The sequence below is a fragment of the Callorhinus ursinus genome, unplaced genomic scaffold, assembly GCF_003265705.2.
Source record: "Callorhinus ursinus isolate GAN/ISIS: 27379988/994484 unplaced genomic scaffold, GSC_fseal_2.0 scaffold24, whole genome shotgun sequence".
Lineage (NCBI taxonomy): Eukaryota > Metazoa > Chordata > Mammalia > Carnivora > Otariidae > Callorhinus > Callorhinus ursinus.
The window spans coordinates 9,940,873-10,067,994 of NW_027397086.1; the positions used below are offsets into that span (position 1 = coordinate 9,940,873).

General features: G+C 39.0%; 2 protein-coding genes and 1 long non-coding RNA gene across 9 annotated transcripts in view; 2 read left to right on the forward strand and 1 right to left on the reverse strand.

Annotated features, from left to right (window-relative positions):
* RAB14 (RAB14, member RAS oncogene family) overlaps positions 1-19,113 on the forward strand; it is a 24,488-nt gene extending 5,375 nt beyond the window's left edge. The window contains exons 2-8 of the mRNA XM_025888218.2: positions 3,810-3,868; positions 4,988-5,041; positions 6,297-6,474; positions 10,490-10,556; positions 15,030-15,117; positions 15,455-15,485; positions 16,488-19,113. Of these exons, the coding sequence (XP_025744003.1) occupies positions 3,817-3,868; positions 4,988-5,041; positions 6,297-6,474; positions 10,490-10,556; positions 15,030-15,117; positions 15,455-15,485; positions 16,488-16,665 (648 nt within the window). The 5' untranslated portion in view covers positions 3,810-3,816 and the 3' untranslated portion in view covers positions 16,666-19,113. The remainder of the gene's footprint in view (positions 1-3,809; positions 3,869-4,987; positions 5,042-6,296; positions 6,475-10,489; positions 10,557-15,029; positions 15,118-15,454; positions 15,486-16,487) is intronic.
* Positions 19,114-20,497: 1,384 nt separating this feature from the next.
* Positions 20,498-104,150, reverse strand: CNTRL (centriolin). 7 transcript variants are annotated; one of them, XR_003211490.2, is made up of 44 exons: positions 104,008-104,149; positions 96,115-96,356; positions 93,942-94,072; positions 90,575-90,705; positions 89,028-89,169; positions 86,492-86,678; positions 82,168-82,361; positions 75,393-75,512; positions 74,279-74,507; positions 72,815-72,924; positions 70,500-70,694; positions 65,720-65,873; positions 64,409-64,629; positions 61,272-61,448; positions 58,694-58,828; positions 54,946-55,091; positions 54,146-54,353; positions 53,501-53,680; positions 51,476-51,655; positions 50,590-50,706; positions 50,161-50,305; positions 49,510-49,661; positions 47,693-47,882; positions 46,126-46,439; positions 44,002-44,207; positions 41,582-41,774; positions 38,205-38,335; positions 37,934-38,074; positions 37,708-37,834; positions 36,521-36,685; positions 35,618-35,777; positions 34,159-34,274; positions 33,859-34,076; positions 31,633-31,790; positions 29,808-29,881; positions 28,492-28,680; positions 27,846-28,071; positions 26,348-26,553; positions 25,197-25,337; positions 24,143-24,415; positions 23,916-23,978; positions 22,469-22,675; positions 21,029-21,252; positions 20,498-20,920 (listed from the first exon to the last, which is right to left on the reverse strand). XR_003211490.2 is itself a non-coding variant. In XM_025888216.2 (43 exons), the coding sequence occupies exons 2-43, from the start codon at positions 96,323-96,325 to the stop codon at positions 20,897-20,899; spliced, it is 6,987 nt and encodes a 2,328-aa protein (XP_025744001.1). In that variant the 5' UTR covers positions 96,326-96,356; positions 104,008-104,149; the 3' UTR covers positions 20,498-20,896. The 7 variants fall into 7 exon arrangements, 2 of the variants coding, with proteins under 2 accessions (XP_025744001.1, XP_025744002.1); XR_003211491.2 differs by lacking the exon at positions 58,694-58,828; XR_003211492.2 differs by lacking the exon at positions 25,197-25,337.
* Positions 104,151-124,148: 19,998 nt separating this feature from the next.
* The window catches only part of LOC141369958 (uncharacterized), a 9,002-nt gene continuing 6,028 nt past the window's right edge, over positions 124,149-127,122 (forward strand). Inside the window, exon 1 of the long non-coding RNA XR_012373565.1 lies at positions 124,149-124,292. This is a non-coding gene — a long non-coding RNA (uncharacterized lncRNA). The remainder of the gene's footprint in view (positions 124,293-127,122) is intronic.

The following is a 127,122-nucleotide window of genomic DNA, read 5'->3' on the forward strand; positions in this document are numbered from 1 at the left end:
TTATTTATTTATTTATTTATTTATTTATTTATTTATTTAAGAGAGCACAAGAGTGAGAGAGCACAAGCAGAGGGAGTAGGAGAGGGAGAAGCAGGCTTCCCACTGAGCAGGGAGTCCGATGTGGGGTTTGATTCCAGGATCCTGGGATCATGACCTGAGCCGAAGGCAAACGCTTCAGCAACTGAGCCACGCAGGTACCCCTATTTCTTCAGTTTTTACATGGACATAATGATAATAACTCCGCAAGGTTGTGAGAATTAAGTAAGAATTTTATGTAGGGAAAAGTAGTGCTGATCATGATACGGTTTACTCTCAAATGTTACCTTCAAAAACTTTTTTTTTTGAATTAGTGTTATCATTTATCCATATCTATAAATCCTGAATACAATACATTCTCTGAATATAATTTTTTAATACTACTTAGAGTATTAAATTAGAACCACGTGAGTGAACTGAGAAAGATTTGTGTCCCTAAGTACCGCTAAAGGGTTTCATGGTACATCTCGTAACTGTGGAGGAGGCTGAATGGTGTAGTGGGTAAGAGGGGATTCTCTGCAGTTAAAACAGTCTTAGGTTCAGTATAGACTTGACCACTTAGCTGTGTGACCTGGGCATGTTACTTACCTGTTGAGTCTTCATCTGTAAAATGAGGATTATAGTCACTGTTTTATAAGGCTGTAGTAGTAAAAATTAATTGAGATTGCATGTAAAATGTTTAGCACATTGCCTGGAGTATATTAAGTGCCCAGTAAATGGGAACTGTAACAATTGTTTGTTAGTTTACAGGTTGTTGTTCATCTGTATTTAATGATGCTTATTGTCTGAAAGTAGTACTCTTAAGGAAATCAGAGGCAATGAAGGAGGTCTTATCTGCCTATGAACTTTATTCTCATGCTTTTGTAACACATGGAGAACACATTTTAATCACATCAGTAGCTGTGCACAAGTTTTACAGAATATTACCAAGGTTTTTTAATTAGTGGAGATGGTAGTGTTAGAATGGACTCATGTTTTCAGAGTGAACTAGACCACCAGTTTTTACTCTCATTCCCCCTTTTTTAACTTTTGAGTAAAGCAAAAGCATTCTTAAGTAATAGGGGGAAAAGTTTTTCCCGTACATTCCTCACCTTAACAGTGGTATGTTTCATTCATGTTCAAGAAATGACGTTGAGAAATCCTTTTCTAGAACAATATTAAGCATGGTTAATATTTAAAAGGGCCCATTTAAATGTTTTACTGCAAATACATAATTTTGAGTGAATGTTACCAATAAACTTTGGGAGTATATTTAAACCTAGCTACTATCTAAGCTTATAATAAGAGAGGGAGGACCTGTTGTGTTAATGGCTACAGTGCTAGATACTTTCTGCCTTCACTATCTACTGAAATTAAGTTTGAATAGCTTTCCTTTTTTTTAATTTAAAGATTTTATTAGAGAGAGAGCACGAGCAGGGGGGAGGGGAGTGGGACTCAATCCCAGGACCCTGAGATCGTGACCCAAGCCAAAAGCAGCTGCTTAACTTAAGACTGAGCCACCCAGGCATCCCAGTAGCTTTTAAGGTTCATTTTTAAAAGAAACTTGAACCAGAAAATTGTGTGGTGAGGTGAAGACTGGTTTTTATTCTGAAAAAGTGATCATTCTCTTTTATTTGGGAATAGTTTATGCTAATTAATGCTTGGTAATTTAAAAAAGTTTTAAAATTAGTCGTCTTGTAGATATTTAATGAATGCTGTGTGATAATTTGCAATACACAAATTAATACAACTGGAATTGGCTTTTAATTTCATGATCAGCTTTTAGAGCATTTCAAGGAGAAGTTAGGATTGTTGAGGCCTTGGTTTTATTTTTTTAATTAATTTTTTAAATTAATTTTTAAAGATTTTATTTGAGAGCGAGATAGAGCGAGCCCGAGTACGGGGGAGGCTCAAAGGGAGAGGGAGAAGTAGGTTCCTCACTGAGCAGAGAGCCTGATGTGGGGCTCCATCCTAGGACCCTGGGATCAGTACCTGAGCCAAAGCAAAGGCTTAACCAACTGAGCCACCCAGGCACCCCGAGGCCTTGGTTTTAACATCATAAAATGGAAGGAAGCAAAGTGTATATAGCTGCAACTTTCAGTAAGAGAGAAAGGAAGGTGAAGAGCATGGAAGAAGCAGTAATTTCAAGGTGACTAAATGATTACTTTTCCCCAAGTTTGAATGGGAAAAGAAGAGTTTAAAAAAGGAGTTAAAAATTAATTACAGGGTTCTGGGAAGAATGCAGGTGAAGAATTTAATAACTTTTAAATATTTTTGTGAAAGATAATTCTGTTCCTTGTGTTTGGGATCTGGTTCAGAGATTTGGTGAATAATTCACACCAATTTTAGCTTCAGGAGCAAGTTCATTCTTAAAAGTTTTGAGTCCCCAGTGTCTGGAAAAAGGGAAACAAATTATGATGATGTTCAGAATCAGTTAACTAGAAAAATTCCCTTCCTGAGCGAACTGGTTAGGGGAGTTTTCAGTGATGTTGAAGACTGATTATGAAAGTGCTACAACATGTCAAGCTGGAATGGGTAGCAGGGCATCCACTTTTGTTAAATGTAATCCTGTGTGAAGTGATGTAATTAACAATTTTCTCTTCCCTGGTAACAACAATCCACTTACTTTAAATACATACTTTTTCTACAGGTTAAATCTTATTATACAATAATTTTGTCAGTTTTAGTAAATGAATTTCTGCAGTCATACTACATTTGGCTTGTATAATCTGACAATTGCCCATAACAGTAAAAATCATATTTTAAAAATTGGAAACCAAATTTTTAAAAATGGGGCCAAATCTTTGTGTGTGCATGCATACGTGTGCACGTGCATGATTTTTATCTTTCCTTAAGCTGAAAACTGGTTTGAGAATAAATGTTAATGGAAGTTATTGCCATTATTAGAATTTACCTCTTGTTTCCCTAGCACCTAGCGCAGTGTCTGACACATTCAAGGCATTCATTTGAATAAATTGGAGAGGTTTTTATTTTAAGTTATTAAAAGCGGAAAGAAATTAGCATTATTTAGCTTAAGTATACCTGAAGGCAGAGAATAGGCTGTGATCTTTCTAAATGTCTTCTAATACATAAACTTGCAGATTTTACAACCATAAGTAGTATTTTATGCCATTATTTCAGCTTTTAGAGCGCTATTATATAGTTAAGCATTTGTTACATGTTGATCTTCAAATCCTGAATTAAGTTGAACCATATGAAATTGCAAATAATTGACTTTTTAAAAAAAGTCTATAAGAACAACAGTTTCATGTGGTTTTATCTAATTCTGGCAGTAATTTGGTTTGGAAGTAGTTGGATTGGTCTTTTGGATGCTATGCTAACCATGATTTAAAGTAGAGTAAAAAAAGTTATTTTTTATAACTTTTATAAGTTTTATGTGTTTATAAGTTAGTGGTTACTTTTTATAACATTCTCTTGTAAAATCTGAGTTCTGAACGAGTTGGCCATCAGTAATTCACTTGATCAGTTGACATGGGTGAGGACTTCAAAGGGGGGAGACTGTTTATAATGAAGTTTAACTGACATTTATAAAGATTTCCTTGTTTGAAATTTTCCACAGTAACTTTTCTTACTGGATATTCCCTAAAGTGAAATAATGGAATTGTCTGATATAATGGTCAGCTTGGAAAATGCAATTTTACTCTGGCTTATTGTAGCCAACATTTTGTTTATAATAAGTATGCTGTATTTTATATATCTTTAAAGGCTAGCAATGATCACCTGGATAACTTGTGTATATCCTTCTGAAGTAACACAGTTTTCTTTGTTTTTAGTGCCACCATGGCAACTGCACCATACAACTACTCTTACATCTTTAAATATATTATTATTGGTAAGTTTATTTAACTTATGCTCTTGTTCTACAAAGAAACTTAATATACAAAATATTTATATACTAATATTTAACATACCATTCCAGAAGAAGTGAGTGTTTTTTTTGTTTTGTTTTTTGGGTTTTTTTACTGCAAAATTAAAGCCTCTTTAATTTATTTTTGTGGTAACGATGTATGTTTTGCACTGTAGCCCTGGATACTTCTGTAGTACAATGGTGGGTACCTTTTGAAGTGGTATTGATTGTTCTTCAGGGCTACCTGAAAGCTTGTTAATCCTGGAAATGGTACTAATTTCCTAGGAGCACTGATAACATTCCAGAAATACCATGAAAGCCCATGGAGCCCCCTGGATTCCAAAAATTGATAGAGAACATTGTTGATTCAGAGTAATTATGTGATATACATAAAATATAATATTGGTGGTTCTTCTGTTAAGTTTCAATATGTTGCTCAAACTAAAAGACAGGGTTGTTTACCCAGGTATAGTTGTAAGAACTCAGTTGAAAGTACACATACTTTTCACTTAAGTCTTCATATTAGAACAGTTTGGTGTAATGGTGGGCTCAATACTTCCTTCATGAAGGATTAAATTGCTGTAGTATAGTTAGGACATCTGTTACGGTTTTCATATAATGCACATGCTTTTCTTTTGTGGAATTCTGTAAGAAATACAAGGAATATAAGAAGAGGTGGGATCTAGTCAGTCAGACTACCAAAACTTACTATTTTTGCTTGTTATATGCTGTCCTGTTTGTTATTCCCAGAAGTCTTTTTCTTTTATGAATGGATTAAGGGGGAAAAAATACAAAACTGTGAAACAGTTCAAAGTTAAAAAATGCTCCTTTTACAACAGTTTCTCTGTTGAAAAGCACTTCCCAGCTGATAGTTATTTACTAACATAATTAATAACTTAATTCTATCACTGCTAAAGGTTGGGAATAGTCAATTTATAGATCACAGTGAAAAGTGACCTGTAGGGTTTTTCAGACTCATCTTTTCAAGTGTCCCAGAAATTTGTGATGTAATATGGTAGGGGGTATAGCAATCATTGCATATAATTATGAGTATAAAATTGAGAAATGTAATTGCCACTTGAAACTTTTTTTTTTTTTAAACAGGGGACATGGGAGTAGGAAAATCTTGCTTACTTCATCAATTTACAGAAAAAAAATGTAAGTTCAATATATAAGGTAAAAAAATAAAATAAATTTATATTCACTTTCCTGTCTTTTAAAAAGTGTCATTTTCATTGTACTCTCTGCATTTAAATACAACTTTTCCATATATATATACTTTCATCTTTAGGGAGGGACTTTTTTTTAAATAGGTGCATATAAAATGAAATACACCTGCATGTATAGAGTGTTAATTTATATACCATATATAATTTGAGTTACTTGTTTAGGTTTTTTTGGTGGTAGAAAATTTTTAAAAATATATATTACAATGTCAAATTTAAATAATCTTTTCTCTGACTCTCCATTTTAGAAATTTGCTGCTTGTATCATTTGTTAACTAAATAATAATAGATTGGAAATATTTAAATGAAATTCTTTCTATATCCAGGACTGGTTGATTAATATTTGAAGTATAACTCTGTCTTGGGTGGTAGGGGAGGAGGCCTGTTATTTTATGTAACTAATAGGCTAAATACAGTTGAAATTATTTTTATGGCTTTTTTTCTTGGTTAATGTAAATTTTATGAAATCTCTAGCAGTCTGTGTGTACTTGTACCAGAGAATAGTGGGTTTAGGTTTTCGATGGCCTAATTATAAGGAAGAACTAATAAACTTGTTCTTTTGGATTGGAAATATATAACTTGCCAACATGTAATTGTAAATATATATTAAATGTGTTTTTCTTTGAGATATTGGTAGTATTTTGCAGGATAAAAACTTGACAACTCCTAGAGTCTTAAAACCATTGATTGTTTTGTTATATGTAATAATTGTCAGAAGTCTAAATAGCAAAAGGTTGGTGTTATGAAGAACTTAATAAAAATCTTTATTTTTAATTAGCAGATTATCCAGGGGTCAGCAAACAATAGCCCGTGGGTCAAATCCAGAAATTGCCTGTTTTTGTAAATAAAGTTTTATTAAAACAGAATCATGTTCATTTTACTTATTGTCTTTGGCTGCTTTTGTGCTTCAACAGCAGAGTTGAGTAGTTGTGGCAGACATTTTGGCCTACAAAACTTAAATATTTATTATTTGATCCTTTACAGAAGTGTGCTGACCCCTGTTTTAGTGCAGTCAAATTTCTTTGACTTCTGTGTTTTTGCAAATTTTTTTTCAGTGCTAGCTTAGTCCACTTACAGCCTACAAGCATTAATATGTTAATTAATTACCCAGTGGATTTTTTTCCCTGCTGGTCTTAATCTGAAGCTTTCTGGAAGTTAGAATATTATATTTCTTTTTTCTCTAACAGTTATGGCTGATTGTCCTCACACAATTGGTGTTGAATTTGGTACAAGAATAATTGAAGTTAGTGGCCAAAAAATCAAACTGCAGATTTGGGATACAGCGGGACAGGAGAGGTTTAGGGCTGTTACACGAAGCTACTACAGAGGAGCTGCAGGAGCGCTTATGGTGTATGATATCACTAGGTAAGAGATTAATACTTTTTCAGACTTCATACTTGAAAAAAGAAATCTCCTTTAGGCAGTGTGGCTTGTGTTTGTTTTTTTTTTAATTGACTTAGACATTCTTTAGTTTGTGATTGTGTGATTATAAATGAGCTTATTTGGATCTTACGGTTATTTCTCTACATTGTTGTATAAGACTTGATGTAACATGTTGATTTCCTTTTCTGAAAGTGGATATGACTGAAGAAAAACTTTAGGAGATGCTGGTGGAGCTAATAGAAGAATACTATTCTGAAAAGCAGCATCAGTTCAATTATTTGAGGTGAAATAATATTTTATACCAAACTTTGTTCTTTTCACTTCAGTAGAAAGAAGTCTTGAGGAGTTACTCTGTTCAGTCTCTGGTGTTAAAGTTGACACCTTTTCAAAATAAGGTCAGGGAAGGAATTAAGTAGTTTTGTTAATCCAACATGGTAGATTATAAAAAGTTCTTAAGCTTGCATCTGAAGGTGTTTGTGAGGTATTTAATTGTTCATTTACTTAAATTCTTTTTTGTTCTAAAATGAAATGGTTTACAGTACTTCATGAAGCAAAATTAAATTTATTTCAACTTCGCTATTTCTGGAAACTGAAAGCACTTGATAGAAAGTAACAAAACTGGGCCATAAATATTTGGCTTCAGAAAACATGGAAGATTGCGCCACTTTATTAAACTGTGCTAAGCTAGAAAATGAACTGGATCACCTTTCATATTAATGCAGAGTGCCAGTTTAAAGCAGTGTGACTCTTGTCTTACTTTTTTGGGGGGAGGTAGGGATGGGTGAGTGGCACCAAGTGGACTTTCAAGCATATTTCCTTTTGAGAAATGCTTTATACTGTTTCCTCTTGAAGAGTCACAATACAGTGCACATTAACGTATTAGCACCCTGAGAAGTTCTGCATTAAAGAAATTCTTTTTAAAGATTTTATTTATTTGACAGAGAGAGACACGGTGAGAGAGGGAACACAGGCAGGGGGAGTGGGAGAGGGAGAAGCAGGCCTCCCGCTGAGCAGGGAGCCCGGTGCGGGGCTCGATCCCAGGACCCTGGGATCATGACCTGAGCCGAAGGCAGACGCTTACCAGACTGAGCCACCCAGGCACCCGCATTAAAGAAATTCTTACACATAGCTTAGTTTGGTGTTTCCTGAGCTTATTTTATTGAGGAACACACTTTGGGAAATGTGGACTTAGAATAAAGACAGTGGCTGATGATAATTACAGTGGTTGAAGTGTATTGAGTTCCGGAATTGGGTAATCTCATGGCAGAAGAGAGCAAAATAGCCTTAATGCTCTTCTATATAGCCGGGCAACTGGTAACATGATAAGTAAATGGTTTTGTGGGAAGAATATTAAAGACCTGGCCTTCTTTGCAGGACATCCTAATGAGGGATGCATTCCTGAAGACTTTGCATAATTAAAAACTCCATTATTAATAAATTTAAATGTGGTGATGTGTACTTAGAGTCTATCAATCTAAAGTGTTGTTGTTTGTTTTGCTTTGTGTGAGTGTGCTTGTGTTCCCCTCCCCCACCATGTTTACTGATACTGTAATTGACATATAACATTGTGTAAGTTTAAGGTCTACAGGGTGATGATTTGATACATTTATATGGTTTGCTTTTAAACATAACCTTTTAAGCACAGTAAATACTTTTGGTAAAAAAAAAAGTTGTGTCTATTTGAGTCATCAAAAGTACTTGTGCTGGAAACACCCCAAATGTCCATTAGATAGATAAACAAATGGGTGTATTCATACAATGAAATACAATTCGACTGTTAAAAGGAAAGAAATTCTGATACATGCTATACAGTGGTTGAATGTTGAAAACATTTTGCTAAGTGAAAGAAGCCAGACATAAAAGGCCAATGTTGTGTGATTCCATTTATATGAAATATCCAGAATAGGCCAGTTCATAGAGACAGAAAGTGGATTGCCAGGGTGTGGAGAGTGAGTGCTAATGGGTACAGCGTTTCTTTTGGGGTTGATAATGTTCTAGAATTAGATACTGGTGATCACTGCACAACTTTGGGATATATATTAAAAAACCACAACATTGTATACTTTAAAAGGATGAGCTTTATGGTAAGTTCATTATATCACAATAAAATTATTATTGAAAAAAAGTACTTCAGGCTTTAGACAGATGCTTTGTTGATATTTCGTAGTGACATGTTGCATCCATGACACTGATTTTTTCCCTTTTTTTTATTATTCCTTGACATTTTGCAAACTTGAAAGTTCTGCTTTAATAATACCTTTATTCTTGGCATTAACTGTAATTGTTACCAGATACTTCCTTAAATTGACAGCATAGTTGATCATGGCAGTTTGTTTGGCTTTATCAGTTGTTTGATATGTCATTTAACATCCTTGGCAAAGTTAGGGATATTTTTTACCTTTTTTTAGCACTATTACCACTAATTAATATTGGGATGCTGCTATAGTTATAGGTTTGAAATTATGAATTTTAAATTAGTAACAATTACCAGAATTATTAGCAGAGATTATAGGCACATCTAAATAATAACAGTTTACATGATCTTGATACTTAAAAAGGATGTGTAGATTTTTCTGTTTACCAAAGTGGTGGCAGTTTGTAATTCACTCTTGCTGCCAGCTTTGACATTTTAAAATTTATCAAAATTGGTATTAATACTTTTGGATTTGTGCTATTTAAGTTTTTGTGCACAAAGTAGGATAAATCTATTGTGTAAAGGCAAGGTATGCCAGGAACTACAAATATTGAACTATAAAGTGATACGGCTTATGCTTTTTAAAAATATTTGACCATTAGAAGATTTTACTTAGAAAATTTAAAAACATTGGGGAAATGTTGCTTTTATTTATTTGACTTTTTTTTTTTTTTTTTTTACAGTTAGGTGGTGATTTGTATGTAACATAATTTAGCACAGTAAGAGAGAACCTTACAACTTCTTTTCAGTTTCCACTGGGAAAGGATTAAGTGTTTGGAATATCCAACTTTATATGGGTACTGGCAGCTGGAGTTCATGGAATATATTCACAAGGCTAAATTTGAAACACTTTTGAGGACACTATGTGCATAAAGCGTTCAAGGCCCGGCTCTGAAATTCATTTAAATCTTTGTGAGCTTCTCTTTTCTCACCTGTTAAATGAATAAGATGGATTAATGTTCTGTGAATGTATATAAATCAAACATTTTTAACTTTCAAAATTTTATTTGACCCCTTTGGTGAAGTCTGATAAATATTAATATTCTACCTACTACACATAATATTGTAAATTATTTGGATTTGCTTGCCTTCTTTGGGCCTGTTTGGCTAGTGCAAATGAGCCTATGAGTTTCTAAACTCTTGCTTGGAGAAAGTGGACAGATAGGGCAGTCTGAATTGCAAAATGATTTAGCTACTGGTAAATAAGAATACAAAGTTAGAATAAACTCACTCTGATATCTGGGGGCTTGAATTTCCAGTCAAATACATTAAGTGCCATTTTAAAGCCAGTTTTTATGTTGTCATAGTTAACTTTCTCTTGAAAGAAAGGTGACTTTTATATCAGTCTGTAGTACTGTGACCATCTTGGTTTCTAATTTGAAACAGATGCAAACATGTTTGCCATTGAACATATCATTTGTTTGACATTTTGGTATTATTTCTCCCATTTTGTGATTGAAAATATAGATGATTTAACAGTAATCTTAGCTTTTACTTCAGATTAGAAATTCTGAGTTCAGAATTGTTTCCATTAATTTTCTGTGTTGTTCCTTGCTTGCTTATTGGTCTGTTTATGAATGTGCCTTTAAATGTAAACAATTTACTTCTATATGTAATTAGCAAAGTTGTTGGATATTGACTTATTTATTTAAAAATAGTAGGTTTGGCTAGATTTCTGGAAAGTATGTTCACATTACACAATTTTTGATGAAAGGGAATCTTATTTATTTGAGATTTCTTTTTTAAAAAATTGAAATGGCAATTGTATGTGGTAGTCACAAATGTAAACTTTAATTTTTGCAGAAGAAGTACATATAATCACTTAAGCAGCTGGTTGACAGATGCAAGGAATCTCACCAATCCAAATACTGTAAGTTGAATAACATCTGTTACACAGAAAATTTAAGATCTGTGCTAACCCCAAAAGGAGTCGTTTGCTAGTAGGGTTTTTGTATATGAGTACTAAGAATGAGAGAGTCTTTATTTTTAAATTAATTGAAGAGAAGTTAACATTTTTTTTTGAATACTAATTACCCTAGGTTTTACATCTTATACTTGGTTTTTGTTCATGTTTGTGGTTAAAAAAAAAATGAAAGTTATGGATGGGGTGGTGATTTCATGTCAGATGGAGACGGTGAACTCTGAAACAATCACTTTAAAAAGGGATCTGCATTTGTTTTGTAAAATGTTGAAAGAATTCAACATTGGAAGAATGTTGGATTGGAACATTGGAAGAAACTGGGCAAAGTATAAGGGATCTCTATTATTTCTTAACAACTGCTTGTGTATCTACAATTATCTCAGTAAAATTAGGGTTAAAAATAGAGTTCTGCATTTAAAAATTAGTTTAATTAAATATTTTTTCTTTTTACAAAAACATCTCTATACTTTAATAAATTTAAAAAAAATTTAAAAAGTAGCCATTATTGTGCTATATTTTCAAATTGCAAATTTAAAAAAATTTTCTTTTTAAAATGAAAATAAAAATTAGCTTTTTCACCAGACTGAGAAGATATTTATTGAGATTTTATTTATTTATTTATTAAATTAAATTATTTTTTATTTATCTTTATTAAAATAAAGATTTTATTTATTCGAGAGAGAGAGAATGAGAGATAGAGAGCATGAGAGGGAAGAGGGTCAGAGGGAAAAGCAGACTCCCTGCTGAGCAGGGAGCCCAATGTGGGACTCGATCCCGGGACTCCAGGATCATGACCTGAGCCGAAGGCAGTCGTTTAACCAACTGAGCCACCCAGGCGCCCTGTTTATTGAGATTTTAAAGGCCACCTCCCATGCCAGACTCTGCAGTATCCAAAGATAAATGTGGCCCTTGGCCCACAAAATGTTAATGGTCTAGTAAGGAGATAGCTGTGTGTATACAAATAACTATGCTGAAAAGCCGAGAGAGATAGAAGTTAGAGCAACTGGTATGTGCACTGCGGGAAGTGCCCAGGATAAGCAATGCCATCTGGAGAAACCAGCTTTACAGAGAAAGGTGTGTTTGAGCTGGGACTGTAGGGTGAGTAAGGTTTTAGTAAATGCTAGAGGGGGCATTCCAGAAACAAGCGAGGAAAGGTACTGAGCTGTGACTGACTCTGAGCTTCTTCAGAGCAAGGCCTGTGTCTCATTTAGTTTTGTACTTAACCATCTAGCAGAGGTCTGATTCAATAAATAGTTAGTAATCAGTGGTAAGATTGGCTTTTATCAGGGAACAGCAATAAATTGTACTCAAAGTTAACATGATTTGCCTTTTTTTTTTAAGATTTATTTATTTTAGAGCATGAGCGGGGGTGCGGGGAGAGGGAGAGAGAATCCTCAAGCAGGCTCCCTGCTGAGTGCGGAGCCTGACTCAGGGCTTGATCCCATGACCCCGAGATCGTGACCTAAGCCAAAATCCAGATTGAGCCACCCAGGTGCCCCAACGTGATTTGCCACTTAAGCTAGGGACTGTGCCTGGAACTTTCATATCCATAATGATCTTAAACCTACTGTAGGTATACGTGCAAACCTATAGTTGAATGTTCATAGTAGTTTTATTTACAATAGCCAAAAATTGGAAACAATCTAAATGGTCATCAGGAGGTGAATGGTTAAACAATCTGGTACATTTATACTATAAAATACTCCTCAGCTATACAAAGAAATGAACTATTGATACGGCAATTTAGATGGATCTCAGGGGCATTACCTGAGTGAAAAAAGTTAATCTCAAAAAATTACATACTGTATATATGTATCCATTTATAAAATATTCTCAAAAACAAAATTGTGGAGGAGAACAGATGCATTGTTGCCAGGGGTTAGCAAATGGGGGTGAAGGGTATGAGTGGTGTGCATAGGCTGTAAAGAGAGCAGCACAAAGCAGTTCCTTTCTAGTGATGGAACCATTCTGTATCCTGATTGTGGTGACACAGATCTATACCTGCAGTGAAATTGCATAGAACTGTACGCACACACAGGTGTATACAACTGGTGAAATCTGAGTAAGGACATAGATTGCACCAAAGTCACTTCCCTGGTTTTGAGTCTGTAAGATGCTGCTATTGAGGATGGTTGGTGAAGGGTATATAGACCTTCTACTCTTGTAAGCTTCTGTGGTTCTGTAGTTATTTCAAGAAAAATATTAAGCAAACAAAACTCATTGTAGAAGGTGCTTAGAGGAGTTTAATGACAAATGAGCCATGTCTTTCCTGCCTCATTTATGCTGCTTCAAATTTTACCACATCTTCAGAAGAAAGTGTTAGGAAGAACTTTACCTTTCAAGATTCTTAGGGCTTGTCTAAGAAATAAATTGATAGAATTGTTACAAGTTTCTAGAGATTGAGTCCACCCCCTCTTCCTGGTACTGAGAGGGAAACACCCTTAACGAAAATGGAGATTTTTCTTATAAATGTAAATGTCTCTTAAAGGATAACTTTTGGGTTTTCAGAGCTTCACCTGTGTCTGCTGTTTCTTAAAAATAAACCAGCTTAAAATAAATATTCCAAAGAGGACTATCTTGGGATGGCAAAATTTGCTCCCCTACAGAAGAAAATCTCTTAAGGTCCAGCTCAAATGTTATGTTTTCTATGATGCCTTCAATTTCTATGCAGAAATTACATACTTTCCCATTTCGTTGGTGGTATATTTTATACCTCGGTCTGGTTAGCATGCCACTTTTATGTGTCCTTTCAGGATGATGGGAAGCACAGCTGGGAAATTCTTAAGGAATTGGGAGAGGAGGCAGTGTTTCCATTCAGCAAATGTTTAAAATTTTTTTAAAAGTTATCTTTTAAAAACCGCTTTATTGAGATATAATTAACATAATTACCCATTTAAAGTGTGCAGTTCAATGTTAACTTTTTAGAAATTTATTATTGAAGTATAGTTGACATACAAGATGTTTTGAGTACCTGTCTTACAATGGCCCTGTACTAGGCCATCGTGACTTTACCAGCCGTGATTTAAAAAAACAAAATTGATTTCCTTAAGTGTTCTTACCTTATTCTTTAAAAGACTAGTGGACTTCATGTGAAAATATCTTTCCCTCCTCATTGGGCCCTTGTCCACACTGGGAGAATGCTCACATTTGTTATACTGCTTAATCTTGTTCAAGGTTTACATTCAGATTACAATGGTTCTTCAGTTCATTGGACATCATTTTTAAGAAACAGGAGAGTCAGGGGCTGCAGTTTCACATGAGAAAAAGTTAACAGTGGAAATCACTTTTGGTTGAAACCATCCATTCCTAAGGTATCTGCATCTGGATTACCACATCTGTTTGGAAGGGAAAGGAGGGGGGATCCCAATTGGTATCAGATAAGCTTATATATATAGACAGAGACAGTTTATCCATAAATCCCCACCCCCCAGCCCCCAGAAACCACCATAAAGATCAAAAAGCTCTATTTCCCTAAGGCTGCAAACTTTTTTCTTAGAACTTTGTAGAGCTGCCTTTAACTTTGGCCTAACTTCACTTACATAAATGATTCCAAAGTGGGTGTAGGTGTGTGTGATATTTTGCCTTGGATTTGAACTCGCTTGCATATGTGTACCCCCACCCCCTCCTCCCACCAACACTGTTCCCCATGGAACACAGACATTTGTTTCCAGTTGCTACAAACTTAGGGCTGCCTCGGGCTAGCGTAGAGTAAGACAATATTTGAAGGTCACAGTTTGGGTTTTTTCCCTTGGTTCTAATGTCCTTCTACCAGTGGCTCACTGAGTGACCTTTGACAAGTCTCTTCGCCTTATTTGAGTACTAGTTTCCTTACCAATAGCCTGAAGGAGTTGAACTAGTAGTTTAACTACTTGAGGGTCCCAGAGACTCTCAGAAATCTGATGAAAACCATGAGCCTTCTCTTGGCAATGAAATGTTCTTGTTTACAGCATTCTGTGCTTAATTTCAGTGTATTCACAGATCCCCTGGAGCTTGTGCATTGACCCTCAGTAATCTTACTCAGATAAATCATAACCTTTGGCCCAGACCAGGTGTTCCTCATGGGCTATATTATTTTATAATGGCTTGCAAGCCTTTAAGAATGGATTTTACATTTTTAAAAGGTTATTTAAAAAAAAGAAGTATATGCAAAGAAACCATTTGGGCTCCAGAGACCTGAAATACATACTCTTTGCACTATACAGAAAGTTTGTTAGCCCATGGCCTAGATAATTGCTGACCTCCCTCCTAATAGTACTGACTTAATGATTCTCATATCTGTCTGCTGGATGATTGCTGGTACTTGGTTTCCTTTTTAGGCCCACATGTTTTTTTCTGTCAAAATTTTTGGATTTCAGAATTTTCATGGTTGATTTTAAATGGTTGCTTTTGTTTTAAGATGTCTTTCTTTTGGTTACAAATTAGGTAATAATTCTCATAGGAAATAAAGCAGATTTGGAGGCACAGAGAGATGTTACATATGAAGAAGCCAAACAGTTTGCTGAAGAAAATGGTGGGTTTAAGACTTTTAATGGCTTTTTTGGGGTCACACATAGAAAAGATGGGATTTTGATACTGCAGATTATTTGACACTTTTCTTTTAATGCCAGCTGCTTAAATCTCAAGAATGAGGAAATGTGTTTCTATTTGACATTCATGTTGGGGGTAGTGCAAGTATTTAATGACAAATATAAAGACTCCCCCATCTCAAACTAACATACTGTTTCATAAAATACTATGGTAGGAGTACTGATAGCTGACGGGAAACTCTTATTCATATGTTATCGAAGAAAATGCCCTTGTGAGTTAATTTGAAATGTCTTAATCATAGTCTGAATTTTAATTTTTAGGCTTATTATTCCTTGAAGCAAGTGCGAAAACGTAAGTATTGCTAAAATTCATCATTTTCAGTTACATTCAGACTTCTCAAAGTAGAACCATACATGTGAGAAATGTATAATGTATTTGCATACATATAATAATATGTATATGTGTAATGTTTATTGTGGGAAGAACAGTAAACAGATCATCCCTTTGCTTCCTGTTTCACATTTCAAAGGTAATTTTTTTTGTTACTGCACCTAAAAGATTGTACTTTGATTATGCCCCCTGGTAACCCAGGTTAATAAATGAAATTGTGTTAGCATTTCAAAAGTGTTTGACTTTCCCAATTGAGGTTGAGTTTGGTATCTTGGACTCAAGCTTGGGTAATCTGTTCATTTAATACTTCTGATAAAAAAGCATGGCTTAAGGAAACAATGTCTAAGAATAATCAGAAGCATAATTAATGTTTTTTAATCGTTATTCCATGTCCATTATTGAACCCCCCCAGGACTCCCATCAGAGTTCTTCATTTATTAAGCCAGATATTCCTTGCTGTGGTGAGAAGCTAGCCCCCCCCCTTTTTTTTAGCTTCATCCATAGTACTAAGAGAACTGAAGTGAGAACATGGTCGAGCACGAATATGTCACCATCACATGAAAAAAAGTATAGTTGATGATTGGCTAATCGGATCGTACAAATCCTGGAATCTCACTTCTGTTTAGAATATCTTCTTCTTAAGTGAAGATAGGCCATTTTTGTAATATCTTCACTTTCATTATATATTAATATATAACATTTTAATGAATAGAGCACATCCAGTTATCCAAATAGGGTTTGTAGAAACAGCTGTTACTACCGTGTTTATATGCTTTCCACAGAGAATATTTCCCCAAGTTGTTCTCTTAGTTCAGTCATTACTGGTAATCACTTACTAGATGACAGTGGCTAAGTTGAAAGCATCATGGCAATTGACTAAAGGTTAGCAAAAGGTCAGTGTGTAATGTCTTATCTTTTGTAGAAAGCTGTGATTCTCCAATAAACTTGTCATTTGCCTCTTAGGGGAGAGAATGTAGAAGATGCTTTCCTTGAGGCTGCCAAGAAAATCTATCAGAACATTCAGGATGGAAGCCTGGATCTGAATGCTGCCGAGTCTGGTGTACAACACAAACCTTCAGCTCCACAGGGAGGCCGGCTAACCAGCGAACCCCAACCCCAGAGAGAAGGCTGTGGCTGCTAGTGACCTCTTTGCCGTAGCTCCCATTTGACCTTTCACCTCTGTCTGTTGGAAGCAGTACTTTTTACTGCCTCATTGTCTTCTGTACATCTTACTGGGTTTAATTAAAAAAAAAAAAAGAGAAAACAACTCTGTTGTAAAAACAGTTTAACAAAATACTAAACTGCTAAACAACTAGATGTAATCAGGTTATCAAAAGGCAAGTAGAGTAATAAATCTCTCCTGCATGGTAAATCTAGACTTTTTTTCCCCCTTGATTGTCCTCGTGATAGGTATGTCACCAGTACATGATTTAAACTGAGCACTGATGCTGGACTTAAATGATTTTTATCCTTCCCTCTTTTTGGCAAGGCTTTGTCTTACTGTATGGTTTAATTTGAGGATATCTTAAGCCTTTCTCCCCATCTTTAACTGTTCAAGTATGTCTGTTGTAACCATTAAGTTTATTGCTGTGAAATGACTTCTGATAGAGAATGGGTTCTGTAACTGCTTTTGTTTTGTTTTCGTTGGATAAATTTCCTGTTGTGTGGGTGGCATTTTTCTTGTGGAGGTTTGCTTCTGTCTTAGCCTTGCACAGGGAAAATATCCACTTTTCTGTTGTGCTTAATTAATAGCTTTATCTTTCTTTTTTTTACACCATTTTATCCTTTTCTCTTTAGCAGAAAGTAAATATGTATAAAATTTGAAGGAACCGAACTAACAATACATTCTGTGTATATTATTTTAATGAAGAAAATAAATTGATTACTGGCATTGGAACAGTATAAAATACCAGTTTGTACAGTATGACCTATATGTGACCATGTTACTCCCTTGCATTTCACACAAGGAAATAGACACAACTGCAGTTCACAAGTAATACTGGCTCCAGCCTCTGGTGCTGGCAGTGTTTGGGGACATTATGCTGGAAAGAGCTCCTAGCGTGAGAGGATTGACACTAGCAGATGCTGTTCCATCTTTGCACTGTGGCTTCTTACCTGCTGATTTTCTTAACTGTTCTTGTGCAATCGACAATGTGCTAACCTGCTTTTCTCTTTGTAAACATTTTTGCATTACAGGCTGCATTTCTTGCCTTACTGTATAGAAAAAGAAAAAAGGCTGGGTTTATTATTGCACATTTTAAGCTTTTATACCTTTATCTTCTTGGAATGGTGAGATTGTGTACCGGACAGTCAGAACCGCAGGTCTGCTGTTAAGGGATTTTAAATTGTGCATTTTTAACACTACAGTGAAGTAATGTAAGATATCCCATGTGTTTGTAGTATGAGGGGCTATTTTATGTCATGTTGGCATAAGTTGTTTTGTAAAAGGGAAAGTGTTTCTGAGGTGTTTCAGTGTTTGTGCTGATACAAAGTAAGTTATTACTTTGCACTAGGTGGTTTGGCCACTGAAAGAATACTGTATTGCAAGGGAAACAATCTCTTTAGACAACAGACTTATGTTTTACCAAGTTCTTCACTTCTTTTGATTGATTTCTGATTGAGTTCCTGGTTCAGATGGAGAACTGAGGTTATTTGAAGTAGGATAGGTAAACCTTAGTATATTCTATAAAATCACTCAGCTCAACTGCTGTGTTTAAAATACACATTTTAAATCCCTCTTTACAGACACTAAAGTAAAAATAAAAAATACGGCTTTCTGGGTTGTAAACATGTGGTAGTACTGGAGTATTGTATAGTCAATGTTAAATAAAAGCCAAAACTGGAATGTGCAGAAAATAGGATTTGGTTAATTTGTGGACTCATCTTTATTTTTGTCTTTAACTTTTTTTTAAAAAGAAGATTCTTGGAGTAGATTGGTATATTCTGTTAAAGACTTTCAGTGACCCATTTTGCTTACCCTGTTGCTTCACAAGGGACTCACCCAGGGACCATGACCTGCTGGTGTGTGTATATATTTACAAAAAACCAACCACCCATTGGGATATAAGGTAGCAATCACAGACTAAAAACTGCGGCTTGTTTAGGTGCAATACCCCGATTCCCAAAGTTAGTTACAGTGGGTCTTAATTGTTTTTGTGACAGGATTTATTCAGACTGCTGTACTCTTCATTTGATGTAACGAAATGCTATTAATCTAAATATTTGTAAATAAAGTACCTGTATCTAGATTAAATTAAAATGGTTTGCATTATTTTCTGAACTACAATAGGATTTCATATTTTCTTCAGGCAAACAATTATTTGGCAGAAGTTGTCAGTTTTTATTGGAGAATTGTCCTTATTGTATAAAGAGAAGTCTACGTATATAGCATATACCTCCACATCACTCAGTAATTGACTTAGTTTTGTCCTTGTGTTTGGATCACACTTGCAGTGTTTTCAGTAGACCTTTTTCAGTGTGAGATCAGCACACTTGGTGCCTGATAATGTTCTCCCTTGACTGTACTTGGGGCCAAATTCTGTTGTTTGCATGTGTAATCCCCTGTAATAAACTTGGGTGCTCAAAAATAGCAAGTTGTCATATTGTAACATACCTGTGCCAGACACTGGGCAAGTACACTTTGGAGAGAATGTGAAGTTCTTTTATTAATCTTTAATCCATGAGAGTTTACTACTACTTGTGGGGCCACCTGCTTCTCTGGGTTACTTGTTAACCTTGCACCTCTGAGGAGGCCCTCTTGATTAGTAAATTGGTGCTCAGTACTCTTTATGGGTTAGATATTCCAGTGCAATGTTCAAGTGTTTTTCATGGATAATAAAGTGTTTGATGCAGTAACCTTGATTAAAAAAATTTTTTTTGGTGGTGATGTTCACATAATACTAGAGGTAGTAAAAGTTTCTTTGGAAAGATGTCTTTTTTGGAACCAGGTGTTTGGCTTCACATATTAGTTACCTCCCCTAATTCCAGACTATAGTTGTTTTTTGTTTTTTTAGAGAACTTTTTTGCTCACATATCCATTGTTTCAGGTGTTATCTTTCTGTATAGATGTCTGGTTCAAGTCACTCCCCCTTACGCCGAATGATTACCTTCCATTCCTGTCCACGGGAATAGAGAGGGTTCATGTGGCAGTTTAGAAAGAAGATATTTTACCCTCAGTCAGCACAGGGACAGAATGGGTGGGAAAAAGTGTCCCTGAGTGATTTCAGTAATTGTGCAGAGGCCTGACTTTTCAGCATTTTGCTAAGGCCTGTGAAAATGAAAGGAGAATGTTAAGTACAAAAGATACACAACAAACCAATTTTTATTTTGGAAGTAGATGTTTTCTAGAATTTGCTGTGTTCTACCACTTCCATTGCCTTTACTGTAATTCTGTTTATCCCATACCTTAATTAATGGTCCAGGTCTGGCCAAACAACTTCTTGGGAATGCAAACCTCCGTGGGTGGAGAGGGATGACTGCACTGCACCATTCTTTATGGTTATGGTTCAGAAGCTATCTACGGGCCTAGAGAACAGGCCTTGGGAGTATTTTAAAACCTAATCTAGAACATGTAGTTTCATACTTCCTCTTACCCATGAGAAGTCTATTGCCACATGGTCTTTTGTGACAGTAGTTGCTATTCTTGTTTTTAGAGAAATAATGTATTTGTAGATCATGGAGCGGAGCCATTAATTACAGTAGCTCAAAGATTTAAAAGTCGAACACAATTTGAATTTACCACCGGGTCAGATTCTGCTAATTTTCCACCAAAGAATATTTTTGGTTGAGGAAAAGCACCTCAAGTGTAGTAGTTTTTATAAAAGCTATTTCCATGTGGTATAGGTTCATTGACAGGTACAACATACTTCAATCTCCAGGCCAAAGATGGAGAGCCATTTGGAAATTGCCGTTTTCTTGGAACGAAGGTAAATGTTTGATGGCTTTACTGTAGATCTATGAAATGTAAAGTCAGATGACAGACTATTTTATCTTTTATTTTCATATGAAAATAGAGATTTTAAATAAAATTCAAAAATAAAATTTGACACTATAAATGAAGGGCTTGAGTACATTTTTTTTTCTTTGTAGCTATAGATTTTACCAATTTATAGCCTCAAATTTGCAATTACAATCACTGGTTTTATGGCAACACATTTCAAAAGTAAAAAAACAACCCTCCCAGCCATCCAGGTTTAAACTGTATACAACTCTTCCCATATGTACATGTGATTTACAGAAACCCCGGCATTCAGCACAGTGAGCTGAGCTACAGCGGAGGTGCAGCATTGGAGTTCACCGCATCTGGAGCGAAACTGAGTGGCCTTCCAGTCCTGCAGGGAGGTAGTAGAGAAGGGGTTTCCTCAGAGATTTCCTCATCTGGCTGAGCAGTTCTTTTCCTGCAGGAACACAAAGAGGATGCATTCTTGCAACAGTAAAAACAAGCGTTCAGTGAACAGAACTAAGGGGGACAGCATGATGGCTAAACAGGTAAAATAGGTATTTACCTCTTTGGAAAAATATTTTGAGATGAACCACTGTACAAAATTATCCAAGAGTAAAGTTAAAGGGTTACTTGACTGTAGGATAAGCGAGAATTCAGCATGTTCCAATTGAAAGTGGTAGTTAAAAGAACTCTGTAACATGTACCCCACGAGCAGGATTAGGGATGGCGTCAGTGTCGGTCACTGTCTAGTAATGGTGACGGACACTGTAGTACTTGGAAGGAGCTCTGAAAAGAAGGAAGATGAAAACACAGCTCAGAAGCCAGCCCCTAACTCCAACCTAGTTTAGGCTTTCATCCCATATATCTGGATTATGACCCCAGACTCCAAAAGAACTCTAGCAATCTCCCCCCCCTACCCATTGCACCTCTAACACCTCTGTTACTCTCCTGCATCTGGAGCACCTGAATTCTTTGGGCTGCCACCCCGAGCTGATAACTGAACCTGGCACCCAAACCCCCATGTACCCACTACTCTAGGCTGTCTTAGCTCTAAACCCACCTTCCTTCCAATACTCGGTGCCTTCTGACTCTCTTAAGACCTGCCCTGAGGCCCATGGTAGTTTTGGCCTGTGCCTGACTTGGTCCCACGATAGAAGGTTTTAAGGCAATCATATTCTGCTGCTGCTGAGCTGTGTGCCTACAAGAGAGGCAGCTGTTTCTGAATGTTCCTTGTGGCTCAGCCATATACTGCTCTGTGGTGGTGACAGATGAGCCCCAAAGTCCTGGTTTCATCTTTTGCTATGACATTTTTCATTTTACACAATTTCTTCATCTATTAAAGGCATACTTCCTACCTCCTACAATACAAAGACTACATGAGATAATACGGTAAAGTGCTTAGTACACGCACACAGTAGGCACTCAAAAGTGGTAGCTATCTCTGGGTCCCTACTGACCGATTCCATGAGTCTAGTTCATGTTCCTCCTAAATGATCATTAACCTTGTCGAGGTCGCACACAGAAAGCCTTTGTGAACCTCGGGTTGTAGAGACCCTGGGCTAAGTAAGAGGTCTGGGTTCAAACTTGTACTGAGGAGCAACAGTAGGCACAGCCAGTTGTCCTTCCCCGGGACGCAGGGAGATGGACAGGCTGAACCAGGCTCACACTGGCTGCACAGCCTAAATGCCCTTCACACACACAGTAGAGAACAAGGAAATCCACCAGTGCAGAACATCAGGAGAATTCACTACGTCCCTGACAGGTCATCTAGTCTCCAATTTCTGGCCACTCCCTAAGCCATCACCTTGTCCTCTTTCTAGGTCTACCAACCAACCCATTCCAGTTTTCCCAGGGACCATTTCTGAAAAAGCAAATCTGTCTTAAGCCAAGTTTTCTGGAGACCTAAAGGTGGCATTTGTGGCCTTCTGAGTCTCCTCTATCTAGATTAGGGACCCGAAAGCTTTCAGGGACTTTCCATGTCTGCAACAGAGCTTCCTCTTACTTGGCTTGGTCCAGGCTGAGCATCCTCGGCCACGGAAAACTCTGTCTGAGACAGGCCGGGTGACGATGTGGAGTCTCCAGAAGTGCTGGTGACCAGTTCCCCTAAAGCATCCACTTGTCTTCTCAAGCTGTGTAACGTGCCCTCTGTCTGCCGCTTCCCCTTAATTAGCACTTCTGCTTGCTTGGACATGCAGTGTCGAAGCTGGGCCTGAAAACATTAGAGTAAAATTTCGGGTTTTACACAGAAGAAATGCACTTAGTAGCTTCCTCATGTTTAACACTTGATGGGCAAATCTGATTATCATAAAGTAGGAATGGCTGCTAAAAATGCTCTTGTCCTAAAAAAAAAGGCAGTGTAGGAGGTACTGATGGCTATTCTGTGCGTAGAACTTGTACCATGCTGTGCTGTCATTAACTGGGCCGCCTGCTCAGCCTCCTCTCCACTTAACAATGCTTTGGATTTCTGCATCCCTGGCCTCCCCATTAAATTACGACCCTGTCTCTCCCTTCTCTGCCCAGACTTAGCAGAAGACTGGTTTATACTTGCTGTCTTCGGTGCCTCTCACAATATATTCATTCCTCAACCCCATGCTACTTTCCAGCTTGTCCCCTTGCTGTTTCTTTGAAAGGATTCTCTCCAAGTCTACAGCAGTTCTGTCCAACAGAACTTTTCTGTGATGATGGGAATATTCTGTATCTGTGCGGTCCAATATAGCAGCCACTAGTCACAGGTGGCTACTGAGTCACTAAAACTGTGGCAACTGAGGAACTGAATTGTTAACCTGATGTAATTATAACTCATTTACATTTAAGTAGCCACATGTGGCTGGAGGCTACTGGCCTTCAAGGGCCTCCACTCCCTCCACACGGCACATGGCTCCCTCTCAGCTCGTGCTGTATATGGAGGCTTTCTCCAAACACATTCTGCCCTCTCATTTTCCAACCCCCCCCCCACTCTTAACCCCCAAATCTTCAGGTCAATGCTGATCGCTAAATCCTAGGCTCTTCGAAAGCTGCCTATGGAGAAATGGGCCCTGGATGTCTCACAGGCCTCGAGACTCCACGTGTTCTGAGCCAAACAACTTCCTGTCTGACACCTAAGCCTACTTTTCCAGTATTCCCCGTCTTTCTCCCAACCACTGGCCTATGAGTCCCCTTTTGTTTATCACTGTATCTCTATTTTCTGTCCCAAGTCCTTAGGTTCTGTCAGTTTTAGCTGAGGCAAAGCAGCATTACCCAGAACACGGGGCCTAACTCCAGAACTCATGGTTTGAATGCTAACCCCTGCCACTTACTGTGTGATGCCAACTTCTCTGAGCTTCTGCCACATAATCTAGAAAGCTGCTCATGCCGTCACAGAGGGAATGACAGCAGTACGTGGAGGTAAGCAATCTCCCCCCGTCCTCAACACGCCAAGCATCTCATACTATACTGTTTTAAAGGGCAACCTTGAGTCGATCTTCACGGTGACGCAGTCTCTCTCGGAGTGCTTCTCCACGCCAGTGTTCATCCTTTTTCAGAGGGAGAGGGAAACATCAGAGTCCCCAAACGTTGTTAGCCTTTCCCTCCTCATGCCCTCCCCCAGTCCCACGTCTGTTTTTCCAGCTGATCTCGGGGGAGGTGGGAACAAATTATCTTCTAACCAAGTCCGGAGAGCAGCAGGATACACCCTTACCATTATGTGAGTCTGGGAAAAGTTCAGTTTTTCTTCAAAAGGTGATGGTCTCTCACTCATGGTGAATGGGAAGTTCTCTTTCAAGCTTTCCAACCCTCCTTCTACATTTTCATTCCTTTCCAAAATAGCCTCCAGATCTGCTGGTAGTTCTGGAAGAAACTGGTTGAGATTCTTCAGGCTGGTTCTGATTTCATCTTTCACCTCAGATTTAAGTGTTCGCATCGCGTCACTGATTTCCATCTGTCTTCTCTCCAGATCTTTTTGGTTTGTCATCTGAAGAGTGAGAGTCAAATACCAGTGGGTAAGTTTTGGCACCTACTTGGAAGTGAACTGTTTAATGTGTCATGTACTTATGGAGCTTTCCATGTAGGATTAGACTCTCCCAGTCTAAGTGTGAACTGCTCTCAGCCTGGTTACATTACAGGGTATCAGAGCTTTCTCCTGGGGTCATTTCTTCCTTCCTAGGGATTTGGGTCTTCTAGACTTGTTTCTGGCATAAAATCTAACATTTCAACACAGTTCTTTGGGACATGATAAAATTTCATGAAGAACTGCCATTTTTCTTTTAAAAACATAAGATGCTTGCTGAACTTAAGGGGATTTTAAAAGTACATTTTAAACAAATGCTTTTTTCTTGTAGAGGTGCATTTCTATTTTTTTTTTTAAGATTTTATTTATTTATTTGAGAGAGAGAATGAGAGAGAGAGCATGAGAGGGGGGAGGGTCAGAGGGAGAAGCAGACTCCCTGCTGAGCAGGGAGCCCGATGCAGGACTCGATTCCGGGACTCCAGGATCATGACCTGAGCTGAAGGCAGTCGCTTAACCAACTGAGCCACCCAGGCGCCCTAGAGGTGCATTTCTAAATTTTAAGACTAGAAAAACAGATTTGATTTAAAGGACATTCTTATAATCAGCTTTCACAGTTTCCACAAAGATATACTCCTATGAAAAGAGCTATTTAAGAAACAAAATCTGTCTGAGCCCAGCAGGCAGTGAGCATGCCTTTCGAGCCTTCTCTGCCCCGGGCGGCCATCGGGGGCTCCTGGGCACGCACCTGTTTCTTGAGCTCCGTGTACTCATGCTGCATCTGGTTGAGCTCCTTCATTAGGCGCCTGGCCCGCTCATGGTTGTCCTGGGCCACCTGTTCGATCGTTGCCATCTCCTTCTGCATGCAGCTGTTCTCCTGCTTTTGCTCCTAGCGCAGGAGGAGGGACATGACTGGGCTCTGGCACATGGGGCTGTGCACTGCTGGCTTACACACTCACTAGCTCTGTAACTCCATTTCCCATTGGGGCTCTAGCTGTAACATGGGGATAACACTACCGTCCTTCTTTAGTGGCTGTGGTGGAGCTGGAGTACATATGTGGTCAGAGTCTGTTAGCCCAAAGTCTGAATCCTAGCTTTGCAACATTACCTTTGATAATATGTTACTTTCCTTTCTTGAGCCTCCATTACTGGTCCGCAACAGGAACAACAATATGCATCCTCAGAGTTACCGGGAGGATGAAAACCTAGACACCTCCATGCTATCCTTACAATCACATGTTGCCAATCACTAGTGGTAAGTGTATCACCCTCTGGGAAACACACACCATTCACACAACAGGGCTACATAATTCCTCCAGAGGGTGTTAGAAAAATCCATTCCTGTGACAGTCTCTACCACTGCCCATCTGCCTCCACCCACCATAGACTGTTGTGGACTTAGAGTATCCCCTCCCCAAATTTTTAATCCCAAATGTATTTTAGGGATAAAAGCATGGTAGACTGAGCTCCTTGGTTTTAGGATAATGATTAATTAAAGCTAATTTGACTAAAAAGGGCAGGATGAGAAAAATCTGAGCAGTGACTACAGCTGGGCAAACACGTTAAGGCATCTTCCCCCCAAACCGCTGCAGCCCCTGCCAGTGGAGGTGTGAACAGAGGCTCCTTGCTGAGAGTGCTCCCTGCTTCGTGCTGACACCGTCTGTGCACGTGACCATCTCTCCAGCCAGCCGGGCTCCTCTAGGGCTACAGCCCAGACTCAGGCAAAACCCACCATCAGCTTCAAGATCACACTGTACATCATCAATACACCAAAAACAACAGCTGAGTTAGGGACTGGGCTGCCAAGGTAACTTGTTTTCTCCACACTGAAGCAATGTTTTAGTTTAAAAATGTAAATGCGTTATTTCCTCATGAGCTGCCAGGGCAACAGGTACTCACCAGAAGGTTCTTCTCCAGCTGGCTCCGCTGGATCTTTAGTGTTTCCTTCAGGCTAGCAACTTGCTTCTCAGCTTTCTTTCTTTCTGTCAAGAACTGGTTCCGTAAGAGGCTAAAGTCTGCCCTCATAGAGTCTGTCTCTTTCTGGAGAGCCTGCAGCTCACCTGACTTTTCCAATAACTGATGTTCCCGTTCTGAAAGCTGTCGTTCTGAAATGAGCATTTTTAGTAGTTTAGCCAGAGGCCCTGGGCCGGCTGGGGCAGGTTGCTTAACGACATGCCACTCACTTAGGCATCACTGGGTCTTCCAAGTCCCCACCCCCACATCAGAGGCCCAGAAAAAGGCCCTAATGAAGGTGCCTCCTGACAAAACTGGGTCCTAGAGGGCCGGATTCCAAAGTGACAGACAGCTATTGTCTTCCCTTTGAGTGTCAGAGACCAGTGAGAATAAACAGCAATCCTGAGGTGCAGGAGACATGGAACAGATGGCTGAAATGCTTTTTATAAACCTGGATTTTAATAAAGGGAGGTGCATCCATACTTTTCCTTCACGTGAGGCAGCGCGGTGAAAAGAACACGGGACCTGGAGCAGGCATGAGCCTTATTTTATACAGGAGGTGCCTACTTCCTGGTGTTCAATGGGAATCTTGTATGCAAACTCATAGTACACAGCTAGTACTCAATAAATAATATTTATAAAGAACAGTGACAGTTAAAATAGATTTTTCTAACCACACTCTCAGGAATAACACCCTGTCCAGATTTCACTTTCACATGTCTGGTGTGGTCAGACTCAGCACATCTGGTAAGTTTCATTTTCAAAATGAAATGGCTGGTCTGGATGTATCAAAAGTTGGGGGGGGCGGAAGGAGTAATAACCGTTTCACCAAGTTCACCTGAGGGAGAACAACATTTTCTGAGCATTATTAAACCCTGAAGCCTAAGAAAGGAAAAAAAGAAATCATTTATTGATGTGGGAACAATCATTTATCCTGGATTTCCATGTCAATGTCATTGATAATGGCTCAAGAGAGAGTGAATAAACCCAAAAGCAAATACCTGTATTTTGGCACCATTCACTATGTCAAATTTGGACACAAGTAGAATTGTTAATATTGTTTTTTGACTGGGTGAGATGAAATGGATCGTTTCCAAAGCTCAAAATAGTGTACTTCATAGAAGGCCTTTAGAGTGCCTTCTGGAATTTCTTTGCCTTAATGTCTCTCTTCCTGAGGCAGCATTCTCGAAGAAGGCAATATGGTTAAGTAAAAAGACCTCACAGTCTCAGGACCAAATCCCTTCTCTATACAGACAAATGCCCTGTGTCTCTGAGCCTGTTGTCACCTCTCCCGGGGCTAGCAGGTTCCAGCGGGGCATCCCCTCCCTGCCGCATGCCTCCCGACCCCCTTCTGGGTGGTGGCCGGGCTCTGGAGACACCTGGCAAGACAGCCAGCGCCCCCCGCCCCCCCTCCCCCAGCAGCGCCATGTTCAGCAGCACGTACTGGTCTGGGAGAGCGTTTTCTCCAGGGTGTCACTCCACCTCTCCTCTTCCTGCAAGGTCCTGACGCGCTCCTGCGCCGCCAACAGCTTGGCGAGCACCTGGTCCAGCCTGCCTTTCTGCTCGCCTATCTCCCCTTCGAGCTGCTGCTGCTGCTCCATCAGAGCCACTTTCCTGGCTTCTAACGTCTTTTCTTCATGTTCTCGCTCTTTCTGCAGTCTCTGAAACATCTTAAGAGAGAAAAACTACAGTCATCAAATAACAGATACAGTGTGTCCCAGATGAGGGAACCTTTGTGGACACTAGCCGGGTTCCAGTTCCAGAGAAAGTAGGAAACAGCCCACGGTGCGAGACAATGGGTTCCCTTCACAGAGGTCAGCATGCTGGGCCTGGAAAGCTACGTGGCCAGCATGTGAGGAGGGGATTCGCGCAGCCAGCGGCACGGGGCCAGCGAGATTCTTTACAGGACCCACGTTCTGTGGTCTTAATGGTCCGCAAACATCAACACCGACAGAGTCAAAGCGTTGCTATAAAATCCTCCCGGTTACACAGGGCGGTTATGGGGGACCCTTCCGAGCAGCTTCTGGCTGGGAAAAGCTCACCCGAGTGACAAGTGTTTCCTTTTCTGTAAAATCATAAATGTGTAGTACCATTTCTTGTTGGGCTAGCTTAGTCTTGTTTCCTTCAATCTCATTCTGAAGCGCTTGAAGGTGTTGCTGCTTTGTCTCCCCTTCTTTCTGGCAGTCTTCAAGCCTCTTCATCCATTCACTGATGTCCTTCTCGAGCCTGGTCTGTTCACTAAGCAGCACGTCCTTATGCTTGGTGGTGTGAAGCACGTCCTTTATGTGAAAAAACACATGGAAACTACTAACAAAGCCATCTGCTCTGGGGCTGGTGAGTGCCCTTCCTGAGATCCAGCAAGTCTGACAAAATAAACGTGCAAGTCCTGCATCCTTTATTATCTCAACAAACTTACTGAAGGCATCCGGAACGCAATTTAATCATCAGCCTTCCTCTTTTTAGTGTCTAACAAGATGACAGAAGAGACCCAGTTCTTCTGAACTTTAGTTGCTCCGTCACTGAGGTGGGAATAAACAAGACTGCTAAGAAGATTAAGGAGAGCTGTGAGTAAGGCCTAGTTCTCACTGAAAATGAACCTAAAGTCATGGTTTTGTTTCTATTTGAAATATTTATGTAGGTTGAAAAACTCAGAAAATAATAAATTCTTCTTTCTACAAGGAATCCAAATTAAACCTTTTTGAAAAAGTTACTCTAACAACACAGAAAATATTCATTAGAGCCCGTGTAAGAATTTTTTAAAGATGGAATATTTTAAGTTTTATACATCTTAGAAACACATATTCCTAAAGACCTTTTGGAAGAATTCAGATGTCTAATCTAACCCCTAGTTTACATAGTGGAAACTGAGGCCCAGAACTTGCTTGAGGTTCTTTGAAACTCAAATTACAGCACTCTTCTCATTGGACAACACTCAATTGTCTTTAAGAAGACTATCCGAAGTCTAAGGGTCCAGAATCAGCTTTACTGAACATCTGACAAGATGGAGGCCCGGTTGCTCTGAAATTGGCAGTTACTCTGCCGCTCAATGAGTGACCAAATCTGAGCCCAGCCTGTGGGGGCCTTGTCTGTGCCATGGATAAGAGATGGTCCATCCGGTGCCTAAAGCCCCCAGAGGGGCTGGCTGAGGGTTTAGGCTCTGGTCTAGCCACCACCTTACTTATTATCTTCGAGTAAAACTTTGAATCAAGAGTTCTAGGGCTAACATAAATGAGAAAATCACTGCTCTGCACCAAAAGTTTTGTGTATATATATTTATGTCTTATAAATGGCCCTATGGGACCTGCTGGTATGAAAAGGAACCAACCTACTTGATTTGTTTTTTATTTTAACCAATTGTCTGCATGCCTTCAGGTTACTACCAGAAGATTACATTTGTTAAACTTACCTGTCTCGCTAGGTTCAAATGGTCTTGGACATCAGCTAGTTCCTTCTGTAGTGACTTTATTGCTTCTCGTTTTTCTACAGAAATAATATTTACATAACATAAATACACTTGTATGCATTTTCCAAATTCCCATCAGCCCCCCAAAAAAGTAGAGTGGAAGGGAATATAAACTTATTTCTGTTAAATGTATGGCTATGCATTTACTTATTAAAAGGTCAAAAGAGTGAGTTAACACGCACAACCTATGTCTGGGCTTGGACCTCAGGTTTTTAGATTTACATGTTCAAAACCTCACAATAAAAAAAAAAAAAGTATAGATAATACCTAGTGTTGACGATGTGCATGGTTTAAAAATGAATACCTTCTACATTGCTGGGAGAAAAGTAAATTTGGTACAACCTTAAAGGGAGACAATTTGGGAAGAGATTTTATATGTGTGCTCGCTTTGTCACTTAGTAGCTGTATGACCTTGAGGAAGTTACTTCTCACTTGAGTAAGTCACAAGGAAACTAAGCTTAAGCTTCCTCATCTGTAAATGGGTGAAACAGTTTCTATCATAAAAATGTTACAAGGATTAAATGAAGAAATGCATATAAAATAGTTGCATCATGTCTGAGACACAGTAAGTGCTCGACAAGTACGAGTACCTTGTTAGCTAGAATTATTTAGTAATTTCTAATCATGGATGCTTACAAAGTTTTGGTACTGAAGGTGTTATCTGCATCTTTGTTTTTTGTTTTAAAACTACACACACACACACACACACACACACACACACACACACACATATCCCAAGGAAAAATCTGGAAGAATATTCACCACACTGTTAATAGGAATTACCTCTGAGGGGTGAGGTCAATAGTAATTTTTATTTCATCTTTTCGCTTTTCTTTAAATTGTTCTTTAAGGAACATGAACTAATTTTTTTTAAACAGCATTACTGAGATATAATTCACATACCAAGCATTTTACCCATTTTAAAATATGCAATTCACTGGCTTTAAGTATATTCGCAGAGTCATGCAAACATCACCACAATCTAATTTTAGAACATTTCTGTCACTTCTAAAATAAATCCCATGCCCATTAGCATGAATTATTTCTATAATAAGAAATGCAAACAATTAAAAGAAGAACCCGGGAGGCAAGACCAAGGGGCAAAGATGGTTTACATCCCGAATGGACAAGTGTTGGACAGCCAGGGTCAGTCCCCATGGAGATGATCTTTGGTAAGAGATTCCTTCTGAGGAATAGCTGAGTTCTGATTTTGTTTTCCAAGACTCTGCTGCAGCAAGATGTGAAAAGAGAAGAGGCTATGGAAACTCCTCTGATTCCAGATATGCTGATGCTGATGGAAGAGAGCCACCAGGAAACCCTCCCAGAAGAACAGCCCTCATCCTCCCCCGATGGCTGGGGGATGCAGAAGGTAAATGTCTGCTCTAAGCAGCAGACAACTGGACAGGCACATTCATAGCAGAGGGCTGACCATGCTGGACTGAATGTGTACGCCTCAACACGGACGGCTCTGTGTCCTCCCAGATGAGCGAGGGCGTGCTGGGAATTCCCTCCCCAGGGATCTGGCATGACTGACCTGCAGCTCTCTTAAGTACACAGGTGTGTCTCCCTATCTTTTCTGTATAGTTTACCAAAGTAGTAATATAGTTTTAATAAGGAAACATTTTTAGGTCACAAAACCTGACTTCTCATCTTTGTATAATTTAACTCCAAATTTAAGGAAGAGGAAAGGTTGTATATTCAGTAGAAAGAAAAGGAAAGAAGAACCTACCCGAAGGAAGGCGCATCCCCCCAAGGGGCAGCCTCGTACCTTGCAGCTGCTGCTGAGCTGCTCTCAGGTCTTCCTGCAGTGAGAGCTTCTCTCTGTTGAGTCCATCTAGCTCCTGCTGCAGCTTTCTGACATCTGATTCCAACTTTTCCAAGTTTGCTTGCTCCATTTTGCTATTCTCTTCTGCCGCTGCTAAAACCCTACCGCGCAAGCAGAGTTAAGTCAGACCATCGAACATGAAACGTCCAAGCATGCACAAGACACAGCCGAGGAACAGTGTTCTGCTTTCACCGGATGGTTATGGACTATGAATGATTATAAACCTTAACAAAACTTAAGGCTCTTCAACTCATTTTCAAAAGACATCTTATTTTCAGCTTTCCAAACAGGAGATTTTTTGAAGTGACTCAATAAAGTGAAGTTTTATAAAAATCAGGGATAAAAACATGGATAGCACTCAGAATTCCCCAAATTTGGCAATTAAAATAGATGGCTAGCTTCTGATAAATGAGAAAGCAGGAAACACAACTGTGTAATAGGATTTGTCCAAAAAACAGACATGCACGAGCCCGCTTTCTTTTACATGACCAGAGTCCTATAGTATGGGCTCGTTTCTGTCTGGCTTCTCTCACTGAGCATAGTTGCTCTGAGATTCATCCATGTGGTTGTGTGTATCAATACTGCATTCCCTTCTTACTGATGAATAGTGTTCCATGGTATGGATATACTATCATTTGTCTATCCATTCACCAGCTGATGGACATTTAGGTTGTTTCCACGTTTTGGCTGTTTCAAATAAAACTGCTATGAATATTAAAGAACATCATTCTTTGTATGAACATATGCTTTCACTTCTCATGAATAAATATCTTGGAGTGGAATGGCTAGCTCTTCTGGTCAATGTGTGTGAGAGTTTTTAAATAACTGCCAAATTATTCTCCAAAGCAGTCTAACATTTTATACTCCCACCAATTGTGTATGAAAGTTCCATGCCGACATTTGGTATCGTCAGACTTTATTTTTAGCCCTTCTAATAGGTATGTAGTGTTACCTCATTGTGGTTTTAATTTGCATTTTCCTAATGGTTAATGATGAGGAGCACCTTTTTATGTATTTATTTGCCATTCATTCATCTTCTTAAGTGAAATGTCTCCTCAAATCTTTTGCCCATTTGAAAAACTGGGTTGTTCGTTATTTTCTCATTATTGAGTCATGAGAGTTCTTTGTATATATCTGCTCTGGGCACAAGCCCTTTACTGAAAATACATGGTTGCAAAGATTCTTCTCCCAGTCGTGACATGTCTTTTCATTATCTTAACAGTGTCTCTTGAGGAGAAGTTTTGAATTTTGATGAAGTTCAATTTTACCAATTTATTCTTTTATGGACCATGCTTTGGGTATCATATCTAGGAAATTCTGCCTAACCCAAGGTCACAAAGGTTTTTTTCCTATGTTTTCTCCTAGAAGTTTTAATATTTAGGTTTTACCTTTTTGTTTATGGTCCATTTTGAGGTAATTTTTATTAATAGTGTGGGTGTGGGCTGAAGTTAACTTTTGGGGTTTTGGATATGCAATCGTTTCAGCAATATTTTTTGAAATGACCGTCTTTTCTCTACTGAAAAAGATGCCTTTGCATCTTTGTCAAAATCAGTTGTCCACACATTTGTGCATTTACTCTTGGACTTTCTATTCTGTTCCACTGATTGATTTTCCTATCTTTATACCAGTACCACAGTGTTTTGATTACCATAGCTGTATACTGAGTTTTGAAATCAGGTAGTGTTAGCCCTAAACTTTTGTTCTTTTTCAGGGTTGTTTTGGTGTCATATAAAAAGTTTTAGATTCTATTCTATGTCCATCTTTTGCATTTCCACATGAATTTCAGAACCTGATTGCCAATTTCTATTTGGAAAGCCTGTTGGGATTTTGATTGGGATTGTTCGGAATCTACAGATCAATTTAAGGAGAACTGAATCTTAACAATATTGCCTTTCTACCCACAAACAGGTATCTCTCCACTTAGCTCTATCTTCTAGCATTTGTTATTTTACCTAAAAAAATCCACAACAGGTTATTTTAAAAAGTGCTTTGGAAAAAGAAAAGCCTAAAGGAAATGCACCCAGAAATGCTACTGATGAGCTGTTCTGTGATACTGAGTCCGTGGAGTAGTTTTCTTCTCTTTATTTTCTACTCCTTTTCCACTGTGTATATTATTATGCTTTAGTCTTCAGGAAGGGATCTTGTAAGCTTATTGGTTTTTGCTCTCACCGTTTGGTCTGTGCCAACTTCTTTTCCCAGCTGTCCTGTTTTCCTTCGAGATCTTTCTTTTCTTTGCACAAAGACTCAATAGACGACTGTAACGCTCGGGTCTCAGCAGTCATCTGCTCTACTTCCCGTTTGTCCCTCTCGAGGAGCTGCTTCTGCCACTCTATCTCCCCTCTCTGTCGCAGGGCCGTCTGCTGCAGGCTCTCTAACTCCAGTCTCTCCTAAATCAGACAGAAGGGGACTCACACGTGCCCAAAGAGAAAGACTGCAGTTGGCTAAGGGTAGAACGGCTTCATTTATTACCTCCAGCACTTCAACCTGAGTCTTCTCTAATTCAGACACCTTTTGATCATGCTGTAGCTTCAAACCTTGCAGCTCATTGTTTTCAAGTTGCAACATGTCCAGAATATTCTTTAGTTCTAAGAGAAACAGAGCACGATCCATGCTATTAAATGTAGTTGAAAACATTTACAGAATGAAACAGAAAATAATGCTGTTGATACAAGAAACAATAGGTCATCAAAACATATCTATTGTGCTGAATTAATGGAGCTAATTGTATTTTTAAAAAGATTTTATTTGTCTGAGAGAGCGAGAGAAGCATGCACACAAACAGGGGTAGGAGCAGAGGGAGAAGCAGACTCCCCACTGAGCAGGGAGTCCGAAGCAGGGCTCGATCCCAAGACCCTGAGACTATGACCTGAGCCAAAGCCAGAGGCTTAACCAACTGAGCCACCCAGGCACCATGGAGCTAATTTTATTTTAATGAAAAAAAAAATCCTTTAAAATATTGCTAAACATTAACTTGTTAAATTTTAATTTGTTAAAAACATTTGAACAAAAACATTAACAAAGATCTAGTTTTAAGAGCAATTACTCCATCTAAATGGATTTTAAGCAAAATAAATAGGAAAGATGTTAAAATCTGAGATTCAGATAAGAATTTTTTATCTTTTAAAATACAGATTTTCAAGAATTAACTCTCTTTTCTGATTATACAAATATTTGCTCACTATAGAAAATTTCAAGAAAAAAATGAAAACCCATTATTATCCCACCATCCAAAGATGATCACTACAGCAATAGCATTTTGATGTACTTCCTTCCAGGAGCGTGCTGCAGACGTGCGTGTGCGCACACACATGCACAGACTTTCAAAATAAATTGGGACTATGCTCTATATTCAGTTTTGTATCTATTTTTTCAGTCTTCCCATCAGCATCTTTTGCATGCCGTTAAATGTTTAAAATGTGGCTTTTAAATTGGCCAAGTTTCCAAATTCTATTAGAAATTTTGCTGCAAGTAACCAACTTAGCCAGCTTAATTTGTGAAACAAGGAAATAAAGACTTACTTACTAAATAAATACAATATTGCTAAAATGTATATGAATGCTTCCTTTCTCTCAGTAATTAGAAATGGGCTAAATGGTTCAATAGGTGTGAATTTTCAGACTTGAAACACTGGGGGATTGGTCCAATTTATTTTTCTATCAAATAGCCTGCTAAGTGTTCTTCCTTCTCCACACCCTCGTCAGCAATTATTATGACTATTATGCTCTTAAATAAACTTTATCACTTTGAATGGCAGAAAATACTAAAATATTTATTATAAAATACTTTTATAATACTGCTTTTCTTTGCTCATCTATAACAAAGTTGAACTTTAAAAGAAGTTTATTCCACCATTTGTATTTTTTCTGTGATCTGGAATAGAGATATTTCCAAACTCTGACTTTATATGATTCCTTTCCTTTAAACTTACCAGTTTTATGTTTAGACATTTGTCCTAAAACTACCTGAAGATTTTCTTCCTCTTTTTCAATTTCCTGCTTTATGAGTGCGAGTTGAGTTTTTTTTTCACTAATCTGGACATTCAGTTCTCCTTTCTGAAAACTGAGTTCTTCCAGAAGAGATTTTACTTCCTGTGCACCCCCGCCAAAAAAAAAAAAAAGAAAAAAAAAAGTCAACTCTGCTTTACAAAATTATGAATAGAAATTACACTGGAATCACTTTTGTTATTAACTATCTCATTTCACAAAAATTCTAATCTGGAAACGAGTTCAATTTTGCCTTTTATGTCAAGAACAGCAGTGTATACAATTTATACTAACATATTTCTGTATAATAGAAGTAAGAAAGCCACACATTACCTTCATTTAAAATGCATAAGCAGTATGTACTCTATGCAAGGCAATTTGTCATAGAAAGAAAAGGCTGACTCTGATACATCTCCTGCCTTTAAGAGGCTGAGCACCTTGGGGGAAATTAGGCAAGGGGCATAAACATGATTATGAAAGGCTATGATGCCCTAGGAAATGTGCAGACTGCCTTCAGACTCAGGAGAGAGAGAAACTCCTTCCAATGTAAGGGAAAAGTCAGGGAAGTCTTGGAGGCATCAAGCTGAACCATGAAAAATGGGTAGGATCTGGACATTCCCAGAAAGGAAATTCCTGGAGAAGAAATGGTATGAGAAAAGGCATAGAGGCAGAGAACCTCTATGGGAGAGCTACCCAAGCAGCTACAGCCTGGATACGTAACACCACAGCAAACTGATGTTCCAGAGGGGTCAAGATTCAGGAATTTATATTTGCATTTGGAGGGGAAACCAATTAAAATAAATCAACATCCTTCTAGGACTTTTAAGAAAACCTAGTGAAAAACGCACCCGAATGTGATTGCACTTCTCAATTACTTCGGTTTCTCCCAGTCTCAGCGCTTCCTGGAGGTCAGCTTTGGCCTGGACCATGCTTTCCTGGAGGAGATGCAGTTCTTCCTTTTTACGCCCTAACTGCCTGTCTAAGACGGCCGTCTCCTGCTGCTGACCCGACACCTGCATTAAAGAAAAGGGAAGAATGCAAAGCTTGCCAAAGGCCATGCAACTTTCAGTGCTTGCTGTGATGGAGAACACCCAGTCCAGCTAACGGTAGTGGGGCAATCAGGAACTAGCCTACGTGTAATTATCCCAGCTGCATGAGTCAGGAGGACCGGGCTGGGGGTGCAGGCATAAAATGCCTGATAAAGATCCTGAGCTCCTGAGTGCTTTTATGTATAAAAGCACTCAAAGCATAGCAAAAACAATATGATAATGATGATTATGCCTCAGGTTATGGTTTTCAAAATACTTACATATCTATATCTTATTCCATTTAACCACTACCTTGGCAATGGAAGTCAGGCAGGGATTTAAAAAATTGATTCATTTTGTAAAATTAAAAATTACTAACAATTTTAAGGATGGTACACACTTGTTTATATAAAAAAACAGAAAATGCAGACATGCAAAAGGAAGAAAACAGAAGATATTCATAATGTCCCCTTATCAGATGACTGCTTTTGTACTTTGATATAAATATACCAGCACAAGTGTTCATAAACACATTTAGCATAAGTGATCTCAGGGTGCATCCCGTTTTGAGACTTGCTTCTTTCACTCAATAACATATTCTATTGAGTCAGGATTCAAATTTGGGTCGGACTCTACTCTTTTTTTTTTTTTTTTAAGATTTTTATTTATTTATTTGACAGAGAGAGACACAGCGAGAGAGGAAACACCAGCAGGGGGAGTGGGAGAGGGAGAAGCAGGCTTCCCGCGGAGCAGGGAGCCCGATGCGGGGCTCGATCCCAGGACCCTGGGATCATGACCTGAGCCGAAGGCAGACGCTTAACGACTGAGCCACCCGGGCGCCCCTGGACTCTACTTTTAATCACTAGGAGATACAGGCACATTTATGCTTTAGATCTTCTTTTGTATTTTCCAGTCTTTTCTACACTTGAACATGCATTACTTTTTGTAATCATACATTATGATTATAAATGATGTAGGTTTCAAAGCAGCACGAGCTGTTGCCCTACCTGCCTTTTCAGCTTTTCCAGCTCAGCTTTCTTGGCCTGCAGGAGGTTCTCTGACTCTCTGAGGACCTGCAGATGGTAACCCTCACTGTGCTGTGCGGTCTCGATGTCCTTCTGCAGTTGCTGCAGCCTGCGAAGAGCAGCAGCACTAGAGCAGGGCCAAAGCGAGGCTGGACCCCGAGCGCCGTCGCCCAGCCCGAGCCCCTGACGCCCGACACACTGTACTTACTCTCCCGTCAGGACCTCCTTCTTCTTGTTTAGACACTGGAAGTCTGAGTCTTTTGCCGCTACAACTTCGTTTATTTCTTTCAAGATTTCCTCTTGCTCCATTTTGTGCTGCTCCAAATCCTTTGTGTCAGCCTGGAGCAACCTAAAACACATCGCTTTATTCTCCAAGGCCCCTTAGATTCGACCTGCATTATTTATCGTAAGGCGTTTATTAGCCTGTTAGAACCAAACTCCTCCCTCATGTTACTGAGTAGCTGAGGGACTCCACCTACCTGAGCTGCTGGTCGGCTTTGACAAGGTTAACAGCAGTTTCCTGGGCTCTCTTTTCTAACTCCTCAGCATCTTTCTCGGTTTGCAATAAATTTCTCTTGGCATTTGCAAACTTCTCAACAGCATTTTTGGTCTAAAAAAGACACTATCATTAAAAGCAACCCAGTTACCATACTCCCTCACAGCTACTGTGGTGTAAATTGGTACAACTCTTTCGGAAAACAACAAGGCAAGACAAAAAGACTGGTAAAGATGTTCATTCACTTTGACTCTCCAATTGTCAGAAAAGAATTCAGGAGTAAAAAACTATTGCACAAAAATGCTCATTGTGGATTGATATAAGACTTGACAAATAATAGATTCAGTAAGTGATAACGCATCAACACAATGGAATACTGTGTAGCCTTTAAAATGACAACATAGCAACATGGAAGAATGTTTTTGATATTATGTTGGCTGAAAAAAATTTATTTATTTAAGATTTATTTATTTATTTGACAGAGAGAGACACAGCGAGAGAGGGAACACAAGCAGGGGGAGTGGGAGAGGGAGAAGCAGGCTTCCCGCTGAGCAGGGAGCCCGATGCAGGGCTCGATTCTAGGACTCCAGGATCATGACCTGAGCCGAAGGCAGACGCTTACGACTGAGCCACCCAGGCGCCCCTGAAAAAAAAAATTTAAAATGGTACAAGTACTCTAAGAGCAACTATGTAAAACTGTATCTGTGCCCACAGAGACAGAAAGGCTGCCCAAAAAAGAAACAGTCCCTTGAGGGTAGTGAATCTGTGAATCTTTTTACTCAAAAATAATCTGTATAGGGGCGCCTGGTTGGCTCAGTTGGTTGAGCGTCTGCCTTCGGCTCAGGTCATGATCCAGGGTCCTGGGATCGAGCCCCGCATTGGGCTCCCTGCTCAGCGGGGAGCCTGCTTCTCCCTCTGCCTGCCGCTCTCCCCGTGCTTGTGCTCTTTCTCTCTCTGACAAATAAAATCTTAAAAAAAAAAAATAACCTGTATATTATTACGCTATTTTTTAAATTAAAAATATCTCCCCACTTAAGTGACAACAAACTGATTTTACCAATATTCCCTCCCCATAGAGATCATTGCTGTACTGTATTATCATGCTAAATAAAACCTTACTGATTGAAAGATGATTTAATTATGGCTAAGAAACACAAATACTAAATATTTTTGTTGAAGTATTTAAAAATTTTCCTATACAAGATTTGGCAATAACAGATTTTTTTTTATCAACTTGGTTTCCTTTTTCTGTCTAAAATAAGAGGCTTAAAACAATGTCATCAAAGGTCCAAAAATAGTGTTTGGTTTGCACTTGGTTGAGCAGTGACTCACCTTCAGGCAAAAAGCTCCCATTCTGCAGTTGCACTAAACTCACAGGCGTATGTTAAACTAGACGACTAAATATCCCGTGTGGATGCAAAAGGGTTGGCAAGCTCCCAAACAGCTAGATATATATTTTTTAAAATTTAAAACCAATTAACATAGAGTGTATTATTAGTTTCAGAGGTAGAATTCAGGGATTCATCAGTTGCATGCAACACCCAGTGCTCATTACATCACGTGCCCTCCTTAATGCCCATCACCTAGTTACCCCATCCTCCCCCACCTCCCCTACAGGAACCCTCAGTTTGTTTCCTATGATCACGGTTTATCTTCCTCTCTGATTTTGTCTTATTTTATTTTTCCCCTCCCTTTGCCTATGTTCATCTGTTTTGGTTCTTAAATTCCACATATGAGTGAAACCATATATCTTTCTCTGACTGGCTTATTTTGCTTAGCCTAATATCCTCTAGTTCCATCCACATCGTTGCAAATGGTTAAGATTTCATTTTTTTGATGGCTGAGTAATATTCCATTGAATATAGACAGCACATCTTCTTTATCCATTCATAACAGCTAGATATTTCACCATACTTCTTTCCATGTCAGAGAGCTGGTTCCTGTCAGTTTCATCAGCAAAGCACCAGATAAAATGCACTACATGCTCCAAAAAGTCACATTTCTAAGTAGTTTTTGGTCTCTTTCTATGTGAGGTTTTAACACATCTGGCATCTCTACAAAACACACCACCTTCTCCCTCTCTCCTCCCCCTTAGCAAGCTGCCTCCCCGAGTCATTTTGGGAGGCTGAAGGGGAAAGAGCTTACTAGCCTTGGTTCACTTACTATCTCCGCCAACTAACAATATCTTTAATTTTTGTTTATATACCAGTGATACATTCTTCTCTAGTCCTGCTCACACCCATGTTCTCTCACAATCATTTAACATGTGACAGAAGAAGGAACTGATCATCTGAAAAGACACCAGGATGTTTTTCCATTTGTTAAAGCCATCACTCACAGAATTTCTTTAATAAAGCCTTTGTTTCGGTCCCTGGGTAATAGATTTCTATTCATTTAAATCCATCCGTGTTGAAATAACAACATACAAATAGTAGTTCCTGAAATGCTCCATGTGGGTCTGGGACTTCTTCACTCTGGAATTCTCTTGGTGAAGCAGAACTTTAGCTGCACAACCCTGGCCTAGCTACCAGCCTCCCTATGCCGCATCGTCACCAGGCTAACAACCATCTTACAGGATGCCAGGAAAGTTAAATGAAGGGGTATTCATAAAACAGACAATGTGTGGCCAGAGTAGAGGCCCAATGACAGGTAGCTCCTTTTCCTCCTTGATTTCCTTCTGTGTTGTAGTCTCAAGAACAGTACCTCAGACCAAAAAATATTTGATTTTATAACATCCACTTGGAGAACAAAGTAATACTAGGAAGAAGTCTTCTGAGATCCACTGCTGTTCTAAAATATAAGACTTGACCTATTTAATACACAGAGCTATCAGAGCCCAAATAATTTAAAAAAGACAAACACAGGATAAGGAAGTGGGGTGAATTAGGAACTAAATGACTTTAGCAGCTTTCAATATGCTACTTCATTTAGGGGCGCCTGGGTGGCTCAGTCAGTTAAGCATCTGCCTTTGGCTCAGGTCATAATTCCAGGATCCTGGGATCGAGCCCCACATCGGGCTCCCTGCTCAGCAGGGACTCTGCTTCTCCCTCTGCTTCTGTCCCCCCCACCCACTCTTGCACGCGCGCTCTCTCTCTCTCAAATAAATAAAATCTTAAAATACACTACTTCATTTAACCCTTACTGAACAGCCTTGGTATTCCTGGCCTGAACTGACAGATGAGGAGAGCAAAGCTGGGGACCGAGGGGGCTCGCCCAAATTCTCGCAGCTCTTTAACTACCAGAGCGCAGCCTGAAACCCAACCGTCTGCCTTGGATGACTGTGTTCTTGTCATGTTTTCTTTCTAGTCCTTCATGCTGCCAACAGTAAACTGCCTCACCCCAAACCACAACAGAACATACTTTCTCTTTCGTGCATGAAAGTTCCCTTTCGGCCTCTGCCAGCAGGCGGTCGGCTTCCCTGAGCTCTGCGCGACGCTTCAGAAGGGTCCTCTCGAGGCACTCAATTTCATCAACAATATCTTCATGGTGTTCGAGTGACTTCTCTATTTCTAGTTCATTCACAAGACTTTCAACATTTCCATCTATGAAGTCTCTAAAAAAATCATATACACACACATCAAGACACTTTAAATGCAGACGACATAGACACTTGTAGCTTGATAAGATGTAGGATGATTTTCTAATTTCATATGAGAAGCAGTGGGAGACCGGCTACATTGATTATGTTCAAGGCTACGTTTACCCTTTTATTCAACACGGTATACTGCTGGGGGCACCTGGGTGGCCCAGTCGGGCAAGCGTCCAACTCCTGATTTTGGCTCAGATCATCATCTCAGGGTCGTGAGATCGAGCCCTGCGTCGGGCTCCGAACTCAGCGTGGAGTCTGCTTGAGATTCTTTCTCCCTCATCCTCTCTCCCTCCCCCTGCTCTCACATGCATGCACAATCTTTTAAAAAAAACAAATATGGTATACTGTTGACAGTAAGTACACAATATATATAAAGTATGATGTAGTTGTTTTATCTTTTTTGATTCTTTTTTTTGGGTCAGCACTTGTCAAGAGAATGTTGATATTTCTATTCTTCTGTGGTATAAAAAATAAAACAAACTACTACCATAATCATCATCCATTCCCTTAAAACTATCTCTCAACTTGCAGCTCACTAGCTGCCTCAAAGACTAATTTTGTGATTTACCCTGTTCTACTAGAGTAAAATTATAGTGAAGATATTTGACAAACAGAAAGCCAGACAAAGGACTCACTAACTCAAGGTTAACATGTCAAAATTTGAAAATGAAACTATGACAGTAAAACATGAAAATAAATTCATCAACATATTAACAGATTCTTTCTCTTTAAATGAAGGCATACAGATGATCTTTATTGTCTTCTTTGGACATTTTTGTGTTATCCAAATTCTTTAAAATGATCATATATTTATGATATAGTTATACCTTTATAACTAGGAAAAGAAGTGGTTATCCCACTGCCTTACTATCTTCCCTCAAAAAACCTCACAATAAAAACCCTCTTCCCCATCCCATACCTACAAAAGTAATAGCATAATCATCTGCGAAACCCTCAAACATCTAGTCCCCATCTTCTCCTGGTGTGACCCTTGCTTTTCCCTGCCAGGTCTACTGACCAGTCACATGTGAGCTCCTAGGAGGCAGAGACCATAGCTCACTCACCTCTGTGACCTCCACAGATCTCCTCCCAACCTCGGTGCCTGGGACAGTCTGGCTTACATGACAAAAAACTGGGGAGACCCATCAGAACTCATGGGCTACTGCAGAAGATGGGCTTCTACCCATCTGACGCACTCAGCAGATAATGCATTTGTTAACAGACCCTATGCCAGATGCCGGGGCACAAAGAGGGAGGCCCAGCTACTGCCCTCCTGGGCTCCTTACAACATGGCGTGAACAGTATTATGCCCAAGGTTGCCAGCCCTGAACCGCGGGAGCCTGAGATGAGAAAGGTTTTGTGTGAGAGATGGGATCCCTGATCTTCACCTGGAAAGACAAGGTGGAGTAGGCAGGGGGTAGGGAAACCATTTTAGGCAAGGACAGTATGTGCAAAGGTGGGGAGGCAGGAGAAAACGTGGTGTTTGGGGAAACCAAAGAAAAGTAGGTAGGGCGTGAACAAACACTGTGTGTGGGAGAGAAGGGTAAGGCAGACGGGCAGGGTTCAGATCTGGAGGGCGGGTGTGTATTGTGATGGGACCGCATCACATGGCAGAGTGGCACGCTCAGGTCCTGGCTGTGTGCAGGGTAGAATGGAGAGGCTGGACAGGGAGGCTGATGCGGAAGCTAGTCCAGCAAACAAGGATGACATGATTAAAGGCCAGGGCAGCAGTGACGAAAGAAGGGGACCAGCTTGACAGCTCTTTGTGTATATTTGTAGGACCTGGACCCCAGCTGGAGGCTTGGGAGAGTGGGGAAAGAGGAGCTGAGGACACCTGACATGTTTTTAGCCAGAGTAACTGGGGAGGGCAGAAGGCTGTGCCATTCTCCAAGAGGACCTACAAGAAGAGCTGATTTGGATCACTGGCCAAGAGTACTCAGACTTGCACTACGCAGCCTGGGAGTCACCCCGTGGCTAATATTTTAAATTTAACTCTATTCCTCACTCCATTAGCCACATTTCAAGGGCTCAAAGGCACATGTGGCTAGCGACCACTGTTCTGGACAGCACAGCTCTGCAGCATTTTCAAGAACACAGAACGTTCTACCGGACAACACTGATTTAGGTTACCTTAATGAGCCAATATCCTATTTATCAGAATTATAAAAATAAAATGGCTAATAATAATTACTTTCGCTGTTGATGTTTCTGGATGGTTCTATGTAATTCTTCTACTTCATACTCTAAGTCTTTCTTCTCTTGCAAAAGACCATCAATATTATGATGCAGTTCTTCCAGTTCTTTCTCCGACTGCCACTTAGATGCTCTCATGCACGGTTCCTGTTTCTCAGATTTTAAATGCTGCATTATGTCTTCTAATCTAGAAACTTCATTCTCCTGAACAAAGAAAAAAACGCAGTACTGAGAACATCACTTGATGTCTCTCTTCTTTCCTGCCAACAGCTGCAATTAACTCGAAGTGCTATCTACAATGTGAAAATGGTGGTAGCTTCTAAGACTTCAGTGTGAAAAGAAAAATTAAGTCAAGCCAACTTTTCACATACCACAGATGAAACTGATGAATAGAGCTTTTAACTTTTCTATCAGCCCAACTATGGTTGATACACATTCACCAAACACCTCGTATGGATCATCTCTACCTCCAGAGGTCAGCAAGTAGCAGAAGAGACAGACACAGGTCTCTCCCTCCTCCAGGCACAGGGGAGGGGAGTTGTCTGGAAGGCTGCCCAGAGGGAGAGGTGTTTTGCCCGGGTTTTGAAGAATAAAGGACATGGGGAAGACGTAAGCTGAAGAAAGAACCTGTGCAAATGCACGGAGGTCTAGGAGGGCATGTGAGAAACTGCAGGACAGCTGGGTACCGCTGGCGGGTAACAACCAGCTCTTACTGAGAGGGGATCACGTGCCGAGCCGACAGCACTGCTGTAAACACACGCGTGCTGAGACTGCTGGGCGACGTGAGTGACTACCGACCGCTTCAACCACATGAGCACACGCAGGCCCTCGAAAAGCAGCCTGACCCACGGTGTGTTCCAGTCCTGGTCTCCCTCTCTATCTCCCGGGGGAAAGGAAGTACAAAACGCTCTAGGTTCCTTAGCTTTGAAGGAGGAGTTTGTGGTGCATTTTAGTTCTTTACCACAGAGTTAAAAAGCAAGCTAGTGATTAGGAAGTAATCATTTTTTGAAATCTAGCCTTAGGTAAGAATACGAAATACACTAAAAATTTACACGGTTAAGTCAACTATACGGCCTTTAAATGAAGAGAGCTTTCAAATTTTCCATCAGCCCAACTATGGTTGATACACATTCACCAAGCACCTCTTATGGATCATCTCTCCAGAGGTCAGCAAGGAGCAGAAGAGACAGACAAAGGTCTCTTCCTCCTCTGGGCACAGGGGAGGGGAGTTAAAATACTACTTAAAGTCATTAAAATACTACTTAAAAACATTTGTAAAACCATGGGGAAATGCCTGTAATGTTAAGTGGGAAAAACAGAATATGAAATCTGTGTAAGAATTATGAAAAGAAAAAAATAATCACCTATCTCAGATAATCCCCACCACAACCCTGCTGCTCATGTATGTGAATACACAAGCACATACATGTGTACGTGTGTGCACACACAGGTACATGTGTGCGCAAGTACAGGAACCACTACGTGAGTACCCCTGCACGTACACATCAGTACTTGTCAACAACACACACGGTACATGTGCGCACGAGTACAGGAACCACTACGTGAGTACCCCTGCACGTACCCATCAGTACTTGTCAACAACGCACACGGTACATGTGTGCGCGAGTACAGGAACCACTACATGAGTACCCTTATACGTACACATCAGTACTTGTCAACAACAGACATGGGTACATGTGTGCGCAAGTACAGGAACCACTACTTGAGTACACCTATACGTACACATTAGTACTTGTCAACAACGCACACGGTACATGTGTGCACAAGTAGAGGAACTACTACGTGAGTACCCCTGTACGTACACATCAGTACTTGTCAATAGAAAAATACACTGTAAGCTCTCCAAAAATAGTTAATTTCTAGACTGAAAGCATTTTTGTTAGAAGATGGTTAAACAAAGTTTGCAGACTGGCCTGGTATCCTAACTCTTGTCCAGAAGAGTATTTTAATAAAAGAATGCTTACTCCACTCTAAACACCAACCTTATAAACACACTTGGGACATAATCCGTTCATAAATAGGTTGAATCATTACATATATACCCTTATTCAGTCTCCCGTGGGCGCAGTGTGGACAGGGAGTCTTATGTCTTTCCACTTACCAAGTTATGGTGTTCTGGGACGTTGCAATGCAGCACCCCCACGGGGATGTGGGGTACAGACAAGTTGGCAGGTAGAGGACCATACACGATGGGAGCCCCAACAGGAGGTGGGCCATAAACAACAGCCCCAGGGTTGAGAGGTTGGCTATTATTGGTCAAGGGAGGAGGGGGTGCATACAGGGCCATGCCCTGGGGTACAGGAGAACCATCAGGAAACACAGGGTATATCATGTATCCGGGGGGAGGTACAAATGACTGGACCTCTTGGTCATCCATTTGGCTCTCTTCCTGGCTATCTCCTCCGCTGTCTGCATCTTGAAAGAAACAGAAGAGTGTTTTACCCCCATGGCTTATTAGGTAAACAAATTTATAGAGAACGGCAGCACTGAGGCCCAAATCCTGAGACGTGAGAATGAAATTTCGCCAAAAAGGTCAAAAGCAGTTTTGAAAAGCTAATCAAAACAGGGATTCATATATTTTCAGTGGCTGATACTTGAGTTTTTCTTACGCCTATCTGTTGATTTGCCCTTTTTTTGGTCTTCATTCATTTATTCAGCAACCACTTGGGTGCCTACTTCAGGCTAGAGAAGACCAACAGAGATGCAGAGAGGAGCAGTGAGACCCACAGCCCTCAGCACTGACCACGGCTCTCTAAGCTGCTGGCCTTCCTGCTTATCTCCCCGACCAGCAGGATCTACATTTATCACTGATGACAGCCTAGCACACAGCAGGCACTCGATAAATAGCTCCTGAAGGAACACACTCTCCAAAGGTGATATTCCTACTTTACACTTAACAGTCTCAGAGGAGCTAAATAATTTGCCTCGGACCATGCAGCTACCTACTGCAAGAGCCATGATTAACTCCCAAGTCTGACTCTTCCTCTCGGAGCTTTAGAAGATGGACCTATAACAGTTCACTTTAGGGGCGCCTGGGTGACTCAGTCGTTAAGCGTCTGCCTTAGGCTTGGGTCATGACCCCAGGGTCCTGGAACCGAGCCCCACGTCTGGCTCCCTGCTCGGCGGGAAGCCTGCTTCTCCCTCTCCCACTTCCCCTGCTTGTGTTCCCTCTCTTGATGTCTCTCTCTGTCAAAAAATAAATAAAATCATAACAAAAAAACAAAAAAAACCACTTCATTTCAGTCAAGCTAATCAATGCCATGACACAAGGATGTAAGCACCTGCCATGCTCCAAGAGTGCAGGTGAAGAAGCCGCTCAGTCAGCCTGGGTGAGGCAGGGTGGAGCAAGGCTCCATAAAGGAGTGTTGTTTGAGGGCCTGGGTCTTGTTGAAGGATCAACAGGAATGGATTTAGGAGAGGAAGGAAGAAGGACATTCTAAACAAAGGGTTAAAACAGGGAGGTTAGAGGAACATGGCATGCTTTGGGTATCTTAGGCAGCTGGGACGGCTGACTGTGGCACGGTAATGGAAGGGGAGACAGGAGGTCACTGGCCAAGGCCGCAGCACAGAGGGCCTTGAGAACAAGCCAAGGAGTCTGGATTGTGTCTTATGGATTTCAGGGAACCAATAAAAGAGAAATGCAACTTCCCTTCTGTAATTTAACTTACCTCTATTTGAAAACGATTTACGTAACCCACTTCTGATGGGAGAATACACCCAGTATCCTGAGACAGGTGGAGGCCCACTGTCGTGCTTTCCATCCTGCTGTCCATGACGTGGTTGTCTAACAGGAGTTGAGGCCGTGTACTTTAGGCCAACGCCAGAGTCCTTGGTGGCCTGGGAGCTGTGGCTGGAAACCTAAAAGAAATGATAGAAGAGCCCACTATTTATTAGAAATGAAAAGGCTGAGTTCGAGAAATGCCAAAGTCTAGAACAAAGATGAGATGTAGCAAAGTTAAGAAAGAACTGGTTTCTTTTCATAGATTCTAATTCTCATTTTTCACAAAGAAGTGAGACATGATTACACAGTCAAGTCAGGTAAATGGCCTGAGTGTCGGCCTCTCTTCTCCAGTGCTCATCTTTCCTGGTGGCTTCTCCCCTTTTGCCTCGTCCTTGATGGCACACCAGTGAAGGCTGGGGAAACCAGTGAATTTTCAAGGCCATATGGGATATTAGTCTCCTGCCGTCCTGGGAGCCTGGTGTGGCTGGGAAGCTCTACTCTGCTACCCTCCCTCCTTCCCAGTCATAAATAGGTGTACTTCCCAAACCCTCGCCCAGCTCAGCCTTACAATGTTACCTCTAACCCACACAGCTTCCACCTTCAGCCCTGGTTGTCAAGGCTGTCTGGATTCCTGTTAAGTCTGCACAGCCCTGGGATGCCCGTGTGTCAGCCGCTTCTTCCCTGACTGTTTCCTGCCTGCTGATTCTAGCAGGAGGTCACCCAGCCCCGCTGCTCTGGATGCGGGCCGCTTTCTGTCCTCTCCTCACTTCCCACCTTCAAGCCCCAGCCGTGTCTGCTGGACATCCCTCGGTGCCATCTCTTCTCCTCCAGCTCCACTGCTCTAGCTCTGGCTTCTGTCCCTCACGGAATGAGTTCACACGGCGCCCCCCCACCCCAGGTTCACCACGCCCGCAAGCCGGGCCCCCACACTCAGCCCGATTACTCCTCCTAAACTACGGCTCTGATCACATTACACACAGCCTTGGTCCTCAAGGCCTCCCCGAGTCAGTGCAAGAGATTTTGAGGCCCTTTCCAAAAGCATGAGCCCCATCTACTTTTCCAGCCTCACCTTTCACTGTTCCCAACCAACCGTCCAACCCCATAAGGCGACTCACCACAGCTAAACCAACTCTCCCCTTCCACACATTTCCTCCCTCCTAAAAGCCCACCCCTTGAAGGCTAAGTGCTGACTTCATGACTGTGTGTGAAGCCTTCTTTCCTGAACTTCCCCATGCGAGAAAGCCCTAACATTCTCTACAACAGAGCACACAGGTCAAGTCTGTTGTCACGGGCATGCCACTGTTGTAATTACACTGGTGTACGGGTCTCCCGACCAGCGCATGAGCTCTTTGAGATCATTCCTCATGGCAGCCCACCCCACCTAGCACCTGACCTAGATTTCAGTGAACACAGAATGAAATGTTGGCTAAAATCAAATGAAATCCAGGTGCCCAGTTTTCTGTCAGCCTCTGCACAATTTTCTACCCATTTCCAACAGGCCCTCTGGCCTCGTCACCTTATCCCCTTGCAGAATCTTCTTTCAGGGACCCACAACATACCACCTGAGCATGAACGGGCAACAGCAATATTCCTAGGAAGGCCCTATTTTCATCTCAAATATTAAAAACACTTAAGAACCTCAATGCATGGCTTAGCCTAGACATATTGTTCTTGAGACCCTCTTCACAAACTGGGAGAAGAGAACATTGCCACATTTCCTTCAAGAAAATTCAGTATACACCCCCAGCATCACAGACTTCCTACTTTTGATGATGTCGGTGGTGGCATAAAGTACCAATAGCCTCGTCTTTTGAAAGGATCGGTCATGCTGCTGATGTAATCATTCTGATGAGAAACTTCACGTCGAAGTTCGGCAATTTCTTCCAAAACATTTTCAAAGCTTCCTTTGTTAACATCTGCAAAAGAAAGCCATCCTGTGAAACTGGGCATGAAATCCTCTACTTCCCTCCTCTCTCAACATACGAAAAGTGTTGCTACGGCAGACAATGACTTTGATCAGCTCCTCAAAGCTGACTTTTCAGCCTGTCCCGTGGTAACAAGTTTTTGCTAACACTTAAAGAGGATAGACATACCCCTCTGTTGTTCACTTATAAAGTGAGCCAGGGAAAGAGAACAGATTTGTAAACATTATTCCTTTTGAAAATTCAAAAATCTCTTGTCTCATTGTAATCAAGTTCCTTAATACTTCACTTACATAAATGTTTTTTAAATTCTTCGTTTTTATTCATTAAGCTAATTATCACAGCTCTGTAAATCAAGCATGGAATTGATCTATCACAATTAAATAAATTCGCTACAGCAAAAAAACAAACAGGATGATCTTTTTTCCACATGATTTGATTTTAGAACAACTGTTTTTAAAACTACTACCCAAACCAAAGCGCAATACTTCACCAGCCCCGGTGAGGTCCAGTAAATTCCGCAGCCTTGCGATCTCTGTCCTTTGTCTCTCCATTGTCTCATTTAGTGCCTCCAACTCCAGCACCTGTGAATTCACTCCTCCAGTGCCAACATCTACTTTCTCCATCTCATTTTGAAACTATTAAAAAATCACATACACAAAGTTGCCCACGAATACTCTTTCCTAGGGGCACTTATCCTTGCAGCTTGATTTAGTACTTCTAGAACTTTTACCCATGCTTTACTCATGAGGATGCCGGGTCACTCCTTGTACTGAAATCGCACTCCGCCCGGCACGCAGTAGGGGACCAAGTGCTGACGAACCACTGATTACACTTCCAAATTCTCTGAGTGGCCACCTCCACTACTTTTGTCTTTGAGCAACTGATACGGGCCCAATAAGGAGGAGACCCCAGCACTGACCTGCTCCTCTTTATCTCTAAGAAGGTTCTGCAGGAGTTCAATCTCCGCTTCGGCTCGGGTCAGATCCCTGGCCGCTTGCGCTGCCTTTCTGCTGAACCTCTGCGTCTCCTGCAGCTCCTACTGGGACAGAGGTAGGGGAGAGGCAGCACTGCCATCATTCGCTGTCTCCTTCATTTCTTTCTTCCTCTCAGACTCCTCTGTGTTAGTCCGATCGCCAGCCTCGCGTGCGTTGAGTGCATGTGTGCATGTGCGGCGCCAGGTCCCACCCTGTCCCGTGCTGTTCCCATTACTTGGCAGCCTGCTCCACCTCTCCATGGGGCCAGGTGGGCAGGGGGCTGCATCAGTAAGAGCCAGAGCTAACTTTTTCTTCACTATTCTCCAGTCTTCCCAACTGGTGTCTCTCTGGACTCCCATCATTAGATTGTCTCTCCTACGATCTACTGTCTTAATCTCATGAGCATCTGCCCCCTTTCAAACCGTTACAAACAGCATTTCAGTCAGAAGGCAGAACAGCCCGAGAGATCACATGTTATCTGACTGCACAAGATGAAAAGTCTGGGGTTTGGAAGGATGAGATGGCCAGCCTTTAAAACCTTGGTTCCGGTGTGTATGCACAGCCATCTCCCTAGGCAAAGTGCTACACTTTGAGGTGGCGAGAGTATGTTTCATTTGATGGTTCCTGTCAGGGCTCAGGAGAGGGCAGGACCCACCGCGGGGCTGTGACAGGAGAAATACAATCCTTAGGTCTGAAGGGAGATGGCAACTTTACCATGGTTTCTAAGATGACCAAAGTCTATAACAAAATAATAATAAAAGCAATAATACAAGTGGCTATGTTTTGGGGCAGCAGGGCTGATGGAAGCTTGTTCTAGACACGTGGACTCACCTCTGCTCGCTCCTGGTTAATTTTCATCACAGTTCCATGAAGGGACTTGAGCTGGTCTTTGGCAATGGTGAGCTCAGCCGTGGCTAGCTTATCAGAGGCGGCCACGGCTTTCTTTAGTTTCTTCAATTCTCTATCTAAACCAAGAAATTGTTCCTGAGACTTGGCATCTTCAAGTTTCTTCTAAAATAAAAGAAACATTAATTGAACAGATGAATCACTTGGCAGCAATGAATTAAGACACAAGCTCCATGAGGGCAGGGACTCTGTTCACTGCTACCCAGCCCGTGCCTAGAATAATACCTGGTACAAAGTAGGTGCTCCATAAATATTCACTGAGTGAATGAATAAATAAAAATCAACTCAAAATTGTATGGTAAACTTAGAATGAAATCAGTCTTCTTAGTCAAGAACCTTAGTGATCACAGATTCATTCATTCATTGGAAAACCATTTCCCAGCACCATCACCAAGTGATGGACCAGCCCCTTGTGACTGCTGAGTTAGGCACTGGGATATGGTGGCAAAGAAAGCAGACTGGGCTATTGCCTTCAAGGAGCTTATGAGAGACAGATAATAAACAAACACTCAGACAAATACATACCCAAAATGGTGGTTAGTAGCTATCAAGGGACAGAACAGGGTACTATTTGAGAGAACAGCAGGACAGATGGAGATTGGTGGGGAGGGGGCAGTCAGAGAGAAGGGTGGAGGAACATGGTCCAGGAGAGGAAATGGCATGTGGGAAAGCCAGGAGAACTTGGCATTTTTGAGGAACTGAAAGAAGGAGCCTGGTGAGAACAGGAGGGAAGCAAATCATGTTGGGCCCCCTCGTAGGCTTAAGAATTTAGGTCTTTTTCATAAAAACAAAAGAAGTTCCTGGAGAGGGGGAAATGACTGGGGGTGGAGGGAGGGGGCGTTGGGACTAACAGGAGTCAATGCCTGTTTTTGAAAGAGCATGGCGGCGGCTCCGGGAAGCAGGGTCATCTGTCAGGTGGCCACACCAGTGGTTCAGAAGGGAGATGATGGCTGGATGGGGGTGCTGGCATCAGGGAAGAAAAAAGGAACTATATTCCAGATATATTTTGGGGGCGGACATGACAGGACTTGGGAACTGAAAGGTTCTCGGTCAAGTCTGAAGCAAGTCATTCACTGAGGCTGGGAGAAGGGAGAAGGCACGTGTGCGGAGCGACAAGGAACGAAACAGCGGAGCATGGGAGAGTGAACTGATCAGAGAGAAGGGTGATGCTGCCCATCTGAGGTTGAGGACGAAAAGATTGTAACGATACCACTGTGCCTGGGTGGGTGATATTTTTCTGCAGGAATACTCAGGATGGGTACCAGCCCAAAGCACACAGCTGCAGTTCTGTCGGGCAAGTGAGACAGGAGAAAAGGACAAGGGGCTTGAGGACATTTGCAAAAATGGGTATCGAGAGGACCGTGGAATTTAGGTCGGGCGATGATGAGGAAGGTAGACAGGAAACCTGAACGGACAGAAAAGGTGGGATTCATGCCCTGGAGTTGTCAATGAGGTTGAAAACTTGTCAGCGTGGGGTGCAGTGGACAGCGTTATGATCGCTGTGGGCTGCTTAGCTCAGGACTTCCGAGGTGGTGGGCACAATTTCTGAGCCGCACAAGGTTGAGGATGTGACAATGGGAGGAGACGGTTGAGGTGGGATCGAGAAGCAAAGAGAGAGGCCGGCATGTTAGAAAGGAAGATGAGGAGTTAAACAGTAACTGCCCATGGATGTGTCCAACTGGACAAGGGGTTTCGGAGGAGGCCATCAGCACTGAAGCTCTAAGGTCCCTCCTCACACGCCATTTCTCTCGTTTTCATCTCCCGTGGCACCTGTCTCGGGCCCTTGATTCGACCACATGCCTCCCGGCCTCCCCTGGGTCCAGTCCACCTCTGGACCAGCAACGCTGCCAGAGGTGACCGTGGATCAGGCTCCGCACTGAGGGCCTGCTCGCGGGGGGGCAGGACCCAGGTGTGAGGACACAGGTGTCACGCTTTCCGAGTCTTCCCCACCTTTTTCTCTAACTCCCGGAGTTGGGCCAGAATTCTCTCCTTCTCTTCATCAGCTTCCTGAAGTTGGAGATCTGTAAGGCCTTGGATTTCCTCCATACTTTTTAGATTTTCTTGCAAATAGTGAATTTCATTCTCCAACTGCTGGATTCTTGCTTCGTGCTGCCTCTTATCAAAACTAATCTGTGAGGAAATCAAGTTTCAAAGAGGATTTTTAGGCAAAATAAAAACTTTTTAGGGAATCACATTTCATTTTACTAAAGAAGGTAATGAAATTTTGTACTAATGAGTTACAGGGCATGGTTTTATCTTGAATGTTCTCTAGGATCTAAAATCTAAGATTTTAATGTTTGCGTCATCATTAAAAGAATTGCATCCAAAAAATCAGATTCTGGCACGACACTACACCCTAGCAATGTAGTATTGTTTACCTGCATGCCCACTTGCTTCCAAAACAAGGAAAACAGAGCCCCAAAGAAGCCTGATTGACATCAGGGTTGAATTTCAGTCACAGACAGTTTGACTCATGAAGAGTGAAAATAACAGTAGGTGTACTGTATTTACATGAGAAGGAAACACTGCAATTTGTTGGAAAAACAGGAGTATTGGCCAAACACACCCTCGAGCTGCCTCTCGCCCTTTCCTTACCCGTGCTTCCAGGGCCCTCTCGCAGGCGTGCCTGAACTCTGCTTGTCCGCTTGCCAGTTTCTCTTGCTGCAGGGCCATTTCTTCCTGAAGCTTTCTCTCTCTCACTTGGGCTTCCTGTCTCTCCCACTGGGAGCGTGCAAGGATTTCACTGAATTGTTTCTGCAAATCAGCAAGACTTTTCCCTAAGACATCTGAAGAAGTATGGATTCTGGTGAGGGGGAAAAAAGATGGCATAAAGGTGACCTTTCAGCTGTCAGGCCGGATGCCGGTTGCAAACATGCTGGTAGCCGTGCAGGAGCAGAGAGAGTTGCCTGGAACGGGACCCGCGTCAGGACACGGCAACTCAGCACCCCTGAAGTGCAAGTCACTGTTTTATCCAGTGACTGCTGTCACTCTGAAAACACAGGCTCCTAGTAGGCTAACAGTGTTTGCTCAAAGAATAAATGTCCATTTCATGTATTTAAATCAGCCTTGGTTTTGATACTTATTTTCTATTTAAAATGCATAATATGGCTCTACTTTCTGAACACATGCAATGAATTTTCAAGACAAGAGTTACTCTTAAAATTTCTGCTTTTTAAATTAAATAATACCAAAAAGTATGAAAGATTTAAAATGTAAAAAAATCAGTGATAGGCAGTTTGAATGAAGCAATCTTGTGTCTCAATCACGGAAAATATGACACAGGAACGCTTACAAAAGAAATCAGCCATTAACAGAACTTGGGAAGGTGAATCTATATGCACCTTATGTTCATAACTCAGCAATCTCAATACCTGGAGGTCCTGATTTTTCATTACCTCATCTCCCCAGCTCCTGACTTCAGTTTTTTCCTTAGCTCATCCACACGAGCTGCCACTTCTTCTGGACGAATCAAACCATCAACCACATGGTTAAGGTGACTCTGGAAATCTTTAAGTTGCTGTTTTAATAGGTCATTGTCATCCTATGGATGGGGGTGAAATGGGGAGGTAAGAGTTACCAAAACAAAATTTAAAATACACACACATACCAATACACAGACTATAGTACTTATCATATGATAGTTCTATTCAACTTCCTTTACCAGGTCTTTAAAAATGCTTTCTAGGGCGCCTGAGTGGCTCAGTCAGTTAAGCGTCTGCCTTTGGCTCAGGTCATGATCCCAGGGTCCTGGGATCAAGCCCCGCAAGGGGCTCCCTGCTCAGCGGGGAGTCTGCTTCTCCTTCTGCCTGCCGCTCCCCCTGCTTGTGCGTGCTCTCTCTTTCTGACAAAATAAATAAATACTAAAAAAAAATGCTTTCTATTTGGGCTGACAATATCTGAATCTACTGATCAATCTAAAGTCACAAAAGACAAAACCAGGCATTACAGTATTTCCTGATGTGATACAAAAGTAAGTACCCATGAACACTACCTATGAACGTCTTCTTGCTGAGAAGTAACTAACTTGAATCTAAATAAGCCTCAATATGCAACATAAGAACATATTAATCAATACCAGAAGAGATGCAACCAGCAAAATCTAGAATACAGGAAACTATACAGGACAAAGACCTGGTTTTCTCTAAAATACTACAAAGGGGGAAAGAAGGAAGAAGCCTATAGACTAGAACAGACTTAAGAATCAAGTCAACAGAATGCAATGTGTGCACTTTATTTGGATCCTGATTCCAACCAACACTTGTCAAAACTGTGAGAGGTATGGGTCATGGGATTGGGTCCCACACTGGACTCCACACTGAGTGTGGAACCTGCTTAAGTTTCTCTCTCTCCCTTTCCCCCAATACCTCTCTCTCTCTCTCTGAAATGAAACAAAACCAAACTGTATGAGATAATTTGAAAATTTGCATATGAGAAGGCATTTGGTATTAGGGAATTACTATAATTTTAAGATATAAAGTGGTATCTATTCATGCTTTTTAAAAAAGCCTTTGTATAGTATTTACAGATAAAATAAGATTTTCAGATTTTATTTATTAGAGAGAGAGAGAGCGCGCGCATGAGTGGGGGGGAGGGGCAGAGGGAGAAGGAGAAACGGATGCAATGCAGGGCTCAATCCCAGGACCCCAGGATCATGACCCGAGCCATTCAGGCACCCCAAGATTTTCAGATTTATTTCACAATAATTCAGTGTGTGAACAGGTGTGAGGGGTGTGTTATGGCAGGCATGACAGATGAGGTAAGGCTGGCCATGCACTAATAACTGGTGAAGACATGAGGATTCATTTCCATATTCTACTTTTGTACATGTTTGAAATGTCCATAATTCAAAGTTAAAAAAAACAAAACCAAAAAACACTTTGCCATGAGACTCCGTCTGCCAAGCAACTAAAAATGAAATCTCTTAATACTGAAACTTCTCTAATAGCTTATAATTCTCTGTGGGAGTATTTGTTATATGCCAGCATATTTTTATTATTAACAAACACAAATATCCCAAGAATTAAATTCACACAATGCCTCTTTCAAGTAAAAAGAAACTGCTAAAATCACCTTAAATTGTAAAGAAAAATAGTTCTGCATCCTAAGGTGTTGACTGCACTCACCTGAATACCTATATTCCACCTGAGTGATTAATTTAAACTTCAAACTCAGCGAAATACTCTTAACTAAAATGGAGAATTCAGAATTGCAATGAACATGTTAACTGCCTGTCCCATCTGGAGCCTGTTATCTGTAAACTGTCCTGCCCAATGCCCTGAGGTGCCCAGATTTGTACCACTGTCTAATCCTGGCCACAGCCAGAAAACAAGTTCTCACTCTCTCCAAAGTTTGGACCAAGATCCAGGACATCAAGACCGTAACAGCAGGCCTTGTAAAGATATGTCAGCTCAGGGCTGGAGTCCATGGTGGGCAAATACAACGCCCACAGAGACAGAGAAGGAGAAATGAGAGAGCCCTGTAGCTCCTGAAAGACTGACTGACACAGCAGCTCTGTCTCCCTTCTGGAGCTCATGTTAGTAGGTTTTGGTTCATTACAGCTAAATGATTTTCTGACAAAGACAAATGCAGAGTGAGTTTAACCTGAACTCTGTATCAGGAGGTTATTAGGCCAAGGACCTAGTTCCAAGTAAGGTAGTCTCACAGCATGGGCTAAGCATTCTGGAAAGCTGACTTCAGTTTCTAACTTGGAGGAGAAGGCCCCAAAAGAAGACATTTTAGTCTCTTTCTTTAAGAGATGTATACTGAAGTATTTATGGGTGAAATAAAGATGTATGAGATTTTCTTTTGAAGTATTCCAGCAAAACAAACATGTGGACTGACTGAACCTAGAATGGCAGAATGCTGCTTGTTTAAGCAGGGTAAACAAAAGGACCTTAGACTATTCTGTTTTTGTGATTATTTGAAAATTTCCATAGTAAAAGTAAAAAATAGTAATCTATTGAACACCTGACACACAAGTCAAACAAGAAAGGAAAATCTGTACATCTTTTATGATACTTGCTTCAGAAATTAAGCTGATAGCATTAAAAATTAAATTCTAGGTTATTACATTTCTTTAAACTTTGAGGAAAAAATATTCAAGGCATTGGAAGAAGAGAGAGAATTTGGGTGAGCTTATTAGTCTTATTACAACCCCCAGCACGGAAGCCATCCCTAAAACCATAGCCACTCTGCCCCTTTATTTCTGGTGAAGTATAACACATGCCACCTCAGTCAGCCAAGTGGCCCTTGGCCTCACAGATTGAGACCTGAGTGTTGATCCAGGTACCTGTTTGTTCAGCCATCTGTGCTCTCTGAGAGTTTAATTATCTGGAAAATCCTGTCCACCTGCTTCTCTGGCAGTTTGTTAGGCAAATTATCGTGACAGTGGCAGTAAAAATACTCTGCCAAAGCAAACCCCCCCAGATGTAAAATGACTGCATTTTTTTTAAGACTTATTTTATTTGAGAGAGAGAGAGCATGCACGTGCACGCACGCACAAGCAGAGGAGGGGGCAGAGGGAGAGGGGAAGCAGACGTCCCACTAAGCGGGGAGCCCGACATGACATGGGGCTTGATCCCATAACCCCAGGGCTCAATCCCATGACCCTAAGATCATGACCTGAGCCGAAACCAAGAGCTGGACGCTCAACCGACTAAGCCCCTCAGGCGCCCCATGACTGCATTTTTAATAGCATCCTTTCTGAGGAGGGGATTATGAAAATTGTTTACAGTTACGAAGTTCTGCAATCCACTCTAGTTAAATTCCTGGATAATTACAAAGGTATTTCAGTGGAAGAAGAATGCGTCAATCTGATCCTTTTAGCTCAGTATGGTGACAAATCCGCTTCTCGGAGAAATGTCAGGTATTGCTTTCACCTGTGAGTTCACACAGTCCTTGCTGTGTACTCCCGACCCTGGCTCCACCTCTTCACACCACCAGAACACCACAAAGGATGTGTGTGTTAATAATCTTACAGCGATGGGCTCACTAGGGAACAGAGGCTATGGTACCATCCCATCCAGAATCTTTCTTTTCTAATAATTCAAGTTGCTTACTACAGGTTGGAGCAGGTTAAGTGTCTGACTAAAGACACTGAGGGTGTCCTACGTAAGACTATATCCTGAACAGACATGTCTCTACCTGCAGCTGTCTGAGCTGTGTGCGGAGCTCACTATTTTCTTGGTCCTTTCCTTCTGAGAGCTGGGCTTTTCTGACAGCATTCTTGAGGGCTTGCTTTTCCTTCTCAAGTTCCTCTTGAAGGGCCGATTGTTCTAACTATTGCCATGGGAAGCAACAACATGAAAACATAAATAGCAACACTTTTTTTAATCTACAAAGGCATAAATACATTTATATACACACACAATCCCTTGATAGCTATGGTTTTATAATAACTCGGTTTTATGTTTATATGTTCAAATTTCAAAGCCCAAGTTCATCTTTTTCACATGCCTTCTTCAACCATTAATACTTAAGAAAGAGTAGACATCAGAATCAGCTCAGCTCAGATATATCAAATAGAACCTCAGGGGTGGGCCCAAGTACCTACCTTCAAAAGTTCTGTGAGTGATTCAACAGTTACTGCTCTTCCTTCCCTTAGACTAATATTTCTCAAACTGTGGTCCTCAAATACCTATATCAAAATCACTTGGTGTGCTTGTTAATAATGCAGATGCCCAGATTACATCTCAGCCTCAATGGGCCAGAAGCATCGGGGGTTGGGGGGGTGGGAAGGAATCTGCATTTAATAAGCTTCACAAGAGATTTCATACAGCTAAAGTATACCAATTAGAGATCTGTAGATCAGAGAGAGATCTGTTATGCTCCATACTCTCAATATATGGCTTGAAGACCAATTCTGGTAGTGTTCCTCCCAAGAAGGGGAATATCCCTCTTAATATCAAGCAGATCGGTGAAAAGGCTAGGCTGTTATAATATTTTTGTCAAGACTTATGAAGAAAAAAAGGACAATGGAAATACAAAGGACAATAGATTTCAAGCTAGTAAAGGCTGGCTTGAAAACTTAAGAGAATTTATTGGAAATGAGATGCCATCTAGAATTTATTATTATTTAGAAATCTGTATTTACTGTTATTTTAATTGTTTCCCCCCAACTTCCCATTTTTTTTGTACTCTGATCTTATCAACTATAGTTTTATAAAACTTGATACTCTGGAGAAATATAATCCTGACAATTGTCAGGTGGTCATTTGGTATCTGATAAGGGATACAAATTACCATAATTACTATAATAAGCATGACCTATTTTTAATTTCCTTTTCTAATCACATGAATTCTATTTTACATACATTCCTGGGATGCAAACTATTTTATTCTATTTCACTTTCATCCAGTAAGTGCATCTTGACCCCCTTTATGTGCCAGGGACCGAGAGAACAGAAACAGGCATATACAATCTGGGTAGTCACTGTGCTCCGAGTCTAGCGGGAGAGATGGACAATCTAAGCTGATCTAAAAATTTTGGATCTAAAAATCTAAAATGCTTTGACTGAGCACAGGCTACAGGAAAACTAAAGTAGGATCCTGAACCCAGATTTCCAGCAGCCACAAGAGGAAGGTCACAGTGGGCTTCCTGGAGAAAGATGCAGCCTGTGTGAATAATAGCTAAACAAAATTACATTTTTAATTTGATAAAGAATATGCAATAACTGGCCCCTGTCTGCCTGTCTTTCCCTCTCTCCCTCTTCCCTACTCTTGCTCCTAGCATCCAAGAGGCATACTTTCTGCACTTCAAATGCACTATGCTCCCTCTCCTTGCGTCAGCCTAGAACACTCGTTCCTTACCCCTACCCTTTTCACCCCCGATCCTTCTGCACACCAAAATCCAACTCATCCTTTGAGTCTCGGCTGAGACATTTCTCTACGGCAGTCTTCCCTAACCCACCCCTCTCCTGCTACAGAATGCTATCCCCTTCTTTCTCCCACACCTGTTTCACTGCTAGACTGTCAGCTCCACAAGGCCAGTGACCGTGTCTGTGCTGCTCACTGCAGCATCCACAGCACCTGCCCTCAATGGCCAGTTGGTAAGTGGCTTTGGATGAATAATTATTTCTCTAATTTGCCAGTACAATTTATTTATTTTTTATTTTTTTAAAGATTTTATTTATTTATTTGACAGAGAGAGACAGCGAGAGAGGGAACACAAGCAGGGGGAGTGGGAGAGGGAGAAGCAGGCTTCCCACGGAGCAGGGAGCCCAATGCGGGGCTCGATCCCAGGACCCTGGGATCATGACCTGAGCCGAAGGCAGACGCTTAACGACTGAGCCACCCAGGCGCCCCTGCCAGTACAATTTAAACGAGTGGATACTTCATCCAACCAAACAGAAAGTAGCAAAATAAAATATAACACTAACACTAACTTAAAAGAGGTCTCTTAACCTTGTTCTGAGAAAGAAAAACTAGAATTTATTGAACACCAGCTGCTAGGTGCTTTCATGCCCGATATTTACCTTATCCTCACGATAACCCATTTTATAGACAAGGAGGCATTTTTCAGAGGCTCAAGAGCTATGAAGTGATTTGCATGCTCACACAGGGGCTCACAGGGGTCGTATATGAACTCAAAACATCTGACTCGAAAAATGTACTCTTCCCATTATTCCACATACATTATATTAAAAACTGTTTCATCTTACATTAAATTAAACAAAGGCTGATATGTTAATTGGATTCTAGATGGCTTTATGCCCCTACTTACCTGGCTGAGCCTTCTAAGTTCTTCCAACTCCTCCTTGAGCTGGCTGGCTTCAGCATCCCGTATTTTCAGCTGAGCCTCTAGCTCAGCCTCATAGGCACTGAGATCTCCCTGGGTCTGCTGCAGGGACACATTCACCTCATGCTGCTCCTGGAGGGCACTCTCTAGTTCTGCGAGCTCCTATAAGGATTCGGTATGTTTATGAAACCCTTCCTGTTCTGCATAAGCATCTGCAAGTCATTATAAGTAACTGGAGCACTGTGAACCAAACGGCCAGCCAATGCCGGCCTGGCACAGAAAGTTTTCATTAGCAATACAATGAAGCTGCAGGCTGTGCATATCCAGGTTGGAAAACAAAATCCTGACTAAATGTAATCAGAAAAATCAGTAAGCTACCAACATGTTTTCCAAAGTAATCAGCTGTGTGATACTTCAAATGTGTCTGAATACATAAGAAGAAAAGGCCTATTTTCCATCAGACACTGGAATAAATGTCTTCACATATATTCTTTCATCATATCTTCACAGCAACTGTGTAAGGCACAGTATTATCCCCATTCTACAGAAGACAAACTGGAGAATAAATATCTAAGTAAATTGCACAGGGCTGTGTAGTTTAAAAAAGATAGGATACGAACGCAGATCTCTGGCTCCAAAACCCACACTCTTTCTATTAAACCACAGCATGTTCATTTATTAGAAGAACAAAATCGGATTAGCACTCTCTAATTAAGGATGATAGAGTAACTTGAATGGGTGCTGACAAGAATATAAGTACATAGTGATTAGCATACCACAGTTCTGATTCATTTTAGTCCGTCTGCTTTTTATGATTATTTCAGCTTTTATCTATTTATTTGGGATCTTGAAGAACTAGACTGAACTATTCTAAATTAAAAAGGAGGGTCTCGTGACGAGAACTTCTATAGAAGGATTTCTGAGGGGTGGTCCAAAAACCACTTGGCATCTGAATTATTGGGGTTGCAAAATGCAAATTCCACATATAACCAACAAAGGTCCAGAATATATAAAGAATTCCTACAAATCATTAAGAAAAAGAAAGACAATCCAATAGAAAAATGGACACAAAATATGAATAGGGAATTCACTGAAGAGGAAGCCTGAATAGCAAATAAACAAAGGGAAGGGGCCCAATCTCTTCAGTAATCAAGGGAAAATGCAGTTTATAACAAGATATGAGTTTACATGGGGCAGGGAGGAACAAGTTAAACCATGAGAAAACAACAGACAAATTCAGAATGTGGGACACTCTACAGGACCGTTAGCCTGGTTTCTACACACACATCTACATGCACAGCTACAAAAGACATTCTTGGCCCAACTGGGAAAACCTGAATACGGTTCAGATATTAGATGACATTAGGGAATTATTAATTTTTCTAGGTATAATAATGGCATTGTAGTGATGTAGGAAAATGTCCTAATTTTTAAGAGATGTGTACTTAAGGGATGTTTGCAACTTTCAAATAACTCAAGGGGAAAAAAACAAATAGAGCAAGATATTTTTTGAATCTAGGAGAACACACAGATATTCACTGAACTATTCTTTTAACGTTCCTTGTAAATGTAAAATTTTCATAATAAAAAAAGATACCATTTCAAACTCAGCAGAATGGCAAACACTAAGACTGACAAAATGTTAAATTTCCTGAATGTGTTAATTATTCTGTGTTAGATACTCTATGTTAGAAAATGTCCCTATTCCTAGGAAACACATGATGAAATATTTAGGAGCTAAGGAGGGTGATGTCCACAACTAATTCTCAAACGGTTAGAAAAAATTTTATGTAAAAATTATATATGAAAGAGAAAACAAATGTAGCAAAATATTAATTGATGACTCTGAATGCATGGTACAGTGTTATTTGTATTATTCTTGCAACTCTCCTGTAAATTTAAGATTATTTCAAAATAAAAGCTTAAAAAATAAAAGTCAGATAACACTAAGGTGTTGGCAAGGATGGTGGTGCTCACATTGCTGGTTGGAGTAGAAACTGACTGAATCCCTATGGATGGTAATTTGACAATGTCTAGTGAAGTTGAGGGGGGCACATACCCTCTGACTTATGTTCCAATCTTGAATATAGTCCCCATGCTCAAGATGTATGCAAGGATGTTACACTCAACATCGTAATAGCAAAAGACAGGAAACCACCTAAATGTCCTCCAAGAGGAGAATGAATAAGCAATAAATCTGTGGTAGTACCTATAATGGAATGCTATATACACTAATAAAAATAAGCAAACTAGAGCTATATGTATCAATATGTATAATTCCCCAAAACAGAAACAGGAAGAAAAAAAGTGGTCAAAGGATATGCACACAATGATAGCTTTTATATAAATCTTAAAATTATGCAAAACAATGCTACATATTGCTTATGGATAGCCACATATATAATAAAAGAGATACAGGGAATTAAGTATATTCAAGATTCTTTACCTCTGTATGGAGGTACGCAGAGGGTTTCAAATATATCTGCAGTGTTTTATTTCTTAAGCTGAGTTTAGAGTACATGGTGTTAAATATAATTTTTGTCATTTTTATCTGCCTGAGAATTTTCATAATATTAAATATATGAATTCAAACTTCCATAGTAAGTCCTACTGGGGATGAAATTTGGGAATCTGGGTTCTCATGCATGACAGAGTTTGTCAAACAACTAAAACAGATCAAGTGAAATCTCCAAATGAATGGCAACAAACCAGGTATGGAAGGTATAATTTAGAACACTGTGTCTTTTTTTGTAAAACAAAGTTAAAATTATGAATAACAAGAAGAATAAGAAAATTATGTTGTGCTTAATTTTGCTGCACAAATAACAAAATATGAACACTTAATATACCAACTGTAATAGCTACAATTTCCTATTTTTTAGAGTTCTTTGATAACAACACCTATCAGGGATAAAAACTCAGCTAGAATAATCTTCCTCTTCTTAGTAAAAGAAAAATAATGATTCCAAGTGTTTCACTACTAAAGGGAAAAACTCCATTAAGTAGCCATTAATACTTTCTGTCACTTCAAATTACAGGGTTGCTAACTTCCTTAGCTAACTTAATTTGGACATCACCTACTTCTGAGGCTGAGGAAACAGGCAAGAAGAAATAAATCATACCTTCCTCATATTTTCTGCATCTATGGCCACTATTTCCAGTTGGTCCCTCTCCTGCTCGACCTCACTCAATCTCTGCAGCAATGTCTCTTTCTCATCCTGTAGCTTTCTGCACTCATTCTGGGCCTGAGCGGCCTGGCCTTTGACAGTCTCCAGGTATTCTTGCAACCCACTGATGACACTTTCTAAATCCTTCTTCAGTGCTTCGTTTGCTGCTATTTGTCCTACGCAAAATGGAAAAAGGCAAGGTGATAATGTATGTGAGAAAATGTTTTCAAGATATAGAATTACTGCATTTAGTCTCCTTAGTTATTTGTTACTGGCTAAGAAAGAAATTCCAAGCTTTCAATGATTTGTACCATCTTGTTTTTCTTTTTCAAGACATAATGATTGTTTTTCCCTCTATTACCCATAGTACAGTAGTATTAACTAGCTATACAATAAAAACAGTTTATTCAGTGGGCACTGCTTATAAAATGCTCAATTTGGGCTGTAAGAAGTTTAAAATAAAATAATGAAAATAAATTTTTCCAAATAAATTTCCAAATAAAATGAAAAATGTTCAATAAAACTGTGAGTCCTTGCTGCTACATACACAAAACAAAACCATTCAACATACAAGACTAATCCAAAACTGGCAGCAAAAACATGTAACTTGAAGACTTACAAAAAACCCCAAACCATATATTGGGTACCTACTATGTGCCAGGCACTTTATGAACACCACCTCATTTAATCTTCCCAACAACTAATGACTGAGATAGAAATAACCTGTCACACAGCTGATAATAGCAAAACGGTAATGGGCTCTTTTTACCCCATCCTAGGCCCTCACCACTACAACCTCTATTATCTTCCTCTTCCACTAGTAGGGCAATGTCACAGTCTAAATCTGCATTGCAAATGTAGATCATAAAATTCTTTCCACACTCCCCTTAGAACTAGACACTGAACGCCCTGGTGTCAATGAGCTCTTTGTTCCTGAAAGGATCATAGGCTTTGGAAGAAGACAATGACATGCCAGAGCTGATCATGATCATGTACTGACTTCTTGCCTACCAAATGCAATGACCTGACTCACTAGGAAATCAATGCAACAAAACTAAAACTGAAAAAATGTTTACTTCTAGTAAACATTTTTGGGTACTCTGCAAAGATTTCCCTATCAAACACTAATATGAACAGCTGAAGCATATTCAGCTAATATCTGGATTAATGCCTGACAGGGTGTCAGTTGTCTTTTGTTAATACTGAAACATCTTAAATGTTTAAATTTAAATACTGATTTACCTTAAATCATACTTAAATTCTCACCTTCAGTAAGCTGTTGTTCAAGGTCCTTAATCTCTTCAGTTTCTTTGGCAATTCTAGAAAGTATCTCATCCAAATGGCTTTCAAGTTGTTTGTACTGCTTGTTCATAATGTCAAGTTGTTGTTCTTTACCTCTTTTCTGAGCCTTCATATGGCACTGAATTGAAAAGAAAAAGAAATCAACAAAATCCTGAGTTCTTTAAACTCTTTTAAAAATAATAATAATGTGGGGCGCCTGGGTGGCTCAGTCAGTTAAGCGTCTGCCTTCGGTTCAGGTCATGGTCCCAGGGTCCTGGGATCGAGCCCCACATCGGGCTCCCTGCTGAGCAGGAAGCCTGCTTCTCCCTCTCCCACTCCCCTGGCTTGTGTTCGCTCTCTTGCTGTCTCTTTCTCTGTCAAAAAATAAATTTAAAAATCTTTAAAAAAAAAATAATGCTTAACATTTCTAAAGGAAGAATGGAAAATAAAATGTAACAATTTGAGTCTGTGTCAGGCCCTGTGTTGTTTTCACACAGGTAGTTTTCATTTAAATCTCATGGTAACTTGATCTGGAAATCATCTCTACTTCCTAGATCTGAAAACTGAAAATCAAGGAGGTTAAATTTAAATGATTTTTCCAAGGGCACACCTACGAGGTAATGTAGCCAAGTTCAGTGGTCCTGGCGCTGCATGTGTCTTCTAACAAGGTCTCAAAAAGGTTAATTATATATACACATATCCATAGAAAATGACTATATTCCAAGATGTTAACAAGAGTTATATCTGGGGGGCTCCTGGGTGGCTCAGTGGGTTAAACGTCTGCCTTGGGCCCAGGCCGTGATCCCAGGGTCCTGGGATGGAGCCCACTTCTCCCTCTCCCTCTGCCTGCCGCTCCCCCTGCTTGTGCTTTCTCTCTGTCAAATAAATAAATAAAATCTTTAAAAAAATTTTTTTAAAGAAATTATATCTGGGTAGAAGGATTATCTTTTCTTTTTTATGAATATGTTTAATATTTAAAAAATTTTATAATAGTCATACCTTTTTAATCAAAAAAGCATGTAGTTTAAAAAAAGGTTTCTTAGGGATAAATGGACATGGAAGAAATACTTACTTGGAATTGAGGTTTATTTTCAATTCCTTATACAAAGAAACATTTTATTTTTCAGTTCGATAAACTGGGGGCTGAGAGAAACCTCCAAAACCATTCAGCCCAGTGATTCTCAAGATGGAGGGCCCTCTGGAGGCACACTCCTCTATTAGGACATACGCCCCTGGTAGAAAACAGAGCTTTTCCATACTCACATACCCACTCACACCCTGACAGCCACGCATTTGGGAGCTACTGTAAACTGAAAAGACTAGATTATATTTTCAGGTGTGCTCAGGGGAAAAAACCTGAGAACCAATGGTCTAGTTTAACCCTTCCTTTTACATGTGAGGAAACTGAATCCCAGATCTACCAATGACCTGCCCAGGTCTTCTCAGAGGCAACTGTTCCTGTGGAGACAATTCCCTCTCACTCACACCCTCATGGCTCAAGTTTGCCCCCACAAGATCAGAGGAACAGAACAATAAACCGAGAGAGAATTATCAGGAGAAACAACTCCATCACAGTCAGAACCAACTCCAAGCTCTCAAGTCTAATACTCATTTTATTATAAAAGAATATTTTAGATGTTCTGCTGCCTCCAAAGACAAGAAAGAAAAGTCCCTTCATTTTTAAGGAACAAGTGAATAGCAGCCTGCTCAGAACGTTTTTGTTTTACTATTGTAAAACTTAATGGGGTTTTCAAAATTCTTCTTTCCCTGCCCTCCCCAAATACCCATCTGAAATCTTTCTGGGAAGGTAACTGCAGATAACAGCTTAAATTCTAAGTAAATTTAGGATTTTTATGGCTCACGAAAGAAAAAAAAAAAGCTGCCTTCATGTCTCTATCATCAAACCTTTAAAATTCACCATTAAAAATTCCACTGAAACCTCTTTCCACGCAGACCCAAAAAAGGCTCAATATGCCAATGATTTGCATTAAGCACATGGGAACAAAAGTACATTCTGCTATTTCCACGACCATGGAGCTCACAAACGAGTTATAAAAACAGGAACTTACATCTCTGACTCCTCCTCCTTTCAAGTCTTTTGCACAAAGAGAGAGAAAATCATCATACCTTAACTTAAAATTTGTCCTGTTAAAACTGAGCCGTTGAGACAGGGAAATTGTGGGCGGGAGGGCTTTCTAAAGCTGTTTTCAAATTCACGTGCACTTCCCTCTCTGACAGCCACATTTTTGTAAGCGCCTCCGAGCCTCAGTAACTTCCCTGAGCTTCAAACCACATTCCTGGCAGAGAGTGAGCGGCAGCCCAGCTCGTCCAATCACGAGCAAGCTTTGAGGCAGGCCCCACCCCCGTGCTTTAAATCACAACACAGGAAGCTCTCAAGGGCCAATCACGCACAACCTTTGCAACAGATTACTACAGGCTGATTGCCCACAGAGTTGCCTTTCGCTTCCACAGGGCATTGCCAGGTAGGGAAGAACAACAGAAATCTTCCTTTATTATGTGTGTTGCTGTGGTGTTTGTGCCTCTAGCTATGTACATTTTGTATAGGTAAAATGGGATTTGATTTTTAAATAGTACTTTTTCCTTTTGAAACCTTGTTAAATGCTTCTGTTTGTTGAAAACTTGACTGGTTTGACTCTGAGCTAATTTTAAAAATAATTAATCTCTGTAGACCTTGAATTCTCTTGTGGGTAAAGGGTCACTGCCGTAGCACAGCGTGGGCTCAGCCTCTTCCTAAAAGGGTGAATTTAGGAAATCAGTCTTTTAAAATCACATTTTCATCTTCTGCAAATTAAAAAAAAAAATCACCAATCCTATGGATGCTGTGATGAAGTTCCTCACCAGTATATGCAAAAACCCCAACATGGAAGACTTCATTAGCACTTAATGTGTTTGTTCTCATCATATCTCAGAGTCACAATGTTTTCTAATCTCTCAAGCTTTTACTTTTAAATTCTATTTGCTATTCAGAAAGGCACTTTATCTGATTAGATAATAAAAGTTAACTGGATAAAATCTGTCTCCATCTATAGAAAAATATGCAGGATACCACACTTGATTCTTTCCCTTTTGCTAAAATGTTCACATGTTGTAGAATATGATGCCTAACAGGAGCCTAACATTAGCCAATAAGGTGACTTTGTGCAAACTAGAAAAAAATGTTCCCTCTGGGTGAACAAATTAAAGAGACACCCTCTGGTGCTTTGACTAAAGCTATAACCTTAAAAATGAACCATTAGTTGTTTTAACAATACCAAAAAGGAACCTTAAGTCGGGTTTGTATGTTTCATCCCCACTAACAGAGACTGCCTTTCAAAATGTGGATGCCATTCCTACTTCTCATTTAACTCCTTTCTGTGTGTAATTCTTTATAGAAATCCATGAGGATTAGGCTCCCTTTCTACCAAGAATATCAAACTCATTTGTTAAAAGCAAACATACAATCTACATTCTAATTAGACTCAGAGATCACAGTACTGGAGGGAGCAGCAAAGGAGCTTTGGGTTGTGCCTTATACACTGGGTTCCTTCCTACCTTCCCAGATGCAAACGCTCATAAACATAGGGCTGGCCCTGGGGAATACAGATAGCAGTAGGATATAGTTCCTGTCCTTAGGAGCCCTACATAGGGTGGCAGACTTCCAAACAACTTAGTGCAATAAGGCAAGATATTACTGACCATATTACACATTACTTAAAATCTAATTTTTCATGTAACGAAAATTCTTTAAAGTAATCAAGTCCTCTTTTAGTTTCAATTTTAATATTTAGACTTAAGCTTTTGTTAGAAAAGACCTTATTTCTGTGAATGATAAGGTTACCTTTTGTCAAAATTAGCTGGCCTGCAAAAAAAAAATTTACCCACGATACATTATTGAAATGTTTAAAGGGATAACCAAGTAACTTGACCAGTATTTAAAGTAATGATAGTGCATTGTCCTTACCATGTTAAATTCTATGATTTCTCTTAAATCAGAGATTTTAAAGTTCTTTTAAAAAATAACATTATTCAAAGTATAGCAGTGAAATATGCAGGAAATATTTTTACTAATATTTTTACAAATATTGGGTAAAATGTAAGCCATTAGTAAGACTTCTCAGAGACAGAGACAAGAACCTAACTCCATCCTGCAGCCACCAGACCACCTCTGGCCACATATTAGGAAGACACGCTCTAGAGAAATGTTTCCTTTTTAAGGACAAAACAAAACAATATGAAACAACAAATAACTTTAATGTAATATTTGCATAAAGGATTAAAGAAGAAGTAGAGAAAGGACTCTAAACCCCTTTCAGCTCTCTCATCTCACCACCTTGCTCTTAAGAAAACAAAGCAAGAAAAGAGAAAGGGTAAGAGGTTTAGACAGCACCATGGAGCAGGTTTCTTTTGATTTGAAATATAATGATATTCAACAGCCACTTAAAAAAAGTTAAGTGTACCATGCATCTATCATTCTACTGAAAGCTATCTCCTTCAAGCCTTAGGTTTTGTTTTCAACACAGAGATATATATACTTCTATATATAAGTATATATGTACATATGTTATGTATATACAGACATGTATATATAATACACAGATACATATGACATACACGCATACATAAACATATGTATTATTCAAATTTGTGCATCAAACTAAAAGACTTTCAGAAAGAACTCTGAGGCTAAAAATGAGGAGACATAATTTCTAGATGGAATGATACTCTAGTCCCTATAGAACAAGCCCAAATCTCTTCATTTACTTACATGTTTTGGGTCTCTGGAATCCGGGCTATCGATGGCTATTTGCAGGTCCTTGATTTCATTCTGCTTTTCAGCAATTTCTTGGCTTTGCTTTTCCATCTGCGTTTCTAGATCCATAGCTTCTTGGCGTAATTTATTGAGAAGCTGTATCCTACCACTCAACTGCTTGAAAAGAAGGTCTTTCTCCGATTCTGAAACCTAATCACCCCCCATACCCCAACACACAATTAACAGAGGATAGCAACAGTGATTTACAATTTTAAAGAAAACTTCTAAAATTTAAAAAGGTATTCTGTGCTCTACCAGTTTTTTTAATAAAAGTAAAACGTTAAAGTCATCTAGGCATTCCATTAATATTTTATACTTTTATGCTTATTACATGTAGAAAATCTTACTTTATAAAAGTTTATGAAAACTCATAAAAGCAGGTAAAAATGAAGTTGTCATTCCAGTATAAGCAACTTGTAAATTATTAACAATAATAACCATAATATTAATAGTCAACTTTATATAGCACTTACCCTTGTTATGAGCATGTCAAGCAAATTAATAGTGTAATGAAAATTTAGGCTTATATGTACTCATAAAATAACTTTTCAAGCACATTTTGTAAACATCCATTTATTTAAAAATTAGGTACATTATTTACATCTATCGATCTACCTATATAAGCTTTGGTCGACATTATTATAAAACACTCTTTTTTTAATTATTAAAATCATTCTTGATGGCTCCCTCTACCTCATCTCCCACTTTCAATCCATTTTTTTAAGTTTTTATTTATTTAAGTAATCTTTGCACCCCATGTGGGGCTTGAACTCATGTCCCCAACATCAAGAGTCGAATGCTCCTCCAACTAAACCAGCCAGGCACCCCTCAATTCATTTTTTAAGTCTGATCAGTTCACCTGCCAAATTTTGCTGACAATCAGTTTATTTCCCTCCACATCCACCGTCGCCCCCCTAGTTCAGGCCATTACCATCTCTTGCCTGTACTGAACAATAGCCCCATAGGAGATTCACCCATCTCCATTCTTTCTGTCTCCCTCACCCTATTTCACTCTCAGGCAGTAGCCAGAGTGACCTTATAAAAATACAAACAGGATCAGTCATTCTACTACCTAGTGTCCTTCAAAAGCTTCCCATTACCTTCAGACTAAAATTCAAATGCCTTACTCTCTACCATAGGACAGCCCATGAAGCCTGGCATAATCTTTGACTTCATCTTCCACACACTCTCCCTCCCTCGGCAGAGAAATCTTTAGTGTGTTTGCACCCACTGCCTGGAATACTCGATCACTGGCTCCTCACATCCTTTGGGTTTCAGCCCAAATGTCACCGCCTCAGAGAGGCCTTTATGGATCCACAATCTAAATTATATCCTTTTTATTGCCTTCCTAACTATTTTTTTCCTACAACACACATGTTGTTTAACTATATTTCCTTTTTACTTTTTTAATGCTTGTTCATTGCCTATTTCCTGTCCATGTGGGAGGGAAATATACCTGTTTTATTCATCACTCAGGGTCCAGCCCAGTCAGGGACTAGCATATAGTAAGCTTCCAATAAACTTGAGTCAATTTCTAGTTACTATATAATTTTAAAATCATAATATAGTGTATCTTTTGAAAGAATCTATAATTTGGACTTCACATTCTTGTTTTACCTACTATGGTATGAATGCAGTTACCAACATAATTTTGAAATACTGATTTTTAAAAGTTGCAAATAACTAAAACCTTCTACACACTTAAAAACTATCAAGATACTTCCTTTTTAAATACTCCCTATGCAATTACATCATGGGTTTGAGCTGTTTATTTCTTCATGACATCCTTCGGTAATTTCTGAGAGTGTAACACCTCCATCTTTTTGTTCACCATATTTTATATCATTTACATTTTTGCTGCTTGTGTTTGATAATGTGCATGTATAGTAAAGATGTCTTCTGACTCTTAATCTAGGTCCCAGGATCTTAAAGGTGGGTAGTGCTTAAGTAAATTAGAACCATATAACAGGAGGCATCAACCTCCCTGGGTAAAGTAGACACTTTCATAATAGAGTAGACAGAACACCTCTTTTTACATAAACTATAAGTAATTTATTTCTATTTGCTTTATAAAATGTTAATAGAATATCATCATGAATGGAAGGAAAGTGTAACTGGAAAATACTGGAACCACAACTGATGCTGAAAACTGTTACTCCGTAATTAATTAGGCAGCACTGATTTAAAATTTGTTTAACATGGTTATGAAGGAAGAAAACACATTTCATTTTTTTCATTTCCTCCTGCATTGCTACTTGGCTTTTACGTACTTTTTTAAGTTGTATAGCTTCTTCCAGCTGTTTAAATTCTTCAGTAGCTTTTAAAATTTGTTGTTCTGCCTTTTCTATTTCATCATGTAGTTCTGATAGTCGAGTTTGTGCTGCAGATTTAAAAACCATGAACACAGACACACACAAGAAAAATCTTGAATTCTCAAATTTCTACCAGATTTTCACAATAACCTCCTCCTCCCAATTAAATTGTTGGTATAGATCACAGAAATTAAAAAAAAAGAAAAGTAATTTATGACAGTTTTCCACTCAGTTAATCTCTAGAATACTTTTTTGATATGCTATAGAACTATAATTGATCATTTTATTCATAAAATTCTTAACATAAAAGGGGCTTTACTTGATACATCCAACACTAGAACTCTTCTGAGAGAATAAGAATTTATTGGTAAATATGCATTTAGGTGTCACTAAGTTATAATTAGGTTCAAGCTATTACAAAAACTCTGTGTTAGAGGTTATTACTTTATGATAGGGCTTGGTATCAAGAAATTCACCACTGAACATTGTCTTCCAGCTGGGGGTGATCTCAAATCAATTACTCTCTATCTCAAATTTCCAATTTCTCTCCTTCCCTCCCTCCCTGCCTCCTATAAAACTATGAGACCCTTGAAGCTAGTCTACACATATATCTGATTTATTTCTGCTTTCCTCTTCCAGAACTTTGTATAGGGTGTATGAGATAGACAACTCAGTCTCTTTTCTCAACTCCTCTCCAAGCCAACCTTTCTACTGGCCTTCCATGTTTTCCATTTAGCTACCAACCAAGGGAAGATGAGCTGCTTCACTGGATTGGTGAAAGCCCCACAATGGGCCACAATTACTAGGGGGATACATAAACTCAGATCTGCTTTCTTCTTCCATATCCATGGAGCTCACTGGGTAAGCAGATTTAGAGTATGCCATTGGCAGGGTCTCTAAGAACCCTCTTGGATTGACTTCTTCTTCTTTATGACTTGCCAGGAAGTGGTAAGATCCTTTCCATTAGATGTTTTGGGACAGGTTGGTAAGAGTCAGAAGCTGGTCTTAGGCCCAAGCCTAAGGAGGGTGCACTGATCCAGCTTATCCAAAGCACTGCTTTAGGTTTTGGCTACATGCATAATAATCAGTAAAGTGGTACTTGCTACAATTATGACCAATTATATCTTTGAATGTGCAGCTCCAACAGTGAGAAAGACCTGCTGGCACGTCAAGATTTAAGAATTCTTGGATCCTCTGGACATGCTGCCACCAAATTACTATCAAGAACCCCATTTTCAACCATAACAGGAATCATTAAAAAATGATTTGCTCAATGAATCACTACTTTTTTTTTAGGCTTTTCATGTAAACAACAAAATAAATACCTTTGGCATGTTTAATGAAAAGAATTATAAAACAAAATTTGCCTATATATTCAATCTTTTTATATTTTTAAAAGAATTTAAAATAACTTTTGTTAACCTGCACTTATTTTTTTTTCTTTGTCTTCCAGTTGTATGTCCAGTGATGTATGGGCTCCCAAGTTCACATGCTCATTTCTGAGTTGTTCCCCTTCGTCTGGCTCCATCTTCTTGATCTTTACTGTCTGGGCATTTGCAATGATATAACTCTCTGTAGTGAACATATTTCTCTTGTATCTGGATTTGCCAATGTAAGGGCTTTCATCTGGGGTTTTATCAATTTCAACATACTAAAAGCAAAATAAGTAAATATTTATGGTTCAATAAGTAACTTCTAAGCAGCCAAGTGATATTATTCATTTTATTAGTGAAGAACGTATCACAGAATTGCCTAAATATTAATCCTACATGCCTAGAAGTTGAAAAATATATACCATTTTTTATCTTACTCTTAATATACCAAAAAAGAACTAAAACAAAAAGTGGTCTCTAAGAATTCCTATCCCCAAAAAGTGGGGTTAGATTGGTTGATTAAAGAACTGCCTACAGTTTTGTGATTAATAGCACTGCTTAATCTCTCAAATCAGAAATTTAGGTGTTTTATTTTGGTTTCTTAGCTGATATGTAAGTAAAATCTCAGTCTAATAAATTTTAGTAATTGATTTTTTTTATGAACTATTGGTTGGAATCACACAGATTCTCTTGGGGTTTTTTACCTCTTTTGGATGCTGCTCTAACATACTGAACCAAAAAATTCACTGATTCAACCACAATGTTTACTCTGCTGATGCCCTCATAACAAGAAAGTGGAATGGTTACTGATAAAGTCTCTTAAACATTTTTATCATCCACCTTACCCCACTCCACTCTCTGTTGGCTTTAACTTTGGATTACTAAAATGTTAAACTCTAAGTAAATAAATAAATAAAAGTTAGGGGCGCCTGGGTGGCTCAGTTGGTTAAACCACTGCCTTCAGCTCAGGTCATGATCCCAGGGTCCTGGGATCGAGCCCCACATCGGGCTCCCTGCTCATGCAGGAAGCCTGCTTCTCCCTCTGCCTGCCGCTCCCCCGCTTGTGCTCTCTCCCTCTCTCTCTCTCGCTCTCTCTCTCTGTATGTCAAATAAATTTAAAAAATCTTAAAATAAATAAATAAATAAATAAAAGTTAAACTCACCTCTGATGGGTAATAATTTAGTGGCTCAAATTTGGCATCAATTTTATAAAAGGCCAATTCCTGTTCCATCTCATACTGTTTCTGACATGCTCGCATTAGTTCCATGGTCTTCTGTTTTAGCTACAGCCCCAAGTTGATATGAAACACATATAGTGTCAGTAAGTTAGTATAAAGGTACAATGGCACGGCAAGTTCCCATCATAACTAATAATTAGATTGTTTTAAACCCCACAGCAAATAGCAGAACATTCACAGTATTTTACCTTGATTCTAAAGTATTATAAAGAATGCAATATAAAATTATCACTTCATAAAAGATCACATAAAAGACCTTTGAAGTTTATATGCTATTTCAGGATACAAGGAATAAAGATTTAAAAAAATCATTTAAATTTGCTTTATCCAAACATGAAAGTAATTCTGTATCCATTATTTTTAAGTACACTATTAAGTATCTGCTTCCTGATTTTTCAATAATTAACACTAATTTACTTAACTTACTCTGCAATGTTAATGATAGCTTCAAATTATGGATAGAGATGATATTTGGGATTAATTACAAAGGAATCACAAGAAGGAGTGAGAAGGATGAAAATAAGAGGTTGGTTTTAACTGTACTTGTTGCTGTAGTATCCCAGTGTTCTGAACAGTATTTTTGTAATAGAGGATAAAGGATGTGAATAAGGTCAATCAGATCCCAATATATAATATTAAATTTTTAATAAAGTAATTCTACTATAATTACAGCTTTTTACTTATTCTTAAAAATTTTTGGAGCTAGAAGAAAAGAGATCATCCAATTTAATTATTTGAATTACAAATAAAGAAATTAAGTCCTAGATCGGTGAACTGTCTTGTCAAAAGTTACATATTAGATTAGTGGCAGAAGCTAAATATTTTATTAACTACCACTATCAGCCACCTTCCTACTGAACCAATCCTGTGAGTTCATTTCAAAGGTCCACTAAGTGATTTTCACCTTTTTTTTTGACAGCGTCAGATAGTAGATACCAGACAAAAAACATGCAGAAAATTTTCATTAATATGAAAATGCAAGCTGAAGAGAATAAAACATAAACAAACATGAACATTTTACAAGGCCCAGGAACTCAAAGTCGTGCACAGTTTAGCTTACAGTCATCTCCTGATTATCCGTCCAAGTGGAAGTAATGCTAACCTGAATGACAGGTAATCTTGATCAAGTACTCACATATGCCAGAACGTGTGCTATCTCATTGACTCCTAACAGCTATCCTATGAAATGGTAAAAGCTGCACCAGGAGGTTAAATAACTTGCCCAGTTACAGAGCTCGTAGTGAAAAGGCAGAGTTCAATTACAAGTCTCCTGATTTCAAATCTAACACTTCATCTATTATACGATGCTGCCTTTGATGTCCTGCTGCAGGGTGTCCAGCACATTACCCACACTGATGCTTTCACTGAATGCTCTTAAGTCCCTGAATCTCAAGAAAGCAACTCATAATCAACAGCATCAACTAATCTCGGGTTTCTCTCCCCAAAGATCATTGGCAGTAGGGCCAAACAAAGGCAAATGCGACTGGAACCATGGACAACGTATGGCTTGGTCTCTGCAGGCAAATAATATATACTCTGTGCATTTTTATATTACCTTTGTGTCTTTTTAGTACTAGCCTTAGCATTTAGTAAGCATTCAATAAATGTCTGCTGAAGAAATGCAAAAATGAGAGCAAATTAGGAGTCAAAGGACCTGAAAAGCAGGCTACTTACAGTATTAGCTGTGGATAATCAAGAGTTGACTGCAGTTAACATATTTACCGGTAAGAAACATGATACAAATTCTTTCCCTCACATTCAAATACACTGTCCTATGTACACAACCATTAAAAAAATTACACATACACACACAAGCACATTTCTTGAGAAGGCAAGCCAGTTTCAAAACTTAAGATGTACATAGCATATTAATACAAGTTATCATGCAAACCATGAAAAACATAGTGTGCAATTCAGCCCTGAAGGAACTACCTTTAAGGAAGAATAAAGAATCGGCAGAAAATGATCTGCAAGAAACCAAGACAAGGGCTAAAAGGAGAAAAAAGCAAACAGAGGCCATCACCTGGAGAACTTTGGAGAGTTAAGCTGTAGTAATAGAAGGTGCTCTTTACTGACAACTTACCTTAGGAAGATAATGTTACTAGAACCTGCACCATTCTTATATGGACACACATTTTATCATCATTCTATGTTATAGATTTACCACCTTCCATTACTTAGCTTAATTCAATTCAAATTGTTTTCATATTCATGACCTTATTTAGTCCTCACAACTCTGTGAGGCTGGCAGAACAGGTAATTCATCCTCATATTAAAAATGAGGACACTGAAGAACAGGAGTTCAATAACTTGCAAAAAGACAAGAGTAATATTAACATTAAAGTTAATTAAATTAATATTTGTTGGTGGGAGAAGAGGGGGAATATTATAGTTAAATGGCACCAGAAGTTTTACTTTAATGTTACTACGTTTCTTTTATAGGTTAAATGACCTACTATGTGAAGAGTTACTTTATGAAACTGGAAAGCATTATATAACTGTAGATGATATTATCACCAGATATTCTGCAGAAGATAATGGAAAATATTTTTCATTTGTAGGCTCTTAGAATAAGATCCAGAATTCTTTTTGAAACACAGAATAGTCTTTTGGAGTACTGAAAAAACAGGTGAAACAACATGAATTTAAAAAATGAGGGGTGCTGGAGGGGAGGGGGTTGGGGGGATGGGGTAACTGGGTGATGGACCTTAAGGAGGGCACAGGGATGTAATGAGCACTGGGTGTTATCCAAGACTGATGAATCATTGAACTCTACCTCTGAAACTAATAATATATGTTAATTAATTGAATTTAAATAAAAAATAGCCTGTTGATTTAAAAAAAGAAATTTAAAGACTATAAAATAGCTAAAAAATACATATGCAATACTAACTCTCCAACAACTAAAAAAAAGTGAAATTAAAGCAATGAGAGTCCACTTTTTTCCTATTTATAAGTTCAGGATAATAATTTCAAGTGGGGAATTGGGTTCTTTCACACACTGCTGTAGAAGCATAAAGCAAGTATATGCTTTTAGTATCTACCAAAATTTAAAATGCATATTACACAGTAATTCACTTGTAGTGATTTCTTAAAATTATTATTTTTTTTAGTAACCTCTACCCCCAATGTGGGGCTTGAACTCATGAACCTGAGACTGAGAGTCACATGCTCTACTGACTGAGCCAGACAGGCACCCCAACCTGTAGTGATTTATACCAAGGAATTACTATTATGAATGCATAAGTACATATTTACAAAGATTTTCTCTGTAGTATTGTTTCTAATAAAAAAATGGAAGCAACCTAAATATTCATCAATAAGAGTAGGTTAAATAAATTATTGTGTATCCATATAATGCAACACAATATAGACTTTGAAAAAAATAAAAAAGACTTATATGTGTGTATATGTGTGTGTGCAGTGTGTGGGTATGTTTTTTAACTTGGAGAGCTATGATATATACACTGCTTTGTAAAAAAATAAGATGCAGAATTAAAAAATATAGTAAGGTTCTTTTTTATCGCAAAATATTTGAAGGTACATATATTTAATTACATATATATTACATAACTATATGCATACATTTAAGCATAGAAAACTTTTAAAAAGGATTATATACACCCAGAGAATAGGGAAGGGAAAGAGTGAGACCTTCATTTTCTACTGTATACATTTGTATTGTCTACATTTGTTATGATAAATATATACTAACTTCATATGTCAATATGTTTTTAAATGGTTAATGATAAAAATAACAATGACATAAAGAAGAGCAATGTCTTCTAACCAAAAATAGTTACTGAAAATAAACCCAGCAAAAACTGTTGACAATTTATAAAACATTTATTCACAGCACAAACATATCAACATTATAAGTAGAAAAAAGAATATTAGCAACTATAATAATGCATAAATTTGGGATAGTGCAAAGTCAAAAGATGCAACATTTTGCCCAGGTTTTCTTTTTCCTTTTTTAAGATTTTATTTATTTATTTGACAGAGAGAGAGCACAAGCAGGGGGAGCAGGAGAGGGAGAAGCAGGCTCCCCGCTGAGCAGGGAGCCCCATGCAGGGCTCGATTCCAGGGTCCTGGGATCACGACCTGAGCTAAAGGCAGACGCTCAACGGACTGAGCCACCCAGGCACCCCTTGCCCAGGATTTCAATGAGCTAACTAACATGTACCAGGGAGTCCGCATATAGAAATTATGTTTTTTTATCTTAGTAATAAAAGATGGATTCTATGTTATAAAAAAGATCAGTAACTCAGGAAAATTTATTAAATGTTCACAAATAACAATACCATAGTAAGTACTGTTTTTTATGTTTGTATTTTCTTTTACTTTAAGTTTTACTTATTTTTTTAAGTAGGCAGACACCCAACATGGGGCTTGAACTCAAGATCAAGAGTTGTACACTCCACCAACTGAGCCAGCCAGGTGCCTCTATACTTGTATTTTACAAACAAATGTTAAGTGGTGGCTGCTAAAATAAAACTGATTGTCATGTAAGTTTCCAATGATTTAATTAATCATCATTATGGAATTATGGAATAGAGAGCAACAGATGTATAATATAAAACTACTGATAATTATCAGATTATTAACATCATATATAATATGCCTTCAGCATAAGGCTGACATATTTGAAAACTACCTGCAAATAAGAGGCATATGAAGAAACCCAAAAATGCTCTGAATAGTTAACTGACAGAGCTGGGGAAGATGCCCTGTCTTTCATCATGTACCCCAGGTATAAATCATCTTTTTCCTCAGGCAAAGAAGAGCTCAAGAAAGAGGTAGTCAAGTATTCAGATTTCAAGTAACAATTTCCATCTCTACACAGAGAAGGAAACACTTTTTCCTTGCTAAAAAACAAAAGTGCTTAAGCAGAATTCTTGTCAACAAAGCAAGTCATTCAAGCCAGAATGCCCATCTTGAAAGGGAGGTGCAAAAAGAAAGAGAACTATCTAGGATATCATTAGTTATATGAGAAATCAAATTCTCTTAAGTTATGCACAGATCAGAAGAAGAATTGTCAAAAGAAAAAAAAAAGAAGAGAGTAGCAATAGCTACTTTTTCCTTCAAGGAAAGTAACCTAATTATTTTACAGAATTAGATTCTCTGGGTTGAAAAGGCCTTTCAAGGTCATTTAGTCCATCTCCCTAGCTAATGTCTTTTATCTTTTCTCTAAGCCCTGAGCATATATGCCTGTTTCAGTGACAGCAACTCCATTCCAGAGTTACCACATTTTGTCTTAGGACAGTTATTAGAAAGTTCTTTTTTTTTTTTTTTCTTCTGGAGAGAAAGCGAGAGAGCGCATGCACATGCACGAGCCGGAGGTGGGAGAGGGTGGTGGGTTAAGGGAGGAGGGGTCAGAGAGAGATTCCTAAGCAGGCTCCATGCTGGGCGTGGAGCTCCATCTCATGATCTTGAGATCATGACCCGAGCCGAAATCAAGAGTAAGATGCTCAACTGACAGAACCACCCAGGTGCCCCTAGAAATTTCTTCGTTATTACTAAATGAAAAATTTTGTTATAATTCTATTTGCCATTTCTTAATTTTATCTCATGGGATACTGGTCAGTAACTTTGGTCCCTCTCCATGAAACAGTCCTTTGACTCTCTGAAGATAATCGTCATAGCTCACTAGATCTCTCTTCTCCAGCTTGGACACCCCTGTTGCTTTGGCCACTCCTCACAGGGCGTGGTCTTGAGGCCTCTGAAGTCTCTGGGTCTGGCACCTTCTGATTATAAGCTATCTAATCTGTCTAAATCTCTTTTAAAATATCTTTTCTTCCTATTTCAACCATAACGCCAAATTATATAAAATTTAAACATTACAGATATGCATAAATGGCAATTTGAAAGTGCTTTATAATTCCACTCCCCAGAAATAACTACTGTCAAGAGTTTGGTGCATATCTACTATTTTCCCCTACATATACTTATACTATTATATATACTACCTATATAGCATCATACTTGATATACGGTTTCATAGCTTGCTTTTTTCATTAGCAATATGGATTAGACATACCTCCATATCAGGACATACAGCTCCACCTCATTTTAATAGCAACACAATTATTCTACCAGATGGATATCCACCAAGGGACATTTCAGCTATTTTCAATATTTTACTAATATAAACAATATTGTAGTGAATGTCCATGTATGTATGTGTATATGGGTAGATACATAATATCTTTATACATTATTGCTACAATTTCCACAAAATGTATTAGAAATGTATATCAAACTATTATATATTAAATAAGTATATATAATACTTCTAATATATAGAACATAGAATATGTCCCTTTAAATTTGGATAATTTTGCCAATTTGCCATCTAAAAGTTTTTGCCCAATATACAGTCTCATCAACAATGTTGTTGTTAAAAATAAAATACAAACATCTAGGGGCAGTCTGACCAACTCCTCAGTGTGGGGCTCCACTGTCCTCCTTTATTTTGGATACCATACTTCACATAATGCAGTGAAGATAGTATTCGTCCTTTGGGGACCCATGTCATGCAGTGCACGGTCAACTACAATTTGTAGAAACTTCTGCACAAATTTCTGTTAAACCACATCTTCCCCATTCTATGGTCAAAAAGTTTTGTTTTTAGACCCAAGGATAAAGAATTCTCTATTTCAAGAGAATATAGTCAGAGCAATGTAAAACACAGGCTTACCAATTCATTTTTTGTGTTCAGGTTACTCTCCATCTCTTCATAGTTCTGTTTTTGTAACCTGGCCTCCTCTTTCAGTGATTTGTTCAATTTATCTTGACTTTTAATTTCCTCAAGGAACCTTGTCTGCTCACTCCTAAGCTCTTCAGTTTCCATTATCTTCTTCTCCAGATCCCTTTCCAGTCTTTCTACCTCGTCTGCCAACACAAATTGAATAGTTTATTAATAGTTATATTTTCTACTTAAAGAAAGGTAAGAATATTTCTCAGATAATAGCAAAAGAAGTCTTAGAATAATATAAATACAATTCTGCTTTGAAAACTATTCACTATGGTTTTGGGGGAAAAAAAGACAATCTTGAGCGAGCAAGTGACTTATATCAAAAAGTGAGAACGCATTATCATTTGGATAGCAATTTTAAAAGTTAACAAATTACAGGGCACCTGGGTGGCTCAGTCTATTAAGCATCCAACTCTTGGTTTCAGCTCAGGTCGTGATCTCAGGGTTGTGAGATCTGGCCTGGTATCAGGCTCCACATACAGTGGGGAGTCTGCTTGAAGATTCTCTCCCTCTGCATCTACCCCCCCGCCCACCGCTCTCTAGCACTCTCTCTCTCAAGTAAATAAATAAATCTTAAAAAGAAAAAAGATAATACTTTACTTCCAAGTATTTCATTCAATTAGCATGTTGGTAAATGAGGTTTTTTCCAGGTCTCCTATTAAAAAACATGTACTATTAGGCGCCCGGGTGGCTCAGTTGGTTAAGCGACTGCCTTTGGCTCAGGTCATGGTCCTGGAGTCCCTGGATCGAGTCCCGCATCGGGCTCCCTGCTTAGCAGGGAGTCTGCTTCTCCCTCTGACCCTCCCCCCTCTCATGTGCTCTCTCTCTCTCATTCTCTCTCTCTCTCTCAAATAAATAAAATCTCTAAAAAAAATGTACTATTTTATCTGATATTAATAACTACACTTTCAAGGATGCTGCAAGTAGGTTTGTAAAATACTCTGTGATCTTAAAAATCCTTCAAAGGCTTCCTACTATGGATAGGATAGCATCCAAAACTTATATGAAGAACTCACACAGATCTTCATGATTTGGTCCCAAACTCCCTCTCCAGCCTTATTTTCAAGTACACCCACTGCAGCCTTTCTGAAGTGACTCCATTTCTTGAGATATGTGATGCCTCTTCTTACCTGCAAGCTTTTTTTTTTTTTTAAGATTTTATTTGTTTGGGGGGGGGGAAGGGCAGAGGGGTAGGGAGAAGGATTAGCAGACTCCCTGTTGAGCACAGAGCCACACATGGGGCTCGGTCTCACAATCCTGAGATCACTACCTGAGCCAAAGCCAAGAGTCAGATGCTTAACCATCTGAGCCACCCAGGTACCCCATCCTACAGGCTTTTATTCACACCTCTGTCTGGAACTTTCTTCCTCTATCTCCTACTGGCCTATTTTGTACCCTCCACATCTTAGGTTTGAAAAATATTTTGAGAAGCCTGCCCGGACTCTATCCTCTCCCCAGGTGAGATGCTTCCCAGGGATGCTCTCAGGTCACCCTGTACCTCTGCTGTGTCCTTCATTGCACGAGTTATAAAATGTGATCAAATGTCTATGCATCTGCCTTTCCCACTAAAGCTTTGTAAAAGCAGAAACTGCATCTGTCTGGCTCACCACTGGATCCCAAGGGCCTTAAAGGCTCCAAGTTAATACTCAGAGTCATAAATAAGCCTAGCTAATTTATTTTTTTTAAAGATTTTATTTATTTATTTATTTGAGAGAGAGAGAGCATGAGAGGGGGGAGGGTCAGAGGGAGAAGCAGACTCCCCGCTGAGCAGGGAGCCCGATGTGGGACTCAATCCCGGGACTCCGGGATCATGACCTGAGCCGAAGGCAGTCGCTTAACCAACTGAGCCACCAGGTGCCCATAAGCCTAGGTGATTTAAACATTTCCCCCAAAAGTGTATTTGTATGAGGACTTTCCTATGCACTATTTATATTTTTAAAGATTCCAAAACATAAATTCAGGGTAACAAATACTGAGTTAGGGGATCCAAACTAATAAAAATTTACCCTATTTCTCAAGGATTGTATCAAACCATATGAAACTGCTGTTTTTGTAAGCCAAAATGGACTAACATCAATTTCAAATGGCTGAACCTACAGACTCATTTCCTAATGCTCTAAAATAGTTAATTCATACCTTCCTCTTTCTCTTCAAACCTCCCATACTCCTTCCATTTTCTTTCTCAGCTGATGATCTCCTATTTCACTGAGAAAAGAGACACCACCCAAGGGAACTTCCTCATTTTCCCACCACAAAGCCACAAAACTACCCACACCTGCACACACCTTTGCTCCCTTCTGATAAAGTATCCCTCATATCAAGAGACAATCTTTCCTCTTTTTCTCTGATCTCATCTTGTCTTTTCAAGGACCATAAGAATTGAACCATGATGGTCTCTCCACTCCACCCTCAAATACACTCTTCCTTTCTTCAGTTACTAGCTTTGAGGTTTACTGCATTTGCTTTTGTCCATTTCCTGGTCTGGAAGCTACTGGTGAATTTTTTAACTTAAACTCTACTCTTTTTAAAAATCCCTTTATTAGATACTAGGAGAGAGAAATTGTGGGAGGAAATTTCAAACCTTCACCCAAATGTGTCCCTTCCATTCGCTCTGGATCTATAATCTAGCATTTGTTCCAACCACTCCTTAACCATGCCGGTCAAGACCATCATGTACAGTCAGTCTAAAGCACTTCTCTGTGCTCATCTTACTTTTTCTTTATGTCTGCAACATTCAACCTAGCTGACCACTTCCTCTCGTGAAATCTTCTTGGGGCTTTTGCAACCCACTATTTCCTGGGTTTCCCCTTACATGGCCTCTCTTTCTCGGTCTCCTTAGATGGCTCACCTTGCTCCTCTCGACCCCTGCCTGAGTGAGTCAATCAATTCCAGTGGGATTAAGCATAATTGTTATGCTGACAACCCCCACATTTATATCTCTTTGAACTCCAGATTCACATTTCTAACCCTCTTCTTGGTTATCTCACAGACATTCAAACTCAGTATTCTAAAGTCTCCCTTGTGTATACATTATATCACCAATCCAACCACTTACTCAAGCCAGAAGCCTGGGAATTACCCCATTCATTAGAAAGTATTGCTGATTCTACCTCCCAAACTGATCTATTCCACATGCACCACCTAAATACAGGCCACCAACACTTCTAGCCTGGATTACCACAACAGCCTCTGGACATGTCCCTTTATCTCCATTTGCCCTGCTCCAAATCATTCTCCATCCTGCATTAAAAATAATCTTTAAAAAATTTTTTTAAAATATTTATTTATTTATTTGAGAGAGAGAATGGGAGAGAGAGCAGGAGATGGGGGAAGATCAGAGGGAGAAGCAGACTCCCTGCTGAGCAGGGAGCCCAGTGCAGGACTCGATCCTGGGACTCCAGGATCATGACCTGAGCCAAAGGCAGTCGCTTAACAAACTGAACCACCCAGGCGCCCCTCTTTTAAAAAAAATTTAATTCCAGTATACTTAACATACAGTGTTATATTAGTTTCAGGGATACAATTCAATACAGTGATTGAATTCTATGCATTACTCAGTGTTCATCAGGATAAGTGTACTCTAAAAATAATCTTCTTAATATAAAGTGGATCATGTCCCACTGCTGCCTAAAACTTCTCATATGCTTCTTACTGCACCTGAAATAAAATCCAAACCCCAAGGCCCTGTGTCATCTCGCCCCTCCCCCAGCTCTCCCAACTTTTTCTTGAGCTATCCTCCAGTCATACTGAACCTTTAGTTCTTTAATTTACCAGCGGCTTTCCAGCCTGAAAGTACAAGCTGTTCCTCTCTCTGAACATCTTTCTTCACATGGCTAATCCTCTCCTGCCTATGCCATCAGCTTATATGTCACTTCTCAGAGAGCCATTCCTTTACACCACATTTGCCAAAAGGGGGTTCTCTCCTCTGTTACTTTATCTGGGTTTGCTTGCTTTTTGTCTTTCTTTTCCACTAAAATACAAGCTGCATGAAGTCCAGTACCATATGTCTTGTTCACCATTGTATCCTTAGTGCCAGATCCAGTGCCTGGTTCACAGTACATGCTCAATAAATACTTGTTGATTCTTAATGACATTAATGTATAATTGTTGTATAATGACACTGATGTTAATTGGTTTATGGGGGTATTTTTCAAAAAAAATTTTAATAGCATTATAAAGCTCATACTTCAATATATTTTTCTGGATAACTTCTGAAAATAAATTCCTCCCCCACCCAAATTTAGTTTTTTTTTAAATGTCACCTTACCTAAGCTGAATCTCTCAAAAGCTTCTTGTCTGTCCTGGGTAGATACTGGCTGACCTTCCAAACTTTCCAATGAGCGAAGATGAAAAATGGTAAACTGGATGTAATGAGGAAGGGTCACAATTGGATTTTCAAGTAGGATCAGAGAAGTCAAATCTTGAAGTGGTTTCAACTTGCTTACATCTTGGAGCTGAAATGATATATAACATTAGTATCTCTATAATTTAGTTTTAAAATAACAAAAACATACCTAAAGAAAGTAATAAATAAAGAAAATTGCTATCAATATGGCAAGGAACCTCTTCATGGAACCCATTATCCAAAATCAGTGGTGTGAGGGGAGGAACAGACAGTGAGTATCTGAGTATCTATAGTGTATCAGGGCAGTATTAGGCATTTTCCATATGCCATTTCATTTACGACTCCTCACAACAACCTATGATAGAAACAACATCTTAATTTTGTAGATGAAGAAACTGAAGTTCGAAGAAATTAAATAACTTGCCCAAAGCTCAGAGCTTACAAATGAACAAAACAGGATTTGAATTCATCTGTGTAACTTTAAACTATTTTTTCATTATACTGATTGAACACATCACAAATATAAATGGCTATAAAAAAGATTTTGGTAAATCTTTAGATAACAGTTATAATTGACAGTTAAAAGAAATAAGCAAGGATACAGAGAGATACTCACATTCTTAAAGACTTTTATGTTTATCCAAAGAGAGATTTTAAAAGGTTGAGAAATGCTACTCCTAATACCTAGTATAAATAAATCTCCTCTCACAAGTGAATGTGTATCACTCTTACTGATGACAATGTCAAATATAAACTGGGATGAGAAAGTCATAAAAAATTAGAAATGATAATAAATATTTATTGAATAATTTTCCTGTTAACATCAGTTGACACTGAGTACTATCTAACAATCGACTAATTGGAGGAATATTTATAGCAAATTTTAGATTCATGGCTACCTCTTTCCATCATAGCATAAGCCCCAAGAGCTCCAAGGTGATGCTGTGCAACATGGTATAGGGTTTGGGCTCTGAGGCTTTTGGGCTGTTGCAGTGAAATGGTACAGAGTCACCTTACCAGACCTTTAGAAAGATGAAATAAGAAAGCATGGACATTGTGAACTGCACAGTAATTAAACAAATGTTGTTTATCATTCTTGGCTTCCACTGGTGAAGGTTTAAGGAGTTATTTAGTGTTTTAAAGTTTTTAAAACATTTTCATATCTATCATATTATCTGAGCCCAATAACACCCCTGTAAAGAAGGCATGGTAGGGTTTGTTTTCTCCAATTTAAACAATGAGTTTTAGCGAGATATAGGGATTCTCCAAGGTCACAGAAGGCAGGTCTGGACCCATATTAGGAAGCACATCTTTTATTGTCTATTCTATGACTGATGTTCTTTGAGCATGGTTGTTCCAATTTTAATGTAGATTTAAGTAAATCAATGTTTTTACTTAACAAATACTTATTTTTTTTAAAGATTTTATTTATTTATTTGTCAGAGCGAGAGAACACAAACGGGGGAGTAGCAGGCAGAGGGAGAAGCAGGCTCTCTGCTGAGCAGGGAGCCTGACACGGGACTCGATCCCAGGACCCTGGGATCAGGACCTGAGCCAAAGGCAGACACTTAACTGACTGAGCCACCCAGGCATCCCTTAACAAATACTTTTTAAACACCTAATTGTATAAATGTTAGAAAAAAATCATAAATTATACTCCAAAGGAAAGCATACACGACTATCAGATTATGGGAGCCATGAAGCCATGAAGTATCAGATTATGTGAAGCCAACGAAGTTGCTCTACTATAAGAGCTAGTGATTAACCTCCTATAACACCTGACACTATAATCAAGCTTAATTCATAAGTGTGAAAAAAACAAAACAAAAGAAAGAACTCAGTTCCTGGCATTCAGTGACCTGGATTCTGGCACAAGCTGCGTGACTGTGAGTAAGAGACTTAACCTGAAAATGGGAAAAAGACAATACACTACCTGATAGTATTCAAAAAATAATCCCTTTACTGCCTCCTCAAGAAAAGTTTTCTAAGGCTCAAATGAAATGACAGATGCAAAAATCCTAAGAGGTCAACTCTCAGTTACCATGGAACCATGCAAAACCAGAAATGCCGATATTTAAATACCCTAGAGAGTCCTAGGTTATGCCTAAATTTGATCTCTGGTCAAAGGACCAAGAACCTTAAACGAAGAAATCTCATTTCTCTTTTTTTAAGATTTTATTGATTTATTTGACAGAGAGAGAGAGAGAGAGAGAGAGAGAACAAGCAGGGGGAGCAGTAGAGGGAGAGGGAGAAGCAGGCTCCCCGCTGAGCTGAGAGCCTGATGCGGGGCTCAATCCCAGGACCCTGGGATCATGACTTGAGCCGAAGACAGACGCTTAACCGACTGAGCCACCCAGACCCCCCAAGAAATCTCACTTTTTAAAAACTTAGATTTAATATTTTTTTCAACAAGTCTAAAAATTTGAAAAAAATTTTTTTACTACTTTGAATAACTTACCGATGATATCTTGTTGCCTTTCAGATTGAGGACTCGCAAAGATTTTAACTTCTTCCCTAACCATACTGGGATATGTTCAATTTCATTTCCTGCAAGGTTTAGCTTTTGCAGATTATACATATTTTCTATGCCTTCAATTTTGCTGGAAAGCAAAGGACAAAATCAAATTTAGTAAATACAATGATAGAGTTCCTCCAATGTATGTTTAAGAATAAACAACCTTGGTTTTATGTGGGGTTACTTTCCATAATTATAATTTGTTAACACTTTTATAAACGAGAACCAAACAAAAGTGGCTAAAAAGAAATTGACCAGAACAGCTAAGCGGCCAACTCTTCGTTACTGGGTCCAGGAATCCTACCTATCCTACTATCAGACTTTAGGATCCCACAACACAGAAAAGGAGAGTCTATCCATGGTATTATCACTACCCACTGGGAGCAGTACTAGTGGACAGCCACGGGAGAGCTGAAAAACTCAACAGCACACATTCCTATGTTCCATACAGTCCTGCACAAGAGATATTCTTAATTATTACCCTAAGTCATCACCAAAAGATTAGCTATGACAGCAGGATATGGCTGCCATTTTGAACTGATAGACTCTCTGTGTTTATGGACACTATATTTATGAACATAAATATTTTAATCAGAATATTTAGAACAATAAAACATTTATCATTCATTTTGATGAATTTTCATTGATGAAATATTTTCCCAATTTGTCAATTTAATTGATTACAATTTAATTGTCATTTTAATTCCTTGGTAAATTTTCTATGGGCAAATATTTCCAAGCTTCTTTATTTTCATGTTTATTTTATTAAAATTATTTTTATCAGGATCAATTATTTTTTATACAAACTTTATATTAGGGATTTGATTCAATTTTTTTCCCCTATCATTTTTTGCCATATTAGAGCTTCTGCCACTGTTAGTGGTTTTGTTTTGTTGGCCACTATATTTTCCAAGTCTAAAGTGGAGGGAAGTATACAGATATAAGGATTTTCAAGATTTGATATTTGCATCATTTTGTTTATAACAAGTTTTCTATGTGTGGTTTTTGCCACTGTCAGTTTTATTATGTTTATTTCTCACAGTAATATATATAATGAAGTGGAAGCATGACTGAATGTATTATAGCAATGAACAAAGAACATCAGGATAAACACATAGGATCAAAATACATTGAAATATCGTTAAGATCAAAATGACAGGGTTAAAACACACTGCTTTGTGTCAACTTTCTTAATGTAATAAGGCAGTGGATCAAAGACTATCTGTGAAAACTTCCTGTCAAAAATGGAATTAAAATAAAATTTGGTATTCATGTATCTCCTGTGATAATGCTAGAAAGATATTATTCTGTACTTTAGTAATGCCAAAACGAGAAACCAGTTATCATATGTGAAGGGTTAGACTAGCAATGAATGAGGATCCAAGCACCTGCTGTTTCCAAGGACTCTCAATTCAGTGATGTGGGCAAAATTAATCTACCTCTTTAGCAAAGACAACCCTGCAGTGCTACTTAAAGAAGTATTTACTTACCAGATTTTGTTATATGATAAGTTGAGTTCACGTAATTTTGACAGCTTGTCCAATTTCTCAATCTTCCCTATTAGATTATAGCTGAGATTCAGTACTTCAAGTTTAACACATTTTTCCAAATTTTCGATATACTAATTGGAAATAAATGAGTAAATACTTTATATGACAGATGCCTTGACATAAAGTACAACATGTATGTATGTGCATCAGGGGCTGTTTTGATCAGTCACCAGAGAATAATAAACCCTTTCTGCTCTCCTGGACAATCCCTTGGTACAGCTTCCTTCAACCAGAAATAGCAGCTCTCTTCGCCCCTCAGTGGACAACACGTCCTATGTATCAAGGAAATCAAGACTATCCAACAAGAATTCCACCTCACCTTTTCCTCCACTTCAACTTTTCCATGCCCCTCCTTCCTCTCCTTCTTCGAAGTTCAGCTAGGTACTTATGCTCTTGCATAACTTCATCTACCTCCTCCCGCCACGGTCTTGCATCTTTAGTCTCTTTCACTCCTGCATCTTCCCCTTCACTATTCAATAGATACCCATTATGTACTTACTACATACCAGATGCACACCGGGCAATGGATACCAGTGAACTAGACAACTCCCCTGCTACAGGAGCCTTTGTTCGACAGGCTCAACCTCTTTCTTACAAAACAAATTACCGCACAATAAATTTGTTTTCCTATCAAGTTATCATTTTAGCTCCTTTATTGGTGACCACGTTCTCACAGGAGTTGTGTACATTTGCTCATTCTGCCTTCCATTTATTCTACTGGTAGGGCAAAATATCTTCTGCTTTTACTATGTATTCAAATAGTTCTCTCCAAGATTGCCATTCATCCATCCATCCACTCCACAAATATTTATCAAACATGGATTATGTGCCAGGGGCTGTTCTAGATACTAGAAATACATTGGTGAATAAGGAAACCAAGATTCTTGCTTTCATTCACAGAGAAAGCCAATAAATAACATTTTCAGACACTGAAGTGTACTAACAAGAAAATAAAGATAACATGATGTGACAGCCTACAAGGCACCAACGGGACAGATTTGTCTGCTGTGTTCACTGCGTAAGCATAAATGCCTGGCACAGAGTGGGCACTGAATAAATATTTGTTGGCAGAAAGAATGAGAGTCACGGAGAAGGTAGCTAAGGGCAACTGGGTGGTAAGGGAAGGCCTCACAGAGGAAGGACACTGAACTGAGACCTTAATAACAAGAAACCAGCTGTGTGAACATCTCAGGGCAGAGAATAACAGGCAGAGTAGACAAATACAAAGGCCCAGTTGGTTTGAGAAATAGAAGGGCTTTTTAACTGCCAAATCCAAATGACTTCTAAGTTTTCATCCTATTTAATGATTCTGTGACATTTTATACCATCCATTCCTGCTGGAAGTTCTCCCTCCTTTGGCCTCCATTCATCATACACTTAGATCTTCTGTTCTAATAGTCCCTTTAGACTTCTTCATTGGCTATGCCTCTCCTGTGTGTGCTTTCTCTCTCTCTGATTCCCCTTCACTATTTCTCCTCTTAATCCCAAGCATTCTAGGAAGCTCTAAGTTCCCAGAGATCAGAAACTAAACTTATTTACCTGTGTACCTTTTCCCACAGCCTAACATAATGCCTGGCATATCATAACCATACAGTAAATATTTAGTACTTTGATTTCATTTTTGCAACTTGTAAACTCCAGAATGTCTCCTTTTTCCTTTTTAAGTACACAAGACATAAATATATTCTAATAAAAATTTCAAATGAAACATAAGAAGCTCTCTTCATCAAGTCCCCAGGCCCCTGTAAAAAAAATCCCACTGATCAAAGGTAACCATTGTTAAGAGACTAACATATAAACATCTATATCTTTCTATTCATTTACATCCATATATACGCAAATAGAAAAACAGAATTTTTAGACCTTACTATACAAAATGTTTTAGAATTTTTTTTTCATTAAATGCACTGTGGACATTGTCCCACATTAATACACAGAGCTCTAACTTATTTTTTTAAGAAACTTGATAGTATGTCATGGTCTACAGGACCATAATTTATTTAACTGATTCCCTATTGATAGAAATTTGGTTATTTCCAATTTTTCTATTTTAAATAATGCTTAATAAACATGACTATATAGATACTTCTGGATACATGTGCATGTAATATCAGTAGAACAGACATCAAGGAGTAGAACTGCTGGGTTGGTAAGTATAAATTCAGGAAGTATAAACTCAATTGCTGGATCAAATAAGTACACTTGAAATTTGGATAAATGCTATCAAACTGTCTTTCTAAAATGCAGGAGCAATGTATATGTCCCACTAAGAAATATGATAATACCCATTTCCCACACCTTTCTGAACACTGAAATAATCCTTTTAATTCTTGTCCATTAGACATACAAGAATGAAAATGGTATCAAACTACTGTTTTCATATTTTTTAATAAAGTTGAACATATTTTCATGTTATGATTAGCCATTTATAATACTTTTGTGAATGCCTTGTTCATATCCTTTGCACATTTTCCATTGAGTTGTCTCTTACTGAATTGTGGAAGCTCTTTATATTATATGGGTATTGTTATATATGTTGAAAACACTCCCTGACAGCTTAACTTTTAAAGATATCTTTCATTAAACACTAAACTTTATGTACACTAAGTCTGTCAATATTTTTCTTTGTGGCATTAGGGTTAGTGCTTGCCTAAAGGGCTTTCCCAACTCTAAGATTCTAAAATATACTCCCCTATATTCTTTCCTAATAATTCTATAGCATTTTTATGGGTTTTGTTCCGGTTTCATTAAATCTTCAACCTTCTGGAATTAATTTTTGTGACTAATGTATTAGGCTTTTAAGTTTATATTTTTTCCAATTAAAAAGTTTAAGTTGTCTTTTACAATGTGTTCATGTTGTATAGTGTACGAAAGTAATAAACACTCCAGAGCAGGGATCAGCAAACTTTTTCTCGAAAAAGCCACATTATGGGCCATATAGTCTCTGTGACAACTATTTACTCCTGCTACTATACTGCAAAAACAGCCACAGACAATATGTATACAGATGAGTATGGCTGTGTTCCAATAAAATTTTATTTACAAAAATAGGCAGCAGGCCCGATTTGGCATACAAGCTATGGTTTGCCAACCCCATCTCTAGAAAGAATCCAATAATGTATAAAATAATAGGAGCTTATGAATGTGAAGATGTCATGCTTCCGATATAGAACTTTCACTGGAAACAATACAAGGTCTGCTACAAATTAGGTGACATTAGGATGAGATGTTACTGTAAATCTAATATAATCTTTTAATTTTCAGTTTTAAAACACAGAAAAATTAAAAAACAATGCTGGTAACCTACCCTAAATTTCTTGCCACCATCTTTAGCAAGTGAAAGGTTCAGCGACTTTACAAAGGCCAAATTGTCCTGTTTAGTAAGTTTTTTAACAAGGGCCTCTGTAATATATCGGATTCCTGCATGTGCATCAGCTTCTGAAATTACAAAAACAGATCATCGTCATCAGTAGAAGAGGACATCTCTGAAAAGCAAATTATTTTGATGTTATATAACAAAAAAAAATTTTTTAAGCCATGCAAATACAAAAACAGCTGGTTAGTTCCAATTGCAATGTTTTAATAATATTTTACTTTATATAGCATTATAATAATTGCATACATATATAGTAATGTAAGTTATACTTTATAAATATTAGCTCTGTGCCAAGCTTGTGCTATATGCTTTACACTTAAAATTTAATTTGTACAACATTTAAAATAGAAATTACTATTCCCATTTATTTAAAAAAATTATAGGGGCGCCTGGGTGGCTCAGTCGATTAAGCATCTGCCTTCGGCTCAGGTCATGATCCCAGGGTACTGGGATCGAGCCCCGCGTCGGGCTCCCTGCTCCGCGGGAAGCCTGCTTCTCCTTCTCCCACTCCCCCTGCTTGTGTTCCCTCTCTTGCTCTCTCTCTGTCAAATAAATACATAAAATCTTAAAAAAAAAATGATAATAGTTTGCTCAAGATCTTGTGGCTAATGATGTGGAAATCCAGGACTTGAGCCCAGGCAAAAGAACCCAAAACTTAATACTTTTAATCACATCCATCATTGAAATTTTAGCAATGTTTTTTATATTACTTTTTTTTCCTTAGAGAAGGAGAGAGAGAGAAACAGAGAGAGAGGGAAGGGGAAAGAGCGTGCAGAAGGAAAGGGAGAGAGAGAATCTTAAGCAGGCTCCACACCTAGAGCAGAGCCCAAAGCAGGGCTAGATCTCATAGCCCTGAGATCATGACCTGAGCCAAAAATCAAGAGTGGGAGACAACCGACTAAGCCACCCAGGCGCCCCCTAGTTTTTTTGTTTTTTTTTTTTATGGTTATCCATTTATTACAGTGCTAAATTACCTAGTTTTTTGTTTTGTTTTGTTTTAAATAAGCTGTCACTAATCTGGTTGTTTGTTTTTTTTTTTTTTAATTCCAATCTAAACTTCAGAAACACTGGAATTCTTAAAAATCCTTTTTTTTTAATGGCAAGAAACTCAAATTTGTTGCTCTTTTAAACAGAGAATAACACAACATATTTTACAAAGTTCTAACTTGATGGACAGCACACCCTGTCCTAAGGTTAGGAAAGGTAAAGCCATCTTACATTTTACAAAGGCAGCTGTAAAAAGAAAATTCTTTCTTTAGGAGTCAGAAAAAATTAATCCTGGGTTCAGATCCAGGCTGTACGACAAAGTGTCCCTATGATTATTTACAATAAGTTAATATTACATTTATTTTGGTTCAAAATAAAATGATTTTTTCCTTTAATTTGGGCTATTCTAGGAAAGAAAATGACTAATACTCTAAAATATTAATCAAATTAGAGTCAACAGTGTACAACTGACAGCAAGAGCGTAGTCTAAACTCAACCGCTGATAAGGTTTAGTAATCAAAACTGAGCAGATAGGTAGCTTTGATTTCATGACTTAGCAAAGAAATCACATAGTTTTCATTCACATTCAGTTACATTAAATCGTCTCTTGGAAAAAAAGAATGTATTTCTGAAAACAGATTTCCACATGAACAGACTGCTTTTAAGAAAAAAAATAAAAACAAAACCTTGGAGGAACATATACACGTCCCTTAGGGGGACACAATAAGCAGTTTGCCAATAAGCAGACTGGACTAGCCCAAGGGTAGATTACATTTTTGTACTGAATTAAGGCACTCCACTCTGAAGTGAACAGATAGGCTTTTCCTCTAGCCAAGGACGATGGTAAATTTGGCATATGAGCTTTAAGGTACTCTTCCACCACAGGAAATAAAGCTTCCTCTTTCTGGAAACTCCCTTCTCCAAGCCCTTTCAGGCGGCTTCACCCTCACCCAGAAGCTTTCATCCTCCACTGTCCTTACATACTTTCTGTTGGTATAAACAATAGGTCATGTTAGTACAAAGATATATATTTCTCCTGGACAAAAAGTGTAAGTTTGGTAATTTTCCATCTCTACTCTAGAGTATGTGCTCAAATTCTTAGATTAAAAAGCATTACCTTTATGGTCTTGGTAGTCCAAAAGCACCATGTTTCCATCTGTAATCTCAACTTGCTCATTCCATTGTCCTCCAAAACGAAGAGTCTCAGATCCACTTAGAGGTGAAAGTGACCTAGATCTCATACTGGACACAAGGGATGGTAGACTAGGAGAGTGAGGTGATGGGGGCATCTTTGCACTGGAAAATTTTTGTTGAGAACTTTTCTTCATGGCAAGAATAAAGCCGGGTGTCCATCAAAACCTGTAAGAGTTTTCAGCATATTTAACAAGGTTAATTTTTTAGACCTCTCAAAACTATTAATCTACTTTTAGAATTTTTTTAAGTTCTGCACCCAAAGTGGGGCTTGAACTCATTACCTCAAGATCAAGAGTCACACATTCTACCAACTGAGCCAGCTAAGCGCCCTTATTTCTAGAGTTCTGAGGATGACTCAGAGGCTATAGATGCTAGGACCCATACTACTCCAAGCAGATGGGAGCAGACACTGCTTCAAACACTGCTGATCACCTTGCCAGAGGGAAAAGAGACCTCCAGAGGCTCTTGTATTGACACATGCTCCAACCAGAAGTCTTATCTGTCATTTCTCTTCTCTGTTGGACCAAAATAGTCACAATACCCCTCATACCCACAAAGGGTCCTAGAATGTAGGAAGCTGGAAATGTCTGGTAACCAGCAGTATTTAATACTGACAACTACTCTCTCCTTCCTGATAAAGTTTCTTCTTTCACTTCTGGGACACCACATTCTCCTGGTATCCTCCTGCCTTTGTGGCTACTCCTTGGCTTCCTTTGTTGGTTCACAGTCCTCTATTCAATCTTCAAATGTCAGAGCTCCTCAAGTCTCTTCTATTCTCTCTCCAATCTTACTTTAGACAACCTAATGCACACCCATGGCTCCCAGTGTCACCTGTATATTGATGTTTATATCTTCAATCCAACCTCTCTCTGAGTTCCAGACTCCTGTTTCCAACTGTCTACTTGATATTTCATTGCCATCCTAAACTCAATATGTCCAAACTGAATTTATCACTTCCCCCATTCCTCCCATATAGAATAACACATGAATCATAAGTGTACAGCTCCATGAATTTTTATACGGTGAATACAACCAACATCCAGATCAAGAAATGGAATATTACCAGACCCCCCCCCAAGAAGCCACCTTATACACCCTTTCCAGTCATTAGCCCACATACATGGGTAATCATTACACTGATTTCCAATACCAGAGATTTTTTTTAACTATTTAAGATTTTTATTTTTAAGTATTTCTACATCCAACATGGGGCTCGAACTCACAACCCTGAGATCAAGAGTCGCATGCTCTTCCAACTGAGCCAGGCAGGCACTCGATAAACTATTTTTGAACTATATGTAAATGAAATCATAGAACAGTTTTTATATCTGCCTTCTTCGTTAAACATTATGCTTCTGGTATGCATTCAGATTTGTCTAATGCTATTTGAAAAACATCTGATTGCTTCAAACTTGCATGTCTACTATTGCTTGTCCACAAAATCAATTTTGTTGAAGTTTAGGTGTTCCAGAAGGAATGAAAGCACTTATTGATGAAAGGGATCTTAGTCAAATCCCTTTACTTTTCAGAAAAGAAAATTAAAGCCCAGAATGGTAAATGACTAGGTCAGACACAATGCTAGCTATAGTAATGATGAGAATCAGTTCTCCTCTCAAACTAATTTGTAAGTCAAATCACATAACGATTCTAGTAGAATGTAAGTTCCATGAAAGTAGGGATATTGTTCACTGATTTATTCCAGGCCTAGGGCAGAACTTAGCAGAAAGCAGGTAATTAATTTTATCTCATGAATTACTCATGAAGAACTGATAAAATGCATTTATTTAGTACCACAACAAAAGGATATCTTCTTGTGCAATGTTAGTCCTCTACACCAAGAGTCCTAATGTGCAAGGTTAGGCTTATACAAAAAAGATTTTCATAATATACAATTACTTTTATAAGTACAACTATTGCAAAAATCATAAGTTTGACAAACTTTCAGATAGAAAAAAATCTTATAAAATGGATAGGCCTTCAGCAAGGCAATGGATCCTATTTTTGCTCAGTATCCATAATCTCCCCTATTCTCCCTTCTTAAAATGTGAAGACAAAACACAAATTAATTTTTAGAAAAGTTGGGGCACCTGGATGGCTCAGTTAGTTGAGTGTCTACCTTCGGCTCAGGTCATGATCCCAGGATCCTGGGACTGAATCCCGCACTGGGCTCCCTGCTCAGCGGGGGAGTCTGCTTCTCCCCTTCCCTCTGCCTCTTACCCTGGGTCGTGCTCTCCCTCTTGCTCACTCTCTCTCAAGTAAATAAAATCTTTAATTTTTAGAAGAGTTTTCAATGCAAAGATTTTGGGCAGCTCCAATGTCAATGCTATACAAATTGGTACTAGAACAAGATATTATAATGGTTTGATGTGTGAACACCTTCACAAGTATATAGGTATTATTATACAGGCTGGGATTATGAAGAAACTTATTTGTTAAATGGTTGGAACATATTTAATACATGGAAAAGAGAGGCGCCATTAATATAGTCAATCAATTAACCAACAAATAAGAGATGTAATATCTTTCCATGATGAATACAGTCAATCTAGGAATGCTGATCTTACCCAAAACATGTCTGGAATTCCTCTTTGGGTCCTGCTTTCAGAATTATTTATACATCTCACCAGAAAATCAGACCCATCACTTCAGCTAGTATTTTCCCAGGTTGAACATTAACTTTACCATCTGTCAAATATTGTGATAAGCTCTTACCTGTATCATTACATTAGAAGGATCAAATATAACAATTCCACAAATAGGTGTTATCATCTCCCCCTTTAAAGATTAAAAGGTCAAGTAATCTGTTTAAAGTCCCATAACTAATTGGTTAATCCAAGGCTTGAATCCTGATCTGATTTCAAAGCCCATGTCTTCATTACTGTGTCATATTGCTGACTGAGTTTTCTGGAGTCCAGATCATGTTTGATTTGCTCTCTAGAGCCTAGCATGGTGCCTCACACAAAGAGACCAGAATAAATGACACTAAATGACCTTGATCAACAGAATAGCATATACTATAAGACAATTCCTGAAGGAAAACGAGAAAATTTAATATAATAACATCACTGAACTCGTGATCTATCTTCTTAAGGTGACTAGTTTGAAGAGAACAAAGACCTGCTACATTTGTTTTTAAAAAGTGATTATTGAGATACCACCTTACACCAGTTAGAATGGCAAAAATGGACAAGGCAAGAAACAACAAATGTTGGAGAGGCTGTGGAGAAAGGGGAACCCTCTTACACTGCTGGTGGGAATGCAAGTTGGGAGAGCCACTTTGGAAAACAGTGTGGAGGTGCCTCAAAAAATTAAAAATAGGGCTACCCTATGACCCAGCAATGGCACTACTAGGTCTTTACCCCCAAAGACACAGATGTAGTGAAAAGAAGGGCCATATGCACCCCAGTGTTCATAGCAGCAATGTCCGCAATAGCCAAACTGTGGAAAGAGCTGAGATGCCCTTCAACAGATGAATGGAAAAAGAAGATGTGGTCCATATATACAATGGAATATTACTCAGCCATCAGAAAGGATGAATACCCAACTTTTACATCAGCATGGATGGGACTGGAGGAGATGATGCTAAGTGAAATAAGTCAAGCAGAGGAAGTCAATTATCATATGGTTTCACTTATTTGTGGAACATAAGGAATAGCAGGGAGGACATTAGGAGAAGGAAGGGGAAAGTGAAGGGGGGGAAATCAGAGGGAGAGATGAACCATGAGAGACTATGGACTCTGAGAAACAAACTGAGGGTGTTAGAGGGGAGGGGGGTGGGGGATGGGTTAGCCCGGTGATGGGTATTAAGGAGGGCACGGACTGCATGGAGCACTGCAGGTTGTATGAAAACAATGAAGCGTGGATCACCACATCAAAAACTAATGATGTACTGTATGGTGACTAACATAATTAAATAAAATTTTTTAAGAAGTGATTATTATCTCACAGTTCTACATTACAATATGGCCAACTGCCTGTGCCAGCAGTCCAGTTCACTTTAAACTGAAAACTTCTGGGCGCCTGGGTGGCTCAGTCGTTAAGCGTCTGCTTTCGGCTCAGGTCGTGATCCCAGGGTCCTGGGATCGAGTCTCACATCGGGCTCCCTGCTCCGTGGGAAAGCCTGCTTCCCCCTCTGCCTCTGCCTATAGCTCTGCCTACTTGTGCTCTCTCTCTCTGTCAAATAAATAAAATCTTTAAAAAAAAAATAAAAAAATAAACTGCAAACTTCTATGTGTCTTTACTTTCTCTTTCATTTTTTTCATGTTAAACTACCCATATAGATCAGAAAAGCCTCCTCCAATTCACATAACTGCTCTTTATGCCAGTGACAATGCTTTTGGTCCTAATTTCCCAAGTGTGGCAAAAACTTCTATCTCTACTATCACACCACTCTGCCATGGAAACAAATCTCTTAGTAATACTGATTCTGTACTGACCTATAAGGGTGTCTCTTTCTAAATAAGAATAATATACTCAAACTTGAGGACAGCTAAGAGGCATGTGCTTTAAAAATAAAATTATAAAAATAATAAATAAAATTAAATATATTTATTCATGAATTATATGTAGTTTTCATAAAGGCAAGAGATGAAAAAAATAAAAAGAGGGGAGGGACAGGGACCACCTCTCAATTCTACATATCTTTCCCTACCCTGTAACAGGATAGAAAATTATATAATTAGAATGATAGGATGTTGCCATATGCTACAGAGATATGCTTTATATATATTTTTTAGTTTCTTGGCTAAAAAAAGAAGCACATCTTATATTTTTATGCAATGCAATTATTCTGTATTCCACATCTTAGTCTTCTCTCTAAATTGTTACAGTACTAAACCATCATGAATTCTCCTCATAATATCCTAATGATTAAGACCTTTCAAGCTTCACTAGACTATTATGAGGTCCTCCATTACCACTCTTGATCAGAAAAACTCTGCTTTACTCATTTATAGATTTTAAAAAACATTTTAGAATGGATTTCTGAAATCTAGATCAATTCCCTTTCCTTTCTTTTTTTTTTTTTTTTTTAAGATTTTATTTATTTGACAGAGAGAGACACAGCGAGAGCAGGAACACAAGCAGGGGGTGTGGGAGAGGGAGAAGCAGGCTTCCCACCTAGCAGGCAGCCCGACACGGGGTTCAATCCCAGGACCATGACCTGAGCTGAAGGCAGATGCTCAACGACTGAGCCACCCAGGTGCCCCAGATCAATTCCTTTCTTTTATAAATTGTAACAAAGATTAAGTGATAGTTCCAAAGGCACAATGCATTCCCAGATCCCCCACCCCACCCCCCCACCCCGCTGGCCCCAGGTTGCCATAGCTCCTGTAAGGCTTGGTCACTGAAACAACAGATATATATTACAATCTCATAAAATAACCAACTCAATAATAGTGAACTGGGCTGTGTTTGAGAATGGTTAACATTATTTCGGAGACCAGCACCAAGATGTAGTAAATGGTCAACTACAATTTTAAGGGAGAGATGGGGATATTGTCTGACCCGAGATGTAGTTTATAATCACATAAAGACCAAGCAATAAAAAAGAGAAGACAGCTGAGGGGTAGGGCTAGAGTGTATGAAGAGGTAGCATAAAGAGAAAACAAAATAAGCAAAAAAGTCCAGAGCTGGAGACGTATTTTGAAGGCCCAGAAGGGGGTTTGCAGTGCAAGAGAAAGTTACTGGAATGATGGTATTATCAGAGTCATATGACTCTGATAGGTCAGAAAACACCATCCATCTTGTCACTCCCTTGCCCTGACACATAGCTTGCTAGAGACCATACCTCCGCCTCTATTCAGCCTTTCCTCACACTTCTAATTTTCCATCTTCTTTGATCTTCTCCAAATAAGACAGCCTCCATTATCCCCAAACCCTCCCTCTCTCTTCCCAGTCCACTCCAATATGCAAATATCCATCCCCATTTCTTGACCTCCATATCCCTCTCCATCCCGTAGCCTTTTCATCACATCTCAGTACTTTCCCTACAATTCTACTTCATCCCATACAAATGACACGTTTAAATACCTTACGCTTTAACTTTTTCTAGTCCTTTCAAATATGCTGATTCCCACTCCTCACCAAAGGCAATCCTCCCATCCTGTGCTTGTCAAGCTCTGCCTCCTATCCTTCATCCCATTCTCATTGCCAAGTTTCCCCACAAATTCTGTCCAAATTCCCTAACACGGTATTAGTCTCCATATATCTGTAGTTCTTTCCAGTATCCTACCTCAACACTTCTATATCCGTCCTGATTCCCCAAACTCCTCATCTCAGCAAATATCCTGACATCCTAACCCATTCCAATATTCTGACTTCAAAGTATTCTCCTCCTCCAACAAAACAGCCAAACCTCTACACATTCCTCTTCATCCCAATGTGATTGCTTGACTACTAACCTTTCCCTTCTAACACCCTGACCCCCCCGTGTCCGTCTTCATCCTATTACTATCCTGGGTTCTCCTCTCATATCTCTCTCCATTCTACTCAGGTATCCTAAAAGCCTCATGCCGCCCATCTCTTCCCATTAATTTATTTATTCAGTAATTCGATTTTATTGAGTAACTTTTAGGCACTAAGAACTGTGAGGCTTTAAAAATAGAACTGGGAAAGTAGTGTTTCTACACTCAAGATGCACAAAAGGATTACATCTCCCTATTATAAACGGTCTTTGCACCAAGTAGTCTCCTTTAATAACATCTTACAATTAGAATTAATCATCTGTACAACAACTTGATTACTGCTTGCTTCTAAGCTACAATACAGCAGAGATTCTATTGTTTGATGTACAATAAATATTTGTTAAATGAATGAAAAGAGGAATGTACTAAGCACTCTAAAGACATTACCAAATTTAAATTCTTACAGATGATGTATAAGGTCAGAATTATTAACCTCATTTACTAGTGGCAGTGTTTCACTGAGAATTAAGAGCTTGGATCCTGGGACTACACAGCCCCAGTTCAAATCCTGCTTCTCCACTTACTGTGTGACATTAGGCAAATTACTTAACCTCTCTGATCCTCAGTTTCATCCCTTTTAAACTGAAGATGGCTACCTCATGCAAGTTATTTTAACTTCTGAATTAGTTAATACATGCAAAGGACTTAGAACTGAATTTGACACATAGTGTAGACTCAAAGGTAATCAGCAGTTATTTTTACAAACGAGAAAACATGCTCAGGAAGATTAAGGAAGATGCCCAAAGTCACAGAGCGGGTTAAGTAACGCTTAAAAGGTGGCAGAATCAAGACTTGAACCCAAGTTTCGACATGAAAATTCACCCACCCTTTAACCATTATACAACAAAATATTTGCTCTTCCATTTAACATTTCTTCCCCATATCCTAACTTTCATCATTGTCCATGTACTGTATGCCGTCCAATACCATGGACACTCGTGAGGACACCCAAACCTTCTTTAGCCCTTTCATTCCCCACAGACACCTGGCACACCCCGGTCCCTCCCTCCGCCTCTGGGTGGCGGGACCCACATCCTTCTCGGCGCCGCACCCCCAACGTCCACACCTCCCCACATTCCGGTTCTCTATCCCCAAGCGCCAGCCCCCATCCCCACCCGTAACCTTTGCAATACTCATCATCCAAACCTCCCTCTTTCATCCTCCTCTCCACGCCCGTTCCGGGCCCTCCCCTCCTTCTCATCCAATCCCAAGTCCCAGGAACACGCCCCCGTCCCCGAATCCATCCCCAGCCGGCCCACCCCACGCTCGGTCCAGGCCTTCGCGCCTTCGCCACCGGCCCCCACGGCTCCGCCCAAGGCCCGAGAACGGCCTCGATCAGGCCTGGCACTCACCGCCAGGGAGCCGAGCAGAACAGGCCCGTGGGACGAGGCGGGCTGGAGACGCGCAGCTTCTTCCTTTCAGGCGTCCAGCGACGCAGCGGCCATTTTGTTGTGTTGTGCCGGTTGCCCGGGGGCCGCGCGCGCGGCGTGGGCGGGGCCTGCTGCGGCCACGCCCCTCCCGGGGCCGTTGAGGAGGCGGGGCCCGGCTTCCCGCCGCCTTTGCCGCCTCTGCCTCGGTTACTCAGGGACCCGAGGGTTCCTGATGGTGTGGAGCCTGTGGGGGGCGAGGTTTCCTGCTGCAGCCGCCGACTAGCCCATCTCGCTTCCCTGAGGCGAAGCCGCAGCGGCCTCACGCCGAGGCTCCGACACGTTCTTGCGGGGGGCGGGCTGGGCCAGCGGCCGACCTGAGGGGACAGACTTGGTGCTGCCGCCAAGCGCCCGCCCTTCCGACACTGGCAGCAGCTTCTCCTTGCGCGGCCTATTTTCGGAGACGAATTCTCCCCTTCAGGGACCAGTGAGGCCAGACGTGGATGAAGCGCTGGGCTTGGACTCAGCTGCCCCCTGAGGTTAAGGGAGCGAGACCAGCTGGGAATCCGGGCAGCGAATGTTCCCGTGGGCTGTGGAGAATAGTCCTCTGCTTGGGGACAGAAGCAAAAGCAAGAAGCATCTGAGGAAACTTGAGTTAGGGCTTGCCTGAAAGTGTTGCATTTCACCGCATCCAGCCAGCATTTATTTGAGAATTTAGCAGATACTGTGCATTAAAAACAAAAACATCGTCAGGGCACCTGAGTGGCTCTGTCGGTTGAGCTCAAACTCTTGATTTCTGCTGAGGTCATGATCACAGGGTGGTGAGATCGAGCCCCAAGTGGGGCTCCATGCTCAGCGGGGACTCTGCTTGGGATCCTCTCTCTTCCTTTTCCTCTGCCTCCCACACTTGCTCTCTAAATAAACAAACATAACATCTTTAAGAAAAACGAAAAACATCGTCAAGGACACCTTCCTCCACCCCAGCCTCCCATTTCCCAGCTTGTAGCTTGAGCCGTGCCACCATCAGAGGCTTCACCATCTCCAGAAATCTCCAATGCAGTCACTACCTCTCTTTTACCATAATCTTCAAATCTTAACAACTCATTTGCTCAAAAGACCCCCATCCCAGCACAATGCTTAACTTCATTATGATATCCAGTCCCTCATTCTTAACCGTTTGCTCACAATCCCTTTCTAACTTCATCAGAGAGTTCATGGTCCCATCTTTGTAACAATGTTTTAGAAATTCCTTCTATCCGTGCCTCAGTTTCCTCATCCATGAAATGGGATAATCATACCTACTTCCTACAGTTTTCCTAATAATTATAAAAGTTAACGCCTGTGAAAGAACTTAGAGATGTGCCTGCCCCATAGTAAATTCTCAATATGTTTTAGTTATTTTATTATTAGGCAAAGGTTTTCCAGAAGTGATATTTCATCTTAGGCCTGAAAGAGGAAAAGAATTTAGTCAAGGTGTAGGACAGTGGGAGAAGAATTTGCTTGGCAAAGGGAACAACTTGTGCAAACCCCAGGAAAGGGGGAAGAAAGAGCATGACAATAAGCTGGTTGTTAAGTAGATCATTATAGTTGGTGCAAAAATTTGGAGTGAAGAAGCTAAAAAGAAGAAGGTGGAAGAGAGGCCATATTATAAGCCACATTGGGCACTTCTAGTTTTTCCTCAGAAGTGGATTCACCTCAATAGGAAGTTAGGGTGACTTCCAACAGGGGGCACAATTCACATTCACATGAATGATGCTCCCCACCTGTCTCCCACTATTTATGCAACACAGAAGGAAGCCCTTGGAGTTGTAGAACAAGCCTAAATTCCTGAAAAGCTCCAGATTTTAAATTTAAAAGGAAGATGTATCCATTTTTTATTGAAGTTAGATGATATTTGTTAGTTTGGAATGTGTACATTACTGAAGTTCAGTTCTATCATTTTTTGTTTGTTTTGACATTCATTTCTTTTTCTCTTTTCCACCAAAGAATTGGATTTATTGTGTAACCTCAGTGCTATGCTTCACCGTCTATAATGATATTCAGGTGGGTTCCATTATCAAATCATGGTGTGCTGGTGTAGTTCATTATCAATGCTGCCAAACATAGACACAAAATATACAAAAATAATTCCAGCAAAAATATACACAAAATCCAGAGGATAATGCAAAGCACTTTTCCTATGGGTAGTCCATATCCAGTTAACCTTGATGGGTACTCTCCAGTCCCTTATTGCCAAATTTTCCTCCTTCATCCAGATACAGTACCCTCTACTAGTGTCTAGCATGAGGGTGTTAGACCTCAGGCCTTAGAGATGTCAGAGAAGAAACCTTTCTCTAGGTAATTAGAATATTAACTGCGTCTCTTTGCATGCTAAAATAACCTCCCTCCCCAAAGCAAGAGTGAGACTAGGAAAGGAGCGAGGGTACCTCGTTCATTCCACACTAATTTGTCTTTAATTCAAAATATGAAGAAGTTGTTTCTCTTCTGTTGCATTTACAATACAAATGTTAGCCATGGTGGAGTGGCTTAGCTGTCCCTCAGTTCTTTCCTAATGATAACAAAGTTATTTTGTTTGTTTGAACTTGCCTTGTTTTGAAACCCAGTTTAATGATTTTGCAAATTTGCTTTAGAGGAGAATCAGACTAGCTGGTCAGGCAGGGATGAAGCTTCTGCTACTGCCATTTCTTTCTGTGTCTTTAAAAGTTAACTAAATTACAGATGTCTTTTAACATAAATGCTATTATGTGCCAGGTTTGTGGGGGTGCAGTGGTGAATGAATAGACACAGTTTTTACCCTGAAAGAGTTTGCAATCTAGTGGGAAATACAGAAAAGTAAGACACTCTGATAATGGAATAGAATTAGAGGCTCGGTGGTGTTCCATGTGAATCCATGTATGGGTTGGGTCCAGATGGGAAGGACCTACAATATCCAGTGATTTATAACAACCCTATCCAGGTGAACCTTGGGCTGTTTCCAGTGCCAATGTTTGAAATGACACCAAGACTTGAAGAATTTGAGGCCTGCCCTGTGAGTTCAGATCTCAAGGCCAGGACAGGCCTTTTGTGCTCAGGCAAACCTTGAACCCCTCTGTCTCTGAACCATACCACCTGAATCGAGACTGTTAGTTATCTTTCACCTCTTTAGGGTTGGAGTGCCTCTCCCATGTGACCAGAGAATATGTAAGACCAGTCAGTACAGCCTCCAAATGCTATTGGCTTGTATCTAGCTTTGAAATATTTCAAGCTCTAAATTCCTGTAAGTTCCTTCCTAATTTTAAATATTTTGTAAGTTAATATTTTGAATTTCTACAAAAGGGAAACCCTTTCTTTCAGAAGCATTCCAGCTAATAAATACAGATGAAATGCCCAAGCTAGGAAATTGCCATTTTGCAACCCGTAACATATTTGATTCAGACACAGATCATCAAGAGATGTTGAAACCATTACATGAAATGGAGTTGGGGAATAAGATATTCACTTGGTCTCAAAATATCACCCTACAGATATCATCAAAAGGGAATAAATTCAGGATAACATCAGAAAGGGAAGTGAACTAGCGACAAATTTCTAGAAGAATGAAAATACCATTATTTATATTGACCGGTGAATCAGAGATGAGGAAGATTGACAGTCCGTATAAAACTTTACCAGATTCTTGGGGCACCTGGGTGGCTCAGTTGTTAAGCATCTGCCTTCGACTCAGGTCATGATCCCAGAGTCCTGGGATCAGGCCTGTATCGGGCTCCCTGCTCCACGGGAAGCCTGCTTCTCCCTCCCCCACTGCCCCTGCTTGTTTTCCCTCTGTCGCTCTCTGTCAAATAAATAAATAAAATCTTAAAAAAAAGATAAAAAACTTTACTAGATTCTTTTTGACAGATTTATGGAATGTAAGAACTAGAGAGAATTTCAGGGTTTAGTCATATCATCTAGTTTACCTCCTTCAATTTACATTTAACATTATCATCATCTTTCAGTCTTAAAAGATAAAGTTATTTTCTTACATAGAAATGGCCAGGCTCTAGTGTTAAGTCATTGGCTCGGGGCTGCCTGGGAAGGGCACAGCCTCAGCTTGAAAGCTAATGTGGGTCTTGAAAGCATTAACAACTGGAAGCTATTAACTAATACACTCCTTGCAGCTGGATGGCAAGTTCTTTCTATAAGTGAAATCCAAGCAGCCCACGCTGTTGCCAAAGTGCAAAAGGTATGTGCTGAGGGTGTTGGTGTCTGATATTAAGGGTGCTTTGTATTGAGGGAGGAGTCTCCTGAACCAGAAGGTCCTGGCCTCTCGTCATTCTTTCTTTTTTTAATATTTTATTTATTTATTTGAGAGCAAGAGAATGAGAGAGAGAGAGCACAAGAGGGGGAGGGTCAGAGGGAGAAACAGACTCCCCGCTCAGCAGGGAGCCCAAGGCGGACTCGATCCCGGGACTCCAGGATCATGACCTGAGCCGAAGGCAGTCACTTAACCAACTGAGCCACCCAGGCACCCTCTTTTTTTTCCTTTTATGTCCTGTCCAGATATAATTAACTCTTTGTTATTATTATTAATGCTAATCACCACTATCACCAATCAAAACCATACTACTGAGTTCTTGTCTTTTCAGTGCCCCATGGAGACTTAAGCATTTTTAGCCATCCCGTTATTGGGGTTTCCTGGAGGCTCAAGCATAGCCTATTGAGGCTGAACCCAAGAAAAGTCAGAATGGCAATGTCTATTGTCAGAATTATCTTCCCATCTCCATGTAGCTTGATGCAGGAACTTGAACTCCTCTTAACTACCTCTTGTAATAATTTCTGAGGACCTCCCTAGTAATTATGCCTTAGGTGGCCTTCATTTGGGTAATGCTTGGGTTCCAGCTGGTACTCTAAAAAGGTGAAAGAAAAGAGATCAAACTGATCCTAGGAGATAGTGACATAGAAGAGAATCTACTTCTAGTACAGTGGTTTAGCCTTGGTTGTATATTTAATTATGAGAGGGGCTTAAAAAGACTCATGCCTGCCCACTCCACCCCATTCAGACCTTGATTTAATCAGTCCAAAGCATGGCCTAGGACTCAAGATTTTTAAAAGTTCCCCAGATAACTTTAATGTGCAGACAAGACTCAGAACCACTACTCTAGTTGGTGGTGGAAACTAAAGAAAGAAGCATCATTTGACAAAATCAGCACGTGAGTTCTTTGATTTGTTCAGTTCCGTTGTTCAGTGAGTACAGCAAATTTGCCTCAGCCCTGCCTACCAGACATGACTACATTTCATTTCTGGAATCCAGACAAGTAGAATATAAAAAGAGATTGGTGGAATTGTATAGGAAGTGTAAGTATTCAGTAAGAATAGGGTCTTCAAGGCACACACAGAAGGAGGCATTATTCTCTTCAGAGTCGATCGAGGAAGATACCTTATAAAAAAGCATTTGTAGGCTGAGACCTGAAGACAACCAATGGAAATTACTCACATGAGGAAGGTGGGAAGAGCATCTAAGGCAAAGGGAATAGGTAGCCTGTCAAACACCAAAGATACTTGAGAGAGCAACTTCAGGAAACCAGAAATTCATCAGCAGGGCTAGAGTACAGTTGGAACAATAAAAACCGTAAATTAGGTGCCACAGCTGAAGGGGCTAGATGGTGTTAAATCTGTAGATCAGTTTGGGGCATATTGCAATATTAACAATATTAAGTCTTCTGACTCATAAACATGGGATGTCTTTCTATTTAAGTTTTCTTTAATTTCTTTCTACATGTTTTGTAGTTTTCAAAATACAACTTTTATACTTCGAGTTTTTTCCAAAGTACTTTATTTTCTTTGATGCTATTATAAATGGAAGTGTTTTCTTAATTTCATTTCAGTTTAATCATTGCTGCTGTATGGAAATACAATTGACTTTTGTATATAGATCCAGTATCCTGCAACCTGGCTGAACTTATTTCTTAAATTTAATTTTTTTTAGTGGATTACTTTGGATTTTCTATAATACCAGATCATGTCATTTGCAAATAGAGATAGTGTCACTTCTTCCTTTCCTTCCTTTTATTTATTTTTCTCACCTAACTGTCCTGGTTAGAACTTCCAGTATAATGTTGAATGGAAGTGGGAAGAGTAGGCATCCTTGTTTTTTTTTTCTGATCTTGGAAGAAAGCATTCAATCTAAATGTATGATGTTGACTGTGGATTTTTCTTAGGTGCTGTTATCAGGTTGGAGAAGTTCTCTTCTACTTCTAGCATGTTGAGTGTTTGTTGTTTTGTTTTGTTTTAAATCATAAAAGAATCTTGAATTTTGTAAAATGCTTTTTCTGCAACTATTGAGATGACCATGTGGGTTTTGTTCTTCATTCTGTTGTTATGGTGTTTTACATTAATTAATTTTGGGATGTTAAACCAACCTTACATTCCCTGGATAAATCCCACTTCCTCGTGGTGTATAATCTTTTTATATGCTGGATTTGTTTTGCTATATTTTTGCAAATATAGAATTTTTGCATATAATTCATAAGTGATATCGGTTTCTAATTTTCTTATGATGTCTTTGGTTTGGGTATCAGGGTAATACTGGTCTGATAGAATGAATTGGGAAGTGTTCCCTCCTCTTCTATTTTTTGAGAAGAATTGGCATTAATTCTTTATATGTTTGATTGAAATGCACCAGTGAAGTCTTTGGACTTGGGCTTCTTTTTGTGGGTAGTTTTTAAATTGCTAATTGAATTTCTTTACTTATTTGAGGTCTTTTCTTATTGTCTATCTCTTCTTCGGTCAATTTTAGTAGTTTATGTATTTCTAGGAACTTTTCTATTTCATCTGTTTTTTTAATTTCATCCGTTGGCATACAGTTGTTCATAGCATTCCCTTATAGTCCTTTCGAATATTGAGAATAATGTCTTCTCTTTCATTCATTATTTTAGTAATTTGAGTCTTTTTTCTTAGAGAGCCTAGCTAAAGATTTGCTAATTTTGTCGATCTTTTTAAAGAAACAACTTTTGGTTAAGTTGATTTTCTCTATTGTTTCTCTATTCTCTAATTCCCACTCTAATCCTTATTATTTCCTTTCTTCTACTTGCTTTGCATTTAGTTTCCTCTTCTCTTCCTACTGTCTTAAGGTGGAGGTTAGGTTGTGATTTGAGATCTTTTTTTTTTTTTTAAGACTTATTTGAGAGAGAGAGAGACAGCGCCTTCACAAGCAGGGGGAAGGGCAGAGGGAGAAGCAGGTTCCCTGCTGAGCAGGGAGCCTTACACGGTACTAGATCACAGAACCCTGGGATCATGACCTGAGCCCAAGGTAGACGCTTAACCGACCGAGCCAGGCGCCCCAAGATCTTTCTTCTTTTTTAATGTAGGTGTTTATAGCTACAGAATTTCCTCTAAGCACTGCTTTCATTGCATCCTATATATTTTGGTATGTTGTGTCTTCATTTTTATTGATCTCAAAGTATTTTCCAATTTCCTTTGTGATTTTTTTTCTTTGACCCATTGGTTATGTATTAAGTTTAAGATGCCAATTAGATATCCAAGTGGAGATATGAGTAAGGCAATTAGATATACAACTCTAGGGCTTAGAAAAGTGGTCCACCTGATGGGTAGACCATGGGACTGAGTACAAAACAAGTAACACAGATTGTTCTTTTGTGGTCTAAATATTGAAGCCCATGTGAAAAGAAGACATATGTTAAATATACCCTTGAAATAAAGTGTTGGGTTTTTTTTGTTTTTTGGATGGCTTCAGTTACTGAGACAGTTGGCCAAAAATAAAAACAGAGCTAAAATCATTCTCATCTCTGATGAGAGTGTTTCTAACACTGTTGGTCTGAAAATGTTCTGGACTGGATCAATGCAGCTGCAACCTTAAGGTCCTTATACATTAAATCATTCTTTTCAGTACATTGTTGCTTCCTAATTTTCCTATCATTGCTCCTCCTTGACATGGTTCAAAATTCAGTCAATGGTTTAAATATTAGCTTACAGGTGACTGTTCAGAAGAATATGTTGCAATAGCACATATGTCAGCAACATTACTTCCATGAGAATGTTAACTACTCACACAAGTCCATCAGTCCCAACAAAATTATAAAGTCAAACATTGCCGTTATAAAGTTCCTGCTTAACACACTATCAAAATCTAAAGCTTTTGTGGTATATCAGTTTTTAAAGTTGCTGTTCTGAATGAATGTTTGACATTTCAGGATTTCATGAATTTCTGCTTGCATTTTACCTGAGAGAACAATTTCTCTAATGCTTTGCATAAAATGAACTACCTATCTATTCTTTTCACAGAACAAAGAACATTAGTAGGTCATAAAGAGATGGCCAACATCCCCAGGGTCAGAGCAGCAAGGTCAAAATATCCTTGTTTGTTTCCCATTGCATACAAAATGAAGTCCAGACTCATTAACATGGCATTCGGGGCCATATACAATCTGCCCTGAACTTACCTTTCAGTATTATTTGTTAGACCCACTACCTGTCCTCATGGAACTTATAGCCTAGACAGAAGAACAGTAAGTGAAGAGGCAATTACAAAACCCAATTACCTAACCCCTAGCCATCCCAACTATACCTAGAGACTTGCAGTTCGGGATGGGACCATGCATGCAACTGAATGCAGATTTGAGAAAGCCTAAGTTAACAATAGCTTCATAGCTCCCTTGGCCATGTCCTAGTCATCGACACTGATGGATCATTTCTAGCCCTAGAGTTCCTGGGAACGTAGCATTTGGGAAGCTGCCTTGGGATTTCAGGCCTGCTCTAAAGTGGATCAGTACAGGCCTCATGGGCCCCAGTTCAAACCAGACCCATTCCAGGGAAGCTTCAGAACCACTTCCATATCTGAGACATTCTACATGAGGTCCAGGATGATAGTCCTTTCCCATGCTCAGTAAATTTAGAACATAGAGCCTGAGACAGGGAGGCAGTCTCATGCAAGTAGGTTTATTGCAAGACTTCTCTCGAAAGAAACCTGTAAGCTGTGAGGGAAACTGCATGGGGCAAGGAAGGATCTAAGCAAAGACGTGGTGTCAACTGAGGTCTAGCTTTAGCCTGATCCCGGGGGGGGGGGGGCTCTCTAGCGTGCATGGTACCACAAAGTTGTCCCACCTTTAAGCAAGGGAGCTAGGCAGTTGTGCCCCCAGAACCAGTTATTGACTGTGGACCAATCCTAGAGAGAGGACGTAACTTCCCAAGCATTTCTGGGTAAGCTGTCTGACATGGCTGAGGCAAATTACCTGGAGAAGGGGGAAACTTTAGCAGCCAACACTCACAGTATCTATAATGTGGGTGCACCAAGCCCAGGAAAGAGGATCTTGTCACGGCATCAACTGCATCTACTACACCCAGAAAATGTGCCAGAGCAGCTTCCAAGTGTTTGTCTGTGTCCAGGTTTGAAACACTCCCATTTGGGTGTCTTTTCTGCTTTATTCAATCAAAATCTGCTTTATACTTCAAATTCCAAAATTACCTATGCACATTAAAACGTTGTGATTTAGATTTTTAGGTTTTCCTTCTCAGTGATCCCACTATCTAATGTTAATAATTAACCTGAAGACTAATTTAACCAAATTCTTCAAGCTGAGTTTACAAAAAGGAGGTCAGTTTCAAGAAAGTTTCTGTCAACTGTTTAATGCTACCCCAGCCGTGAACATTTTTAGTCTATATTTTTTTCTACTTGGGAAAAAGTTGGGTACAGGAGCAAACGTAAGTGAAAGATCCCATTTTCATTTGCAATGTATTTTGGTTATAATTTTATAGAAAACAGAGCTCAATCACTGCCACATGAAATTTTCTACTTCTGAAAACTGAAATTTAATTTTCTTCTTTTATCTATTATGCTACGCGTTTACTGTTTTCTACACGAGTACTTTGTGAGCAATGTATGACCTGTATTCTCAAACTTTGTGTTTTTCCCAAGCTGCTACCCTTGCCCCAGGGAAGAGTAACTTACTGATTGATATTTTGGTTAAAAATGGATTCTTTGAAAGACTGACGCATAATCCCTATTTGCATTTCTTATGGAGGACTCTATTAAACATACCCAGGCTGCAACTGATCAAAACCACTTCCATGTGCCCCCTTGAAATCTCATCCTTGGGATGGTTTGAGGAAGCTATCCTGGCTTTATCATAGATAATAAAATTTTGAGAAATAAAAAATATGTTGTTAGGTGTAAGAAACAGTGCTGATTTCAATTGATTCTCCTAAGTGAAAAATGTTTTAAAATATGTTTTATTAACAGATTGACTATATTTTATTGTTTCAACAGGTATGTTGTCTCAGCACCTATTGTATTCCATGTTTGGAACCTCTGAAAATGTAGTAACTCAAGTTCGTGGATACACAGACTCATTTGTTGTGACCACTGCTATTAAAAGTTATCCTGATAATAGTTTTACATATTCTTTTGGCCAAGGTAATTTATCTCCAGAAAATAAACTCCAAAGTTCTGCAAACTTAACTATATGTATTCTTATAATAGTTTCTTTTATATGCCAAATGTTTCTTTATAAAACACACATTGATCCTTTTTACATATGTGGGTGTAAAAATGTGTTACATCATACTATTAAGTGAAGCTACTAGTTAATAAGAAATAAATGCCATATGTTTATAAAGGTAAGTAAGTGGGAAATGTTAAATAGAGAATCCACTTTTGATTTGGGGGCAATGTCAAGAAATGTATGAAGCAGATAAAGGTTCTTAAGGTGAAAAGATCTGATGACATGAGTTGAAAATGAAGTCAACCAACACATAGACCTGTTTAAAAATTGCAAGATGAATACAGTAGTCTCTTCTTATCAGCTATTTCACTTTCCATGGTTTCAGTTAACCGTGGTCAACTGTGGTCCAGAGGCAGATGATCCTCCTCCTGATGTATCATCAGAAGGTCAATCATAGCCTCACACTACGTCCCACGCCTGCGTCATTCACCTCACTTCCTCTCATCACACAGGCATTTTACCATCTCACATCATCACAAGAAGAGTAAATACAGTTAAAGTAAGATATTTTGAGAGAGAAAAATAGACCACATGCACCTAACTTTTATTATGGCGTATTGTTATAATTGTTCTATTTTATTATTAGTTACTGTTAATCTCTTGCTGTGCCTAATTTATAAATTAAACTTTATCATAGATATTACGTATAGAAAAAAACCTGTATTTATATATAGGGTTAGGTACTATCCATGGTTTCAGGCATCCACTGGGGGTCTTGGAATGTATCCCTCATGGATAAAGGGGCACTACTGTACTAGAAAGAGATAATTTATATACTTAAATTTTATATATTCAGAGGAAAAACAGAGGAAGAGAAAGACATAGACATAGGTTTGGTTTTTTTATAAAGATTTTATTTATTTATTTGACAGAGAGAGAGACACAGCGAGAGAGGGAACGCAAGCAGGGGGAGTGGGAGAGGGAGAAGCAGGCTTCCTGCAGAGCAGGGAGCCTGATGCGGGGCTCGATACCAGGACGCTGGGATCATGACTTGAGCCGAAGGCAGATGCTTAACGACTGAGCCACCCAGGTGCCTCGGCAGATGCTTAACGACTGAGCCACCCAGGTGCCCCTAGACAGAGCTTTGACTTTGTTGATCTAAAAAATTCAAAGAGGTAAATGGAGAAAATTTTGAACATTTGTTTTCCTAAATTATGTACAACATTCTAACCTCTTTGTTTTCTACAAAAATTAGTTTTTTTCCTAAAGTATGTACCTTTTATAGGCTTTTAGTACTTTCTCTTTGGACTTGAATCAAACAAATTTTCCTTCAAACGAATTTGTGAACAATATTCAAGGAAAATCAGAGACGTGTCTGCAATTACTATAAAACTTACTGACCATACGCAAAACATTTGAAGAGGGCTACATAATAAATATATAATGAACAATGGACATGAAAAACATTAGCAAAAGAAAGGTTTCAAAGTATAAGTCCATATAGAACTATAAATATAAGAGATATTTGTTCATTTATACTACCATGTGGTAAGTCATTTAATCCCCCCATTCTCCCACCCCTCCATTGCTGATAAATTTTTGATCTTTTTAATGACTTGGTTATTTTGTCTATTAAAAATTGAATTTTTTCAGTGATTGTCATTTTTTTTTTAAAGATTTTATTTATTTGAGAGAAAGAGAATGAGAGAGACAGAGCACGAGAAGGAAGAGGGTCAGAGGGAGAAGCAGACTCCTCGCCGAGCGGGGAGCCCGATGTGGGACTCGATCCCGGGACTCCAGGATCATGACCTGAGCCAAAGGCAGTCGCTTAACCAACTGAGCCACCCAGGCGCCCCGATTGTCATTTTTAATAGACATTAAATCTGGATCAGTTTTTTGAAGTAATTATTTCAAACTAAATTTGATAAGAAACCAAAATCTAGAGGTGTTCCTGGAAAGATATATTTACTGTTTTACTTTACAAACTTTTCATGTTTGTTGCATATAAACAATTCAAGTCACTTTCATAGCTAACTTAAAGACAACGCTTTTGCTATTTTAAGATTATTATATAATATTTCCTCCATTAACTTTTTTTTTTAACAGATGCAACCAAAAGATTTATCTGGAACACCAAATGCAGTTTCATACGTATATTTAGAAGTTGTATCTGATCATTTTTCAAAAGCAACAAAAATTCCACCATGCTATGACAATGGATTTCTCTTCATTCAGACAGACAGATGTGTTTACAATTCAGGTATAATGAAAAGGGAATTTTAATTTCTGGAAAAAAAGTAGGATGACCGATTAATGGTATTGAAACCAGTGGCTTATCTTTGAGGGGAAAATGATACTATTAAGTGAATCGACTAGTTAATAAGAAATAAATGCCATATGTTTATAAAGGTAAGTAAGTGGGAAATGTTAAATAGAGAATTCTCAGCTTTATACCATACACAAAAATAAAAGAGTTGACAAACTAAAGGTTAAATTGTACATTATAAAAACAAAGAATCAGCAAAATATGAGCATAATTTGGAGGTAGGAGGGAACTTTCTTAGAATGATGCCAAGTCTCCTTTCAAAATGTTCTTTAAAAAAAGTGAGGTGAGCTGAAAGTTAATACAAGAAAATGAATTTTAACTTAAAAAAAAATCTCATGTTTATTCTCAATGTCATCTTTTACAAATAATATTTCAATTTAATATTAACATAGAAAATTGTGAACCAGACTGCAAAATTCACCTAGCAATGTTTGTCTCCCATGTTTCCATTGGGAATGGTTTCAGTCTTCTTCTAGTAAATTTCCTCTTACAAATTATCTCAAGGGAGGGAAGGCAGGTCAGGCTAATGGGTATACTGAATGCAGCAGCACTTTATGAATTGCCATTAAAGATGAGGGCAATGGTGATGATGCTAATCAGGCGACCAAAGATAGAGGTCACCTCCATAATTTTAGCAACAGGACAAACTCCCTGCCAGTATACATTAGCTGCTCCTTAGACACTCAGAACTCTTTGTGGATGCCTGATCAGAAAATCACTAGGTATCTAAGGAGAGATGTCCTGTCTGTGAGACTCTCACCCTTCTATGCACTCAAGTACTTAATAGTTTGAGATATACAGATTCTTGCCTGCATCTTATGTGTTAGAGAATGCTTCATTGGGTCTGTTGACACAATGTACTGCTTACATTCCTCTCACTCTACTCTATAATAATTTCAGGTACCAGGGAGCTGCAGTCTTTCTTATCTATCAGTGGTTTGAAAATATAAAAGGTTTACTGGAGTTGAATCATATTTTAAATGCATAAAGGGAAATATTTAAAAGAACCCATTCAGGAAATTTTTGGTGAAAAGAACATTTTTTTCACTTTAATATAAAGTTCACATCTAATATTCTAATTCACCTTCTCCTTTTTTTTTTTTTTTTTTTTCTTTTTTAAAAGTAAGCTTTACTAGGGGATGGCCTGGGTGGCTCAGTAGGTTAAGTGGCTGCCTTCGGCTCAGGTCATGATCCCAGTGTCTGGGATCGAGCCCCACGTTGGGCTCCTTCCTCAACAGGGAGCCTGCTTCTCCCTCTTCCTCTGCCTGCCACTCCACCTGCTTGTGCTCCCCGTCTCTCTATCTCTATCAAATGAATAAATAAAATCTTAAAAAAAAAGGTAAGCTTTACTATATTCAATGTGGGGCTTGAACTCATGAGCGTGCGATCAAGAGCCACATGTTCTAACAACTGAGCGAGCCAGGAGCCCCTAATTCATCTTTTCCTTTAAACTTGGATTTTATGTTTGGACTTTTAAATTTTTACTTTAAATTTCATGACCCTCATGTTATAGGGTTATTAATAATATTGTCAGATCATTTAGAGTTGAACAGAGTTTCTAATAATGACAATTTTTTTTCTTATAGTAAAAGTTAGAATTTATTCATTGGATAAAGACCTAAAACCATCACAAAGGGAAGTTACCTAAACTTTTATAGTGAGTATGCCTTTAATTTAAATCAAAATTTAACCTTGCATTTTCATTATATGAATAGTTTTCATCAATATAGCACAAGTCAAATGTGGCATTAATTTATTCAATATTAAATAGCAGCAGACATTTTTTGAGCACTTATTGTGGGAACAACCTGGTAATTTTATACTTCTTTTATCCCAATTGATAATTTTTGTGTGTAAATTAAATGTTAGTTGAAATACATTTTATATCGCTCCATTAAAGAACACCCTTTATTTTTTTAAATCAATATAAATCATTTATTTTTTATCAGTAATTATTTTTTATTATTAACATATAATGTATTATTTGTTTCAGGGATACAGGTCTGTGATTCATCAGTCTTACACAATACACAGTGCTCCCCACAACACATACCCTCCCCAATGTCCATCACCCAGCCATCCCATCCCCCCACCTCGCTCCCCTCCAGCAATTTTTGTTTGTTTGTTTCCTGAGATTAAGAGTCTCTTATGGTTTGTCTCCCTCTCTGGTTTCATCTTGTTTCATTTTTTCCTCTCTTCCCCTATGATCCTCTGCCTTGTTTTTCAAGTTCCACATATCAGTGAGATCACATGATAATTGTCTTTCTCTGATTGACTTATTTCACTTAGCATAATACCCTCTAGTTCCATTCATGTTGTTGCAAATGGCAAGATTTCATTTTTTGATGGCTGCATAAATATTCCATTGTATATATATACCACATCTTCTTTATCCATTCATCTGTCGATGGACATCTGGGCTCTTTCCATAGTTTGGCTATTATAGACATTGCTGCTATAAACTCTGTGATGTAGGTGCCCCTTCAGATCACTACATTTGTATCTTTGGGGTAAATACCCAGTAGTGCAATTGCTGGGTGGTAGGGTAGCTCTATTTTCAACTTTTTGAGGAACTTCCATACTGTTTTCCAGAGTGGCTGCCCCAGCTTACATTCCCACCAAGAGTGTAGGAGGGTTCCCCTTTCTCCACATCCTCACCAACATCTGTCGTTTCCTGACTTGTTAATTTTAGCCATTCTGACTGGTGTGAGGTGGTATCTCATTTTGGTTTTAAGTTGTATTTCCCTGATGCCGAGTGATGTTGAGCACCTTTTCATGTGTCTGTTGACCATTTGGATGTCTTCTTTGCAGAAACGTCTGTTCATATCTTCTGCCCATTTCTTGATTGGATTATTTCCTTGGGTGTTGAATTTAATAAGTTCTTTATAGATCTTGAATACTAGCCCTTTATCTGATATGTCATTTGCAAATATCTTCTCCCATTCTGTCGGTTGTCTTTTGGGTTTGTTTACTGTTTCCTTTGCTGTGCAAAAGCTTTTTATCTTGATGAAGTCCCAATAGTTCAGTTTTGCCCTTGCTTCCTTGACTTTGGCAAAGTGTCTAGGAAGAAGTTGCTGTGGCTGAGGTCGAAGAGGTTGCTGCTTGTGTTCTCCTCAAGGATTTTGATGGATTCCTGTCTCACATTTAGGTCTTTCGTCCATTTTGAGTCTATTTTTGTGTATAGTATAAGGAAATGGTCCAGTTTCATTCTTCTGCATGTGGCTGTCCCATTTTCCCAACACCATTTGTTGAAGAGACTGTCTTTTATCCATTGGATATTCTTTCCTGCTTTGTCAAAGATTAGTTGATCATAGAGTTGAGAGTCCATTTCAGAGTTCTCTATTCTGTTCTATTGATCTATATGTCTGTTTTTGTGCCACTACCATACTGTCTTGATGATTACAGCTTTGTAATAGAGCTTGACGTCCGGAATTGTGATGCCACCAGCTTTGGTTTTCTTTTTCAACATTCCTCTGGCTATTCAGGGTCTTTTCCGGTTCCATACAAATTTTAGGATGATTTGTTCCATTTCTTTGAAAAAAAGTGGATGGTATTTTGATAGGGATTGCATTGAATGTGTAGATTGCTCGAGGTAGCATAGACATTTTCACAATATTTGTTCTTCCAATCTGTGAGCATGGAACATTTTTCCATTTCTTTGTGTCTTCCTCAGTTTCTTTCATGAGTATTCTATAGTTTTCTGAGTACAGATCCTTTGCCTCTTTGGTTAGATTTATTCCTAGGTATCTTATGGTTTTGGGTGCAATTGTAAATGGGATTGACTCCTTAATTTCCCTTTCGTTGTTGGGGTATAGAAATGCAACTGATTTCTGTGCATTGATTTTATATCCTGCCACTTGACTGAATTCCTATATGAGTTCTAGCAGTTTTGGGGTGGAGTCTTTTGGGTTTTCCACATAAAGTATCATATCACCTGCAAAGAGTAAGAGTTTGACTTCTTTGCCAATTTGGATGCCTTTTATTTCTTCTTATTGTCTGATTGCTGAAGCTAGGACTTCTAGTACTATGTTGAACTGCAGTGGTGATAGTGGACATCCCTGCCATGTTCCTGACCTTTGGGGGAAAGCTCTCAGTTTTTCCCCATTGAGGATGATATTCGCTGTGGGTTTTTCATAGATGGCTTTTATGATATTGAGGTATGTACCCTCTATGCCTATACTCTGAAGAGTTTTGATCAAGAAAGGATGTTGTACTTTGTCAAATGTATTTTCTGCATCTATATTGAGAGGATCATATGGTTCTTGTTCTTTCTTTTATTAATGTATTGTATCACATTGATTGATTTGCAGATGTTGAACCAATCTTGCAGCCCAGGAATAAATCCCACTTAGTCATAGTGAATAATCCTTTTAATCTACAGTTGCATCCTATTGACTAGTATTTTGGTGAGAATTTTGCATCCATGTTCATCATGGATATTGGTCTGTAATTGTCCTTTTTGGTGGGGTCTTTGTCTGGTTTTGGGATCAAGGTAATGCTGGCCTCATAAAATGAGTTTGGAAGTTTTCCTTCCATTTCTATTTTTTTGGAACAGTTTCAGAAGAATATGTATTAATTCTTCTTTAAATGTTTGGTAGAATTCCCCTGGGAAGCCATCTGGCCCTGGGCTCTTGTTTGTTGGGAGATTTTTGATTACTGCTTCTATTTCCTTACTGGTAATGGGTCTGTTCAGGTTTTCTATTTCTTCCTGGTTCAGTTTTGGTAGTTGATACATCTCTAGGAATGCATCCATTTCTTCCAGATTGTCTAATTTGTTGGCATATAGTTGCTCATAATATGTTCTTATAATTGTTTGTATTTCTTTGGTGTTGGTTGTAATCTCTCCTCGTTCATTCATGACTTTATTTATTTGGGCCCTTTCTCTTTTCTTTTTGATAAGTCTGGCCAGGGGTTTATCAATCTTATTAATCCTTTCAAAGAACCAGCTCCTAGTTTTGTTGATCTGTTCTACTGTTCTTTTGGTTTCTATTTCATTGGTTTCTGCTCTGATCTTTATTATTTCTCTTCTCCTGCTCGATTTAGGCTTTATTTGCTGTTCTTTCTCCAGCTCCTTTAGTGTAGGGTTAGGTTGTGTATTTATGACTCTTCTTGTTTCTTGAGAAAGGCTTGTATTGCTATATACTTCCCTCTTAGGACCCTCTTTGCTGCATCCCAAAGATTTTGACAGTTGTGTTTTCATTTTTATTTGTTTCCATGAATTTTTTTAATTCTTCTTTAATTTCCTCATTGACCCATTCATTCTTTTTTTTAAATTTAATTTAATTTTATTATGTTAGTCACCATACATCATTAGTTTTTGATGTAGTGATCCACGATTCATTGTTTTCATATAACACCCAGTGCTCCATGCAGTACATGCCCTCCTTAATACCCATCACCGGGCTAACCCATCCCCCCACTCTGCTTCCCTCTAAAGCCCTCAGTTTATTTCTCAGAGTCCATAGTCTCTCATGGTTCATCTCTCCCTCCAATTTTTCCCTTCCTTCTCCTAATGTCCTCCCTGCTATTCCTTATGTTCCACAAATAAGTGAAACCATATGATAATTGACTTTCTCTGCTTGACTTATTTCACTTAGCATCATCTCCTCCAGTCCCATCCATGTTGATGTAAAAGTTGGGTATTCATCCTTTTTGCTGGCTGAGTAATATTCCATTGTATATATGGACCACATCTTCTCTATTCTATTCATTCTTTAGTAGGATGTTCTTTAGCTTCCATGTATTTGAGTTCTTTCCAACTTTCCTCTTGTGACTGAGTTTGAGTTTCAAAGCATTGTGGTCCAAAAATATGCAGGGAATAAACCTGATCTTTTGGTAACAGCTAAGACCTGATTTGTGACCCAGGATGTGATCTATTCTGGAGAATGTTCCATGTGCACTAGAGAAGAATGTGTATTCTGTAGCTTTGGTATGGAATGCTCTGAATACATCTGTGAAGTCCATCTGTCCAGTGTGTCATTTAAAGCCCTTATTTCCTTGTTGATCTTTTGCTTAGATGATCTGTCCATTTCAGTGAGGGGGGTGTTAAAGTCCCTTACTATTATTGTACTGTTGTAGATGTGTTTCTTTGCTTTGGTTATTAATTGGCTTATATAATTGGCTGCTCCCATGTTAGGGTCATAAATATTTACAATTGTTAGATCTTCTTATTGGATAGACCCTTTACGTAGGATATAGTGTCCTTCCTCATCTCTTATTATGGTCTTTGGTTTAAAATCTGATTTGTCTGATATAAGAATTGCCACCCCAGCTTTCTTTTGATGTCCATTAGCATGATAAATGGTTTTCCAACCCCTCACTTTAAATCTGGATGTGTTTTCATGTCTAAAATGTGTCTCTTGCAGACAGCATATCAACAGGTCTTTTTTTTTTTTTTTCCAGGTCTTGTTTTTTATCCAATCTGATACCCTGTGTCTTCTGATTGGGGCATTTAGCCCATTTACATTCAGGGTAACTATTGAAAGGTATGAATTTAGTGCCATTGTATTTCCTGTAAAGTGACTATTACTGTATATTATCTCTGTTCCTTTCTGGTCTATGTTACTTTTAGGCTCTCTCTTTGCTTAGAAGACCCCTTTCAATATTTTTTGTAGGGCTGATTTGGTGATCACAAATGCTTTTAGTTTCTGTTTGTTCTGGAAGCTTTTTATCACTCCTTCTATTTTTAATGACAGCCTATCTGGATAAAGTATTCTTGGCTGCATATTGACCCTGCATTTTACCCTTGAGAAGAGATCTTGTTTACTCTCCTAAGTCCTTTTCCCTGTCACTCTCTTAAGAAGTGACATTATTCACCACCATATCCATTCACAACCAGTATCTCTTATTAGCTTTTAAGAATTATTGCCACATCCCTCCCCACATTTTTCCTCTCCCCAAATTCCTAGTTCCTGCCAACCTGTAACAGAAGGAAATGAATCAATAAGTTGGCATGTCATTTAAGAAAGAAAGCCAACATTTGATCCAAGATCTTTTCTTTTCTTTGACTTCACTGGACTCTTCTATAGTAGCCTAGATTTTTATAGTTAACTTTATTATTTTTTAAACTAATAGGCTTTCTGTAGTCACTTGATAATATCGCTTACCATGATGTTAAGGCAGTAGAATACTAATTTGCCTTTTCATAAGATGTCGTGAAGCTTGAGAGATGTATAAGGTAAATGGATACATTCACACATGTCAAACACTAGAGGCCAGACCTGGCACTAAGTGGGTACTAGAAAAGTGTTAACATTTACCAGCATCACCATTATCATCATCATTGTTGCAGGGTTAAGCATCAGTGTTTTACATTTTTTGACACTATCTTTTCTAGGTCAGAACTGATGACTCAGACCTTCCAAAAGAATATCAGGCCAGCAGTGGTGGCCTACTCATCACATAGCCAAAGTTTCCTTTCCCTTAGCTGGGCAAGCAGTTACAAGAGTTTGCTTGTGGGAGAACATCTGAGCATAACTGTTACTCCTCAAAGACCATACATTGACAAGATTATACCCTACAATTACTTGGTAAGCTCAATAATATCTTACTTGCATCTAGACCCTGCTTGCAACATTTTCTTTACTTATGCAAATAATCCTTCAAATTATTCCTTATGTGACACAAAGTGGTGCTCAATTGATATTTAGTGAATGAATGGATGAATTTACAAAGCACTTTATAATCTGTAAAGTACATTCACAAACATCCTCATAAGAGAGCCTCACAACACCTCTTTGAGCTCCACAGACAACGGAACCAGTTAGAGAGGCTGAATAACCTGCCATGTTCACATGGTTAGTGGTAGGTTTATTATTTTGTTTAAGGTATTCTGAATCTTACACTGATATTCTTTCCACAGCATGATGGCAAGTGTTGGGTCAGAGCCTTCATTCAGTTCCCAGACTAGTCAGTGATCTCAGCAACATTCCTTGGCCAATCAGAGCACTACCATGTTTTAGACCGCTAGTCCTTGCTAACAGTCCTTAAGCTGATGCCTTATTTACAAAGGGAAGAATTTAAGTCCTGTGCTCAAGAATAGATACAATGATTCCAGGCACTGTTCATTGCTGTTTAAAATACAAACTAGCTAGGAGGGCAGCATGATATATTAGAAAAGACATCGGTTTTGAGTCAGGAAGATCAGGGTTCACTTCCTGGATAAATCCATGTTCAAAACAAACCTTTGGATGCTAACAATTCCAATCTTCCTTTCAGCTGATAACATCATCTTGTTTACTAAGGCTTTGTTGGAATAAGCAATAACTTTATCAGTTCTGAGAGTGAAACCTTTTAAGCTAATGGTACAGTTTACATCTATAAGCTTCAATTTCTACAACTGAATGGACTTAAAACCACAATATACAATTGTAAGGATTGAATATGTTCATCTATATATGCCTAATGCATAGTAGATGCCCAGTGGATATTAATTCCCTTTTTCTTTATCACTGCCTAATTATTCCACTCCCAAGCTGGCTTTGGAGATCTGACCTTCCAATGTAGAAAAGATGAAGTATAAACTCTTGCAATTTGACTTGAAAAAAACAGAGTGGGCAGTGGTGCTAATACTAACTTGGATACCACTAGTCCCACTAAGCAGCTTCTCACTAACTCACTGTGTAGCACCTGCAGGTCATTATTTACCCTCCAGGAGCTAGTTTGTGAAATGAAAATATTTGACTGAATGATTCTATGATATTCATTTTGTGCATACGTCACTGACCACACATGATACCTAAGATCCTGCATAAAGATAATAGTATACTTTGAAGAATCAAAATATCATTTTTATATATTTTATATCCCAATAAGCTCATACAGAAAAGAATTTCCTTTAGTTCAGTTTCACATGGTTTCATGGAAAATACTGATGAGTACAATTTGTTAAAATTTTGTTTAATTTTACTGACCTACTTTTCAACCTATTTTCCTTGGTTTCATCTAAATTCTACTTAACTACATTATTGTGGAGATATGCAAGTTAAGGCAGAGAATAATTAAGAAAAATATTGCAATGTTAGTTTAATCTGGTACTTTAAAAAGTCAGTAACTTTTAAATTTTATTGTTTAAAAAAATCTTGGGGCACCTGCGTGGCTAAGATAGTTAAGCCTCTGCCTTGGGCTCAGGTCATGATCTCTGGGTCCTGGGATGGAGCCCTGCAGGGAGTCTGCTTCTCCCCCTCCCCCTCGTCCTCCCCCACCCTCTGCCCATGCTCTCTCTCTCTCTCAAATGAATAAATAAAATCTTTTTTAAAAATCTTTTATTTTTAGTTTTTTTCCAGTTTTATTAAGACTTACGGGCATATAACATTGTCTAAGTTTAAGGTGTACAACATAATAACTTGAATTATGTGTATATTGTGAAATGATTACCACAGTAAGTTTAGTTAACATCTATTACCTCTCATAGTTAGTTTTTTTCCTTGTTAAATAACTTTTTTAAAAAAGGATTTAATAACTTCCTTGTGCCTTTCCATGAACCTATAAAAGTGTACAAACAAGCTCTGAAAAATATTTTAAAATATAAAACTTACCTTAAATCTTCAATAATAGTATATTGTTGGGAAATCCTCCTAAACTTATAAATGCATATGATGTATATATTTTCATTATTTAAAAAATATGAAAGTAATATAACCTACAGGCTTAAAAAAAAAGCCAAAGAATAAAATTTAGAGGAAAATCAATAAAAAAAATTTAAGAATAACCGTTTAAAAACTTCGGGGTTTTTAACCAGAGATCATGACCTGAGCCCAGGGTTAGTTTCCTTACACTTCCGTGGCCCTTTAGTGTTAACTACTATGAACAGATTTCTGTATAAATAGGGTCATGCTACATAAATGGATCACATATTTCTACCATGCTTTTTAAAAATGTTAGCAAAATATCATAATATTATTTCCACATCAGTACAGAGAAAGCTGACTCATTCTTTTTTATTCTGCCTCATTCTTTTTAGTGATTATACAGTATTTGATAATACTGATATGCCTTAATTTATTTAAGTACTCACACATTAAAGAGTATATTAGTTTCTTAGGGCTGCTTGTAACAAATTGCCACGAACTTGGTAGCTTAAAACAACAAAAATTTATTCTCTCACAGTTCTGGAGGTCAGAATTCCTGAATCAAGGTGTCAGCAGGCCATGATCCCTCCATAGGCTTTAGGGAAGAATACTTCCTTGCTTCTTTGAACTTCTCTCAGCCCCTGGTGTTCCTTGGCGTTCCTTAGCTTATTATAGGTGAATCACTCCAATCTCTGCCTCTGTCTACACATAGCTGTCTCTCCTGTGCCTTTTTTTTTTAAGATTTTATTTATTTATTTATTTATTTATTTATTTATTTATTTATTTATTT

Excerpts from the sequence above, each read along its gene's own strand:
- CNTRL (XM_025888216.2), bottom strand. The coding sequence starts at position 96,325 with ATGAAGAAAAGTTCTCAACAAAAATTTTCCAGTGCAAAGATGCCCCCA. Across the intron at positions 94,073-96,114 it reads GGACTACCAAGACCATAAAG|AAGCTGATGCACATGCAGGA; the intron begins GTAATGCTTTTT and ends TTGTAATTTCAG. Across the intron at positions 50,707-51,475 it reads TTAACCAGGAGCGAGCAGAG|GAGCTGCAGGAGACGCAGAG; the intron begins GTGAGTCCACGT and ends CTGTCCCAGTAG.